The sequence below is a fragment of the Danio rerio genome, chromosome 20 (genome assembly GCF_049306965.1).
Source record: "Danio rerio strain Tuebingen ecotype United States chromosome 20, GRCz12tu, whole genome shotgun sequence".
In the NCBI taxonomy this organism is placed as follows: Eukaryota; Metazoa; Chordata; class Actinopteri; order Cypriniformes; family Danionidae; genus Danio; species Danio rerio.
In genome coordinates, this window is record NC_133195.1 from 32,553,528 (window position 1) to 32,697,706 (window position 144,179).

General features: G+C 36.9%; 1 protein-coding gene and 1 long non-coding RNA gene across 4 annotated transcripts; both read right to left on the bottom strand.

Annotated features, from left to right (window-relative positions):
- Nucleotides 1-25,346: 25,346 nt before the first annotated feature.
- Nucleotides 25,347-56,149, bottom strand: LOC137488586 (uncharacterized). Of its 2 annotated transcripts, XR_012395827.1 has the most exons (6): nt 56,030-56,149; nt 55,786-55,895; nt 55,415-55,479; nt 49,758-49,916; nt 29,534-29,689; nt 25,347-26,143 (listed from the first exon to the last, which is right to left on the bottom strand). It is a non-coding gene; the product is annotated as an uncharacterized lncRNA (long non-coding RNA). The 2 variants fall into 2 exon arrangements; XR_011007695.2 differs by lacking the exon at nt 56,030-56,149 and having other exon boundaries at nt 55,420-55,479; nt 55,786-55,883.
- A 1,652-nt stretch (nt 56,150-57,801) lies between these two features.
- Nucleotides 57,802-86,080, bottom strand: rnf144ab (ring finger protein 144ab). Of its 2 annotated transcripts, none has more exons than XM_005160676.6 (8): nt 85,798-86,080; nt 67,837-67,990; nt 67,342-67,446; nt 67,147-67,207; nt 63,386-63,596; nt 61,879-62,029; nt 60,857-60,946; nt 57,802-59,180 (listed from the first exon to the last, which is right to left on the bottom strand). In XM_005160676.6, the coding sequence occupies exons 2-8, from the start codon at nt 67,969-67,971 to the stop codon at nt 59,049-59,051; spliced, it is 885 nt and encodes a 294-aa protein (XP_005160733.1). In that variant the 5' UTR covers nt 67,972-67,990; nt 85,798-86,080; the 3' UTR covers nt 57,802-59,048.
- Between the last annotated feature and the right edge of the window lie 58,099 nt (nt 86,081-144,179).

Here is a 144,179-nt window from a genome sequence, read left to right on the forward strand (position 1 = left end):
CGATTCTTTGAAACAATCTGCTCAAAAGAGCCAATATGCATATGACTCGCTCGTGAACGCGCTCTCCTAAACTCGCGACTTTCTGGCGCTGAGAGCGGGACGTCCTTTCAGAGAGGTAGAGTATCGGTTCTGTCAGAGCAGCATGACCGCGTGGTGCGTGCACCTGCAGCACATCGCAGCTCGTCTCTCTCCGTTTCAGTTTTCCTCGGTCTCGCTCTTCAAGCACATCAGTCTTTGTTTACTCAGCTTAAGCTTTACGCAGACACCTTTTCATCCCAGGTAATTGATAGCACACTATTTGCAGGTCAAGTGCAATGCTTAGAGACGCAATCCTGATAAAGCTGGATCAGCAGTTGTCTAGTTGAGTCCTTGGGTCACCCCTGCACGAGAACAAACAGTGTTTTAGCACATCCACTATGCTTTCTTTGGTAACGCTTTCTTTTACAACCCGCAAAGTACCGCATAAGTACAGTGAAATTACAGTGTACTTTTCTGTACGTACTGTGTAAGTATAATGAACGTATGTGTAGGTATAAGGGAACAAACCGTAATGTTTGGGTAATAAGGGGGTAACAACCAGATGTTCATCACGAAAATTACCGCGTAAGTACAGTGAAATAACGGTGTACTTTTCTGTACGTATAGTGTAAGTATAAATAACGCTTACTTAGGTATAAGGGAACAAACTGTAATGCTTGGGTAATAAGGGGGTAACAACCAGATATTCAGCATGAAAAGTACCGCGCAAGTACTGTGAAATAACGTTGTACTTTTCTTTAAATTGCAAAAGAACAAACCATAATGTTTGCGTTATAGGAGAGTAACAATAAGATATTTATCAAGCAAAGATCCGCTTAAGTATATTACGTTTACGATGTACTTTTCTTCAAGTATTGTATACATATGAAGAATTATGCAAGGATGGTGACAACCTATTGCTATCTGCAAATGTACTGTACATGCACCTGCGTGAGTACATTAGTACTCTTATTCAGTGCTTGGGTTTTATACGGGGTGTTTAATGAATAAAAGGTTTACAACCTGTGAAATTATGAACCCTTATTGTATACTGTATGCATTTTAAATCTGCAATTCAATATAAAATATATTTCCATACACTACTTACCTTATGTTTACTCGTCGATCTCACCAAAGCCATCAATGTCTCCATAACTCACTATCAACAAATAACTTTGCATGATATAGGCCTACCGTCAGGGTTCAATGTAGATTAAAACTGGATCGCATCTTTACTGCTGTTTGCACAGGGGGGCCAACTGTTGCATTTCAGTAAATGTATAGCTGATGCTTTATAGAAAAATGTAGTAATTTGGTCTTCAATCAATAAAAACTGCTGCTGTAGTTTACTCTGTTCTTAGTGTTCACGTATACACTAGTATGTTAAAGTTCAGCTTCTTCCCTCTTTGTTCCCTGTAATTAAAGGGTGAATACAGTATTTGTTCCCTCCTTGTTCCCTGTTCTTACGGGGTAAATACCACATTTGAGGGTTGTAAATTAAAGTGAAGCACTGTTCCTCCCTTGTTACCTGTACTTACAGGGTAAATACCACATTTGAGGGTTGTAAATTAAAGTGAAGCATTGTTCCTCCCTTGTTACCTGTACTTACAGGGTAAATACCACATTTGAGGGTTGTAAATTAAAGTGAGGCACTGTTCCTCCCTTGATACCTGTACTTACAGGGTAAATACCACATTTGAGGGTTGTAAATTAAAGTGAAGCACTGTTCCTCCCTTGTTACCCCCTTGTTCCCTGTACTTACAGGGTAAATACCACATTTGAGGGTTGTAAATTAAAGTGAAGCTTTGTTCCTCTCTTGTTACCTGTAGTTAAAGGGTAAATACAACATTTGTTCCCCCCTTGTTCCCTTTAGTTTACAATGTAAAATCTTGAAGGCAGTAAAATAAATATACAAACACACAATATATTTCTTCTTTACTTTGTAACCTTTATTTTAATAAATAAGCATTTTAAAACACTTCATCTTAATCAAACATTGTCCTGTCTATCATTGCCTATACTCATTCATTTTCTCTTCGGCTTTGTCCTTTTGTTAATCTGGGGTCGCCACAGTGGAATGAACCACCAACTTATCCAGCATATGTTTTACGCAGTGGATGCCCTTCCAGCTGCAACCCATCTCTGGGAAACATCCATACACACCCATTCACACGCATACACTACAGACAATTTAGTCTACCCAATTCACCTGTACCGCATGTCTTTGGACTGTGAGGGAAACCAGAGCACCCGGAGGAAACCCACGCGAACGCAGGAAGAACTCCACGCAGAAACGCCAACTGACCCAGCCGAGGTTAGAACCAACAACCTTCTTGCTGTGAGGAAACAGCACTACCTACTGTGCCACTGTGTTGCCACCCAGCTGCAACCCATCACTGGGAAACATCCATACACACTCATTTACACACATACACTACGGACAATTTTAGCTTACCCAATGTCACCACATATTTTTGGACTTGTGGGAGCACCCGGATGAAACCCACGCTAACATGGGGAGAACATGCAAACTCCACACAGAAATGCCAACTGACCCAGCCAAGGCTCGAACCAGCGACCTTCTTGCTGTGAGGCGATTGTGCTACCCACTGCGCCTGCCTATACTCAGACCGCAAAATAACACATTATTTCCTTCCCCCTTTTTTCTGGCATCTCTTGCTTGGCTTCCTCTTCTGCTCTTCTCAGCTTCCACTGAGGACTCTGATGGTGAGTGGCTGATGAAATCCCATGGGTCTTGCTGCTCTGCATTTATATAAAATATATGAACAGACATAAAGGCTTTTAGTAAGCTGTAGACATGTTTATTTTCCTGTTTAATGTGTGTGTAGTGGTTGTCCAACAATTTCCCATACTAAATATTTACAGATACCATACAGACACTATACATTACTATCAAACAAAAGTACTATGATCAGATCATATGGGAGATTGTGATCATTTATAGTGATAATAATTAAAGCGCAGAGGGGAAAAGGCTTATATAGTAGGCTACTGTGCTAAAGTTCAAGGCTAACGTTACTAGTAATTGGGGGGGGGAGGGGGGGTGTTGATATTTTCTGTAGCATGCCAGTTTGATATATCAATTTACATTTCCAAACATTATTTTTGTCATTAACTTTGCTGTAATTAACGTATACAGGGAGAAAATAGTTGTATGACAACAGCCACAGAGATCTGAACTGATTAACGTTATCATCCAGTCTATCTGGAATGACATGAAGAAACTAAATTCAGAGGAACTTTGGCAACATCTCTAAGATGTGCAAAGTAAACGACAGTAAACATTGGTAAATATTCGCTGCTGGCCGTTTAGATTCGGCCATGAACTAGCATTAATTTTACGCTAAAACAAATGAAACATAATAAATATAATCTGGTTAATGCAATTTCTAATCGTAACAGTAGCGTTATTTACTAACAACGATTTACTCACATGTGTTACATGTTGACGAGACGGAGCAATTCCAAACGTCCCAAAAGTCTGAGCAAAACCTCGTGGCGTGCTGCTGCAGTTTGATTCGGATCTTTAGAGGCTTCTTGATTCACAACTCGTTTGAATCAACGATCGTTGATTCGAATCAGTAGGCGCGCACCTGAAGTGATACAATATCGCGAGATGGATTCAAATGCACACGGACCTGTCTGTTGTTCTCGCGATGTTTTGATGTCACACTGATCGGTTTGTTGAAGACGAATCGATTCTCTCCGTCCTCCATTCCCTGAATTTCCTGTACACGGCAGTACGAGGAGGGCAGCGCGAGGTAAATAAAACAAGTATTTTTATGACGTTATGTACATAGAAGTGTTTGTTTAGGTTTTTGTTTCTATCTGATGTTTGTACCTATTTTTAACAATTCCCTTTCCACAATACTGTTATGACGCGTTTTACGATCATCAGCATCTAAAATCCTTGAGTTTTTAAATGATATTTTTAATAAAATAACATCTGTTTGTATTTACGTATGTATTATATAATATGATTACATGTGCGAGGTGTTTCAAACAGTGTCTACGGACATGAGTAAATTAGATGTTATTCTCTGTTCTTGCTGGCGTTATCAGTTTCACGCAATTTTTTTCTTTTTCTAATTGTCAAGACAACACCATCATAAAGTTTTCATTTTATTTGAGCAAAGAAGATTGTAAAAAAATAAATGTGTTGTACTTTCCCATTCACTGCGCTGAAATGTAAAAAGGGTCCATAACAGTACATCAACCATATTATGATATCTTTCACTTTATTTAGGACTAATGATGGGTTAAGACATGTACTTAATCAAAAACTAACCTTAGGGGTAGTTCACCCAAACGTTACATTTACTTACCATTTAATGAGTAACACAGAATTTAAATGTGTACACTGAACTGCAAATAATCTTTACTTCAAAGTCTGTAATGCCTGCACATAGCCTTTTCCCCTCTGCGCTTTAATTATTATCACTATAAATGATCACAATCTCCCATATGATCTGATCATAGTACTTTTGTTTGATAGTAATGTATAGTGTCTGTATGGTATCTGTAAATATTTAGTATGGGAAATTGTTGGACAACCACCACACACACATAAAACAGCAAAATAAACATGTCTACAGCTTACTAAAAGCCTTTATGTCTGTTCATATATTTTATATAAATGCAGAGCAGCAAGACCCATGGGATTTCATCAGCCACTCACCATCAGAGTCCTCAGTGGAAGCTGAGAAGAGCAGAAGAGGAAGCCAAGCAAGAGATGCCAGAAAAAAGGGGGAAGAAAATAATGTGTTATTTTGCGGTCTGAGTATAGGCAGGCGCAGTGGGTAGCACAATCGCCTCACAGCAAGAAGGTCGCTGGTTCGAGCCTTGGCTGGGTCAGTTGGCATTTCTGTGTGGAGTTTGCATGTTCTCCCCATGTTAGCGTGGGTTTCATCCGGGTGCTCCCACAAGTCCAAAAATATGTGGTGACATTGGGTAAGCTAAAATTGTCCGTAGTGTATGTGTGTAAATGAGTGTGTATGGATGTTTCCCAGTGATGGGTTGCAGCTGGGTGGCAACACAGTGGCACAGTAGGTAGTGCTGTTTCCTCACAGCAAGAAGGTTGTTGGTTCTAACCTCGGCTGGGTCAGTTGGCGTTTCTGCGTGGAGTTCTTCCTGCGTTCGCGTGGGTTTCCTCCGGGTGCTCTGGTTTCCCTCACAGTCCAAAGACATGCGGTACAGGTGAATTGGGTAGACTAAATTGTCTGTAGTGTATGCGTGTGAATGGGTGTGTATGGATGTTTCCCAGAGATGGGTTGCAGCTGGAAGGGCATCCACTGCGTAAAACATATGCTGGATAAGTTGGTGGTTCATTCCACTGTGGCGACCCCAGATTAACAAAAGGACAAAGCCGAAGAGAAAATGAATGAGTATAGGCAATGATAGACAGGACAATGTTTGATTAAGATGAAGTGTTTTAAAATGCTTATTTATTAAAATAAAGGTTACAAAGTAAAGAAGAAATATATTGTGTGTTTGTATATTTATTTTACTGCCTTCAAGATTTTACATTGTAAACTAAAGGGAACAAGGGGGGAACAAATGTTGTATTTACCCTTTAACTACAGGTAACAAGAGAGGAACAAAGCTTCACTTTAATTTACAACCCTCAAATGTGGTATTTACCCTGTAAGTACAGGGAACAAGGGGGTAACAAGGGAGGAACAGTGCTTCACTTTAATTTACAACCCTCAAATGTGGTATTTACCCTGTAAGTACAGGTATCAAGGGAGGAACAGTGCCTCACTTTAATTTACAACCCTCAAATGTGGTATTTACCCTGTAAGTACAGGTAACAAGGGAGGAACAATGCTTCACTTTAATTTACAACCCTCAAATGTGGTATTTACCCTGTAAGTACAGGTAACAAGGGAGGAACAGTGCTTCACTTTAATTTACAACCCTCAAATGTGGTATTTACCCTGTAAGTACAGGGAACAAGAGAGGAACAATGCTTCACTTTAATTTACAACCCTCAAATGTGGTATTTACCCTGTAAGTACAGGGAACAAGGGGGTAACAAGGGAGGAACAGTGCTTCACTTTAATTTACAACCCTCAAATGTGGTATTTACCCTGTAAGTACAGGTATCAAGGGAGGAACAGTGCCTCACTTTAATTTACAACCCTCAAATGTGGTATTTACCCTGTAAGTACAGGTAACAAGGGAGGAACAATGCTTCACTTTAATTTACAACCCTCAAATGTGGTATTTACCCCGTAAGAACAGGGAACAAGGAGGGAACAAATACTGTATTCACCCTTTAATTACAGGGAACAAAGAGGGAAGAAGCTGAACTTTAACATACTAGTGTATACGTGAACACTAAGAACAGAGTAAACTACAGCAGCAGTTTTTATTGATTGAAGACCAAATTACTACATTTTTCTATAAAGCATCAGCTATACATTTACTGAAATGCAACAGTTGGCCCCCCTGTGCAAACAGCAGTAAAGATGCGATCCAGTTTTAATCTACATTGAACCCTGACGGTAGGCCTATATCATGCAAAGTTATTTGTTGATAGTGAGTTATGGAGACATTGATGGCTTTGGTGAGATCGACGAGTAAACATAAGGTAAGTAGTGTATGGAAATATATTTTATATTGAATTGCAGATTTAAAATGCATACAGTATACAATAAGGGTTCATAATTTCACAGGTTGTAAACCTTTTATTCATTAAACACCCCGTATAAAACCCAAGCACTGAATAAGAGTACTAATGTACTCACGCAGGTGCATGTACAGTACATTTGCAGATAGCAATAGGTTGTCACCATCCTTGCATAATTCTTCATATGTATACAATACTTGAAGAAAAGTACATCGTAAACGTAATATACTTAAGCGGATCTTTGCTTGATAAATATCTTATTGTTACTCTCCTATTACGCATACATTATGGTTTGTTCTTTTGCAATTTAAAGAAAAGTACAACGTTATTTCACAGTACTTACGCGGTACTTTTCATGCTGAATATCTGGTTGTTACCCCCTTATTACCCAAGCATTACAGTTTGTTCCCTTATACCTAAGTAAGCGTTATTTATACTTACACTATACGTACAGAAAAGTACACCGTTATTTCACTGTACTTACGCGGTAATTTTCGTGATGAACATCTGGTTGTTACCCCCTTATTACCCAAACATTACGGTTTGTTCCCTTATACCTACACATACGTTCATTATACTTACACAGTACGTACAGAAAAGTACACTGTAATTTCACTGTACTTACGCGGTACTTTGCGGGTTGTAAAAGAAAGCGTTACCCTTTCTTTCACTAATAATAAGTGTGAATATATGCTTTTGTTAATGCAAATTTATATAGGGTAAAATCACTAACAATTAACACCATATTACCCTGTTGAATAATTACATTAAGAATTACAAACATTTCTGATATGACAAGTTTTCTAAAATGTTATGTTTAAATATGCAAATGAGACATTTCATTATCATTCATTTTTCTGTGGCTTAGTCCCTAATTCATCAGGGGTCGCCACAGTGGAATGAACCGCCAACTTATCCAGCATATTTTATAAAGCGGATGTCAATGCAGCCACAACCCATTACTGGGAAACACCCATAAACACTCATTCACGCACATAAGCTACGAGCAATTTAGTTTATTCAATTCACCTATAGCGCACTGGGGGAAACCGGAGCACCCGAAGGAAACCCAGGCAAACAAGGGGACATTTAATTATATCCAAACTAATTTGCATACATTTCAGGCCCACTCATCTGAACATTGCATGAAGTCACAATCAAAATCCTTGATTCATTTTTTTTCATTTTAAGGTTTTTACTGAGAGGATTTTGGAAATCTTTTATCTCTCCTTAAATCAGAAAATGAAGCAAACATAAAAAAAAAAAAAGAATAAAAAAATTGTAGAATACAATATTGAATTCCTCTGTAAAAATCCTAATAATACAGATAATTCAATTTTAAAGGATGGCTAAAGTGGACGCTTATGACTCAGTGCAGCAGAAAAAAAAACTTTTCCAAAATACTTTCTTTACATCAGACTGAAAAACACTTAAAGGCACAGTCCCTCACTATTTACTCACAATCAAGTGTTTCTAAACTTTTCTGAACAACTTTGTAAAGTGGTACAAATTATAAATACTCAAATTACTGTAATTGAGTGGTTTTTCCTCACAAACTGTAATTAAGTAGTTTTAAAAATATGTACTTTTACTTTCCTTTGAGTACATTTTTAGTGCTGTATCAGTACTTTTTTCAATTATTTTCGCACCACTACTTTGTCATTATTGTCTATGGGGATTGGCTGAAAAGAAAAATCAGTCCTGTGATTCCTGTCCAATCAAATTGCACATATTACATAAATCACATCATACTGAACAACCTTAAGACATGGGCGCTTTATAAATGCAGCAGTCTGTTTTGAAGCATTTGAAGTGTCCAAGATGTGCAAAATCTTTATTTGCAATGACCCAGAGGCTGTTTAGACTGCCCAAATGGCCTTAAACAATCACTAAATGCACTACAGAACATTACGTTTTCACACATATTCACAAATTGCATGTAAACACATCAGCTGTTCACAGCATAACACTCACTACTCACAAGCACTTTTGAAAGCGATACTTTTACTCTACTTTGACTACATTTTTGGCCAAGTAATAGTACTTTTACTTGAATATGATTAATCAGTACTTTTTCCACCAGTGTTGAACACACAACAAGAGATTCTGATGAGCTTTGGGGAAAAAATCACTCATTGATATTCATAGTATGAACAAAAAATACTTTAGAAGTCAATGGCTGCTGCTTTTCAGAATTCTTCAGTATGCAAAAACCTCGTAGACCTCTGAAATTTACATCAAAAATTAAAAAATTGTCAGCCTTCTATTTTCTTTGTCTATGTTGAGATATTTCACTTTAAACACCAGGAAAAGGACTTATTCTTTGCCATAAAAGTGATCTTACTGATCATACACACGTGAGCCTGATAAAAATACTCACTTTAGAGATAATTTCAGAAGCTATTTAGAGGTTTTTGCATCTGAACTCTTCATTTCTTCCTTTGTGTTCAAGAAGAAATGAACTCAAACAGGTTTAAAATAAGGGAGAGTAAATGATGACAGATTTTTTATTCTTTGGGGAACAAACCTTTTATAAAACCCCAACATCTCAAAATTGACAATTGTATAAAGTAAAAAAAACAATGTTTTTGCCTTCAGAGTCTTGCCTTAAATGTTCAAATGTTTCCCCTTCACGTCACACACATTGACCTACTGTAACTGGCAATGCTTTTGAAATGTGAAATATTCCTGTAGTGGTAGAGAAGGAAATGTTTACTGGTTTTATTATGCAAAGGAAGAGTCTGCGAGTCATCATGATGGACTAGTATCTTAAAATGACACAGCGGAGAGTGTTTTCTGACCTTTTCCTCCAGAGACTATCAGTGGTGCAAACACAAAGGAATGTGTTGAACTTTACATGACTGAATGGCATCCCTTGGAGCATCACACAGAACCCAGAGCTTGCCTTTCTGGCTCTCTCTGTGCCCGTTACTGAAGTACACAAGCCAAAAGGAATAGAGTTTCAGGATAATGTTCTTTTCTCAGCTGTTTCAGGGAAATATGAGCAGAAGAACATGTTTTCCCAATCCAGAGTGCTCCTGAAGTCATGCCAATTTTCAGTCAGTGTGTATTCTGAGAAACATTAATTTCCCATATCAACTTAGGGCCCCACATTTAGGCTCTTTACACATGTGTGTGTGTTTGTAGGATGAGGATGACTGTCAAATGTTTGTCAAATCCTTTACTTATTTGTTTGCAGTGTGAAATAGTCCATTTTGAAGAAAAGCCCAGTTTAGAATTAGGTGAAAGTAGGCCTCATTATGTACACTTATGCACAATAAAATTAACATGGTAATGTCTGCATTGATTTGTGTAATCAGCAGGTGCTAAGAAAAATAAATAAATATAAAAGTACTGCAATAAAAAGTCACTATTGAACAGTATTTTGTTGGGAAATATTGAAAAGTAATTATGTTACATTGTAAAAAATGCTGGGTTCCACATAATCGATTTGTGTTGGGGCAACATGAAGAAATTAACTTAACTTCAAACAACAACAATTCAAATGGATTAGACTTAACACAATTCTTGAGGTTTTTTTATGACAACTTAATTGTTTTGTCTCAGCAAACGTACTTCAAACAAACAGCAAACGTAATTTTTTGAGTGGATGTACAATCTTTATTAAAGAACTAATGATGAGAAAAATATAATAATACTATAATATTTCCAAAACATTTCTTATTTTATAAGAGTTTTATAAGAGTTATAAAGAGAATGACGGAAACAACAAAAGTTTTTCCATACATTATATGAGCAATATCACACGAGTAGCAGTGCATTGGGACTGTATATCAGCACTGGTGGGAAGCGTGAATTGGCACAAGGCCGCAGGCCGGTTCCACTACATGGTCCCAATCTACAGCCACCTTGCACTGCTACTCGTGTGATATTGTGTTTTTACAACAGTCCGACGGCATAATCGTGTACATAAAAAAAAAAAATCAAACATGGAGTCTCAAAAATCCTTTTGTAAGAGGAACTACTTTCTTCTGCCATTCCTTCACATTTGCAGCTGACATCAGAACAGCAGGAACCGTTGCTCATCCACACATATCTCTTTAGAGCTAGTATTTGAATAATTCTCTAGCATAATGTCTAAAGTGATGACAAAACAGGTGATTTTGCTAACATTTTAAGTTTAATAAGGCTGAACGGCATGAATAACAATTCTTTGTATTTCTTTTGCAATTGGGAGATCACAATAATTAACCACGAAAAAGCAACGCAATCACTACCAAATTACTGTTGTGTTTGCAGTAAGGAAAAACGCTAAACACATATGGGTATTTCTTCTTTTTTTTCTGTTTACTGAACTAGTCTACAGTAGGGAAAATAGGAGACTCATTAGAAACAGATGGCCGTCTCCGGTTTTAAGACTTTAAGATGAGTCCCATCTCACACAATTACTATATAAATGTATAAATGTATATATGTATAAATACAGCACTACAACATACAAAAGAGAGATATCGACTTAATGCTGATTTATACTTCTGCGTCAAGCGCACGCGTATGCTATGGTGCAACCTAAGAGTGAATGCATACCATACGCCGTGGCCATCGCTGACGCACACCTCTCAAAAAATGTAAATACGTGTTGCAACGACGTGCAGCACAAGCTCTGTGATTGGTCGGCTTGGTATCGCTGACGAGTGTGGGCAGGACCAAGAGCCACACAAGTCCATTAGAGCAAGTGTTTACAAGTGTAAACAAATGTACAGTATATTGTCCAACAGTTGCAATATTTGTCAAATTTTACTGTCCTCTGCTTTTTGCTGTATGTGGGCACAGTAATAGACAAGAGCCAAGGAGCTGTACAAATGCTGTTACTGGCAGGCTATCATATAACACAGCTATCAGCCAATCAGATTCAAAAACCAGACAGAACTGTTGTATAAAATTTTATATCCATTAAATAAATCCAGTATTATACAACCAGATTACAAAGGAAGATGATAATCTTTAATATATGCATTCATTTTCCAAAACATTTATTTTATTATATTATATTATATTTATTATATTATATTATATTATACATCCTCTTTTCAGCTTAGTCCCTTCATTAATCCGGAGTCGCCAAAGCGAAGTTGAATCGCCAACTTATACCTGCACGTTTTTATGCAACAGATGCCCTTCCACCCGCAACCCATCTCTGGGAATTATATTATATTATATTATATTATATTATATTATATTATATTATATTATATTATATTATATTATATTATATTATATTATATTATATTATATTATATTATATTATATAAGGCGAAGCAGTGGTGCAGTAGGTAGTGCTGTCGCCTCACAGCAAGAAGGTCGCTGGGTCGCTGGTTCGAACCTCGGCTCAGTTGGCATTTCTGTGTGAAGTTTGCATGTTCTCCCTGCATTCGCGTGGGTTTCCTCCGGGTGCTCCGATTTCCCCCACATTCCAAAGACATGCTGCAGGTGAATTGGGTAGGATAAATTGTCCGTAGTGTATGAGGGTGACAGGCCCAGACGACAGGCTGGCCGGAAAGTGTAAAATAAGTTGTTACCATATGGACAAGTCTAAAATGGCTTGTTCCAAAGAGTCGACCCCGCAACCATACGGGACTAAGGCCAAACAAGAAGAAAATTATATTATATTATATTATATTATATTATATTATATTATATTTTATTAGAGCGAGGCAGTGGCGCAGTAGGTAGTGCTGTCGCCTCACAGCAAGAAGGTCGCTGGGTCGCTGGTTCGAGCCTGGGCTCAGTTGGCGTTTCTGTGTGGAGTTTGCATGTTCTCCCTGCGTTCGCGTGGGTTTCTTCCGGGTGCTCTAGTTTCCCCCACAGTCCAAAGACAGGCGGTACAGGTGAATTGGGTAGGGTAAATTGCCCGTAGTTTATAGGTGTGTGTGAATATGTGTGTGGATGTTTCCCAGAGATGGGTTGTGGCTGGAAGGGCATCTGCTGTGTAAAAACTTGCTGGATAAGTTGGCGGTTCGATCCGCTGTGGCGACCCCGCATTAATAAGGGACTAAGCCGACAAGAAAATGATTATATAATATTATATTATATTATTCCTTGTTTTTTTTTTGTAACCTTGACTTAATGTACATTTAACTGGATGTGTATTTATGTGTATTATACAAATTTGTACCCTTATCAACACATATTTGCTAATTGATAAAGCGCTTAAGCAAAGACTTCCAGTAGTGACAGTTGCATGTTTCTACATCTGTCCCATCAGAAGCAGCCAGTGCTCATGACCTCGGGTGCAGTTGTTTACATGCTCTTTTGAGTTGGAGTCTGAAAGACGCCTCAGGCATGACTTCACAGGACAGGTGCTGTTTGCCCTGCTGCCCCACAACTGTGGCCAGACATCAAAGGTGGGAATCAGCTTTAGATAGATGCTATATCTGAACTGACCTCAGAGCTGTTTCAGGTAGCCATGTGCTTGAGACACATAGATGCCATGTGAAGAAAGACAGGGAAGGATTTGCTTTGAAAACTCAAGTGGAGGCAGCACAAAGGCTCAGTGGTTAGCACTATCGCCTCACAATAAGAGGGTTGCTGGTTCAAGTACCGGCTGCGCCAGTTGGCATTTCTGTGTGGAGTTTGCATGTTCTCCCAGTGTTGGCGTGGGTTTCCTCCAGGTGCTTCGTTTTCCCCCACAGTCCAAAGACATGCACTGTAGGTGAATTGAATATACTAAATTGCCCGTAGTGTATGAGTGTGAATGATTGTGTATGGATGTTTACCAGTACTGGGTGGCAGCTGGAAGGTCATCCGCTGTGTAAAACATATGCTGGATAAGTTGGCAGTTCATTCCACTGAGGCAACCCCTGATGAATAAAGGGATTAAGCCGAAGGAAAATAAATAAAAGAATAAATTTGCCATAGTGTATGAGTGTGTGTGAATGTGATTATGTATGGGTGTTTCCCAGTACCGGGTTGCGGTTGGAAGGGCATCTGCTGCATAAAACATATGCCAGAATACTTGGCCATTCATTTCGCTGTGGTGACCTCTGATAAATCAGAAACTAAGCTGAAGGAAAATAAATGAATGGATGACTCAAGTGGAAATATATGCTCACAATTTAGAGGAGTCACACCTGAGTGTTAGTAAAGAATGCATGAGGAAGTTAATGTGTGTGTGCTTTTCATCACACATGATGGATTGAGCAGCGGCTGTAGTCTCTTTGTATAGTAACAACTAGAGCTGACCTCCAAATGACAGCAATATGTTCATCCACACCAGTGTTCAACTACAAGGAGCTTGACTTTCAGAAGGAGAAATACAACTGTGCAATAATTTAAAATTGGAATCATGGTTTTGTTGACTCAAAAAAAAAAAAAAAAAAAAAAAAAGGATTTTTATGAGATTTATATTTTGTAAAAGATATCTTACCAAACATCCAAAACAATGGCATGCTGAACATGCTTGCTGTGTACATAAGTAATATCATTTTTATCAGAACTAATAAAATGTGTAAAATAATCAAAATAACACCAGGAATTCATCCGCGATTATCACACTTGTTGACCTGTAATGGGCAACATTGCAGGTATGAAAGAGAAAATCTTGTATAGTTTATTTTAATCAAACTACACATACCAGAACACACCATAAGTGGATGTACAGTACAATAGATGAATCGACCCTTCATGCAATCGATCATTGCTTTACTAAAAGTAAAACAACAACAAAAACATGGCTATTGTAAACCACAGTAACCATAAATCAACAATGGGTTTGCTACACTAACTCCAGTTAAGCCAAGTTCTACAGCATCTGAAAACACATCACTCTTGGTACTTCACTTTAGTTTGAGCTTACTTCATGATTATTAGAAAAGTACATTCTATATAGTATAAACGTGTGTGGGATAAATGGAATTCGGATGTACTACAATTGATGTTTTCTCATTATCACATGATCTGTCTGAGGTAGTTGCGTTGTTTCAATCCAATTAAAACATTCTCTCCTGTGGAACACTTTAAAAATATTGTACTGTACTGTTTCTTGAATACTATGAATTCAGATATACAACTAGACTTCATTGTATTTTACACACACACCAACACACATACACACTAGACATAAATGTAGTGGGTATGGATAGTATTCAGAACTGGGCTGAAGGTTTACTTTCCAACAAGACAATAGCTATGTTTACATCCAAAAATGCGAACTAACTTTATGCGCAAAACTGGATCATTGCATAAAAATGTGAGAATAAAGCAGTGTGTTGATCCAACGAGTTTAACTGGCACCAAATATCAACAGTAAAAACGGAATTTGCTGCAGTGGGAGAAACTGTGAGAATCTTTTCTTTATTTAATAAATGACTTGCACCTTAGAATGCAATCCTGACAGGCAGTGAACGCGCAGTGGCATTTGAAGGTGTCAGACGCAGAGCACAGACGCTCTTGATTCTGGAGGTCTTTAAAAACAAAATAACACGAATACTGAAATGGTTAAGGCATTTCAGAATGCCCAAAACAACATTTCAGATGTCTTAAAATGTGTTTTAAAATAAAAGTGTGTTGTTTTGTCCATTCACACACATTTTTATCATCACATGACCTTTTTTAATGCGCATACTAGAATTTAATAGGAAAAAGTGTTTCCATCTCAGTTTATGCGCATCTTTTTTTATCGAATAAAAAGTTTATCCTATTCCATTACGTTTTATTATGCACATTTTCAAAATGCGCATTAAAATAGGTGGGTGGAAACGTAGCTACTGACCCTAAGCACACAGCTACAATAACGAAGGAATGGCTGTGATGGTTCTTGAATGACCCATCCAGAGCCCTGACTTAAATTTGAAAATCTCTGGAAAAACTTTTAAAAAAATGGTCGTCCACCAATCTTCACCATCTAACCTAATAGAACTGGGGAGGATCTGCAAGGAGGAATGGCAAAGGATCCTCAAATCCAATCAAATCCAAGTGTGTAAAACTTGTTGCATCTTTCCCAAAAAGACTCATGGATGTATTAAAACAAAAGGGTGTTTCTACTATATACTGAGCAAAGGGTCTGAATACTTATATGGCCATGAGTTATTTTTTTAATACATTTGCAAAAAATATCAACAATTCTTTGTTTTTCTGTCAATATGATGTGCTGTGTGTACATTAATGAGAAAAATACTTTCCGTACCCACTGTAAATATTAAAGGGAAGTATGTGATTTCAGATGCACTGCTGGTTTTTGTAATGCAACTATGGTTCTACAAGCAGTAATCAATGTGTCAAAAACATGCGTACTACATGTTTACTATAATAAAACCACTGTTCATTTTTTAGACTTACTTTTCCTGAATGATACTTTAATTACTGAGGATCGTTAAGAAAGAACCAATTCACTACAATAAATTAAACTGTTCAAAGCTTCATACTAAAAAGACAAAGGACAAAGTGATTCAAATCAGCATCTGTGAGAAAAAGAGAGCTGAAGACAAACAGATAACTTAGAATTAACAAACACTAAATCTAAATGCAACTTCACAGGTCAGAAAAGATCTATTTGAAACAATTTAAGGAATTGTTCTGCATTGAATGACGTTTAACATACACACCAACACAATAGAAAAAGATGATTTGTTTAGGATAATCTGACTCTAGAATGAACTGGACTTTTCAACACAAACATACAGTAAGAATGTTCACTCACTCAGACATAAAAATGGCAATGGAGCATCCCTGCTCTTTGAAAAGTAGGTTGTTACTGGAAAAACTACATTATTTGAAAAACGGTTAACCTACTATCATGCTACAGAAAAAATGTAGCTAAGTTAGTAGAAGCACAACCTGTCGTTAGCAACTCCCAACACACAAACAGACTCTGCAGGTGTTTGAAATGTGTGCCAGTTGCACCTAAGGCTCTCTGTGCTTCCCCACCCATGTCAACAAAACAACCTGAAACCAGCACGCGCAACTTCTATCCACTCCACTACAGAACTTGACGAAAGTGCATCACTTCAGAACTGTCCCATTGTCTCCTCAGCTTCACATTTTTGACTGATCATCTTTGAACAGGAGCTCTCATACTGTACGAGCGCTCGCCTTGGTCATGAAGTTTCCTCCCTGGTGTTCAGCTGAGTGTGGTAGGTTGAGTGTCCAGGTGGGGAGCCCATATGTGGATGTCATGGGGAGTGTTCTTGCTGGGGGGCTGCCGGTGCTTGTAGAGGATGGGGAGGCTGTTGCCCACAGGGAGAACACCTGCTTACCCTGCCCCGCTCTCACACTCCCCCCACTGCCCCAGCTGCATGCTGCGGGCATCTGCCCACCTCTGGGTAATGGAGCTGTCACTCTGGCTGGCTGCTCACCACAAAGGCTTGACCTAATTTATCTGTCCTGTCTTCCACTCACCAGTATGTCCACTGTGAGGCTGTGTCTTTCATCAGTCTTTAGTTCTGCATGCTGCAGGATCGCCTGCTTTGTCCTTTGTTGAGCTGAGGTGGAGTTTCGACAACTTTTCCGTTAATATGTTCATTTAAGTTGCTGAAACTTCACCTCACCTCAATTTAATTCTCATTAAAGTGTCCACACACCAGAAGAGGCTAAATTGAAGTGAGATTAAAAAGAATTTACTGATTTCCAAAGCTCAGTTTATACCTGTATCAGTCTGATCACAAGTGAAACAATAAATACAGCTGTAAAACAGTTTGAGCTTAAGAGTTTGATTTGCTTTGATCTCTCCTAGAGATCTAAACCCATTTACTATCGGTTCATTCATTCAGTAAAATGTAAGATTAAGTGGAAAAGGTGTGTTGGCAGACCACTTGTGGTTGGATCACTTAATACCCATGTTAAAATCAGTTGGGTTTTCATCCTACCAAAATCCTACCAAAATCTATTTCAAACACTTCCAGTAGAAATATCAAATCAACAATTTAGCGAATGGATTAATTTAATATCTAGATGTGTGCATTAGATACTGATTTCATCCCTAATCAAATAGATGATAGATGTTAAATATGGACAAGGAATTTCTAACTATTACACTTTTTGACAAGGGTATAATCCAAACTTTTGAATTTTCTAAAGGAAAAATATGGGTTTGATCAAAGTGATTTCTAGATATCTTCAAGTTAAACATTATATTGATTGAAATATTAAACAAGAAATATTGAAAGTTGCAAAGACAAGGATATTAAAAGTGTTTCTATCAGTGGGCAAGGTCCAATCATGTAATATCATTTCAAAATTATATAAGGGATTTTGCGAATCTGATAAATTAGAAATAAAAGCAAATCTGAATATCTTAGATGAGTTTTGGGGGAACATTTGTAAAACTCAATAAAAATGTACAAGCTCAGCCATGTGGTGAGAATTCTGTTGGAAACATGTTCTAAGGTTGTTAATAACTCCATCCCGTTCTCCATAATGTTTTTTTGGGATTGCTCAGAGTTAACCCCATACTGGAAAGAGATTAAAATACATTTAGAAGCCATTTTTGAAGTAAAGATTGGTTTCCCGTGTGAATCTTTATATTAACTAATATAAATTTAGATGGATGGATTATTAAGACAGGAAACTCTTTCTGTATGAGAGATTATGCAAGTTACACATGCAGTTTCTTTTGGAAACTGAAAAAGAAAAACAGCTGGATTTTCAAACAAATTGCATTATTGGTTGCTATTTCATAGCAAACAAATTAGAAACAAAAACATAGTCTAGATCAAGCACAACGATGGAAAGGACTACAATCCCATGAAAAAAAATTTTTTGGAGAAAAAAAAAAAAATAACTGATTGATTTATGTGAAAATGTTTAAAGTAGGCTGAGACTTTAGCTTTTTTTTCTGACTAACAAACAGGTGCAAGAGTCAAGGAACCCAAACTCCATTAGGTGAAACAAACAGAAAGAGGATAAAAAAAAAACCTTGGGATAAACCATACTCAGTGGTCCAGATCTCTTCTGGCCGAGTGAATGAAATACAGAACAGCTGCAGTTTTGCCATGCAGCAGTAGACAACTGGCTTATCAGTGGCCTTGTACACGATGAACGTCCTTCTTGATAGAGACTCAGGACCCACCTGGTATTAAGGTGTATTTTGTGAAATGTTATCACAAGCCAATGACACTAAATACAGGTGTAAATGTTAACGCTTATTCATATCTGACAACTTCCAGAAGTAGTCAAAAATGCCTTCTAATGGATTGCTTTTGTAGCATAAACTCTAACATTGTCAAATGCATTTGGCCAGCCAAAAATGAAGAGTTCAGATGCAAAAACCTCTAAGTGCTGTCTGAATTTTTCTTTTGAAATGTGCATTTTTCTCAGCCTCTTATGTTTATGTTCAGTTATCTAATCTCTTAAGGCAATGGAAATAACATATTCTAAACCATAAGAGAGAAATTACTGAAACTAAACAACAAAACATTTCAGACAGCACTTACAGGTTTTTGCATCTAAACTCTTCAAATATGACCTCCTCTTCTGCTGATCTAATCCATTGTGGTGTGCTTATTGTAATTGTCTGATTACAACACAAACCAATTGTGTTCAGTGTAGCTTTGTGGAGCAGTAACGGGAGCTACTGTTCTTGTATCATTTATCATTCACATGTAAATTGCCTAAGGTTAGATCACTAGTTTAGAAAAGACCCATGCCTACACCCATTCCCTCCTATCAAAAAAGCAAAAAAGTGGACAGAAGAGATGGATTAAAACACCAGGTGTAAACAGGAATGTTTGTCCTTTGTTTACTTTTGATATGATTAAACAAAGTGGATTTTAATATAAAAAACAGAGGTTCTAAAAGAGGGGTTGTGCACTGATGTCATTGTAACAGTCATAAATAACCTTTATTTTAATAATTACAGAATGTCAGACAGTTTTTGATGTATAGTCAGAATTATTAGCGCTCATGAATTATTAGCCTCCCTGTTTATTTTCTGTTAATTTCAACACATTTCTAAACATAATAGTTTTGTAATTTATTTTAATACCTGATTTCTTTTATCTTTGCCATGATGACAGGGCATAACATTTTACTATATATTTACTAGGTTAATTTGGCAGGTTAGAGTAATTAGGGAAATCATTGTGTATTGTTGGTTTGTTCTATCGACAATTAAAAATATATATTGGCTAAGGGAGCTAATAATATTGACTTTGAAATGATTTTTTTAAAATTAAAAACTATTTAATATTTAAAAGAATATTTTGCTAAAATTAAACAAATAAGACTTTATACATGAGAAAAAAACCCAAGAAATACTGTGAAAAATGCCTAACTCTGTTCCTTGCTCACTGAAAAAAACCCAATAATTTATATAATTATAAAAAATAATAATTTTGACTTCAACTGTATTTGATTTCTGTGAAACTAAATTGGCTGATGAGGGTCACCATCCTGACTTTCCTTACGCCAGAGAGCAAAACAGGGTCAACTGCAGGCTGAAGATACATACAAACATTTTGAATTACTCTATACCAGGTGTGCCCAAACTATTTTTTATGAAGGGCCAAAAACTAAACTTGATTGAGGGGGGTGGGCCAAAGGTGAATATGCTAAACAATTACATTAAAAATGTCTTAGTAATTTCCTAATTTAATAATATTGAAAAAAAAAAAAGAAAAAAAAATACTTTAATCACATTAATAATTATATGTTTTGTTTTGCATTTTATAATGGACTTCTTACAATAAAAACATAAACAAACACATTTATAATACAGTTCTGGTCAATGCTAAATACACAAGTCAAGTTGAATCTGCCTTTGCTTTGCTTTGCTCGTCGATGTCTTGTGTATTGTCTTCTATCTTCGAGTGACAGTATTTACATTTTTAAAAATCTGATTCATGCACGACATTTGAATGAACATTTAATTTCAGTTGACTTTTTTGTAGTGCAACAATTAAACAAACAAACAAAAGGTTGTTAAATTAGAAGTTATGATCTCTGTTGAAGGCATTTGCTGCAAACTTTAAGCTAAATCTCTTCTCAGATGAGGTGGCAGGCCAAATTAAAGGTTACCATGGGCCAACTTTGGCTTGCGGGCCGTACTTTGGGCATCACTCCTCTATCCACACTCTTTCTGTCCTACACACACATCCATAGACCTTTGTTCTCCTTCAACATTTACAGTAGAGGTCATCTAACAGATGGGCACCAACCTTGAATTGTAACTCTTGCGGTTTTGAAGTCTGTGCTCTGCATGATTCTTAAGCACTCTCTGATGTCACTGTCACACTTTTCACAAACCAGTGCTACTCAAAATATTAGAGCAACATTCCAACATTAGGACTCAACATATAAAGATGTTTGTCCATTAACAAGGAGGAACGAAATACAACAGTGTTACTCAACAGCAGCAGGGCCAGGGCTCTTCAGCTGGGTGAAAATGAAATGTAATAAAAAAGCCAGGAGTGGCTGTCAAGTGAGTTATGCTGGAAGTTTATAAGCAGAGACAATTGCGGAGAGATGAAATTAATGTCAAACTCTCTCAGATATGTGGCATCTCTTTGACATGTAGTCATCATTTAGGCAGCTGGAAACAATAAAAACTAATATCGCAGAGAGTCCAGCCACCAACTTGGCTCACAGAATGCATCTTTGAGAAAGCAATAAGCTGCTGAACTGTTGCCAGATTGTAGCTTGCTGTTCGACTGATGGAAAACAAAACAATCAAGATTTCTGTGGATGTCATAAATGTTAGTTTATCTATAGACTGCATTACATAGTCTTTTTTATCAGTATTAATATCTTAAAAAATCCATAAAACATCTTAAATGTATGCCATATGAAAAAGTGAATATACTTAATAAGAGTTCTGTACATGGAAATGACAAACCATTAACCTCAAACACCATTGTTTTACAACGATAATATTACATTCGATACAATTACAACAATATATTTTTTATTTATATATATAAAGTTGAAGTCAAAATTATTAGCTATGTAGTTTAATGTACCTTATAATAAACAAAATATGTTGAATGGACCATCAAAATATAAAGTGATGCCAATTTCTGACCCATCATCTATTAAAAAAAAGGTCACTTTATTTTGATGGTCCATTTGTTGAATTTTAGTTACATTGCGTCTACATGCCAACTAATTCTCATTAGATTATAAGTAGACTGTTTGGTTGGGGTTAGTGTAACCTGACATGTACTTGCAAAGTTTCTTAGAGTCAGTTGAATGTCTCTTGAAGGAGCAGTATCAACAGATATTAAGCAGACAGTCTACTAATACTCAAACGGACCATCAAAATAAAGTGTTACCAAAAAAAAAATATTCATACAGAGATAAAAAACAAACAAACAACAAGCCTAAAAATCAAGTGCTATAATCCAAGTCTTGCTAGGAGACATGATTACTTTTCATAACGAACAGATTGAATTTTGGCTTGATTCAGTTTTATTTATGTGAATAATTAATATTTAATATTTATTTGGCAGATTTCAGCATGACATTAAGTCTTCTAGTCAAAGCGCTCATTTTTAAGCAGTAATCTTTGTTTTCAGCATTTCTACAAGGCTTCACATGCGGCCGTTATATTTTCTATTATTTTCCACCATTTTCGGTTGGTGTAGTGCCATTTTGGAGATTTACACTGACAAGAGGTCACATTCTGCACCTGTGATTCACCATTGTCATAATTAGTTAATGGTCTTGCGATGACGCTGAAAGCAGAAGCTTCTCGCTTCCTGAGTAAGTGCCATTAGAAGCCATCTGTGAGGTTCCTCTGTCCTTATGCCATAGAGCGTCTGTCATAGCTCTCCAAAAATCATAGCGCTGTCTGAAATCCACTTCTACTGCATTATCACTGCCAGATGATATCAAAAGCAATGTGCTATGCTTACACAGAATAAAAATTTAAGTGCTGCATATTAGCTACATAAAGCCTTTTTATTGCCTATGGATAAATATAGGAGATGAGCATTAATTTGTATAAAAATCTATAAAATTAAACATTGAGTTTTAAATCATTTCAATAATTATTGATAGAAAGAATGCTTATAATCACTGTAAGTTACTGAAAGAAATACTCTACTCTTAATTAAACTTACAGATCTAAAGTTTTTTATTTATTTATTTACAAAGTCTGGATTAGAAGTACATGAGTAATTTTAGCTCGAGGCTTTGGGTTCTGCTCTCTGGCATCTCTGTTTCATGCAGTGAATTCACCTCAAAAGTCATCAAAAGCAGGATCTCTTCTCTTGGCAAATTATCTCATAACAGCTTGCAGTGAATCAGAAATTATGAATTAAAAGTCCACTAAATGAAATATCTGATATTCAGACGATATATAAAATCAGTTAATAAATCTATTAAAACACTAATCACTGATACTGATATTTGTCACATGTTCACTTAGGGTGCACAAGAGCTGCACTAAAAACTAAAACATTTAGATTATATGACAATGTTGTCAGAATCCCTGTTCACATACAAAATGGCAACTCACAAAAATGCAATGATGTAAAGTAGCAAATTACAAATACTCAAATGACTGCAATTGAGTAGTTTTTCTCAGAAATGGTAATGTACTAAGTAGTTTTTAAAATGTGGACATTTAATTTCCCTTGAGTACATTTTTAGTGCTGTATTTGTTCTTTTACTCAATTTTTCCTTCCAATTTGCGGTCCCTTTTTTTTATTATTCTTGTCTATGCATGGGGATTGGCCAAGTGAAAAAATCAGTCCTGTGATTCCCGTCCATTCAAATCGCACACAAAAAGTAACAACCTCGAAACATGGGCACATTATAAATGCAGCAAAGTATTTGGAAGCATAAAAATTGTCCAAGACGATGTCCAAATTCTTTAAACACGAACTCAGAGACTGTTAAGACACTGATGAGAAGATGAAGTAGGTTTACTGTATGATGACTAAAAAACATGGCTAAATATCCTTAAACAATCACTAAATGCACTACAGAATGTTACGTTTTCACACACATGCACAAATTGCATTTAAACAAACCAGCCATTCACATCGAAATACGTACCACTCACTATTGAGTACTTTTAAAAGGGCTACTTTTTACTCATAATTTGAATAATATTTACAATTACAACAGATACTTTTACTCTACTTTTACTACATTTTTGGGCTAGTAATGGTACTTTTATGATTTCTCAGTACTGAAATATGCATGAAAATACCCAATAGTTAGCACTTTGTAAAGAAGCACTATGTACTTGTGCACGAACATAGTCCTGTAGTCTGTTATTGTTGTTTTTAGTGCTCATGCACAGTCTAAACGGATATGCATATGCATTAATAATTCAACATTTAATACTAATTTGACATTAGTACATTTTTGTATTTTATACAGAAAAAAACATCCAAAACATTTTTAAAATCCCACCGCTATTATCTTGTAAGTTAAACAGCCAAAACACATTTTAAAAAAATTATCAAAATGCATAAAAAACTTTTTGAGCTAAAAAACGGTAACTTGTCATTAAAAAAGATCACTTGATTCCTGTTTTAAAAAGCAGTAAAAAACATCAATCAAGAGAAATACATGAGTTTTCATAGCACATGATTGATTAACATTCTACAAGACAGTGTTATTAAATATTTATGTTTAGTAAGAAGGGACGCCTCGATCGATTGGCCGGAGATCGGGATCGGGTTTGACCGATAATCACATTTCGTGACTCGATTGGTACTCGCTGATCTGGCCGATCTCATGAACCAATCACAAGTGTTTGTACTAGTTGGAGATGAGAAATATATTTGAATGACCTTGCATGTATTCATGCCTTTTTACATATAAGAACTTAAAGTTCTGTGTTTTGACAATATTGCGAGTTCACTTATTACAATGAACATTAGTTTATTGTTCTTTTTCCTTTCAGTAAGGAATTAATGGATTTATAGGTTTGCATTTGCTTTTGCATCAAATATGCACTTCAAAGTTTTTCTTGATTGAGATATGTTGAATTCTCATCATTTGCTATGTTTCCAAATTGCTTTTTCAGATTTTTTTTTTTATCTGTGCTTTCTATTATTTTCTGTAAAGCTGTTTCTGGTCATGACATGTCCACACTAAATGGTTATAAGAGATGTGTTTAAGTGATTATTTGTAGCATCCCTAATTTATTCTCTTAGGTAAGGAGAGATCTCCACTTGAGTATCATACTTAGAGGTAAAATGTGCTTAATGCATCAAAAAAAGTTTAAAGCATCAGAATCGATACTCTATATCAGCCGATCACCATGACAAGGAATCAGTATTTGGTATAAGCTGCAAAAATCCTCATCAGAGCATTCCTAATGTTCAGTAATTTTACTTTTATGATGATGAATAGAATCTATAGAAATTACTGAATTATCTTCTAGTAACTACTGACTCCAGGAGCACGAGTCTGAGAAAAATGCTCATCTTTTGCACCTTGACTCTTCATTGAATAATCTACTCAAAAAAGTAGATTGTTGAATGCTATGCATATGCTATAGCAGGGGTGTCCAAATTCGGTCCTGGAGGGCCAGTGTCCTGCATATTTTAGTTCCAACCCCAAATAAACACACCTGAACCAGCTAATCAAATCTAAATCTAATCTAAATCAAGGTATACTAGACTTCCAGGCAGGTGTATAAAAGGAAGTTGGAGCTAAACTATGCAGGACACCAACCCTCCAGGACCGAGTTTAGACACTCCTGTGCTATGCCATTTTAAACTAATCAAATGTTAGCCAATAAATATCTGTCGGGTACATAAATGCATCTCTGTTTTAGAATATTTATTGCAGCAGAAAGTGGAGGTTGCTTTAAAAACAGGATTTTTAGGAGCAAGCATAGTGGGCGAGAACTCGCACAGACGCTGGAGACACTGATTCATAAGACAATAGCTCAGATTCCAGTGTTTTTCTCACTATTATGAAAGGACAGAGAAGTAATCACTTTGCTGCAGTCTGTCAATTTTAGTCATCCTGCATCTCCAAGAACACTTTGGGCCCTGATGAAAATAACTTCCAATTAACAATCTTTAGGGAGGGCAGTTTTCAAAAGGCAGCTCAGCATCTCCATAAAAGATTCAAACGGTGTCCAGCTGACTCCAAAGATGGACAGAGTGCTTATCTCAAATCTGTTTTTATTTCCAGGATGATTTGGTCTCCACCCTGGAATGGTGCTTTCATTTCCCTGGGCAAGGACATCCGCAAATGTGTGTGCATAAGGCATTGAGACAGATAATCTAATCTGCCACTGAGCACAAGAAGGGAGGTCCCGTCACAGACTGGGTGTCTGTTAAACTTCTGCCACACTCAAACTTGCAGTACAGTGTTTAACCTGTATAGATTTTGTAAGGGACTGACATTATCATTTATTAACATAAAACAATCAGACCTTCTCACTTCTCTGTTTGCTAGATGTCTTTTTTCCTCCTTCAGAGCTGGTAATCTCTCGTCCGCTGTCTGCTTATCATCATAGACTGTCTCTCACATTCCTGAGAGTTTGCACAGCCATGCTGGATGTCGAAGAGCGGCACGTTTCAGTGTGCATGTGGCTCTTATCTGCTCCTGGAGGGAAGCGAACAAAGTAAGGAAGTTGCCGGTTAGGATTAGTCTTCCTGTAATACGAAGGAGTAGAAATTTGTATTTTATTAAATCATCAAATGTACCAGTTTTGGAAACCGTTTTGGGACATCTGTGGTACCAGTGTCAAACTTATTTTATTTAACAGTAAGAATAACATTAAAGTAGTCAGTATTGTTGGTTTGCAAAAGCTGTGGTGTAAAATCATTTAAATGGATTCACAGATTTACAAAATGCATTTCTATTCTCTTTTATATTTATTTTACCTATATTATTCTTTAAAGTTGGTGTGAAATCAAAACTACATTGTTTATTTTGCCAGCTTATGTAGATAATCCATTCGATTCGACCATTTGATTTCTCTTGTTTGGAATGGCAGACCTTTTTTTATGATGTCAGTTGGACGGCTTCAGCCACAATATCCTTGAGCACACCCCTTTTTACTGTTAGTCATGATGTGCGAAAGGAAAGCCCCGCCCCCTACTCAATATTCCATTTTGATTGGAAGTACATCAACATACGAAATTAAACTTCTCAGCAACTTATGGTTAACTGTTTCAAAATCCATGCAGAATCAATTTCTCTAACGGTGTGTTCACACTGAAGGCGACAAGAGCATCAAAGTTCGCTCTGGCCGCACTGGCGACAACGCCGTCTGCCTTCACAGCTCTAGTCTGGTGCTTTCACAGCTTCAGCTCTGAAAATGTTGCAAGCCTTTTATCAAATTAATTTAACAATGGAAGATCAAGTTGCGTGTGGTGTGGCTTTGCTCCACTTATCCAATATGTGTCCATATGTTTGAAATATTCTCAAGCAGCAACACTGTTTTGTGTTGTCGCATTAGATTTCCTGATTTCAAAGTGCTAACGCCCACACAACATCAAGGTGTAACATGATTAGACGTTGATATTTGGTTGATGTTAGGTTCATTTTAAGTTGGACATTGACGTCGGCCTGACGTTGGGTTCTGACATCAACCCAATTTTCATTTCCAAACGTGCGTTGTGGTACAACTTCAATATGACCTGTGCCTGCAGGGCATGCATGCTACACTATCCCATGATGCCCCATGATAGAATTTATAAATGGGAATGAAGCAACAAAACTGACGTGACCATGACAAAATGGTGGATGTACAGTAGTATGACCGAATTCCATTAATACTGCTCACATTCATACTGATACAAAGAAAGTACTGTTGTAACGATCAAGTAGTAGATTAAAATGCAGTACCTTCTGAGTAGTAGGCAGCCTAAATATTGTAAATAATTGGAACTTCGGCAACCGCAATGATCAAACCCTGGAAATAATCATGCAGGGCTGTGTTCTCTGGACTCTTCTCAAGTAGTGAACTTTAACATTCTGATTGCTTGCCGTGAATCGCATCTTAGCTTATTACAATAAAGTTGACTTGATTTCAACTCTCATCGATGCCCACACAGATTAAGACGCACCACGTTGCTCTTTGTCGCTTATCGCCGCCAGCTCCCATTGAAAATTAATGACTTCTACTGCTACTTTGCCGCTCTCGCTGCTTTTGGTGTGAACGCACAGTAACGATTTTTGCCGCAGCTTTAATCTTTGCCTTCTCTTGTAGAGATAAAAAAATCTATCATCAAAACATTTATAACACTGCAGTACACAATACATTTCTCTAAAATAAATACATTTTGACAATAGTAACCCTGATGTTAAACCTTCTGTAACAGCCTGTCATTCAATTGTTTGCTGTTTCTGTATTTTTTTAGTTGTGATTAAAATTAGCTTTGTACTTGTTTTAGTACAGAAACTGATATCAGTTATTATCTATCAACAGATGCACTTATAGGCTCATCATATCTAGTTATTGTTGACTTAAAGTAGTGCTGTTGTTGCTCCGTCTCTCTATTTCTTTTAAGACTGAGAAACAAACTATGGCCCAGTTCAGCACTGATATCTTGTGGACAATCTAAGTAGTTCAAAACGTGTGAGCTGCTTTAACATAATATGTGTGTTAAAAAAAATCAGAATGCAGATTTAACAATAATTTTACCCTTACATCTAATCTGATAGTAGTGTGTTTAGTGAGCATAATTTGGTGTGCTGTCTTGAGGGAGGGCTCCAAACTCAGAATATGGCCTAAACCCAGAGAACTTCCCCATCCCTTGTATGGGATTGGAATAAATTAAAAGTGAGGATTTTGGGGTGGAGGAGGGATACCAGTAAACTTTCCAAAGGCTGAATATTTATATGTTATATGCTAGTTAAGATGATTAGCTGAATGCTTTACACCTTTGCTAAATTTATTTATTATTTGTGCAACTCTCGATCTTTGTTAATAATACATTATCACAAATAACAGTTGTATAACTAAGTGTTACTGATTTGCCAATTGATTTCTTCATATGTATAAAAAAGTATGTTTCCAAACCTCTATTTCCCATGCCCATTGTTTTTACTGAACTAAAATGAGGTACCAAAATCTGCTTTCTGATTTGGTTTAAGTACATACAGATTATAAATGTATCAATATCAGGTATTTGATACCCAAGTGTAGGTACGAACTCTGAAAATTTGATTGTTTGTTATTTGCCTCCAGATCTGATTACAAAACAGTGCTTTACCCTATTTGCTGGTATCTTTCACTTTGTGCTAATCTAAGCTAAATCTATCTTTTCCCTTAAATAAGGTCCAATTTAAGACAGACTTTTTATTGGCCTTTAATGGACTGTAATGATTTGCAGATCTGATAAACTCAGTAAGTGACGGATATTTTTCACTGGCGTTAAGCCCAGCCACAAAACTAGTCTTTTATTGCCTAACAAGACATTTTTCATGTTAAGTGTCTTACGTTTTGTTTCTCCTGTCAGTTCCCAGAGTACTTCCTTCTTTTCTGTGTACAGTGCAAGTCAACATAGTCAACAGTTTCACAGAGGTTGTTACACAGGCATGGCTAGTGTTGAAAAACTAGTTTGTTTTTTAAATGTATACTTTCCACTAATGACATCGACTGAAATTGCATAAATAATACATGTATTAAGTCAGGTTTGCCTACGTTTATGAAAACTATATAAAAAATTCTAGCGATTAAAATAAAATTAAATACAATCTAAGTAAATATTAGATTGGAGCCCAAGGCTGGTTGGGATGTAACAAACAGAACGATCAATCAAATTTTGAAAGCGCAGAACCACAGTGTTTACACTTTTGGTGGGAGTCAATCAATGAACATCTTAGAGTTGTTTACACTTATTCATAAGATCTAATCTTCTCGTAATACCTCATGTGAATTTTAAACACTTTGTTACACAGACACTGATCTACAATATACTGCAGTATCAATGAATTGAATTATGTGGGTAAGCATTTTGTGGCTTCAGTTTTCTAATTGGGTACCTGGCACATCAAGTGCTGCCATCAGCAGATTCATCCTGAGCAGAAGAGGCAATCCGGCTCTGTATTTCAGAGAAGAGTAATGGACTTTCCAAAGCACCAGTGCCGTCAGGTCACATAACGGTCCAGATCCATTAAAGTGTCACAGGGAAACACTTTCTACATGTTCCAAGTTACAAAAGCAAGACATAAATGGTATTTACATCAGCTTCATGACATACAGCGTTTAGAACAAAAAAGACACAGAACATGGTTATAATGCAGAACAATGAATCACTCCAACTGGAAGAAACAAAAAAAAGTTCAATTCTGTTATTTGACATTTTTTCATTCAAGAGGCCAAACAAATTTTCAGAAACAGTTTCAGAAGTATACAATTGACTAGTACGTCTCACATTTTGGCAAAAACATCAATACACTTCTCCAATAAAATTACAGAACGCAAGCCTGCAGAAAATGTGCCAAAACAATCAACAACAGCACAACCAGGGAACATCGAGAGGATTCAGACTCGCTGTCTGCTAAATGCCAGTGTGTTGTGCTTCAGAAGCCCTTGGTAGAAAGACTCTCACTGTCCCTCAGGGATTCTGTTTATCATCAATCTCTGAGAGTTCACAACTCACTGTGGTTTACCACAGGAATCAGCCTCTCATTTCCACCAGTGTCAAAATGTGGCTTGACAAGCCTGAAAACACGTATCTTTAAAGCACTCTGAGCTTCCTCTCTATATGCGTGTACTGATTCTGATATCTCTGGATAAGGGATAATTACATGGCAACAGTAACATGAAAATCCCTTTATTAATCAGGTGTCCCACAGTCGAAGGAACTGCCAACTAATTCAGCATATGTTTTACGCAGCAGATGCCTTTTCAGCCACAATCCATCTTTGGGAAACACCCATACACTTTTATTCACATACATACACTACGGACATTTTAGCTTGCCCAATTCACCTGTACTGCATGTCTTTGGACTTGTGGGGGAAACCCGAGCACCCGGAGGTAACCCACGCGAATGCAGGGAGAACATGCAAACTCCACACAGAAATGCCAACTGACCCAACCGGGACTCCACCCAGTGACCTTCTTTCTGTAAAGTGTTGGTGCTAACCACTGCACCACCATGTTGCCCACCCTCAGCTTTTTACAAACTTAAACTTCATTTTGCTGGTTGCTTATTTTATTGTAGACACAATAATTGCAGACTGAGGCAAGCTTCATTATTCATACTATGATTAAGTATGCAAAGCAAAACATAATAATAACATTAATACTAATTATTATAATTCTAATAATAAATAATAATTGTAGGCCATGCAGTTTTTATATTGCAATTTAAGCTATTATTAAAGGGACAGTTCACCAAGAAATGAATATCTGTGGTCGATTTATTCAAGGCAATCTAAGCAATCCAAGACAGGCAATCCGCAGGCAATCCAAGGTTTTGTCCTTTTGTCCAAAGCAACTTACAATTGTGGAGGCATTCTTGTTGAGGCGATTCAACGAGAAGAGGTAAAAAAGAGGTGTTTTCTTAGTTATTTTCCAAGGCTTGAGATCAAACTAGAAAATTTATTAATATTGAAGAAATTGATCAATGCTTGGAGTATGGATAGAAATTATGCATCACCTATAAAGAAATTAACAGACAAATAGCAGGGGTAAATTCGGGAGCAGGTCAAAATCAGACAGGAAAATAAGACAAACGACATAAAAAAGTCCTACCGTGGCGATACCTAAAACTTGGCTTTTTCCAATGCCAGTAGCTGATCTGCAGGTGCTCTATATGGATAATTATAAACTTTGACATATTAAATCAGTATAGGACAAAAATATTAAATAATACAGTCTACTGGTCAAAAATTAATTTTTTTTGAGATATCGTGTTTTATATTGTGTTTTGTAGAGTACCATTGCAAAAAATGTGTTTTATGCAAATTTTTGTATTTTTCAGAAATCGTGATTTTACAATGAGTACTGAAGATTTCAGCTGCAAAATTTTTTAAAAATGAGACTTAAGATATGGTGGCAATTATTACAAACAATAGATATAGTACTACACTGTAAAACCCAACAGTCACTTTATCAAACGAAATGAGTGTAGTAAACTCAAAATTGACTGAAAGCTAATTCTATTCATTTGAAAAGAGTTTTGAACTCAGTGTTGAAGGTAATGAGTTAATTAAATACATCATTATTTCAACTTAAACGAAGTTCACAGCACTCATATAAATTAGTTTTTTTTTAAACTCAAATGGTTTGCAGAAATCGGTTTCCTCTAGCAGTTTAAGTAGTCTTAACTTATTGGGTTTTAAGTACTCAGTTTGTTTGAGTTCTCTTCATTTATTGGGTTTTTCTGTGCTCACATTACTTCATTTATTCAAATGGATTAAATTCACAGTACTCATTGGCATTACATTTTGAACTTTAATGGTTTGTTGCAATCATTTTCCTCAGATGTTTTGAGTTACCTTAACTTTTTGGGTTTAACAGTGTATATTCCAACTGATTATCTACATTAAATGGTTTTTACAGGGATTAAAGAGATAAGACAGGGCTTCGGAACAGGGCTTTCTGTATGAATCCTGTACAAAATCTATACTAAAATCAAAGATGAAAGCAAGTTTTATGGATAAAACTTATACAAGTTACATTTTTTCATGAATACCTGTACGTAGAGGTGAATGAGGTGCAGAGAAGCTGACTTAAACTTGCTCAGAGAAAAGCTGATGTTATCAATCATTGTTTACTTCACTAAATCAGTTTAATGCTGAAGAGATTGATGGAATGTTTGAAAAAAATGTCATGCTCCCTTGTAAAAATATTTTGTAGTATTTTCAAGATACAAAGTACAGTATTTTATTTTGATACATGTGTCACGTATAAATGAATGTTCAGAGGGATCCAAGTGCGAGTTAAACAAAATAATATTTATTAACAAAGTCAAACAAAAATCAAGTAAAGAATGGTGCTAGTGCTAGGAGAGATCGGGCAGGAATCAGACGGGAAACAGGGTCCAGAAAATAGTCCTCAGATCCTACGCACACAGACAGAATAGCAAACCATAAGCACACATAACGAACTGACAAAGACACACAGAAAACGTGGCCCATATATAGACCCGAATATGAGCCTCAGCTGGCGAGCTCATCAAGCCAGCTGAGTGCCGTCATCACACGTGATCAAAACAAATACACGAGGAGAACAAAAACAAACCAACGTGATCAAACAGACACTCCGGAAAAGCGCACAAACCTGCAACCATGACATTACCCCTCTCTCAAGAGCACCTCCTGGTGCTCCCAAAAGCGCTTACCTGGCGATTGTAATCATCGATAAGAGAGTGATCCAATATGTCCTTTGCAGGCACCCAAGTTCTCTCCTCCACACCGTAACCTTCCCAGTCCACCAAGTACTGAAATCCTCGCCCCCTCCGTCTCGAGTTCAGAATGCGCTTAACCGAATAAACGGTCTCCCCATCTACGAGACGCGGCGGGGGGGAACCGGAGTGGGCGGGTTAATCGCCGTATGAAAAACGGGCTTTAATTTAGAAACGTGAAACACGAGATGTATTCTCCTGTACGCTGGAGGAAGTTTAAGGCGGACTGCCACCGGACTAATGATCTTGATGACAGTGAATGGGCCAATAAATTTAGGTGCAAGTTTATTACATACGGAACGCAAGGGAATATTCTTAGTTGAAAGCCACACTTTTTGACCGACGACGTAAACGGGAGGCTTCGACTGGTGGCGATCGGCTTTAGCCTTGGTGCGCGCACCCACTTGGAGGAGGGTCTGTCTGGCCGTGTTCCAAGTGCGTCGACACCTCTGGACAAAGGCGTGGGCGGAGGGAACCGCGACTTCGGATTCCAGACTGGGAAAAGCTGGTGGCTGGTAACCTAAGCTACACTGAAACGGAGAAAGGCCCGTAGCCGACACTGGTAATGAATTGTGTGCGTACTCCACCCACGGGAGCTGCTGACTCCAAGAGGAGGGATTCTGGGAAACCAAACAACGTAACATGCGCTCGAGATCTTGGTTGGCCCTTTCGGTTTGTCCGTTACTCTGAGGATGAAAACCAGAAGAAAGACTTACAGTCGCTCCCAATAAATGACAGAATTCTCTCCAAAATTTAGAGACAAACTGGGGTCCCCTGTCAGAAACCACATCCGTCGGGAGGCCATGAATGCGAAAGACGTGATTAATGACAGCATCCGCTGTCTCTCTGGCTGAGGGTAATTTGGGCAGAGGAATAAAATGAGTAGCCTTCGAGAACCGGTCCACAACGGTCAAAACAGCCGTATTGCCACCAGATGGCGGGAGACCGGTGACGAAATCTAGCGAAATGTGCGACCAGGGTCTCGAAGGCACTGACAGCGGCTGAAGGAGTCCAGCAGGAGGGCGATTAGAAGTCTTAGAAACAGCACAAACGGAACAGGCCAAAACAAACTCGCGTATGTCCCGTGCCATAGCTGGCCACCAGAATCGCTGTTTAACTAAGAATAATGTACGACTCACCCCTGGATGACAAGCCACTTTGGAGGAATGTCCCCATCGAATGACGTCAGACCGAATCCCCTCCGGCACAAACAATCGACTAGGTGGGCATCCGACCGGGGGCGTTACCCCGTCCAGGGCTGTGCGGACCCTGCTCTCGATCTCCCATGTCACTGCAGAAATACAAATCCTCTGGGGAACGATGGGCTCAAGAGACGTATTGCGCTCGGAAGAATCAAAAAGACGGGATAACGCGTCGGGCTTGATGTTTTTGGAACCCGGCCGATAAGAGATGGTAAAGTCGAAACGTCCGAAAAATAATGCCCACCGAGCCTGCCTGGAGCTGAGTCGTTTGGCGGACCTGATGTATTCGAGGTTCTTATGATCGGTCCAAACGATAAAGGGAACCCCCGAACCCTCCAACCAATGACGCCACTCCTCCAAAGCGAGTTTGACAACCAACAACTCCCTATTACCAATGTCGTAGTTTCGTTCTGCGGGAGATAATCGGTGAGAGAAAAACGCGCACGGATGAATTCTGTCATCCGAGGCGGCGCGCTGGGACAGGATAGCGCCCACCCCCACCTCTGACGCGTCAACCTCCACCACAAACTGCCGGGAGGGATCAGGTGTCACTAAAATGGGAGCTGAAACAAAGCGGCTCTTTAGATTGGAGAATGCAGCCTGCGCTGCGCTCGACCACCTGAAGGGAGTTTTGGAGGAGGTCAAGGACGTCAGAGGGGTGGCGAGCTGGCTGAAATTGCGAATAAAACGCCGGTAAAAATTGGCGAAGCCCAGAAATCTCTGCAGGGCCTTACGAGACTCCGGAATTGGCTAATTTACCACAGCCTGAACCTTCTCTGGATCCATGCGCACCCCCTCGACTGACACAATGTGTCCTAGAAAGGGAACAGACTGTGCATGGAACACGCATTTCTCCGCCTTGACAAAAAGCCCATTCTCTAGCAGCCGCTGAAGCACTCGCCTGACGTGCTGCACATGTTCCTGGAGAGAACGAGAAAAAATCAGAATGTCATCCAGGTAGACACAAATAAACTGATCTATCATGTCTCGCAACACGTCATTTACGAGTGCTTGGAAAACTGCAGGAGCATTAGAAAGCCCGAACGGAAGAACACAATATTCAAAATGCCCCCTGGGGGTCAAAAACGCAGTTTTCCACTCATGACCCTGCTTCATGCGAACCAAATGATATGTGTTACGGAGATCTAATTTCGTGAAAAACGAAGCCCCCTGCAGACGCTCGAACGCTAAAGACATCAGCGGCAAAGGATACGTATTCTTCACCGTGATGCTGTTCAGCCCTCGATAGTCAATGCAGGGTCTAAGAGACCCATCTTTCTTTTTCACGAAAAAGAACCCCGCCCCCGCCGGTGAAGAAGAGGGCCGTATGATCTTGGCCGCTAGAGAATCAGAAATATATTTCTCCATGGCCTCCCTCTCAGGAATAGAAAGAGAGTATAACTTGCCTTTGGGCGGAGACGTACCTGGCAATAAATCTATTGCACAGTCATAGGGACGGTGAGGAGGCAGAGAAGCAGCTCGAGACTTACTGAACACTCTCTTCAGGTCGAGGTACTCACTGGGCACGTTTGACAGGTCCATGCGCTCCTCCTGAAACACAGAACAAGAAACAGCAGAACGAGCAGACGAAAGACAAGACTGATGACAGTTCTCACTCCACGAAAATATAGTATTAAGTCCCCAGTTAATATGAGGCTTATGAAGAATTAACCAAGGATGACCTAAAACCACCGGTGTGTTGGAACAGTCTGTTAAAAAAAATGAAATGTTTTCAACATGATTTCCAGACGTGATCAGTTTTATGGGTTTAGTGGAGTGAGTGATAGTGGGAAGGGAAAGTCCGCTGAGTGCGCGTACTGCAATGGGTTGTGCCAGAGCTATAACCGGAAGTTTAAAACTGAAAGCAAAACTGGAGTCTATGAAATTTCCCTCCGCCCCGGAATCGACAAGGGCGTGGGTGTTCTGACTTCCGGAACCCCATGTTATGGTGACATGTAGTAATGTGGCCGCCGCAGAGGATTTGTCCAAACTGATTTCACCCATCAGTAACCTCTTACCTACTGATGGGTGTTGTCTTTTACGGGACAGGAAGCCACCCGATGCCCCGCCCCCCCGCAGTAAAGGCAGAGTCCCTCAGTTCTCCGACGACGCTTCTCCTGCACGGACAAGCGGGATCTGCCCACCTGCATGGGCTCCGGGTCAGCGCTACTCATCTCCGGCGCCACCGCCGAGACCGGAAGCTCAGGAACAGGATCCGGAAATCTGTCATGCCTCAAGCGACTCTCACGGCGGAGCAGTCTGGAATCCACCCGGATAGCCAGATCCACTAATTCGTCCAGCGTCTTAGGCAGATCTAAAGAGTAGATCTCATCCTGGAGCCGATCCGAAAGCCCATGTAGAAACATGTCCCATTGAGCCTCCGCGTTCCAACCGCTTTCAGCAGCCAACGTGCGGAACTCGATTGAATAGTCCGCCACGCTCCGATTCCCCCTGGCGGAGCTCAGCAAGGATTCGGGCGGCCTCTCTCCCTGAGGCGGCCCTATCAAAGACCTTCTTGAGTTCTTTGGAGAAAAGATCGAAGGATGAACAACACGGTAGCTTTTTCTCCCATGCTGTGGTACCCCATTGGGCTGCTCTTCCAGACAAGAGGGTGATTACGAACGCCACCTTGGACTGCTCAGAGGAAAACAAGGATGGCTGCAGGGTGATGTACAGGGAGCATTTGGCCAGGAAGGACCGACACAAGTGCGGCTCTCCAGCATAGCAGGTCGGAGGAGGAAGGCGAGGCTCAGCAGAGCGGCTAGCGTTAGCAATAACTGGCGCAGGTATCACCTCCGGGGCTGGTGCGGGAGCCGCTTGAGCTGCTCCAGAACCCAGCTGTTGAACCTGCGTCGTCAGCAGTGAAACCTGCTCAACCAGGGCCTGGATAGCCTGTGCTGTGGTGGCCAACGCTTCATCTTGGCGATCGATTCGGGCATTGCTGTTTGTGAGGAACTCTGAAATCTGTGATGCACTCGCTGGATCCATGGTGAAGGTCAGTTCGTTCTGTCACGTATAAATGAATGTTCAGAGGAATCCAAGTGCGAGTTAAACAAAATAATATTTATTGACAAAGTCAAACAAAAATCAAGTAAAGAATGGTGCTAGTGCTAGGAGAGATCGGGCAGGAATCAGACGGGAAACAGGGTCCAGAAAATAGTCCTCAGATCCTACGCACACAGACAGAATAGCACACCATAAGCACACATAACGAACTGACAAAGACACACAGAAAACGTGGCCCATATATAGACCCGAATATGAGCCTCAGCTGGCGAGCTCATCAAACCAGCTGAGTGCCGTCATCACACGTGATCAAAACAAATACCCGAGGAGAACAAAAACAAACCAACGTGATCAAACAGACACTCCGGAAAAGCGCACAAACCTGCAACCGTGACAACATGTTGTGGCTGCTGTATTTTAGTATTATTTTTGGTCCCACTTTATATTAAGTGTCCTTAACTACTATGTACTTACATCAAAAAATAAATACAATGTACTTACTGTGTTTATAATGTATTTGATAACACTTGTGGTGCTTTTGAGTTGGGATAGAGGTTGGGTTATGGACAGGTTTGGTGGCATGGGTAGGTTTAAGGGTGGGTTAAGGTGTAAGGGATGGTCAACAGTGTATTTACAAATGTAATTACAAAAGTTAACCACAGATGTAACTACATACATGTATTTAATCAAGCGTAAGTACACAGTAAATACATGTATTTACACTACATGTACATTGTAACAAACTATTAATACCTATGTAAGTACATATTAGTTAAGGCCACTTAATATAAAGTGGGACCTTATTTTTTTATACATGTAAAATGTAGGCATTTGGTATTATTTAAAATACATGTATTAAAATAATGTATTTTTGCCCATCCCTGTGCATGCACACATATTCCTATTTTCACTTACATATTTTTTTTTTACTTTACTCATAAGAGAATTAGTAAATTGAATATCTCATTTTTGAATTGTCAAAATTTTCAGTGAGCAGCATGTCTGATTCAGATTGTGAATAAATATTTGATCAATTTCACACAATGAAAGATTTAGAATATTTAGTTTAATTCACTGACTTAAATTGCATTAAGTCAGAAGCACACATTCAATTTGACAGTTTTTATACTTTATTTATTTATGTTTTGTAGATTTTAAAGCTGGATTTTTACTGTTTATTTACTTCATAGAAACAGCAGTAGTTTTAGGTTTTGTTTTTGCCTTCCTTCCCCAATTTGTTTTATTTTATTTTATTTTTTGTTTTGAAAGCGAGTACATCTGATTTAATTTTGGGAGAAATTATCCCTTTAAGAGCTTTAATTAAGGAAGGCATTTTTCTTCCAAACTCTATAATGAAGTTGAAACTCTAATAGCATGTTCCTGTCATTTGTAAGACAACAGTTGTGTGCTAACTTGTCATTGAGCAGGGGTGCGGTGTCTGTTGAGTCTGCAACATAAGAATAACTCTTTTGTAGCACTTAACAGTAATGCACTGTACCACAGACAAGGCGGCCATCCCTGGATTTGAATATTCCACAGCATGTGTGTTTCTGCATATGCATATGCGTAAGCGGATGCCCAGAGCAGTGCAGCTGCACGATGACCCCCAATAGAATTTTGCATGTGTGCGTGCAATCTGCCGATAGAGTGAGGCTGGCAGGCCGGCTGAAAGGGCAGATAGAGGATAACATGCAAACCGCCCAGGATTATTAGTGAGCTTCTATTGTTGAGCAACACCTGTACTAGGTAAATGTTTGAGCTTTTTTGCCTATAGCTGCCTAGTGTGCTAACACTCTCCTACTCAGGTGCTGTCTGATAAATGAGGAAGCAGAAACAATTATGGAACTTATACACAAATACTCATCATAAACACTTACTGGTCACTTTAAGTAACTTACTAGTATCAGGTTGGACCCCTTCTGCCTAAATTTTTTGTAACATGCACTATAAAAGTTTGGCATCAATATTATTTTTAAATGTTTTAAAATAAGCTCATTTTGCTCATCAAGGCTGCATTTATTTAATTAAAAATACAGAACAAGTTGTAAAATTGTAAAATGTTGAAATGCACTATAAAATAACTTTTCAAATTTAACCATTTATTATAGTGATTTTAAAGATTTTACAGCTTCATTACTCCAGTCTTAAGAGTCACATGATCCTTCATAAATAACGTATTGTTATTATTATTATTATTATTATTATTATTATTATTATTAATGGTAATAGTAATAAAAGCAATAATGAATTGAGTAATATTTTCATTTTAAACTACAATAAGAAAGCAGTTATTTAAAATTGTAATAGTTATTATATTCAACAATTTAACATTTTTTTTACATTTAATAAATGCTGCCTTGATGAACAGAATGATTTTCTTTTAGAAAACATAACCATAACCAAAAACATAACCAAACATAGCCCAAACTTTTGACGGATACTGTAATTTTAGCAATGTTGGCTCATTACTTACCTTAAATGAATATAACTTGTCATTTTTGTCTGTTTTGTTTTAAATATTAAGATAGAACATATTTTATATTTAAAAAGTAAAATATTAAAATCTCATTTTAGGAAAGTACTGTGTTATTTTTGCTTTTTTAAGTTTAAGATTATAATATATTACTTTTAAAAGTATTTTTACATTTTGCAACAATGCTCAGGTAGGCTATGGTGTTTAAACTCCTCTGACCTCTGGTATTGACAATGCATTCAAATGAACCATAGAACTTCCCTTTCCAGCACAATTTCTCTTTTACAACAATGTTCTGTAAACCACAAAGGTGTTTGAAAATTCCAGTAGATGAAGGGTTTCTGGAAAACTCAGACCACCGTCAAGCATGCCAAATTCAAAATCCCCTTTCTTCCCCATTCTGATGTTTGGTTTGAATTTTAGCTTGACCACATTACCATATAACTGATCAAATGTTTGTGAAAACAGGTAGTCCAACAGGTGAATACTGTATAATATATATAAATTAATATTCATATATGCAATAAATTAAGCTACATTCAAATTGTCGGTGTTTGGGATTAACAACCACTTTTTCTTAAAGATACAAGTCTTGAAATTTGAATTTTAGCTTCTCGTGGTACACTGTAAAAAACTATATGATCAATTAGTTAGACATAATATGTTTTTAGGTCATAGTAACTTATTAAACTAAGTTAATCATGTTCTAACTTATTTTTATAAGTTACGCAAGTTGTTTTAAGTCAGTTTAACATAATATAGGTTCAATGAACTCATGAGGTTAATTTGATTCAGCTTAAAATTTTAAGGCAACCAGATTTTTTTACATTGTAGAGACTCAAATACTGAATGTGCAACTGAAGTCAAGTACATATTTTGAATTCACCTGTAAAAAACAGCCACAGACATTTAAGTACATATCAAAGTCTTAAAGCATTTAACAATAAACGTGTAACAGATGCACAATTTCATCCATCAAATCTTAATTAACTGATGGAAGCTGTTTTAGCCTCAGTAAAGATCGAAGCATTCAGACCACAAAACGACAGTGACAAAATTACAGTCACTAAATCTAAATCTTCAGCAATCATTCTGCATCTCTTTAAATTACCAAAGCCAAAATTAAAAACCCAGAGTGCACAAGACACATATGTGGAGAGCAGTATGACAAACAACAAGCAGTCCAGTACGATTCCATGCACATAGCAGAGAACTGCCAAAAAAATGGGTGCTAAAAAATTACTGGTGTACGTTTGGTTACTCTTTTCTCATGATTGCACTAAATTCACCCAACTCATTTATGCATATTTATTGTTGCTACCTGAATTTTTATTCGTTGTAGGCTATGTTGAATTTACCTGCAAGAATCATTGGCAATTTGTCACGCAGCATTTATTTTACAACGTGAATTTACATGACTGTTGCTGTACGACAAGTGGAATTATACCTCGTGTAAGACTTTGGAGCAACTAAATATGATTTCTCTCTTAAACTTTTCAGTGAAGCAACTTTAAGGAGAAAACAAACTGCCTAAATGTCCCTCCCTGCCTCCACCTCTTAAATGTGCTTCCATTAGTGTAAGTACTGCATAAATATGTCCTCCACTCTCATAAAAGTGCTTGGCTAGAAGCCTGCTCTTCACAGGCTGTGGGTTTGCCTTACGTTGTGACAGTGTTATATTTTGTTATTCTGAGCCAAGCACACTTTTTTCCTTGAGAGATGACATGAGGAAATCCATTCCTTGCCAAACTGCCCCATCACTTTCACAGAGAAGTGATTGTCTTTTAGTGAAGGGCGGGACCAAATTCTCTTAAGAAAATGAATAAATGACCCAGTGTGGAAAAGGAAATCATTAACCCAAGGGAAATGACATCCGAACACCTCCATTAAGGAATTTGCTGATAACTTATTCAGCCAACAAAGTGGAAGAGAGGAGGATCTTGGCTGTTGTTGAAGAACTTAAAGCAGATGCGCTTGAATATTTCTCCGAAAATGGTGACAGAATAGGACCGGATAATGGGAAGAAATGCAAATGACTTGAAATAAATGTGTTATCGTGGATTCAAAGTTCTTTCCTTGATGGTTTTAAATCGGTTTGGGAATCATTTAAAAGTCATGAGGGAGCGCTGGTGTCTTTAGAGTTTTAAAACGCTCACCATGTTAAATATGCTCACAGTATCATAACCATTATGGCAACGTGTTAAATTGCCAGCTATGCTTTACTCAATTGGTAGCAAGGCAATAGCTTTCTTTTAACTTTTACATTTACATTCTCTGTATATACAGCTTACAAAATGACGTAGAGTAAAATAACAATCATCCTTCCCGAAACACATTAGACTCTTAGAAACCTTACAGAATATATATGAGAAACGAGAACTGTCCAAAACCGCAGTGTCCAGGCATTCACTGTGGCGAACCAGAGTCCTCGACTCAACATGTGGCTTTGATAAGTCTGTGGCTCCTGGAGTTTTGCAATCTAAACTTGAGTTTATGGATCTGTGAGGAAAATCTGCATGGACAATATTTTCCGTGAGAAACTGGAGCATCAATGAACTGAGTTGAAAAATCTTTTCCCGTTTATAACTGGGCCTCACCATTCTCTCCAAAGTCATTAAATCTTCTCATGAAACCAAGACCAGTTGGGTTTGAAAGCACAAAGTATCGGGAACTTTGGAAACGGCTAAATTTGCTGCATTTTCCTGTAAACAAAACCGTCTGTGTTAAATTATGATAGTTCATTCAAATTTTTTGTTGCAAATTATTCATCCTCATGATGATCCTAACAAATCTAACTATTTTCTGTTGGACAGAAATTTTTTCAAATGGTGGATCTTGGTCCACATCCAGACGTGTGGTTTGAGTAAAATCTGAATGTAACAAGCAATGAATTATTTCTAAAAATGTATCAAAAACAATCCAGGTTTTTTAAAAGATCAAAAGTAATCAAAGCAATCTATGATGTCACAATGTGCAGTTACATTCCGCTAAGAAAGCTTAAGCATATCTGTATTTTTTCACCCATAGTGCTGCACATCTTCACTTGTGTGTGATAGGAATTCCTGGCCAGGACCAAACAAACCAAGAGAACCCAGAATACTAGTGTGAACACCTTTCTTTTTAAAATAACATTTTCCAAAAATTCTAGTTTTGTGTTTGGCAGAAGAAAGTATTGAATTGTGGAATAACACGGGTGAATTTATGATGACAGAATTTCCATTGTTTGGTTAAAATACAAGCGATGCACAATTTAAAATAGTTTTAGTTATAATTTAAGATTGTTCCACTAGTCAAATATTAGACAGCTAAAAAAACAATTTCAGCATTAAAACTAATAGGCAAGGCAATATTTACATAGCACATTTGATACTAACTGGTAATTCAAAGTGCTTTACATAAACACACTGTAAAACCCAACAATCAACTTTATCAAATGAAATGAGCGTAGTTAAATTAAAATTGACTGAAAGTTAATTCTACTCATTTGAAAAGAGTTTTGAACTCAGTGTTGAAGGTTAGGAGTTCATTAAATACTTTATTATTTCAACCTAAATTGATTAAGTTCACAGTACTCATATAGATTAGTTTTTTTAAACTCATGCTTTGTAGCAATGGGTTTCCTTAAATAGTATGAATAGCCTTAATTTTTGGGCTTTACAGTACTCAGTTTGAGTTTTCATTTATTGGCTTTCTCTGTGCTCAAACTGCTTTATTTACTGAAATGGACTAAGTTCACAGCACTCATTAGTATCATTAAATCATTATTTTTATTTTTTAATAATTATTTTTTAGGGGTTTTCACCTTTATGGGATAGGACAGTAGAGAATATTGACAGAAAGCAATGAGGAGCAGAGAAAGGGGAAGGATCGGCATAGGACCCGAGGCGGAATCAAACTCGGGTCACCGTGAGCACCTGAGTGCATGTGTCAACGCACTAACCACTAAACCACTGGCGCCAGCTAGATTAGTTTTTGAACTTAAATGGTTTCTTGCAATCGGTTTCCTCAAATGATTTGAGTTACCTTATCTTTTTGGGTTTTACAGACAAGTATAAGAAAGTAAAACAAATAATAAAAGTAATTAAAAACTGATTAAAATAGGTTAAAATGTGTTAAACAGGTAATTAAATAATGTAAAACAAAAGAAAGACATAGCACAGTGCTCATTCAGTAAAGGCACATCTAAACAGATGTGTTTTCTGTCTTGATTTCATTCTAGATTTGAATGTGCCTAATACATCTGATCATTTGTGGAAGCTGATTCCACCATTGGTAGCTGAAGGCCGATTCATCCTACTTTGACTGAACCCTTGGAATTTCTAGTTTATATGATCCTAAAGATCTGAGTGATCAGTTAGGTTTGTATTCAGCGAGCATATCTGTAATGTATTGAGGTCCTAGACCATTTAGTGATTTACTGTATAGACGAGTAATAATACTTTAAAATCTATTCTGAATGTAACTGGGAGCCAGTGTAAAGAACTGAGGACAGGTGTGATGTGCTCTGATTTCCTGGTTCTGGTCAGAATCCTGGCAGCAGCGTTCTGGGTGAGCTGCAACTGTCTGACTGTGTTTTTGGGTATGCTATTGAGAAGTCTATAACAGTAATCCACTCTGCTGCTGATAAAAGCATGAACAAGTTTCTTTAAGGCCTTACTGAAAACAAAGCATCTATGCAATGTTTCTGAGATGACAGCATGCTGATTTAGTTACTGCTATGACATGACTATTGAAACTCAGATCTGACTGCACAATAACACCAACATTCTTGACCTTATTTGTTGATATTTGATCCTTAGAGCCAAGGTACGCATTCACCTCAAAGAGCTTAGAACAACCAAGAGGCGACACAATAAAACGTTCCATTGCAACAGCAGCGTCCAGCAACAGCCATTTCGGAGTGAAATTGATCGGCTGTCCATTGGATCTTATTGCTGTCGTGATAGCAAGCAGCTGCTTTGTTTTTTATTTATTTATTTAAAAAGCCCATTAAAGCTGAGATACAACCTGAAACACGACAATACAACACTTACTATCACAATCATCAGCACTTTTAATAGTTTATTTTACAGACATGCTGTTGTTCTATTGGAGTTTTCATTCCAAAATGGCAGCCAAATTGCAAATTGCACTAGAGTGTCGCCTCTTGGTGATTCTAGGCTCTTTGTTCACCTTGAGAACTTCATTTCTGTTACCAAATGCAATGACTTCAGTTTTCTCTTTGTTTAACTGAAGAAAGTTTTGGCACATCCAACTGTAAATTTCATCAATGCATTGGCAGAGGGTGTCAGTAGGGCTGTAGTCATTAGGCAGTAAGGCTAATAATAGGAATAATAGGAAATGTATTCTTGAGCACCAAGTCATTATATTAGTATGATTTCAGCAGGATAATGTGACACTGAAGACTGGACTAATGGCTGCTGAAAATGCAGCTTTGCGAAAAGCAGTTATTTGCATAAGCATTTGTTTTTAACTGCAATACTATTTCAAAACAGAGAGCTAGTGTAACGGACGTCAGCCAGTAGGTGCTGTGCAGGTAAACCTCATTTCTCTGACCTCTAAAGATGCTCTAGCGATATGTGCAAGAGGCCATGGTCTTTAGCCTCCTAGGTAGAGTAACCGACTCCCATGCAGAAGGTCAACGGTTCGATATCAGCTTGGAGCGGGTAGTGTGATGTAGGAACGGCAGGGTTACATTGGTGCCTTTACCCAGATGGGAGTGAGATTTACAGAGGTGAGTGTAACAGAGGCCAGCCAGTGGGTACTGTGCAGCTAAACCTCACTCCTCTGACCTCTAAAGGTGCTCTAGCGACAAACGCTAGAGGCCATGGTCTTTAGCCTTCTTGGTGGAGCAACCAACTCCCATGTCGCCGGTTCGATACCAGCTCGGTGCGGGTTGGGTGGCGTAGGACCGGCAGGGTTACACTAGCTGCCAAATAATTTATTAGTGCAAAGAGAAAGGGTCTTAGAAATAAAACCGATTTTATTACACTACATTAAAATTTATCCCTTCGTTATTTTGATAATAGCGTTTGACTCCACTTGCTTGGCTATGTGCAGCAGTCTCTTGTCAATGCTCATAGAAAAAAAAAAGTTCTTTATAGTAAATAAAAAAAAAAAAAAAAAACACTGCCATGCTACAGAGAAAATAGTGCCATTACTGTTATTTAGCATGTCACGCACAAATACATCTCTCTTGAGACCAAAAAATACAAATCTCCAATTCCAGCAAGAAGAGCTCAGAGGTGTGAAGCCAGCATGATCTGTCCTCGGAGGGCTGGAGGTGACTGGTGTGTGTACAGAGGGACTGCAGGCGGAGGATCAAACAGGGCCAAGGGACGGGTAGACTCTGCAGCTGGGTGCACTGGGCTTCAGGCCGCAGGCAACAGGAGCCCAGCTGGGAGAGGCTCTGGCTGGCTGCAGTAGAGAGTGCTGGCTGTCTCTGGGGCCTGTGCCCTGTTGCAGGTAGTTCAGCCATCTTGCCTGAGGAGCAGAGGGGGATGAAAGGCAGGCACACAGATGTCGCCCCTGCTGGGGACCGAAGGCCCAGCCAGGAAATGTCATGTTTAGCAGCTGGTATGAAGCCTCCCCTCCCTTTTGGCTCTCTCTCTCTCAGCCCCCTTCACCCATACATTCACTCAATCACTCATCAATGACACTCACACAGATGCCAATACAGTCTCAACACAAAACATCCAGTCAAACCAAAATAAATATTCAGACACCTTCAAAATTACTATTTATTTGGCTAAAATACTAATTAAACAGGACCAGACCTTAGGTCATCATAGTTAAGCTGCGTCAGAACTAATTCATCTTGATAAAGTCAGATAAATGACAGAAAGGTACAGTATGTAATGGACTGCAATCAACCAAAATAATTCAGAAAACTGTTTGGTAATAGTACGGCAATATCGTCACAACTATAATACTTTGTTTGGGTCACCCTCAGCCTCAGTAACAGCCTGTAGTCTTCTGTCTGCTGTCAAACAGCTTCATTAAAACATAAATGTCAATATTATTCTGACCACTTTGGTATCCTTTTCAGATCCTGTTGGTTTTTAGTCCACTGTATTAAGAATCTTTGTATTAGATCACAGTACTTTATTTTTACCAAAATGATATCTGGTCTCTGAATAATTTTGGGTTTGACTGTACATCCTTGAGCTTTTGGTTACATGTTTCTGATGCAGTTACAACAAAAGTGAAGTTTATTTTGTGTAGGTCATGGAGGAGAAGCATGCAGAAGAGGCTCCTGATGGTGCGGGTGGCAGCTGCACGGGCCAGACTGCTCTCTGTCTCACCCACAGGGTGGAAGAGAGAGAGAGAGTGAGAGAAACAGCATCTGTCTGACTTTCCCTACGGACACATCCCTTCTAACACACCGGCCCGGACAGGCTAAAACGGTACAGTAAGAAGGTCACCTCTACTTCTCTTCCCCCCCCGTTTCCCTTCTCCAAACTGACCTGACCTGCTGCAGCCCCCATTAGCCATGGCCGTCCCAACACTGTTGCCTCACTGAGAGGCAAGTGTGACAGGCAGGATGGATGGGAACAATCCCTCAGGGACCAGTGATGAAATGTCTTTTCAACATTTTGTCTTTTTGGTTTGGTCAGTATATAATGTTTTTTTTTGTTGTTTTGTTTTTATTTAGTCAGTGTTTTTCATATTTAATTCATATTTATGTTTTAATATGAACCAATTTCTATACTCCATTTATGATTTTTATTTTTATGAAAAAGTGCAAATATTATATAGAATTATATTTAGCTACTACACTTTTTTAGTATATATATATATAATTAAGTATAAATATTCAAGGGTACCGAGGTGGCGCAGTAGGGAGTCACACAGCAGGAAGGTCGCTGGTTCGAGCTTCGGCTGGGTCTGTGGCCATTTCTGTGTGGAGTTTGCATGTTCTCCCTGAGTTCGCGTGGGTTTCCTACCGGTGCCCTGGTTTCCCCCACAAGTCCAAAGACATGTGGTACAGGTGAATTGGGTACACTAAAATTGTCCATAGTGTATGTGTGTGAATGAGAGTGTATGGATGTTTCCCAGTGAAGGGTTGCAGCTGGAAGGGCATCTGCTGTGTAAAACGTGTGCTGGATAATTTGTCGGTTCATTCGGCTGTGGCGACCCCTAATTAATAAAGGGACTTACCCGAAAAGGAAATGAATGAATGAATGAATGAATAAATATTCAAACATTATTTTAATTCAGCAACATTTAACAAAAACACAAAATTGGCCTTGTGAAAATGTAAGGTCCAAAAATGTATTACTGTAAAGCATTTTTGTAAATCCTTTATGCTTTAGTAATTCATTCTGTGTTTTAGTGCGTTGTTATGGAAAGAGTAAGTTCACACGGCTCACATTCTGACAAGCAAAATCCTGGAAAAAACGTTAGATGTTTGGTACAGCATGTCACACATAAAAAAAAGTCCATTAATATGTTTTTTGGAACACATACGTAATGTAATATCATTTAAATAAGAACATTCTACTAAATATGTTTTGCATTAAAGAAATTCAGACATTGTAAACAGTGAAAGACTCTCTTAAGTGATGAATTCCACATATCGAATGATCTGGGCATATCTATTTTCAAAATGTTAACAATAATTAAGCCCTTTAGTGAACTCAAATGAAAATGAAATTATGTGTTATCTGGCATATTTGGAATCAAAATAACACTTTTTTTTAATCAAAGTGTACACAGAAAGAAGAAATCCCTGCATGTGATTAGCATTTTTCCTTATCGCCAACACAACAATAATCTGATAGTAACATTGTGCTTTGGCTTTTTCGGGAATAGTTATTGTGATCTCCCGATTGCAACAGAGAAATACTTGAAAATGTCTCTAGACGGATGGCATTTCATGCTGTTCAGCCTTATAATCTTAAAATGTCAGCAAAATCACCTGTTTTGTCAACACTTTAGACATTATGCTAGAGAATCATTCAAATACTAGCTATAAAGTAATGTGTGTGAATGAGCAACAGTTCCTGCTGTTCTGACGTCAGCTGGAGATGTGAATGAATGGCGGAAGAAAGTTGTTTATATAAAAGGATTTTTAGACTCTCTGTGTTTGATATTTTATTTATACACGATTATGCCAATGAACTGTTGTATAGACACATTATCACACTCATAGCAGTGCAATAGGGCTGTATTTTATAGCCATTGGTGGGACACTAAGGCCAACGCATGCCTCCCACCAGTGCCGATATACAGCCGTTTCACACTGCTACTCGTGTGATATTGCTCATCTTTATTAAAATGCTTCTGCCATATTTCAACTTGACATACATTTTCCAACATCTAAACGGTTGTGAATTTATGCTATATTTTGCAGATCAAAGTTTTGATTATGTTATCATTTATGCTGATTAAACTTAAAAGTACCCCAAGTATCCATCAACTTTAATTCAATTATGAAAAACACTATTTTTTTTAAACGCATTTATATCATTTCAATATATCATTGATTGTCATTATAGTTGATGAAATGAATAAACTTTTTTTTTTAACCCTTTGCTAAAAACATAAACGTTAGTTATTATGTTGGCATGATTAGCACTGCTCAGGGATGGTGTTTGGATGAACAATCAAATACAGCAGCCCAATAAAACAATCACTTATTCCCCAATGTGCTGACACAACCATCCAGTTAGTAATGTCATAATTAATATATTAAATGAGTTAATAAAGTACAGTTGAATAGTGGTTTCCCATAAGGACTGAGGGGCGATCTTGAGAGTCGTGTGGATCTAGAGCACAGAGTGTCTGATATGTGAGGCGTGTTTCTTTCTAAGTCTCCCCAGAGAACCCATCTGTTACTGCAGAGCCATGTCTGATTCAGAGAAGAGCCAGCTGGGCATGAGAACTAACCCAACTCCCGCTAGTCTAGGCACACTTTAAAACACTTTCACATACAGGCAGATGCAGAGCTTTTGCTAACACCACTACCAGGTAATCATGCTATTTGCATAAAACAAGACCATCAGAAAGAATGAAAAAAACAACAACAACAACAACAACCTAAGCTTCAAAATAATGTATTCAACCACAGCCAGAAATAATCAGAAGCGGCATAGTTCTTCCACATTTGGTAAAAAGCATGTTAAGTAATAGGTTTTTATGTGGAAGGAAGAAAACGCTCCTCTTACCAGAATTAGTGGATAGCCCAGATGGGGTGTATGGTTGGTAGATGGCTTGTAGATGCCACTTATTTGGCCAAAAACAAGATCTTGAATCCAATTCTGGCCACAACAGAAAGCTTATGGTGAGATCCAAGAAAAAGCAAGAGTCCAATTTACATATACATCCTAAATTGGAAGAAAGATTCAAGTTAATGAAAACCAAAACCATTGAAAACAGTTTGCCACCGTTTGATTCATACCATTCAGATTACAAACGCTTTAAAGTTTAAATCTAAATTTAAATTGCACTGTAAAACCCAACAGTCAACTTTATCAAATGAAATAAGTGTAGTTAACTCAAAATTTACTGAAAGTTAATTCTACTCATTTGTAAAGAGTTTTGAACTCCGTATAGAAGGTAATGAGTTAATTAAATACCTCATTACTTCAACTTTCTTCACAGTTCACAGCACTTTTATAGATTAGTTTTTTTTTTTAACTCAAATGGTTTGTAGCAATCGGTTTCCCTGTTTTGAGTTGCCTTAACTTATTGGGTTTTACAGTACTCAAATTGCTTCTTTTACTTAAATGGATGAAGTTTCCCCCACAAGTCCAAAGACATGTGGTATAGGTGAATTGGGTGGGCTAAATTGTTCGCGGTGTATGTGTGTGAATGAGTGTGTATGAATGTTATGGCAGTTGGAAAAAAAAAACTAATACATGAAACAATATGTGCCATCAACACAATTTAGCGGCATGCGTCATTTATTTTTCTATACACTAAAAAGTTCAGACTCCATTAGGAATATGAGAGCTTCAGTGCAGCCTAGATTTTGAATCCATTTAAAGGATTGGATGAATATCCAGAAGGTAAGAGGTGAATAAGAAGGAGATAACAAAAGCCTCAACAATGCGTCAGATGGGATAAGGTTTCTGAAAAACTGGAAAAGCTTATGCTATGTTAGATACAGCATGCAGCAGCAGGACTGGGCAGTTTTTGCAGAGTGATAAGTGAAGGTCAGCTGGGCATCAAGGACAGATCTCAGACTTTCTATCCACTAGGAGTCCGTGTGACCTTCAGCAGAGACTGAAAGTAGACAGAGTGGGTGATTTCTTAACTTGGAGGAACAGGACAGGAGCTCTGACATTTTAGGAAGGTAACCTTTCTCTGGTGCAGACAGAGAGTCTGAAGAGAAAAGAAATGTAAAATTTGCACAGTTGGTGATATTTTAGAGATATTTGTATACTATATATAAACTTTAACTTTATTTAACATGTTTTTATGCTTTGTTTAAATTTTAAATAGACAGTTCATCAAAATATGCCATCTTCAAGTCTTTTTTTCTCCAGTAAAACACAAAAGAAACTTTTAGCTGAAACCTTGATTTTCTAACTATTATTCTATTATTGTTTAGTAAGTTTATTTTAAATTTGACAGGACATAGTATCGCAACACAAACACACACTCAAATAAATATTTGACTTATAAAAATACTACTATATAACTTGATAAACAAACAAAGTAAAAACAACAATTAAAAAACATCAAACATAACAAATTATAAGTTATCCATACAACAATTTTAGAGCACGAGGAATGAAGGAGAGTTCATGACATTTAGTTTTACTCCTGGGTATAGCAAATGTCTTGTGTCGCCCAGAATGTAGGATGACACTTTGCCTTAGGCAGAAAATAATGCAGTGGTGATAAAACAGTCATTGAGTATTTTAGTGAGAGTACATTTGGTAGCTTCCTCACGCCTTTCACTTAGTGTTGGAAAAGTTGAAGTCAGAAAAACTATTATCCGACAGCATCGCTTTTGAATCCTCTCTAACTCCTCAGAGAGACCTTGGGGTAGTCTGCCTCATACTCAAGAACTGGCCAAATAAAGGTCAAGTACACTTGAACATCACAAGGAAAACCTGCCTGTTTGGCTTCGCAAAGATAGTACATTCTGTGATGCGCCTTCAAAATCATGTACTTAATGTGGGCATCCCATGACAGATCAGAGGATATTTGCGCACCCAGCGATTTATTATCAATAATTTACAATCTCAGCAAAGTTTGTGGAGTGTGAGCTTCCTGATACAAATAAGACATGCAAAGATGAAACTCACATGAGCTGACAATTCACTTACACAGTGTCCACATACACAACCTCAGTCTGTGAGACTGTTGTTTCACAGACTCCCAACTCTTATTATATCTTGTTTCTAGTCCAAATATATAAAAAATTATAGATGAAGAAGCATTTTCTAGACAAGCAAAACATATTGTCTTGTTTTAAGAAATAATGTCAAAATTAAGTGAGTTTTTCCTTAAAACAAGCTAAATAATCTGCCAATGGGGTAAGCAAAATAATCTTATGTCGAAAGTAAAAACAAGATTATTTGGCTTACCCCATTGGCAGATTATTTTTGCTATTATTATGTTTTAAGGAAAAACTCAATTTTGGCATATTATTTCTTTAAACAAGACAATATGCTTTGCTTGTCTAGAAAATGCTTCTTAATTTAAGAATTTTTAAATATTTGGACAAGAAATAAGTAAAAAACTTTAAGTAAGAAAAGCATTTTTTGTAATCTGCAAAATATATGAACATTTCTTTGATTAAAAACTGAATAAAATAAATGATTAAATAAACAAATAAAACTCACCTCTTGGATGGCCTTGGAGTAAATATACAAACAAATTTGGGTTAACGCTCTCTTAAATTGTTTTAGTAAACTTGCTTAGTGTTTTTTAGTATACATTATTAAGTATTGTTTAATTTCTGCTTAGCATAATATTTAACAAGTTTTATTACGTACTAAAAGATCTGAAATGTTGTCATTTTAATAAATAAGTGTTTTTAATTACAGTACCAACAATGACTGATGAGAAAAAACCTAACACAAAAACAAAGTGACTGAAATGCAGTAAATATTGGATTTAACACCACACCATAATGATTGAATATCTACAACAGTTTAAATGAGTTCAGCAGCTGCTAAAATGCTGCTGTTCACAGCCTGCGCTGATTGGAGTTAATGATGATAACAGTAATACTAAGCTAATAGCGCATATCTGATATTACACTACCGATGGAGCAGCTACACAGTATTTAGTCTGCAGGAAGCTCACAGACACTTCAGCAGTTGGTGAAGTGTGTGGTGGTTTGTCCTAGCAGCAGGCCTGTTTAGGCTTTTCAGGGCAGACTGCGGAGGTTGGTGAAGGCCACAGAGGATACAGGGACCATCGCGCCTGCTTGTCTCCATCTGTAGCTGAAGCTGGTAATTATAGTTGGGAGAGGCGCCCGCAGCTTGATGCCATCTGCCAGCGGGACGGCAGAGCCAGGCTGAAGCGGGCACAAAGGCCCAGTGAAGTTCCCTTAGCTGCGGCCGACAGGAGGACCAACACCTGCCAGCGAGCCACTGGGTTTAAGCTGATCGGATGGGGCACAAGAAGAAGGAAAGTGAGTTCTGGTCAAAGATGGTGAAAGCAGTGGGTCAAAATCCATGACTGACATGCTGCTTTTGCACAATCATAACGCAAAACTTAGACAAAATGTGAAATTGGACTGCTGACTTTACAGGATGTACCTGCTTTGAAAAACTCAGGCAGTCATACCATCTTGTGGCTGAATGCATGTAGTGCAACTAAACAACAGCACAAGAAGGACTTAAAAGCTAGCATACCGAACACATGCTCACAACTCTAATTTAACATGGAAGTGAGCATAGTGACAGGAAGACAGCTGTGCTCCTGTCTCTCTCTTTCATACATGTTGGCACAGCACAGGGCTCTGCAGTCTGCTCTTGCATGGCCATGCCCTACCCCTGCTCTTGCCCGTCCTGCGTGTCACCAGAGCTCATGTGTGAACCGCTGGTGAGCGTGGACACAGATGGTGCGGGGGGAGCAGCGCATGAATATATGATGCTGGAGGGTGAAGTGTGGCGGGTCGAGGCAGATGCCCGCTGGCCCCGTGAGAGCCCCTCTGCCCGGTCAGCCACAGCCTTTCGGCTTCCCACCAGATGCTGCTGCAGAACCCCAGAGAAACCTCTCACACTCTCCAAAAGATGGACGTCAACGTGTTTGATGGAGTATTTAAGATGGAAGGAAAACTGTGGAACTACTTGTGAGACTTTACAGAGACTCAAATGTGCGAAGACCCATTTAGGCTACATCAAGGAGTAACTACTAAAAAGTTCTAATAATCATCTGATTGGAACAGTGGCATCCCCACCACAGTTATAACCTGATATTGGTGAACTTTATATAACTTCATGTAAACTATATCAAATGTTTTATATCAGCTGATATAGATTTTTGACAAAAAATGCTGACATTGTGATATTTTCCCCGCTGCAATATATATTGTGATATTTCACCACATGACTTGGCTCTATTTGGCATTACTTTAGATTGATAGGGATGATTTGTATAGGAGTGAAATATAAATATATGTAATTTATTATATACATATAATAAACAAACTGCAGTCATAAATAAACACAATGGAGAAAATGTTAAAGTTGAAATAAACAGTGATTTTTGGTCTTGGGGAGTGTCTAAAAGTATTCAGAGACAACAATTTAGTAATGAAATGTAAAAGAGCATTGCATAATCTTCTTTAAATAAATAATTCCTTAAAATGTATTTTTCAAAACTTTTTTATGCTATTTATGTTCTCTTAAGGGCTGCACAGTGTCACAGTGGGTAGCACGTTTGCCTCACAGCAAGAAGGTCGCTGGTTCGAGCCTCGGCTGGGTCAGTTGGCGTTTCTGTGCGGAGTTTGCTTGTTCTCCGTGTTCACGTGGGTTTCCTCCGGGTGCTCCTGTTTCCCCCAACAAGTCCAAAGGTGAATTGGGTAGGCTAAATTGTTCATATTGTATGTATGTGAATGTGTGTGTATGGATGTTTCCCAGTGATGGGTTGCAGCTGGAAGGGCATCCGCTGCGTAAAACATATACGCTGGATAAGTTGGTGGTTCATTCCGCTGTGGCGACCCCAGATTAATAAAGTAACTAAGCCGAAAGAAAATGAATGAATGTTCTCTTAAAATACTTTAAACTCCTTAAATGTTCACATATAGGCCTTAAAAACACATGGACATTTTTGACTTTCCTTATAATGGTTAAATTCTGCAGAGTCTCCACAATTCTCATGTGTTTTGGCCTGTGGATTGTTGTCTTCTATATTCATAACTCAACATTGAATATCCTGCGATGTGACTATTGCTGACACACACATTGTGAGATCAATGCTCAAAATATATATTGTGCAGCCCTATAGTTTCAGCCATATAAGTTACTGTGGGTTTTGCATATGCCTACTATTGTTATAATACTCTGAGAATGATACATTTAACCATACTGCTTTTTATATAGTTGAGCAAAAATCATTCAAAAACCATAAAGTAATAAATGCATTTATCTAACAAAACAAAGTAGTCTAATATTACTACACAATTTAGATTTTACAAAACTACATTATAAAAATAAAATAAATAATACATAATGATACATAATAAACAGAACTGTATGTTTTTATTTGTTACTGTGCTCCAATTGTATTAATATTTATTAAGTATTTCACTTCTTTACTATGTTTGTGTTTTTGGATAATTGCTATCCCTAATTAGACTAATAAATTAACATTTTAGACTTGTGTTTTTAGTAAGTACAATAAGTAATAGGCCTACTTGACTTTAACATGAAGTTGCTCTCCCTCAGGTTCAGTTCTTCATGGCTAAAGAAGCGGCTCCCTCTGTTGGTGAAAATAAATAAATGATTCTTCTAAAAAACAGTTGAAAATGTGTCGAAAATGTTGGTTGGGATTTTTGTATAATTAATTTTACTTTATATAATTGATAGCATAAATATACCAAATAATTGAAGTGTAATTAAAACGGGCTGTTTTAAATGTTGAAAGAAAACAATAACAGCAAATCGTGTACAGTCACCGCAAAACTAACTTACGCGTTTAACAAACAGTATTTCGGCCTTTAAAGAATAATGTCAAATGACGCAAAACACGTAAATTTTAGTAAAAAAAAGAAAATTGTGTTCTTACCTGTAGTATGCATAATTTACAGGAAACGGCAATTTTGTCCAGAAACTGATGTAAACAGCCGAGAACTTCAGTAACTAATCACCGACGCTGCAGTATGCAAATTAGGCTACCTGTAAATCAGCATTTAAACCATAAAGATAGGCAAGATACAACAGAATAACACTTTTAACGAGTTTAAAGCCCCTTGTAGTCATTCAATACTGATGAGAATCAGCATTGTAGATACTTGCCAATCCTGTCTTACCTTAATACATTTTTAAAAACATGCATCAAAGTTTTTAAGGTGCTAAAGAGTGGCCTACTACGTGATCACGAGGATGCGTCTTTTTGCGCCAAAGTAGGCCTCACATAGCTTATAGCTAACCTGTAAAAAAAGCACATCACAATAGCATAATTTTTGTAACACTGTATAACAATAATTCATATTTTTACAGTACTGCGATGGCTGGGTTTAGGGTTAATAAATAATTTTCGTGGGTAACCAGCTATACTAATAGAGAAGAGTCTAGATCCAGACCTGTTTTGACATTACTGTGACGTGTACTGTGTTGGGTTTAGAGTTGGGGTAGATGTTAATAAAATACAATAAATGGCAAAATTTTATATAAAATATGATTAATTCCAGTTAACTTCAGACCACAGCCGGATCTAATCTAGCAACAACCAGACATTTTATCACAGAGACTGGAAAAAAATGTAAACACCCCAAAAAAGCTAGTGACACCTGGAAAATAGTTTTGATATTTTAACTGTATTTTCTCATTGGATTATACAGAACTGTGCACACAACAACCAAGTGCTTTTATTAAAGGGCCACAGAATATGTATTATCCTTTTTGGTGCAGCCTACACTCCTGAGTGAAAAAAAACAAAAACAGCATATGCTGGTAAGGTATGTTTTGATGCTGGTCTTGCTGGTTTTGATGGTGGTCAGAAATTCTGGCTCAGATTTGGCTTAAATCTGGCACAGCAGACATTCATCTGGCACTGGCATACAGCATGTGGGCCAAACATGGTAGTTCTGTCTTTAAGGTGGCACACAATACTTGGGCCAGATGTAAAATGTAGTATTTGTCTCAGATGTTAGCAATTAATATGTGGGTCGATTCGAGAAAAAGCACGCTCATATCATAGCACGCCTAAAGTGCAATGCTTTATGGGTTTATCAATTTTATTGCAGTTGTGACACCAATAAAAATGGTCCAGTTCAGGCTCAGTTACAGGATATTGACTTGACTGAGACATGGCCCAGACATGGTTCATGTTTGGCCCTTGTTTGGAAGCCAGACTTGGTCCAGTCATATACTTTAATTCACTGCGGCATGTGGGCCAAGAAAAGCTGATTGTGTGGGCCAGAGATATTTTGCTATGTGGGAAGGCAGCAAGACCAGCACTGAGACCAGCACTGAAACCAGCAAGGTTATATTTTTCTATAACATATACATTTGGATGTACTAGTTTTTGGACCATTATCATAAGTTATTTTGTTAGATAAGCTCCAGATTTGGCTTCAGTACTGACTAATTTAATGTATATGTACAAATATAATACTGTATAGCTTCCAATTAAAATATGAGGTCACACTTTATTTTGATGGCCCGTTTGTTTAATTAAGTTACATTGCATTTACATGCCAACTAATTCTCTTTAGATTATAAGTAGACTGTTAGGTTGGGATCAGGGTTAGGGTTAGTGTCAGTTAACATGTACTTGCAAAGTGTCTCATAGTCAGTTAAATGTCTGTAGAAGGAGCAGTATCAACAGATACTAAGCAGACAGTCTACTACTACTCAAATGGACCATCAAAATAAAGTGTTACCAAATATGAATTTAAAAGATACATTTGTGAGGGGTGTACTTATATATGATGAGCACTGTAAATTATATAAACCTGCATTTTAAAACTATGACAACCAAAAATGTTACAGCTGTATATCTTTCTGCCTAAATATATATTTCCCCTTTTTTATACTGTGAAGCTTAAAGTTATGCAGAAGACACAGCCAACCAAGCACATTGCAACATAATAATATATTTAAACGTGAAAAATGTGGATACACATCACATACAGTTAGCTACAAAAAGTTTCAACACTTAAAAAAAGTTACAAAAACATAAATGAAAACGAAAGGCATATTTAGCTGAAGAAACAAGAACAAAAACTAGGTGTTCCCTAGTCCTCAACCAACTCTTAATATGCTAGACGCATGGGCTTAATAGTCACATTTGGCAAAATTTTCCCTAAAGTATTACTCCTCCCCCAAAATAAATTAATTAAATAAATACAACTCCATGAGTGACCTGAAAAGTAAGAAGTTAAGCCTCGCTGGCCTGATTACTCTGACCTAAATTGGCAGGCACATGGTAATGCAGGTTGGATCTTGATCTTCAACAGGTTGCGAATAAGACCCTCATTGGTTGGAAATACAAACAAAAGCCAACATATGCGTTACATCAACAAAATTATTCTTTAAATGACACCTTTCACGTTGTGCTTACAACATTAGCATACAATAATGATCCATTTGTGATAGCTTAGTGTTAAACTGATTGCTATGAGACCGGTTGTTTTCCATGGTAATAATAAGAATTCTTTCAGCAACACCGAAGCCTACAAGCTTTGAGAAGGCATCAGGTGACACGCCTGCTACGTCTGGTAATTGGGTAGATTTAAATGGAAGAACGGTCCTAAGTAGGAGCATATAGGAAGCATATAAAAGCTAGTGGCAGACTGAGGTGCAGAAAGCCAAACAACCTCAGCCTCCAGCATGCATATGCAATTAGATGAAGGAAATGGCTGAAATATTGAGGTTATGTGAATATGCTACAAGAAAAGTGTAAAAGCACTGCTAATAAATGTATTCCTCTCATACATGTACTGTAGTCAGTAGAATGTCTTTTGTTTTAACCCAGAATAAACAACATTGAAAATAGCTTAACACATGAAGTGAAGAAACACTAAAGAACGGAAAAGATACAAGACAGTTTGTAACAAAAAGACAGTTGTACAGTGTCATAAAGTAACTGTAGTGTTTGTTTGTCTGATTAACTCCAGTGGCTCGTCCAATCAGCTCCTCCGCTCCTCCAAAACACCTTTCAATGCCAGTCAAAACTTTCAGAAGTACAGTCTCCCGAGCAGATGAGCCGTGTTTTTCACCAGTGCCCCTGTATAAAGTGTGCTCAGGAGAAGCAGGTGCGACGGGATCACAGCTGATCCACTTTCAGACAAGCTGAGCGTCACCTCCTGAAGCTGGGATGGAGCTCTAGGTAGGAAGGGGGTCGTCGTCTCCTCGTTTACACTTGCATTTGCAGCAGAGCACGAACGGAGTGGCCAGCAAGAGGAAAGGGGAGGCCACTAACAACAGCAGACCAAAGCCAGCAAAGATCCCCACAACCTGATCCACAGAGATCAGAAAAATTAATAATAAAAAAAACAAAACAAACAAAGAAAATAACGTGCATGAATACTCTAAAATAACTACATTTATAAAATGATTATTCATCTGTGCAGATAATGGTCTGTGATGCTCAAACGAGATGACATTCTGCCACAAGGGGGCAGTAATAACTCTGTGATTGTATCTTGGTTTATCTTACAGGCTCAACTGGTGCGGATTTAGTTTTTGATTGAAAAAAAAAAATGTAAAAATAACTTTCTAAATGAAATGTGAAATCAACAAGCAAACATCGTGCCTTTGAGAGAAATAAAACTGAGATTAATTTTTTTTTTAATTGTGTCATAAACCCTGTAAAATTTGTCCTGTTTAATTGCATTATGTTCGATAGGGGAAAAATAACATGATTTACAGAAGACAAATATACAGGAATTTGTTATAAGCAAAAATCTGGTCAATGTATTTTGAAAGTCAGCTTGTTGAATTTAAGTTACATGTCAACTAATTCTCATTAGATTATAAGTAGACTGTTAGGTTGGGGTTAGGGTTCGTGTAAGTTAACATGTACTTTCAAAGTTTCTTATAGTCAGTTAAATGTCTGTTGAAGGAGCAGTATCAACAGATATTAAGCAGACAGTCAACTAATACTCAAATGGACCATAAAATAAAGTGTTACCAAAAATCTAGTATGTCATATTTAGAACAATGTCCATTTGATGACATATTGACATATCCTCCACTGAAGGATCACAGGGCTGCCACAAAATATAAATTGACTGCAATTTTGAAATCTTTATACACACATTGCACAATCCAGGGCTCCCACTGTTTAGTAGAGTTTAGAATTTAGTTTATTCAATTCACCTATGCCTCATGTCTTTGGACTGTGGGGGAAACCGGAGCACCCGGAGGAAACTCCACACAGAAATGCTAACTGGCTCAGCTGGGGCTCAAACCAGTGATCGTCTTGCTGTGAGGTAACAGTGCTAACCATGAACAAATTTAATTCAAGCACATTCAAAGACATACAGAATGTTTGTTTTTAAGTATTTTCCAGGCCTTGAATCCTTATGTATAAGTGTGTAATAAGAAAATCCATGAAAAAAAAAAGATCCATTTGAGTATTAGTAGACTGTCTGCTTAATATCTGTTGATACTGCTCCTTCAACAGACATTTAACTGACTATGAGAAACTTTTCAACTTACACGAACAACCCCAACCCCAACCCTAACCTCAACCAAACAGTTTAATGAGAATTAGTTGCAATGTAACTTATATTCAACAAACGGACCATCAAAATAAAGTGTGACCAAATATGCTGTAAATGCTCAAAATTTTGTACATTTCACTCAAACACATAACTATGAATTGTAAGTCAAGAGAAACAGAACTCTTAAACGGCTTCTTATCCATCCATTTACATCTGTATATATCTTGGTTTCTTCTTATACATCCATTCACAATGCACTTACTTTAAGTATCTGTAACATCCTGCACAGTAAAGCAAACCATTAGCAAGTGTAACAAAGCCACTTTTCTCCTTTCCACTACAATAAGATGCACCCTACTCTGATGCTTTTACAAACAAGGGTTATTTCAGGTGAACTGAGTGGGTCATGCTGTCTTTAGCACTTCAGAGCTACAGTTTAAAGGCATATGATCACATGACAAATACCTGTGTCCGATGCCAGATGACGGAGGCTCTGGAATGACCCAATTTGTTTCGACATGGTCCTTTATCATAGTGGATCAGTAAAAAGTCATCCTGAGGAGGAAGACATCTTAGCATCAATAACGATGAATATGAAGGGCATGGAAAAAATCAGCCCTCAAATATTGTTCAAATACAGTCCTGCTTCCTTAAACCAATTTTATATGAGAGTAAAACTTTTAATCAGTAAAATCATGATTGCGCTTTGTCCTGTTTTATATTTACAAAAATAATAGCTAACCTATAACGCATTTAACATCTGTAGGCCATTTTCAGATTTCAGGTCTGTTTTACTCCATATTATCAGCAACATCTCACGAGTGATAAATATATAAAAATTTTATCTTTTTTTTTTTTTAAATCAAGATATTTAAAATGGTAAATAAACACATAAACGCAAACAGTTTTTATATATTAATAAATATATTTATTCTGCATTAACATCATTGGAAAAATGGCATTCAATTAAATTATTTTGACTTTACAACTTATTATTACTCAAAACCTTTCACTTTTATGAAACCTATATATTTACATCAAAACAACAAATATTTCTCTGAAAAAATCTTATTTGCACAAGCTTTAAGATAAAAAAAACTTGTGCTTAATGTTTTATAGCACAATGATTCATCAATAGGTGTACATATACAGGTACAACTATAAATTTGACTCCTAAAAATGTGATAAATATGAAGGCTAACAATATTTTTTAACATGATATAGATAATCGCAATAGTCAATTCTACAGAAAAAAAAATTAAAGGTACCAAAATAATAAAAAAATACTGAAACATCAAATCTAATAAGTTATACATTTTAAAATACGTATATAAATAATTTTTAAATTTATAAATAATGAATGATGGTTATTTTAAGGGTCTTCTTTGCCTTATTAAAAATGACAATTTTTGAACATTTCATAGATGGGTTAGGATGTTATTAATGTGTTATGAAAGTTCAAAACATTATTTGTGCTCAATACTAACGTCCAGTGACTCCAGGCAGTACCAGCAGAAGGCATGCTTGCAGTTCTTGCACATCATCTGAGCACAGCCTTCATCCCTCTCAATGTACACTTTACATTTAGGACAGCGTTTGATCGGAGCCTCGTCCTCCTGACTCTTGAGGTTGGAGCTGCTGAAGCAGACACATGAACAGGAAACAAAAGGAATAGGTCACTTAGATTTCTTTGTTAAGTGTCCGATTCCTGTTTCTTGATTTTGTTTTCCTGAAAAAAAATCTTGCTAATAGACTTCCCTACACACAATGAACTCTGAGGTTAAAAAGTTGTTATGTTATGTTATTCAATGCTGCATTTATTTGATGAAAAAACAAAAACAGCAATTATATGACAGATCAATAGACTTTAAGATGCATTTTATTAAAACATAATTAATTATATTTTCCAATGTAGTTTATTCCTTTGATGGCAAAGCTCAATCCAATAGCCTGATATGATGCTCAGGAAACATTTATTTTCAAAACCAATGTTGAAAATCGTTGTGCTGCTTAATATTTTATATCCAAGTACTACTTTTTTTGCATTCTTAATAATAATAATAATAATAATAATAATTGCATTTATTATTATTCAATAAATATCTTCAATAAATATATTAGTTCAATTAAGTAGATCAGTACTATCAAAACAGAAATATTGCATGAAATAATATTGCATATAACATTATTATTGTCTTTACTGACACTTTTGATTTAATTTGTCTTCATCTCAAAAAATTGTTTATTGTTTATGTTTTTTCTAGTCTTCTAATCCAAACAAAAATGTCAGAAAAGTGTCTTTGTAAGACAAATACTCTGTAGGGGTGCATCAGTCAGTCGGAATTGACTGACAAGCAATAATCTGCATCAGTATTTGGTATCATGTTCAAAAACACTCGCTAATACTTTACCACAGATAATTTGATTACACATAGTTGCTTTTGCTTGGAGTGAATGAATCTGAAATAAAATTAGGTTTTAAAAATCTTAACAAAAAAAAAAAATTACCCTTCCGAATTTGTTAATAATAACTTGAGTATTGTGTTTTCTGTTTAACTGTTTTCTGTTGTACAAGTTATTCTAATACAACTTGTTAAGATGGAGAGAAGAAAGTTTTCATTTGTATTTCATTCAAAACTCGATTCATTTTCTTTGTTATTTAAAAAACTATAAAAGGTAGAACCATCAAAAAGTATCAGCTGTGAAATGTAGCATTGTTTAGCTGTAGAATATAGTATTTAGATGACGAATATAGTATTGTTAGAGTACATTTCTACATTGTATTAAAACTGTATTCTTTCCGTCGATAATATCTGTATATTACCTGTATTTAAGGAGGGGAGAGAAATTTGAACAAATAATTTTAACATTTAATACTCTTATACTATTTAAAAAAGTAGTAGTTAATAATACTTTTGCATACTGGAGTACACCCACAGAAAAAAGTTAATACTGTACGATTTGCTGCTGTTTAAAGTCCATTAGTGGCAGTACCCGTTTTCCCCAGGCAGGAAAGTGGTAATTGGCAGCATCTCCTGACAGGCCTGGCCAGTGTGACAGTCAGCCCTGCAGGCAGAGCAAAAGCGCAGACTGCACTCAGGGCACTGCACAGGCTGCGGCAGCTGCACCTCTGCTTCATTCAGCTGGCACACTGCTTGGCATGAGGATGATGGGCACCAGGTTCGACAGGGATCCAGAAGCACCTCTGCAAAGAATAATAAACAACATGTTTGAAATGATGACCTGTTTGGTCTGATCTGCAGATCACTGAGGTATTTATGTTCCAGTATGACATGAACAATCCCATTTCAAATTAAACTTCATATGGAGGTAAAACGGGTTAAAGAATGAACAAACACTTTATTTTCTGAAGTTGTGCTGCTTATTTATTGAGTAGCTTAAATAAGGCAATAAACCTCAATGAACACGTTTATATCTGTGCCAAAAAAGAGAGCCATTGAAATTGAAATTCCTAAACGCTGCTTGATTTTTTCAGTTCAAATCAAACAGATTTTTGATTCTGTTCTCTGTTCATAACATAGTTAAGACTTAAAATGCATTTGTTTTTGAGTCAGGGGAACTTAAAATACATGTTTTATTGTTTGAAAAGTTTTTTAAAATAATTTATTTAGGAGCTATGGATAGCTTATTTTACATTATTTTTTATTTAATTTTTTGTGCTTAATATTTCTCTCACCATTGTAATTTTAATATAGTGCATTTTATAATAAAGCATGATTTTACAAAAAAAATGGCACTCTTAACTTGCATGTTGTCGCCAAACAAAATTTATTAAAAACATGTAGCAAACACGGCACATTCCGAATGTTTGGAGTTTATGAATTTAATCATTAAGGCTGTTGTTGAAATATTTAGCAATATTAGGCACTTATTTGACTTCTTTTTCCATATTTATGATATGTTTTTATGTCTCCAAAACGTGTCTGTGAAGTTTCTGCTGAAAAACCCCATCAGGTTATTTATTATACCTTCTTGAACGTGAGGATTTTCAACTCCTAGTACACTGTAGCTGTTTTTGTTGTCTGTGCCTTTAAAGCAAACGAGCTGGTTCTCCCTGCCCACCATTTTCACATGCACGTCAAAGCCATAGAGACTGCTCGCTATTGCTCTAACTCATGTCTCCATTTTCTGCTGCGCCTCATGTCAGATATACAGCACAGTGACCGACAAGAATGAGAAATACTACAGTAAGAACTTATGGTATGGTATAACGATGCATTTGTTGTGGAGTTAATTAAAGTCTATCTGAAATGATGAGTAATCTCATTACAAATTTTGTGTGAAAGCACACACACTTAAATTTGCACTGGCATGGCAAATCTGACAGAATATATGTTAATATACACTGCTGTATGGATATACGTTATGTTAATGTACAAAATAAACCTGATTTAACGTCCACAAACTGGGAATGCGACTTATTTTATATTTGTACTGACTCTATGTGGCTGGAGTGATGAATTAGATTGTTGTCTTTATTAAAAACATGCGCTGTTTTAGATTTGTTTTGAACTTGTAAAACTCATTCTTGAGGTGCAGATGATCACAGAGAGCTGAACAGATCATGTAATCCCAGTTGCTTTGCACAAGTCCTGTCTTGTGGATATGTTTATATATGTTACAATGGAGACAGGTTAATATGCAGCTGTCAATCAATCCGGTGGCCGGGGAAACCGCACTTCTATGTCACGTTGCGGTGGGCCTCAAAATGAGAGGGATTTGGTTTCTATTTTAATGTCAGGGAATTAAAAAAAGAGACTTGTTGTCTATATATATATATATATATATATATATATATATATATATATATATATATATATATATATATATATATATATATATATATATATATATATATATATAAAAAACTGTGGACACACTATACATACACACAGTTCTGTCAAAACAGCTTACAAATGTTGATTTTCATCATAGTTGCCCTTTAAAAAGCTAAATGCTGTTAATTTTATTTGCAACTACTTTTAAAAAAAGGCACAGCAAAAAACAAAAAAAAAAACAAAAAACAAAAGGTTAAAAAACAAATTAAAAAAAGCCTTTTAAGTTTAAGAGTGAAAGGGATGATAAAAATGTGAGCGAAAAGCTACAGTATGCATATAGAGCAGAGGTGGGAGTAAGTCACATGTGCAAGTCACAAGCAAGTCTCAAGTCATAACCTTCAAGTCTCAAGCTAGTCAAGTCAATAAATTGTCAGACTCAAGTCAAGTCACTGCTTATTTCAAGTCAATCTAAAAATAAATAAATAAATAAATAAATATATATATATTTATATGCACGCACACACACACACACATTTGAAATGACACTTTCATCTCTGGCTTTCTGCTCAGGGGAATGTGTGTGCGTACTACAAAGTCATTAAAATATTATACTATTAATTAAACCCTAAATGACAAAATCAATCTTAAAGTGCACGCACATTTTTGGGGGACAAAAATTATTGAACCTTTAGATTCCAGATAATATTTATAGCCCATTTCACACATACATTACAGATCCATGGTCGGAAATGGTTTCTTGTTTTGCCAAACTTAGTTCTTCATTTTCCCCCCGATAAATTGTTTTTAAAAAGATGCAAGCAAGTAAAAAACAAACAAAAAAAACTGGAATATATCATTAACCAGATTCTTTTAATGCAATTTTTTTTTTTATTAAACTCAACCCCTAACATGTCAAAAACTTAAACATTAAATATTAGCATACAAACACAATACTATCAGTGCTTCTCACAGGTTTGAAATATACTTGAGTTGGTAGCCGGATTGAAACACACCATTTACCCACATCACATAAATAGTTTTCTATATGCGACAAACAAAACATATTTAATTTTTCATATTCAATATTTAAGCTAATGAAATATACAGCAAATGAGAAATAAATGACAGAAAAAGAAATAAAAACACAACATCTCTAAAAATATTCATAAATAATCATAATTTCAAAAATTAAACATGTAGATTACTTAAAGAAAGCAAGCATTAAGAAACCAGGCCGGACAAATTTTTTTAAGTCCCAAAAAAGACATGTCTTTGTGGGTCTGCAGTGCGGGGGTGCTGACAGTTCATGGGTGCACAGAACGAAATGAATCATTCAAATGAATCGTTCAAATGAATCTAATGAATCATTTAAAGTGGTTCTTAATGAACCGAATGATTAAGTCCAGCAAATTCCAAGTGGTGCTCGCTGCAGAGCCATTTGAGGAGAGCTGAGCTCCAGCGAGGGGGAGCTTAAGCTTGAGCTCCACCTTTTTTGCACTTCTTCTACGAGTGATGTCATTGGGGGTAGGGTTAGGGGTGGGGTTGGTGTACGCATTAAAACAGCTTACAGGAGGAGGAGCGACAGCTCATGCTCCCCCTCGCTGGAGCTCAGCTCTCCTCAAATGGCTCTGCAGCGAGCACCCTCTCGCAAATTCAACTGATTCTTTCGGACTGATCTGATACCGATGAGCTGTTATAACTGCGCATGCGTGACTTTCGGTTTTGTTTTGTTTTTAAATGCATAATGTATAACAAACGGTTGTGTATTTAACCAAAACAAGTTATTTTGAGTCATTTAAGTCAAGTCAACGTCAAGTCTCAAGTCATGACAGTCAAGTCCAGGTCAAGTCGAGTCTTTTTTGGATATTTGTCAAGCAAGTCATAAGTCCTTAGTTTTGTGACTTAAGTCTGACTCAAGTCCCCCATCTCTGATATAGATTATGAGGAAAAACTTACCTCGCTCAAACTGGAGTCTCTTATAATGTTGCATGACCTCACCAGCCACCATACACTCAATCTACAGCAGAGAAAACGAAAAAGAAAAATGAGCAAGACAATAGCAAATGACAGAGCAAGGAAGATAATCGAAAAACTTTCAACTCTGAAAACACCTCAATTATTTCTAGTCTTACTAATTTGAAGTGAGCTCACCTCATTCTCCAGCAAATGTCCTTGTTTTGGGCAGGTAGAATCTGGACAGCTAATAGCCGTTTCGAGGCCCTCTTTAATGAGCAGTTCAACATATTGCTTCAAACACTGTAAGAGACAGATTTTTTTTTTTGTCTTTCAAAAAATAATGAGACAACTGCTGTCTGTGGTTATGCATCCACCCACAAACGCTCTGCTCATTGTAGTCAAGCCAAACTCAAACCATAACAGCATTCAAGAGCTGCTTGTAAAACCGGCCAATTTGGCTTAAATCAAGACCTGAGAATGTGTATTAGATTAACTTGAATTTATCCATCAAAAATCAGAATGAAAGATCGATCACAAACAAAAAACAGAAGCATAAAAGTACCAGCTTCTGTATGTAAGGTTCATTAGCATTATAGCTGTACAGTACACATGTGAAGAGACTTTCATAACATATGGTATATACATAGTTGGAAAACACACAGGAATGGTCACTGAAGACACAGTCCTTACCAGACTGCAAAATATGCACTGGCACTGGGAGATGGTGGTCATCTGTTCCAGCGGAAACTCTCCCAGGCACAGTTTACAGGACAGGAGAGGTGCCAGGTCCACGTCCCAACTGGGTTCGTAGCGAGAGCTGCTCATGGTATGCAGATCTGGGACGCTAAGACAGACAGAATGCACATCTGATAAACAGGCAAAAACAAAGAAACACCACACAATATCACTTCTTATAAATAAAATACAATATTTGGATTTAGTTATCAATTCTAGTCTAACTTACAATAATACAAATTCATCTTAATTAATACAATTTATAAAACATTTAGATTTTAAGTTGGATTTTCAGTTCTTATTTGAATTTTAGCAATTCTGTGGTGTAAATGATCATTTCAATAATTATGCTTAGTTTTATTTATTGTTTCAGATTTAATAATTTTAGTTCTAAAACCTTTTGTGTTGACAAGGCTGTATTTCAATTACTGAAAACAATTAGGTAGGGCTGGGCGATTTAGCCTAAAAATCTAAATCTCAATTAATTGAACATTTTAACTCGATTGCGATTAATGAACGATTATTTATTTATTAATTTTTTTTGTGCTCTCATAGTTCACAAACACGTTTTGGACAGTAAATATGCTCACATAGTACAAGTGAGAGATGTTTGAATGAAGGTTGCATTACATGATTTTAAAATAACTGAGGGAAACACACACTATCTAAGAATGACTCGTCCTACTTGACCAGAGATCAGATGTGGCTTCAAAGTGAATGCAGAAGTATAAACCAGCCTTAACTAAATACTCAATTCTTATAAATTAAACAAAACTACATTTTACCCTTACTTAAAGAAGTGGTCCACTACGATATCATGTTTTAAACCTTGATGTGAAATGTACATGTGTGAACATAAACAACATCTCCGAATATAATATGCTCAAAGTTCCATGCAAAGGAAGACATTGGCTTTTACATAGTTAGCTTAGCAAAGCCTACAGCGAACAAATTTGGGGACTACAAAAATATATGTCCGGGTCATTGAGATCACAATCGCTTCAGATTATGCGCATTCACTACGCGCATAGTACAAGAGGCATGGTAATGTTATAGCAGAGAAAGCTAAAAGTCAGTCTAATCGCTGCTATTTCCACAGAGCTTGTTCTGTTTCTGTATTTGGGCTTCCAAAGCACACAACACAAAGACAGAAGTGCTTACAATTTCATTTTAATTATGTTCCAGAGAATTATAAAAAAAGATATAGGTAGCATTTGACAAAGAACAGTGCTGGATTCGGCTAAAAACTCCTCAAAGAAGGAGCAGCTCCAACCATAATAGTCGAAGCTGTAGATTGTGAGCCACAACCTATAAGTATTTTTATTTGTTAAAATTGATCTATGACATGCACAGTGTCTAGTGTTAATGGTATGTTGTAGAAAAGGCATAAACAAGGATGTAAACAATGTGAAATGCTGTTTAACATCTTACACATTTTAACTACAAATTCATATTTATCCGTCAAATTGCTGTAAACACCCACAACCTTCAGCAAAGCTGCAGTGTCTCTCTGTGCGCCACTTTCCATGCGTTCTAAATCTCAAATGACACATTCGGAAAAGATATGTGAATGTCTTATATTACTTACACATGCTTATAACATTAATATGTAAATTACAGATTTTATTTTAGAGAGCAGGTGTGAGGTCCAGCTGTGTCCTCTTCATGTTGTCTTATTCAGGCTAAAATTGCTACAGCTAACAGCTACACTGACTGACAGTGTTTACACAGTGCAAAAGCACGTGCTTGTAGGGCCATGACGTGGTGACGAGGAGCTGATTCATAAATCACAGCACATTCTGTTAGCTGACCAATTAGAGCCTTTTGAGGGCGGGCCTTTCAGTGGAACTAAGAAATATGACAGTCGTTTTGAAGTTAGCGGAGTAGCTATATATATTCAAAGTAAGATATATAAAAAAATAACCAGTTTTTTTTTTTTTTTTTTTTTTTTTTTTTTTTTTTTTACAAATGTACCATGAGCACACATTGCTTTTTATCTTATAAACACAAAAAAGCCTAAAAAATGTACTCTGGACCAATCCCTTAAAAAAAAAAAAAAAAAAAAAAAAAAAAAAGACACTTGACCTTTAACTATGAATCCAAAAATTTGGGCTTGCCTATCTCTAGCTATAAAGTATTTGGTCTACCATGGAGTTTTCCTTCTGAGAGCTTCTGCTGTTTGCTGACCAATTAGAGCCTTTTGAGGGCGGGCCTTTCAGAGGAACTAAGAAATATGACAGTCGTTTTGAAGTTAGCGGAGTAGCTATATATATTCAAAGTAAGATATATGAAAAAATAACCAGTTTTTTTTTTTTTTTTTTTTTTACAAATGTACCATGAGCACACATTGCTTTTTATCTTATAAACACAAACAAGCCTAAAAAATTTACTCTGGATCAATCCCTTAAAAAAAAAAAAAAAAAGACACTTGACCTTTAACTATGAATACAAAAATTTGGGCTTGGCTATCTCTAGCTATAAAGTATTTGGTCTACCATGGAGTTTTCCTTCTGAGAGCTTCTGCTGTTTGCTGAGAGCTTGTCCAATCAGTAAAAGTATGTCAATATACCCTCAGTACTGCTGCCAGGCAACTCAAAGAAAACTAATGACTGTCTCTACTGGAGAGCTCAACATAACAAACTCCCTAAGAGAGTACGAGAAACAAAGCAGCCTGCTGAAAACAAACAAACTTCAGGCTGTATGTGTCAACTTCCAAACGCACCTTCACAACGTGGTACAGCAAAACTTTTGCCACCCAAAGTTGCAAAAAAGTAACATGATCCATTACACCACAATACAAACCATCAAGAGGTGAAAATAATAAATTGAGGAGCCTTCAGATGGCGTAGTTAGTCGACTTCCCCACAGTCGTAGGTGGAGACAGATGGAGTTTCTTGTGCTTGTGCTTGCAGGATCTCATTGTGTTAGTGATGGGAATACACGACAGCGTAAACAGCAAATGGCTCTTAGCAGGCTGTGCGTCTCTCTGTTTGAGGCTCTCATCTCAGTCAGCACACCCACACAGCCATAACCAGATGCAGGAACTCTCTATCATATGTAAAGCCATGTGTACATGGCGAGATTCTTCTGTTCTTATTGATTGTCAAGAGGCAGACTGTTCGAAATCAAAATCTTGGTCTTGACTCTGAACAGAAGCAAAGTCTTACTGATCAACATTGCATTCCTCGGAAAACACTTGCAATCTAGAAGCAGTCACCTTATGCTTATGATGCGGTACAGTCTGTAAACTCCGCCCATTAAAATAACGGCTTTATCTTTAACCTGTAAAATCGCGACGATATTTATTTATTGATCGTGGGACATAAATACCGTTATCGTGATAATAATACAATTAATTGTGCAGCCCTACGCTGCATAAAACATATGCTGGATAAGTTGGTGGTTCATTCCACTGTGGCGAATCCAAATGAATAGAGGGACTAGGCCGAAAAGAAAATGAATGAATGAATAGTACTCTAGTCAAACCATACCCTCAAATGCACAAAGAGCACTTGTGAGTCATGTAAGTTGACGAGATTAATGTAAATACAGCTCACTATGAACACATAAGCTGCTTAAACCTACCTAAAATAATGTTTAACACCATTAGAAAAGGTTTAAGTGGTATTTGTAAAGAAATTGATGCAAGCAAAGTATCAGTTAACTGTAAAGCATACAGTGCCACTTGCTGGTACAAAAATCTGCAGTAAAAAAACTATGCTTGATTCATTAGAGAATTCTAAACAAAACATCTCATAATCTATTTGAATCAGTGCTGAACAAGTAATGAAACTAATGAAATATGACCAAGTGGCAAGACATGTTTATGCGGCTAGATCAAAAAGTCATTTTTGCAAATACAGATACAGAAAATACACACTTTAATACCTAAAACAAATAAATAGAAAAAAAGCATTCTACTTCTACCATTAGAAATATAGGAGGTTTAAAAGCATCATTTAGGGGGAAACGCTTTAAAAAGGAACAAATGATCGAAAACAAAAGATGTTTACCACAGAGTTTGCCTAAATTGAAGGGGAAATCCCAGGCCTACAGTATAAACCTTCATTGTTCTTTCATGCAGACAAATAACCACATTTAGAGCTCTTTCCTTTAAATAAAAAGAACAGGAGGGGAAATACCCTATATATTTAGTTCTCAGACGGCAGTTTGGCACAATGACCCTCTCATAGAGTCCAAGGTACAGATAGAGAATTTCCAGCAGCCTGACACTGTAAATGAACTTCTTTATCTGCTAATGGAGGTTAACAGTCTGAACTACAGTAGCTCTAAAGCACAGTTTCTCATCAAATCAATTTTATTAAATAATAATAATAAAAAAAAGAACCTGGGGGACCAGAAGTGACAAGATAGCTTTCATCATGGGCACAAAGCACAAGTATGAATAAAATTACATAACAAATTACATAAGATCTATTTTTAATCTATCTAGGTTAAATCCAATTTAAGCTGTTCTCTACTGTTGCTCCAACTGTCTCTTGTGATTGTGGTAGAAATGGCTTGGCTTAGTCAAGACCTTTCCTTGAATTATTATATAGATATTCTCACTTATAAATGAAGATAATAAGTAAAAATTCAAGTATGAGTACTTCAAAAGCACAAGTATACCCACTCGCAGATAGTACCTCTCTGTTATTGTCTTGCTATCTGTTTCTGCATCAAACTATTTTTCTCTGCAGTTTAAATAAGCCTGCGAGTGTTCAGATCGCACCCTTGCCTCTGGCAGGTCTGCAGATTTGTGTCAGCCACAATACTGAAATCCCTGAACAACCTAATTGCTTAATTGGATTACATTACGAGGGTGGAGTATGTGAACACTAAAACAAGCATGAATGTGTTAGTCAGACATGTTGGAATGAGAAAAGGGACTGATTCATGTTAACTCAATAAATAAGGGCTTTTACAGAAGCTGGACATAAAACTACATTTTGGACACAAAAATAAAATATGCTGCAAATGTTCTCAATTACTGAACTCACAGCACTGTTCTGAGCCTGATCTTAAAAGTGCAGCTCCAGTGTAAGCAGCTGAAAACCAACTCATTGAAATGTATAAATTAGGGCTGCACAACACTGGAAAATACACATTGTAATATTTTTTTTTTAATTGCAATATGAACACAATTTCACTAGATGAGTTGAATAAATGTTTGTGAAGAATCTGTCATTTTAGATTGGGAAGGTCCTGTAGGGGAGTGCATAAAATATAGTTGAAGTTTATTTGTATAGCACTTAAGCACAATAATATATAATATTATGTTATTAATATAATAACATAATATGCATAATATTTATATTATTGAGCACAATATTTGTTAAAAAACAATCTACAAGCATAGATAAATTCAATAAAGAAAATTATGCTAATTAAATATGCAGTGTTTAATTGTTTTCTAAAAAGTCGAAATGTATTTAGGTATACAGTAATTAATTAACCAAATGTAAAATTATACTGCATAGTCTTCATTTTTTCAAAACAATTCAATAAAATGAATCATTAATAATTTTTTTAAATTACAAATGGTACATTTTCTTATGCCTGAATACTTTTAAAACCCTCCTCACACAGTCACAGGCCTAAAAAAACACTTGTGAAATTATAAATTATAATCCAAACTCAACATTGCATATACTTCCGTTGTGACTATTGCGAATAATCACATTGCGATATCGATGCTGAAATTATATATTGCACAGCCCTAACATGAATACAAAAAAAATTAAGCCTACAAGCAAAAAAAAATAAAAAATAAAAAATTTCTGATATTCCCCATGGACCAAACTATATGGTAAAACAGCATGATGCAAATTGCAAATCTTTTGCATACAATATAGACTGTGATTCTCCCACAAATCTGATTACACAACCAAATAAAACAATTTATAAAAGGGTCTGAAAAAATATACACAAATTAGGGCTGCACATTATACCCTTTCAGCATCGATATCGCAATGTGCGAGTCCGCAATAGACCATTTCAATGTGTCACTGGCCCATGAACAATTCCTGCTTGTTGTCAAACTATTTCATAACAGTAACAAGAGGCAATTCGATCATAACTTATTGTTAAAACAGCTATCATAACATTATTTATCAATATTTGGACATTTTTGGATTATCTGAAGCTATAGAAATTACAAATGTGAAACAAGAAATAAGTTAGGACCATTGTTATTGTTTACATCCCTCGAAATGGTCCATAGTCACACCGCAGGGATATGCAATGTACTTGGGATTATAGTTGATCAGACATTAGTTAACAGCGTAGTGGGGTAATTTTCTTTCTTTTTTAAACTTAGAGTGAATGTTTAGATATTTGCATGTTTTTAAAACCTGACTGTAAGAATTTGAAGCAAATTTAAGCCATTTAGGCACAATAAATTGAACTTAATTTAAACTTTTGTATCTTACAGATTATTGTACATTATATAATAAGTTACTAAATTAAAATGGTGTTATGATTATTATTCTACAGTGATTATTTAATTTCTGCTACATTCCCCAGAAAATTAAATCATTGTTTATTTGAATCTTTTCTCTGTTGTATTTAACTTTGCTTGTAATTTTTAAATGATATTTTATGCACATATGCTTTCCTACAGAATCATCTAAATCAATCCAAATTATGAATTCTTTACAGGCTATTCAAGTCATGTGCTGAATTTGCATTTATATCTCAATATTGCAGCGAATGAAAATAATGCAATCTCAGTTTTTTTTCCAATATTGTGCAGCCCTAATACAAATCCCTGAAATACTACCATTCTAGAGATTTGCTATTCCAGGTAAACAACCAGTAAATACTGTTAACAGGCTCATGTGGTAAAAAATGCACTTAAAGAAAGCTATAGCTGTACTGTGTGTATTCATTTGTCTCATAGGAAACTGTGCTTGGTAATTATTTACTTAAGTGGGAAGTATCGATATAAAAAGAGGGATGATGTCAAAATTATGCACTTCTCTCTGTTTATTTAGCCTTGGGGGCATATTACAGAAAGTTTCTTATCTTGGGTGATAACTAAAATATGATATTGATTGTTAAATTAGAACTTAGCAAGAACATTTTCTTATGTCTGAATACTTTTAAAACCCTCACACAGTCACAGGTTTTTAAAACACAGTTGCAAAATGATAAACTATAATCCAGACTCAACATTGCAAATGTGATCATGTGACTATTGCAAATGATCACATTGCATTCATATTGCAATATATAACACAGTAAATGAAAATATTGCAATCTCAGTTTTTTTCAATATTGTGCAGCCCTAATATGCCCCCAAGGCAAAGTTTCTTATCTTAGGTGGTAACATAGATATGATCTTGCACGTTAAATTTTGAACCTTGCAAATTCACATTACGGAGTCAAATCATGATTTGGGAAAATCAGATCTTTTCTGTAGTTAGAAAGTCTTAAATTGTCTCATCAGTTTGACAATTGAACCTCAGGTCTATTATCAAGCAACCAACACTGCGTGAGCTGCTAATCAGCTAGCATAAACAAAATAAATAAACAAAACCAGTGGGAAAACAAACAAACAAAAGTCACGAGTCATTTGCACTACTCTGTAATGCTTTTGTGCTGCTAACCATAATATCATGTAATATTAGCAGTCTGTAATTACTTAAGCTTTTTGTTATTAAAGTGTAACATCTTCAAGGTCTGCCAGGTGTCTTTCTACTAATAAACATCTTGGTTCTTCCTTTTCAATCAATAAATGCAACGCTATTGTTTGAAAGCACAATTAGTAGAATTATTTTAGTTAGCCTTTGAATATTTAGGAAGTGAGGATAGAGACTGCCCTAAAGTTAAGACAGTTTTTAGAATGTATTTGTCAGGATCATCAGGTAGGACCTTCCCTTGACAAGATAATGCACTTAGAAAATCTTTTTTTCTGTAATAGCTTTTGTCCCAAATGTCGTAACTGAAATAAGCATGGTTACTAAACAGGATAAGATTTAAATCTATTAGTTTCCCTTCAATTTAGTCTCCATTTTAGAGGTTGCCAACTATTGCAGCATATGATTTACGCAGCCATATCCCAGCACTGGGAAACACCCATACACACTCATTTACACACATTCATACACTACGGCCAATTAAGTCCATCCAATACACCATAATAGATGTCTTTGGACTGTGAGGGAAATCGGTGCACCTGGAGAAACCCACACAAACATGGGAAGAACAGGCAAACTTTTTGAAAAAATAATTTCTTACTTAATCTAAATGAAGCTTTATTTATTCATTTTAAATAAATTAATGATTTAATAACTCACTCAAAGACAAATCTATTGAATATACTGTATGATTTAATCACAAATGCAGTTACTTGTCACCATCTATTGGCATTACAATATAATGATGCACTGTAGAGGATCTATGGCACCATTAAAGCAGATCGATTTATCCTGCTGTGATTGTGTCAATCAAATTATTTGAATTAAAGTATAAATCAGGGTCATTACTATCTTTTAACAAATAATCATGCTGCTCTACACTAAATTATGACCTTACATGTCAAGACATAGCAAATCAGCAATAAATAGGCCATTTTATTTTGTTTTTTAATCACATGACCATGAATAAATACTGACAGCATTCGATTTTAATTAACTATCCCTTTAATTTACTACAACAAACTGCCCCCAAAACAGCATGACCATGTTGGAAAACCTAATACTAAACAGTCCTTGCGCGCAAACAGGAATGGACAGCAATGATGGAAAATTCTGCAAAAATCACTAAACAAGCGCATGTATCCTGATTTAGAACAGTGTGGTCTGAAATAATCTCAAGAGTGCTGCAGTGTGTGCAGGTCAGAGGGAGCTGAGTGTGTTCCTGCCAAGCACAGGATGCGAGCTCTGCCCAAGGAAACAACAACCCTTCCTGTTTTTGCCATACGCATGCCAGCATATGTATGACTACGCAGCACAGATCCATGCTCTGAAACCCAGTGGAACAATACAATGCTTTTCTGAAGAACAAATAATAACTAAAAAAAATCTATAAATAGTTTTACATTTATCTGCAATAAATACAGTACGAGAAGTCGTTTTTTTCCTTCAAATATTAAGATTCCTTATTAACGCTTTACCTAATAAAAAAGACATTTAACACACAATAAAACTGCAGACACCAACAATTGCCTCACATGGTTAATATTTTGGTTTATGCCACAGTGTAATTGAATCATTTAAATGACAAGATTTGGGTAATGAGATCATGTGAGATAGAAGTCTAATCTCGCAAACAAGGATTTGAGTGTTTAGTACCGACACACCACACTGTGCAGCAGAAAGCACAGGGAAAGCTGAAGAGATGAATCTCTAGAGGGCATGTTTCCATTTCAATGTAGACAACATGATCTGAAGAGGATTTAACAGATTACTTGAATGACTGGGATCAAAGGGATTTGTAGCAGTTCAAAATGAACACCCATCACACCATTCAACAACTGTCTAAGAAACTATAAACAAATGTTGGAGCCAAACCGAGAGATATGTAGAGTTTGTCTCCATTTACTCTGTTCCCATAAGTGTCTGCAAAATTTGACAAATCAATACTTGATATGCGTCCAACAGTTTTGAAAGTAGGTTTCTTTTTTTTACTTTTTGGTAAATTTGTAATCTTGCTTTTGAAGTCATTAGCCTGTGGAGCCATTAGCTCAGAGATTAACCTACTTTGTTGAGATTCCTTTTACTGATCTGTTTAGTTCAGATCCAGTGCCATCCATTGTTCTTTTAACATTAAGTTAATATTGAAGCTGAGCAGATGTGTGTCTATCAGAAGGACAATGAAACATGATTTTGCAGTGAACATCCAGACCAATTATGAAAAACTGTACCTGAACTTCCAAACTATACTCCATGTAGGGCAGGCCATGAATTCTCAATCTAGGGTTTGTGAAGTTGATTCATTAAAAGGGGTATCATGAAATTTCTTCATGCAGAGATATTTACAGTGTTAAAGAGTCTTCTCATAGACCATGTGCTAAAAAACGATTTACTCGCTTTCTTTGCCAAAAATCAGACTTTCAGATAGTGCTGGGCGATTTGGCCTTAAATTAAAATTTCAATTAGTTAAATATTTCAACTTAATTAGGATTAATAAACTATTATATTATTTATTTATGTAATTATTTTTTTGCCCTCACAGTTCACTGACAAGTTTTGTACAGCAAATATGCTCACAAATTACAAGTGAGAGATTTCTGAATGAAGGGTGCATTACTTGGTTTTAAAATATTTGAAGGAAACACTATCTACTATCTATGATTATTTATTGAACATCAATGTTGAACAACTGAAATTAAAACACACATTGGCTAAATAATTAGCTGAAATTATTTTCAGTGTTTTTTTTTTAATTTAAAAGTAGAAAATAAGCAGTATCCACTTTATATGGCCGCCACTTCTTTTTTTTATACGTTTATTTATATGCTTATTGCATTTTATAAAACTACAACAAAACTACAACAAAATACAGAAAAAACTGAATAAAACAGTAATAAAACATAAAATTCAATACACAAAAACACTAACCTATGACAGTACAACAGAACATAGACGGACAAATACACATGAAAGCAAAATATAATTTAGCTGCTCAGGTTATGCATAAATCAGTGGTTCTCAAATTTTCTTCATCAAGTACCACCTCAGAAAAAAAATGGTCACTCAAAGTATCACCATAACGACCAGTATTGAAATACAGTAGCGTAGTAGGCCCAATGAAGCAGCTACAGCTCTGCACAGTTAAAAAACAAGGCAGTTTAATTCCTAAAATTAAGAATATTTATTATTTCAGCCACTTTAAACATTATAAATAGTTTGAACATTAACATTAACACTGTACTGTGCTTACTGGTAAAAACAAACAAACAAAATAAAATGTCAACATTTAAATTAAAATGTGCTTTTAAAGTTAATTAAAAATGATAGGCTACTGGTCTTAAAAAGTAAAAAGAAAAAAAACTCCTGTACTTAAATGTAAAGTATTAACTTACAGTAGCCTATTCATCAAAACCTGGAAACTGCAGATTTTGGGAGTGTCTATTTAGGCTAAGTGCAAATAGTGCACCTCGTTAGAATAAGCTAGTTAAGCGATTTACCCATCACCGTTTGATTGACAGAGACAACTTAACTAAAGAGCGCAATAGACAGCAGCATGAGTGGCGTAACTCGTAAAGCGCATGGCAACATTTTTTGACGCGATCGATGAACACGTTTTTTTTTTCCCCGACTACATATCAGATTTTGCCTACTCTTTATCTCGAGGAAGACAAGTAGAAATCATTAATAATTGTGTGTATAATGGAGGACTCGCATTCATAGAACTGGATTGGAGAGGTTTTTTCCAAATCGTATGCATTATAAGTTTGTAGAAGTTATACAATAAAAATACCCTTTAATATAAATTAAGTACTGCTTTTAAAAACCAGAACAAGGAAATTAAAATCCATTAATTTTCACTTATTGTATTAGTATTTTTTTTTTTTTTTTACAAAGTGTGGCCTACAAGAATCTGAATTCTTAATCCGGGCCTGCAGGGGTCACTGGTTATGCTTGCATTTTTTCCAATGCATTAAGGTGTTCGAATATCTGTCCACGTTTTATCAAATATCCCCAGCTTATAATTATTGATATATCTCAACCTCTCTAAAGCAAGCATGTTTATGAGATCTTTGCCCCACATACCAAATTTAGGTACAGATTCAGTTTTCCACATTTTCAAAATGACCTTTTTGGCAATTACTATAATCAAATAACATGGCTTGTCTTTCATATTTATTAAACATTATATGGCCACTTCTTTAGTAGAGCGTGCACATGCTCACTTCTGCGAGAGCACGGTCATGAATTACGTGCTTCACTCAGGATAAGGATGTCACTGCAGCGACGCACAGGACTTACATTTACATTTAGTCATTTAGCAGACGCTTTTAACCAAAGCGACTTACAAATGAGGACAAGGAAGCAATTTATACAACTATAAGAGCAACAATGAATAAGTGCTATAGGCAAGTTTCAGGTCTGTAAAGTCTAAGAAGAAAAGTATTAGTAATTTATTAATTTTTTTTAGTACAGTTAGTGGTATATCCAGAGAGGCAATTGCAGATTAGGAAGTGAAGTGAAGACTAAATAGTTGAGTTTTTAGTCGTTTCTTGAAAACAGCGAGTGACTCTGCCGTTCTGATGTAGTTAGGGAGTTCATTCCACCAACAGGGCAGATTGAACGCGAGCGTTCGGAAAAGTGATTTCTTCCCTCTTTATCTTTGAATTTGATGCGAGCAGCAACTGGCAGCCAGTGCAAACGGATGAGTAGCGGAATGACATGTGCTCATTTAGGTTCATTAAAGACCACTCATGCTGCTGCGTTCTGAAGCAGCTGAAGAGGCTTGATAGAGTTAGCTGGAAGCCCAGCTTGTAGAGAGTTGCAGTAGTCCAGTTTGGAGAGAACAAGAGCTTGAACAAGGAGTTGAGCTTCATGTTCAGATAAGAAGGGTCAGATCTTTCTGATGTTATAAAGTGCGAATCTGCATGATCGAGCAGTTCTAGAAATGTTCTAGAAACTTGCCAGAGAATGGCTCCAAATAAGTTTGCTTTAGCTTATAAAAGAAGATGACCTTGTTCAGCAAATGTTAATTTAACTCTTTCACAACAAGCGTTAAAGACTTTAGCTGAACCCACTGTGAGTTTTTAAAATGTCACCGTATCATGCATCACTTTTATATTTTCATGGCGACATGTCTGCAAGCACTGCAGTAAAGAGATTTGAGCTGCTGGAATTACAACAGGTCATATCACCTACTTCTCCTAAAATACATGAAAGTAAGTGGCTGTTTAACTTGGAGAAGAATAAAGTGAATGTTCTAGGTAGCTAAACAGTGTGTATTAGCGATAATGTGTAAAATGATTATTACTGCCGTCTTCCATAGACATTAGCAAGTGTTTTACAAACCACAAATGACTTCTTTTGCAAGCAAATGTGTATATTAAAATGTCTGCAATCCGAAACAAATGTGATTTTATTGAAAACACTGAAATCTAATTTCGCTCATCTTTCTTTAAAGCTACGCAGTAATTGTGCACTGTTGACTTAGTAGATCCACCCATGGCACATCTCCAGGAACCCTGTTCGTTCTGGAGAGAATCACATAGCTCCCCATCATTTTTATATTCAATTTCAAAGTAGATTAAATGAATATCTTAAAGAAGGCATGTGATGCTTTGTGATGTTTTCTTATGCCTTTACTGCAGGGGTGCCCAAACTGGCACAGGCCGGTGTCTTGCAGATTTTAGCTCCAACCTGCCTCAACACACCTATATGGATGCTTCTAGAAAGCCTAGTAAGAGCTTACTTAGCTAGCCCAGGATATCAGCCCTCCAGGACAGAGTTTGGGCACCCTTGCTTTAGTGTATGGCATATCTGTGCATTTATTAGAACTGCAAGATTAAAAGGCTCACAATCTCAAAAGGGATTTATTCTGTCTGAGAAATGGCTCCAAACCTGTCTAAGCACCTTGATTGAAGTCTAGGCATTACGTTTGCAAACGTCTACAGCAAAATTTGGAATATTAGCATAATATCAGCCCATATAGTAGGAAGAAAAGTAGGCTAGGCTTCAGGGAACCATTGTGCTGTTTCCATGACTTCTAAGGAGTTACAAAATATTTTAAAAAAAAATGTACCACTGTGAAAGACTTTGCTCAAATTGCATTTGCCAAATTAGCTCTGCATTGTTAGAATCTGACTCAAACTTGTGTGATAAAACTCATGCTGTTGTGTTTTGCGTTTAGGGTTGTTTTAGAAACATTGGAAGCTGAAACTGGTGATGGTGGGCATTATATTTCTGTTATGTGTTCACAATTAAATCACAATGCATTGGGAAAATATTTGGGAAATCATGGATCTACTCTAACACATTCTGGTGAATGATTTGTGGAACAACAACAACAAAACCTAAATTAAACTATGGAAAATAGTATACTTCAGGAAAAAAAAAATCTGCATTTCTGCATAAAATACTAAGCAAATTCTACTTTTAATTACAATAAGATGGATACAAACACATCTTACTATTGCAGAAAATCATAAAATAAGAAATATACTAAGTGCAAATTTACACTTTTCGTTAGAACTCGATGACAAAGCCTTCCCATAATTTCAAACCTACATTTTATGACTTTAGTGATTAAGTAATCCACTGAAAATGTACCAAGATGTTAAAAAGCTGATTTGATACATGTTGACAAGAAGCCAGTCTGTGGATTAAATTAATCATACATTTAGTTTTCAAACATAGAGTATGAGAAATTAGACTTGAAGAGATGCTTACATCCATCTGGGCCTGAAATGAAGGTTTATAATATGCTCCACTATACATCAATACCCCTCACAATGTGTTGATCAGCATGCAGTGAGTCACTCCTCAGCCTCTTGTCAGCAGACTGAAGATGCTAAAAAGCTTGCTGATCACGCCTCTGAAAATTCATAAAGGACGCGTTAGTAGGCTAATTTATTCTGGCTTCAGTAACAATTTACCTATCTGTGCCGAGACATCAACGAAGCCTTGACGTAATATTTAAAGTGCTTGCGCGCGTATAGAGCAGGAAGACTAAAAGCTGGCAGGCACAGTTTGTTCCGGACATGGGAAGTCCCTGTGCATTTCATGAAAGGGACATTCAGCACTGACCAGCTGTACTACAGAGGACACTGATGCCCCTTTTCATTCTTCGCGCATTTCTTTAAATGTCACACTTGCTTCAGTCAACTTCCTCTCTTTTTATCTGCATGTCTTTAGGTTAAAAGAACCTCTTAGACATTTTTTTTACAAGTCCCTTAGAGTTAAAAGGTTGACTTTTACCATTTAATACATTCAGCCAATCTCCGGGTCTGGAAGGTTCACTGTTAGCTTAGCTTAGCATTGATAATTGAACTGGATTAGACCATTAGCATCTTGCTTAAAAATAAACAAAACGTTCTGATAATTTTGATATTTAAGGCCAGACTCTTCTGTACATTGGGTATAATACAGTAATTGGCTGAATGTATTCAACAATTTTAAAACTTAGCTGTTCAGCTCTAGGGGAAATGTAAAAGGTGGAGAGTTCCTTTAAAAACATTAATTCTAATATAAATCCTCATTTTTTCAGTTTCAGTAATGGTTTTCTAAATACTTGGTAAGTTTTAAAAATCATGTGAAAGAGCAGTTTTAGGAGCTTAAAGAGCTTATTTTTTTAAAATTCTATCATTTATGTTACAACATTTACATTAATTAAGAGTTTCAACTTCATTCAACTTTTGCTGCGGAGATACAAATCCTAACTGGCTGACAATCAAAAGGTCAGGTTACACTGGCTCTAGAGTTAAATGCTTTAATCAAGCATGATCTGGGTCACCTCAGATTGGCCACAGATCAAATGCCAGAGCTGTGGCTGCTAGTCGAGTCATACTAAGCTGAGAGGCTTTGCAGCAGTCTATACAGATGAAGAGGGCACCTATCCAACTCGGGCATGCTCTTCTACAGTCCACTGATGACTATTTAAAAATACAGGACATTGTCAGACTTTGGAAATATGAAGAATTCTTTAGGAAGGATTTAAAACACTCTTATGACTAGAGGCAGGATTGGACGAAAACCGTTTTTAAGGTTTACCGTGGTTTGAAAAAGTCAAGGTTTTAAAACTGTCAACATTTCTGTTATACCGTTCATATGGTACATGTAAGATTTTTTACATTTTTTTTGTGTTTTAGGACAACAGTATCTCCAGCCTAAAATTATATCCACATATGCTGTTTTAAATTGTAAATAAATCTGTTTTTAAAGACAATAAAGAGTGCAGAAGACAAGGATTCATTTGAATTATTTAGCCTGACATGTTTACTGCTTCAGAATATTGTGAATGTTTCCCAAATTAAAATATATCGTGTTCAAAATAATTTTTTGTTTTTTACCCAGACATTTAAAAAGCACATATTTTAGAGCAGTAATCACAATACCGTAGAATTGTGATATTTTTATCCAAGATTATCATACCGTCAGAATCTTTTATCGGCCCATGACTAATAAACAATAATGTATTTGTTCCTTTTAGTTTTAGCAAAAGTTTGTACATACATGACAATACTGTCATCAAGCTTTGCGTTTACATAGATCTGCTAAAACAACTAAAAGCATTGTATTACGCATGTCGGACAGGCAGTTGGTGCATACCACTTAAAAAGAAACTCTAAAAACACAACAAAAGTTCACTAATTGTCATTTTAGTTGTCATGAACATGTGAATGTGAATATAGGGTTTCATCAAGTCAAATTTAAGACTTTAAGACCTTTTTCACACCATTATGAAAGAAATTTCAGACTTACACAAGGCTATATGCAAATGATTTTTTCTATTGGCCCAGTTAAAACATTTAAATAACCATTAAAAACAAGTGTTAAGATAATTAAACCATATTGGCAAATAAAGTTAACAAATAAACTTGTGCAAAAACTTTAATTGAGATGGAATATAAGTGATTAGATAGGTGTTAGTCCAATTGGGTAGCTTTACATGGATGTAAGAAAATTAAGCTGACTAGCTGAGATTTATTTTATTCAGCTTTAGATTTAGAAATTAAGACCCGTTTAAAGTGAATTAAGACACAATATTTCAACACAATATTTCAGTAAAAAGGCCTAAAATTAGATTTTTGACATTTTAAGACTTTAAGACCCCGTGGACACCATGGAATAGACAGAAGGCATGATATGTACGCTTGTAAGTTTTAACAAATTCGTGTTTTTGAACTTGACAATAACAGTAATATTTTCAAAAACTTTGAAAATCCAGGCCCCCAAAACACTCAATGTTTCAATAAAGAGCCAAAATGCCCAGCCAAATTGTACAAAGGAACAAACTTTTTCTGAGATTACTGCAACATAATGTCTGTCATCAGGATGAATATGATAAAATTGAATTTGAAAACTGAATGAATCAAGATAAATATAAATATAGTACTAAAACAAAAGTTTCTAATAAAATGTAATTAAAAATATGAATCAAATAAAGACATGCAAATACTAAAATAAAATACACAACAATATTTTACTAACAAAATCTATTAAAAGACCCAACTATAGAATTAGACAGACAGACAGACAGACAAATAAATAGATAGATAGATAGATAGATAGATAGATAGATAGATAGATAGATAGATAGATAGATAGATAGATAGATAGATAGATAGATAGATAGATAGATAGATAGGCTTTACTGTCAATGGGTTTATTAAAAAGGGTCATTTCACATTTATCAAATAATTCATCAAACTTCCGAGCAAACAATCAATTTGGAAAATATTTTCTGTACATGATTTAACCATAGACCATCAGTCATTATACAACAAACAATTAAGAACAACTCCCACAAACACTGAGAAAGGTCATGTTTTGACTGAGCCATATCCTGGGAAAGAAAGGCGCATGATTTCGTGTTTTCAGAGTGTCCTTGGAGTCAGTAAACAAGATGTAGGTTCACTAAAAGCAGTAGTTGTAACCTCTAATGTGTTCTTATACAGTAACTTGTATTACAGCCACTGGTGGGAAAAGCCCTATAGGGAAACCTGTTGTTCTGTAGCCAGCATCATAAAAATGACACGTATAATAACGTATATGGGAGTTTCCTTGGAGTAAGTGTATAAATTAAGCTTCTCAACATGTAGAAATAACCCAACAGATAAAACATATCTAACGTTACAGCATATTGCGTGTAACAAAATGACAACGTCTGCTACATTCACTAAAGCAAGCATAGCCGTAACGTTAACCAAAACAAATCTCTGCTGCCACGTCGGATTGGTTTAAACAAGTAACATCACTAAAATATGACGCTCTATTAATCTCTTACCTTAGGATGAATGTATGTAACAGTCAATCCGTTACTGGAATAACATCAGCTCCACGTACAACTGAGCGCAATGTCCTCCTGTACGTCCGCATTTGCAGCAGATAAATCGTGATATCATAGCGCACAGAATCACATCACATTAAGAGGTGATTATGTTACAGAAGCGGTTTATGCTCTAATTAACATCAGCTGGTCGGACTGGTCGCTCGGGCTGTTTGGAGAGGCGCCATTTGACTGCGCTTGGAGACGCGCGCGGTTGCTGCTGAAACGCGACCGATCTACTGTTATTATTTCTGGGAGATCAGATTTAGCGCTCACCGGCGCCCCCTGCTGACCACGCGACAACACTGCTGTGAGTACACGGCAGATACACTTCGACCCATGGGCAGATCAGTGTACATCGCCACCTGCTGGTGTTCAAAGAGTCTGAAAGAAAGCATATAGAATAGATGTCCTAAGTTGACCTGTGCATTACAATACTAAAATATCCTTAGTGCTATAAATGTGAAGTTATAGTTCATAAAAAATGAACTACAATTGAAATAATGTTAATTGCATTGACTGAATCAATCAGAAGTTAATTATTATTACAAAAGTTAATTAATTAGTAAATAAGTACAATTAAACTAATTTAAAAGTTTAGTAGTAAATGAGTACGTGAATGGATGAATTATTGCTTTGTTCATTCATCATATGTTGCTGGCAAAGAAAACAGACTTTGGACATTATTTATCTGTTTTATTTGTTGTTGATATTGTGACTGTTAGAATAGAATAGAATCGAATAGAATCAAATAGAATAGAATAGAATAGAATAGAATAGAATAGAATAGAATAGAAAAGAACAGAAAGCGTTTAATTGTCACGGTACATGTATAGTATGTACAATACATTAAACACAAGTGTGATGAGTTTAAGTGCATCTCACTACTCAGTGCAAACATGTAAATATATCATTTTAATACAAACAGGTTACAGTAGAAATAACTGTAGATATTAAACAATAGATGAGAGGGGGGTGAGGTGAAGTAAACAGTTCTGAGGTAGAACGAGAGATACAAGATGTATGTACATGTAAGATGATAAACAAATAGTGCAAATATGGGATGTGAGGGAGAGGTTAAGTTCCAGAGAACAGCTTTATTTATATACAGTATGTGTGTGAAGGTGAAATTAAAGTTTTATCTTTCAGTTAAACCTGAAATGATCAACATATATAAATAATTTGAAGCTTTTAGATGTCCCAGGCCCCTAATAAAAAAATGTAAGACTATATACGGTTAGACCTACTTTATATATATATATATATATATATATATATATATATATTAAGGATGGAGCCGAACCCGAATACGGTATTCGGAAAGACACGAATAGCGTGTTTTTACGAATACTTAATTCGAACAAATACTTGAAAAATTATTTGTATTCGGGAGCAAGAAAAACACTATATCAAAAAGCAGCGTTTCCTCATGAGACCACAGTGCATGCCCGCGTGAGTGAGTGAGTGAGAGAGAGAGAGAGAGAGAGAGAGAGAGAGAGAGCGAGCGAGCGAGAGAGACGCTCAGTCGGAGGGCGGGGCGGAGGTGTCTGGCACAATCTTCTCCACAGATACAGACAGAGAAGGCTCGGCTGAGCGAAAAAAATACTTATCTGCATCACTATTTTTGTTAAATAGATTTTTGTACCTTAATTGGGTTCCAGATGCAGTTTATAAACTTGTAGCGGAGTTTGATCGGGATCGGGAAGTTTGCAACCGTGTGCTCTGTTTACGCAACGTTAGCTCTGTTAGCGCGGTAATTTAGACAATAGACTGTTGACAGAGTAACGTTAACGTTCGTTTATAAAGGTTAAAATGATGCTTGTGCTGTTGTGTCGAATAGTATGCACTTATGGGAGTTATATGGTACGTCTACATTACTGTCTTTTGCAGACAGCAAGATATATGCTATAGGCTAGTTAACCTTAGCATAGCTTCCCGTCACTTTTTATTAACTTGAAACTCCTCAAATACATTTGGGCACCATGAAAAAGAGTGAGAGTGCTGCTGAGCCATTTCTTGGTCCTCCACCAGTCAAAAAAAAAAAAAAACATGTTCTTTGTGGAAGAATTTTACAGTCAGTGGTGCTGCAGATAAAAAAAAAACTGATACTGTAACGTTATAATGTGTGCAAAAGTGAAATCGGCAGAGGCAGAGATATTAAACATCTGTCAACATCTCCTATGCATAATCATTCATTTCTTTTCGGCTAAGTTCCTTTATCAATCTGGGGTTGCCACGGTGGAATGAACCACCAATTTATCCAGCATATGTTTTACGCAGTGGCTGCCCTTCCAGCTGCTACCCAGCACTGGGAAACATCCATACACTTTCTTTCACACACACACAATAGGGACAATTTAGCTTACCCAATTCACCTGTATTGCATGTGTTTGGACTGTGGGGGAAACCGGAGCACCCGGAGGAAACCCACGCCAACATGGGGAGAACCCAGTCGAGGCTCGAACCAGCAACCTTCTTGCTGTGAGGCGACAGTGCTACTCACTGTGCCACTGCGCAACCTTCTATGTAATGTATTATCACATGCACTAAAAGCATCCTCTCCTGATACTGTCTGTGAACCCTCCACAAGCATCAATCCCCTCAATCAGCACAGCTATGCTCTGCTAAATCCTCCACAAGCACCAAACCATCAACACAGCCACATTCTGCACCAGCAAGTCAGTTTCAAACATAAAAACAAAAAAAAAAAAAAAACAAACTTTGTGTCTGTTTTGTGGCAGGCAGATGACAATAGCAGGGCTGTATCTTTTACTATTATATAGAATACTTTTGTTCTGCCAGATCTCCCAGGCAGGGTTTTATTTAGATTTATTTAGTTAATTTTAGTTTTTGTAATTCTGTGCATTGGAAAGAAGTTCTTTCTGAAGAAGAACAGTTTTTTGAAGTATTATTTGTTTTTATTCTGTCTATTCAGTGTCCTTCAACAAGAACGGTGGTGGTGTGGTTCATAATATTCACAATGGTATTTTATTAGTTATTGGTTTAACCATAGATGAGATAATGGCTTCTATGTTATTTTCTTTTCAATGACATTTCTTATCACATGTTCAAAAACAACAGCCAATATTGCATATCTATAATTTATATAATGGGTATAATTAAACAATACTTTCACTAACACGTAAATTAGAAGTGTAATAGAAAAAATATATCTTTTTGCGCCATTTTGAATTTTACTCGAATACAAATACAAATACAAATACAAATACTTTTCCCCCCTCAACAAATACAAATACAAATACAAATACCGGCTGCTCCGCACATCCCTAAATATATATATATATATATATATATATATATATATATATATATATATATATATATATATATATATATATATATATATGTTTTTATTCTGTAAAACATTAAAAAATTAAAAAATTACTTGGTATGTATTTAGTTTCTATTAAGTTACATTACTTTGTTTTCTATTCTTTATATATTGTATTTATTATTAATGTATATTTTTAATATGCATTATGAATACTTGTAGTAACATTTGTAGGATTTGAATCTAATTATCTTTATTTGTTTTATTTAATCAAATTGTATTGTTTCTTTAAATCAAAGTTTTGATAATTTATTTATTTAAATCTCATTTAATCATATCGCATCATCATTTTTAGATTATTTTTTATCCAGTTTTATTTGTTTGTTTATTTTGTGTAATGTTTATTTGTTCTCTTAAAATATTTGAAAATCTTAGTTTTTATTATAATAATTCCATTATTTTATAGGGTTATTTTTATTTATTTATTTAATTATTAACAAAAAATATACTGCTTTATCCAAATATTTCCATGGATCCCTAGCACTCCCTTGCGGCCCCCTAATTTGAACACACCGTTCTTGTAATTATATTGTCAGTAACATTGGTCGCCACTAGATGTCAGTGTGACACTTTCAATTTCGCATGTGTCAACGTTACAAAATATTTAGTTCATTCTGCATAATAAAAGTGCACGTCTACCCCACCGAACATGCCAGGACATGTTGCAACATGTTAAATATAAGCCTATTGGTTGGTTTGGAAATTGACATAATAATCAACACAAATATCTGATGTTTGTAAATGATGCTTACACACAATTTGAAGGGTTCAAAGCTGAGTACAGTACACAAAACCTGTAATCTTATCAAATAAATTTGCCAATAATGCAGTGACGGATTCTTGATGGTAAAGTTTGGCGTTGTTTCTATCACACAGACAAGATCAGATGTTGTTCAGATCAGATCAGACAAACAACTTGTTGTTACACCTGTAAAATAGTGTATTTCATTTAGGATTTAGTGGTAACATAGGTGGTTAGTATATATGGTAATTTTGTTGGTACATTTACAGGTTACATCCCCTGTAATATTGACAAGACAGCAGTGGACATTTTAGCAGACAGCAGTGAGGAAATGGGCTGTTAGGAGAGAAATATCAGGCATGCAGCTTTCTTAGTGAAAAATGCTGAGGAGCACAGCAGGTTAGATATTGCCTTGTGGTTTGGTGTTTACCTTTGCACTCTATGTAGCCCAGGGCCAAGTCACTATGGCAACTTCCTTGCACCAGGAAGAGAATAATTGCAGTTCGGAATGCCAAATGGATGGTGTGCCGTGTTGAAGGTGATAGTTTTGTGCTGCTCATTCACATACTGCAATCTGTCTGACTAAGGAAAACAGTCACATATCGACCTGCTTCCTGCGGTGGGTTTCTGTGTTTATGTGTTGCAAATAAGTGGGTTTGCTTCAGTACAAAAGGATGCAGCACTGAAAGCTGCCATGTTTTATGTTGAGAGCACACGTACAGTAAGTGGGATTTTGTTCAACAGTCCAAGTAATATATCATCTATAGCAATATATCATCAAGTAGCTGCATAATTCCACTTTGGTTCCAGTATGGGTTTGAAATAAATTCTCTTCTTTTTTTTAATCTTTCTGCTACAGCAGGACACTTTTATATGTCAGCTTTTTCATTTCTGCATTTGGGTGGTATCTTCTGAGAGTAAACTGCATGTGATCAAACTGTTAAAAGCACTGGCTTTGTATTACAGAAATCCACTCCCTAAAATAGCAAAGCTTGAAAGCTCTATCACTGGCAGTCCTGCAAGATTATGGTTGTTTAGCAGTTGAAATCCAGTTGTTGCAAGTTTTGCACTGAAAGGATAGTTCACACAATAATTCATTTGTCAATTAAAAAGATATGATAATTTATTTCCCAGAGATGGGTTGTGGCTGGAAGGGCATCCGCTGCGTAAAACATATGCTAGATAAGTTGGCGGTTCATTTCGCTGTGGCAACCCCGGATTAATAAAGGGACTAAGCTGAAAAGAAAATGAATGAATAATAATTTAAGTTGCAGCGTGGTGGCGCAGTTGGTAGCGCTCTCACCTCACAGCAAGAAGGTTGCTGGTTTGAGCCTCGGCTGGGTCAGTTGCCAATTCTGTGTGAAGTTTGCATGTTCTCCCTGTGTTAGTGTGGGTTTCCTCCGGGTGCTTCGGTTTCCCCCACAAATCCAAAGACGTGCGGTACAGGTGAATTGGGTAAGTACGGAGTGTATGTGTGTGAATGGATGTTTATGGGTGTTTCCCTTTGATGGGTTGCAGCTGGAAGAGTAAAATATATGCTGGATAAGTTGGCGGTTTATTCTGCTGTGGCAACCCCAGATTAATAAAGGGACAAAGCTGAAAAAAGAAAATTAATAATTGAATGAATGAATGAATGATCATTTAAAAAGTTTTCACCATTTACTCACCCTCAAGTTGTTCTGAACCTTATGAGTTTATTTTTTCTGTTGAACACAAAATAAGGTATATTGAAGAATGTTGAAAACTGGTAACCATCTAGATCAATGGTAGGAAAAAGAAATACATATTAGTCAATGACTTCCGGTTTCCAACATTTTGCAAAATATCTTCTTTTGTGTTCAACAGAAGAACGAAACTCAACATGAGTTTTGTGATGTAATGTAAACCTCCCAGCAAACATTTCTGTGTTTAATAGATGTCTAACCGTAGACAGCTTGGCTAAAAGAAGGCTAAACTTGGGCTGTCAGTAAAAATCAATATCTAAGAGTAGGCCAAAATTAGTCTAATCATCAAATAGAGAAAAAATAGACAGACTTCATATGTGTAGTCATTCATTTCTGTTTATTTGACGACTAGTCTAGTTTTGGCCTATTCTTAGACTTTCACAGACAGCCCAAATTTAGTTTTGTTTTAGCAAAGACAATTGTGTTTAGACGTCTGTTATACATCTATTAGACATCTTTTAAAAACAAAAAATGCTTTCTGGGCTCACTGCTCAGTTTTATCATTAGAATTTCATAACCCTGTTTATAATGCAGTGCTTACTCTGCTTTCAAATTACAGCTGAGAAACATGTCTTTACCCATGGTTAAAAATCAATGTTTATTACAAAAATAATCTGGGGTTAAGCGTAGTGTCAAAATCTTTATTTTATACTTTGGACTCTCTCTTTTATAAAACCCCAGCTGGTGTAATAAATTGTGCTTAAAAAAACCTCTCTACACTTTTTATATTATGATTGTTGAAATGGAAGCTGATTGTTGATAATTCAATCAATATTTCTTGTTGTAGCTCAAGATGTATTTCATATTTACTTACTGCTGACAAGCTTTCTAATAAGCGGTGTGGTTTATCTACTAATAAAAGTATGTCTTCCATCTTTAAGATGTACAATTTTCAGACATTAGTGAGTAAAAACAATAAAATTTGAGAGCTGATTTGTAATAGAAAACTGGTACAAACTACAGTTGTAACTCTTAATGAATTCTGACAGTTTTTCATGTTTAATTCTGTAAATCTGGTTTGATTTAAGCAATTGATTACAGAAAGGGCTTTACAAATAAACATGACATGACTTGACTGCCTGCACTGGCTACCAGTTGCAGCTTGCATCAAGTACTGAGAGCACTGATGCTTGCTTACAGCCATGGCATTTGCAGCCTCTAATCTCAAATGAGTCTATATACCCTCCAGAAGACTGTGTTCAGTAAATAAGCATCACCTGGTGGTGCCATCACAAAGATAGATAAAATCACTGTCCAGAACCTTCTCATTCACTATTCCTGGCTGGTGGAATGATCCTTCCAACCCCATCTGAATTCCTGACGATTTTAAGAAGATAGCTGAAAACTCATCTTTTCCATAAGCACTTAACTGCATCCTAGAACAAAAATATCCTCCGTCCTCCAGACTGTGCAATCATTTTCTCAAAAGAAGATGGAAGAGGGTTAGATAAGGGCCAGAGAGGCAGAACATCCATGTCACATACCTGCTGACCTCTTTGTTTTGTTAGGCCCGCCATGCCCATTACAATTTCATTACATGCAGCCAATACATCTTTTTAAAAATCTTGATTAAATCTTCATGCTTGAGCTAACCGGAGGCACTGATCCATCTAGCTGTCTTCTCTGCACCTACTTTAACCCCTGGGGTTGTGTGTCTCTGCGCAGTCCAATGAACCCCTCTGACACTAATTGAATTACTGGAAAGAGCCATGTGACCTGTTAATGTTACGGTCTTTAGAGGAGACGGGAACTGATTCTTGATCACACATTCAGTATTTGTGAAACTTTTCAGCTGATGCAAACAGGCAGAGTACCCGAGGGCGAACTGCTAGGCCCAATTCAACACGAGAAGTCTCTTTTCATCTGGAAAGTCCTGATTATAGGACTGCAATGGGGCAGAAACCGGCAGCTTGGATCTGTTATCCATCACCCAGCCTGACACCGGACTACCGCAGGCCATTCAATCCCAGCGTCCTGCTCCATAACCATACATCTCCCCCTCCCTTCTTTCTCCACCTGGTCCGAACTAATGAACCCCCGAGGTCAAGGGTGACTGTGGGGGCATTGTAGTCAGTCAGACAATGTGCAGATGATCCCTCAATCGTTTCCCCCTCCCATCACCTTTCTTATTCCTGTCCCAGTGCACCTTGATTAAACTAGGTGCCATTACCTCATCATTGTTGTCATAATAAGAGCGTCTTTCGAGCTCTGGCAGTTGGATGACTTCACTCAGCTGGCTGTGGTTTTCATACCCAGAGCCCCAAGTCTTTATTTCCTGGAATAATTAATGACATAACCAGGAGCAGCCTTGTTATTTACTAGACGAACAGGACCAGTGACAGACTCCAGGGGAGGGAATGAGAAGGCCGGTGAGCGGATTTGTTTCAAGCCGTAACGCTTCTTTCCTCAACCCAGCTGCAGTGCTTTTCCCAGCGGAAACCAACCGGACTGTGTCCATCACTTCAGGTGGAAGTGATTCCATTAGCAGCTGTAAAGCTAATGCCTTGTTCTCCCTGCAGACTGGAGGGGTTGTATAAGAGGCCTACATCGGCTCCCGAAAGTCCAGAGGTCCTTTTGAACATCCAAATCTGGACCTGTCCGTATATGGCCAAGACTAGAAGGGGAGTGGCTTATTTTTTTAAAGGCAAATGTGCTATTGAGGTACAGTATTTGTGCACCCTAAATTAAATTTGCTCACCGTCTTATTTGTTCCAAGCCTGTATTCCTGTATTAATAAGACTGATGTTTTTATTGTGGAAACTCAACTCTTTTAATGTAGAAAAATTTATTCTTAAGGCCTTTTACAATTAATTTATTGAAAGTATTTTGTCCTTTTTCTTTATTTGCTGGTTTTCTTCACTGTCTATATAAAAACAAGAATCATCTTCAAGGCATTGTTAATTTGTGCAAAAAAAAAAAAAAGTCTTGCGTCCTATTACGAACAGCAGGTGTTGAGGATGGCACATAAAATACTAGGAGACAGACAGCACACAACCCTTAAACAAATATTTTGAGTGGATGCCCCTTGGGTGACGTCTATAGACAATAAGATGTTCCACAAATTGTTATAAATTCACTTTTGTGCTTGAAGAAGTTTGGTTACGTAATAAATGTAGTTAATTGATGGATTATTTATTATTAATGGTTATTATTATTTATTATTGTTATAGATTTTTTTTCTTTCCAGTTTCAATTTTAAGTGTTTATTTTATAAGGTGTTTTTTATAAGGTGTTTATTGTGTTGTGTATTGTGTCATTTTTGTTATATGTAAAGCACCAACATGTTGCCCCAGGGGGATTAATAAAGTTTAAAACAAAAAACAAAAAAATCCAGAGGATAAAATGTTAGATTTTGAATATCGCTATAGTTTTTGAAACACATGGGAAGAGTATTAAAAAAGGAATAACATTAAACTGAGTTATCTTGTGAGAATGTTTTGGAACATTGTGTTTGTAGAAATGATGAGAGAATATTTTTGGAGGGATCTGTTGCAGGTGAACAGGAGAACATGAAAACTCTACACAGAAATGCCATCTGGCCCAGATGATACTCGAACCAGCAACCTTCTTGCTGTGAGGTGACAGAGCTTACCACTGAGCCACCGTGCTGCATAAAATAAAACTCACTTTTAGAAAATGAAAGCATTGAAAATTTACAGTTTCTCACATATTCTCACAATGATTTTGATGACACCACATTACATTCCATAGGAATAGGGGTTCGGAACAGCCACCCCTTACTGACAAAGTTTGAGAATTTGTCCCATAAATGAGCTCATTTGTCTTATTTTGACTGCTATGCCATCATAAATGGTAAAAATAACCCATCAAAAAGGCTTTAAGACCATGTGGAATTCTCTGTTAGGTGTTGCTTCAGTGTGACTTCAGCTAATCAGTTTTGGCCAATGCTAACAATGTTTCATGAGTCCAACATCCAGCTGCTAGAAAACACAATCTGAAGTAATTGACATCATCTTTTACTAATGTATTGTTTTAAATAGAGAAAACATTTTACAAATATTTTTTATTCTAAATCTTTTATCTTATCTTTAATTTTTTGTCTGTTGTTGTTATCCATGAATTTTCAAATGCACTTTTTTTTTACAAGAGAAGCTAAAAAATTGTGAAGCTCTACATTATTATTATTATTACTATTATTATTATTATTATGTTTTAATTATTTTTTTATTAAAATGGCCTAAAAGAACCACCCGTTTCACTAGTCTGGCTACGGGCCTGCATTCTCATCACACCTTCTGATCAATCAAATAAAAACAGCTTATTCTAAGTATGTTTGTGTATATATATATATATATATATATATATATATATATATATATATATATATATATATATATATATATATATATATATATATATATATATATAAACACATTTTAAAGTGTTATCATATTTAAATATTTCAGTTAAGTTAACTCTAATAAACAGAAAATGTGTGCAGGCCATTTTATCAGGTTTGCTTAAGGTGTTTATTTATATCAGAATGGGAAAGAGAAGTCAGTCTCCTCAGAGGAAGACGAAATATCGTCCATGTGCAAGCAATAAATAAATAAATAAAAAATAAATACGTCTCAGACTTCAGTTCAGGCAGCTCGCCATCCACGGTGGAGCTGAATCCAAACACAAAGCCTTGCCAAATCCCTGTAAAGATCATTTCCACATCTCCGTTGCAGTATGTGCGATTTCAGAGTAGGTGTCATTCTCTTGTTTTGTCATTACTTCGGTTATTTTTGTGCACTCACATTTCCAGACATCCTGACAGGCATATTAAAATGTTCAAACATAGTTCTCTGCTCCTTCTGTGATAAGCTTTGCAGACTTTGACGTTCAGAATGAGGTAAAGAGGGTTAACTTGTTTATTGGGCACGGTCCAAATCTGTTCATCAAAAACAAATGTTTTACTTCTATATCATTAAAGATTACCGTTCATTACTCCTCATTAGTTTTCATTATGCAGTGAAAAGTATGCACATTTTCCAGCAGCAGAGATCTATCATGGGTATACAGTATAAGAATAAGGAAACTCCCAGGAATAATGTGTTGTGTTCATGCTCATATTAATAGCACCTCTGACAGAATACAAATGAACTCTCATCTAATTTTATCAAGGGATGTAAAGCAGAGAATTAATCATGACATACCAATAATGGAACCAGAACAATTATATAACGAGTGTACTAATAATTAAAAAACACTGTGGTTATGAGATTAAAGGATGATGAGAATTACATCTAACTCAGTCTTACTGTAATAGCTTATATAGTTAATATTCTGAAGCACTTGAAGTATTCCCCACAGTTTCTATGATATCAACCATTGCATTATTTATTTATTTATTTATTTATTTATTTATTAATTATTTACCTCAACAGGCCAGAGTGATTGATTTGGTGTGCATGGTGATAACTTCACTTTAAAGGTGCCCTATAATGAAAATCTGGGTATAACAAGACATTGTAGAATAATAAAAGATTAGTATATAGAAATGGACATTCTGTGAGCCTCAGACACCATTGTTTACTTGTCTTTATGTAAATTCCACAAGTGTAAAACCCCGGTGAACAACGGGCCTATCAGAAGACAAAATAAACAGTGACGAGATTAACGGTCCATGCCCTCCGCATTTGCATGTTTGCCTAATTTGGGTCGTTTACCCGGACCTGACGAGCAGCCATGTCATCAAATTCTGAGATCATAAAAAAGCTCTAAGATGATTATTATGCACACCTCATGCTGCGTTTGAAAGGCAGCAATGTTTAGTAGTAAGACAACAATGATAATTTTCCTCCCTTAAATATTTTAAGCATACATTTCACTTACTATGTATGTGGGACCTTTTATTTTGAAAGCACAAGTGCCAATTTGTTTACTGCATAGATATTTATATTAGATGTTGCATATGCTATTGTTGTCTATTGGAAGGAATGCCTCAATAGAGCTGTCATTTTAGTACAGGGTAGTGCTCCTTTGAAATGAATGTGGAACCAAGGTGCAGTGAAGGACTGGCCATCCAGAGCCAGTGATATATACACATATATACATACAGTACATCTATGACCGGGAGTTTTCCTGGTGGTCAGTATGCAAATATTTTTTTGAATTACAAGAATTATACTTTTACATCACTTTTCTACATTTATGGATAAGTGAGCACACAGCCATTGCTGGCAAAGCTTGTGTTTGTGTGCATGTAATGTATTGTCCTCCCTCCCTGTTAAATTTGATATAATCCGTGTCCTGAAACACACTCCCTATCCTGCTTTCACTTCTAATCCTAACGGAGGGAGTGATTCGTTTGTGAATGAATCTCTTCCGCCCCATTTACATGAGGCGTCAGCTTCAACGCTTCCTATTCACTTTGAATGGGTGACGTCAGGCATTGTCGAACTGCAGTGTGGATCCGTCGGCGCCGCTTCAGAGACGTTGCTCGTTGCAGAAGTTGGGACTTTCTCAACTTTTCAAGCGGCGATGGAAGCGTCAGCCAATCAGATCACTGTATGCAAATACACCAGCTCAGACAGTGGCCTATTGCTGACTAATTTCACTGGCTAACACTGCTATGACTATCGCGTCTGCTCTAACTTCAGACACGCCCTCTGTCAATCGTTGACGCTGAAGCCCCGTGTGAATGGGGCATTATCCGTCAATAATAGAAGTTTCTAGCACTGCAGCATCTTGTTGTCATAATTCATTAACATTGTTTGCTGATTTTATTCAACAAAACTAGCGTAAGCCTAGTATTTAGTGTGAGTTGTTGCTTCTTTGCCTTATGATCAATGCAGTGACTGTATTATCATCTATACTTGTTTAGCACAAAAATTTGTAACATAAAAATGTGGAAAAAAAACAAATCTCACCTATGAAATGTTCTGCTTTTGTGCTTTGTTTTCTTTGTTTACTTGTTACTACAGCTGTACACAGTGCTAAAATCCAGCATCTTCACATTGACTTTAGTCTTGACTAGTGTGGTGGAATGACATTTGTCCTGGGAGCACTGTACAAATGTAGCAGCGCTCTTGACACATGCTCAGAGTCTGTTTGCCATATAGTGTATATATCGATGGTTTACTGTGTGTTACTGGGCAATGACAGCAAAATGCATGTTCAAACTGACCTCAAAATGCAAGACTCACACATTACACATTTATTCATCTCCACTCTGAAGAGGCATAAGATTTGTTTAGTTACATCTTTTGTTAATTTATCATGTTTATTTTGAAATTTGATGCCTATTTTTTAACAAACATATGTAGACTGCTGAATCATGTCAAATCACTTGGCTTAACTGTCATCTGTTCATGCAGAGGTTAATTTTAATTCCTGCCTATACTTTTTTTCCGTCAATATATCTTCAAAATGCAACGCCATACAGCTTTATCACTCTATTTTGTCAAGTTTATTTATATTTTAGTCTTTATCCACAACAGATCTGGTGGGAAAAATAGGTTAAAGTTACTCTGATTGGGTTTATATTTGTCCGTGTTCAGCATACATGATGTGTGTGTGTCTGTAAGAGTGGCAAGTCAGAGCGGAGTTTATTAATATTTACAACATGAACCATATATGGTTAATCATGGACTTTCTGATTCTTTGGGTATTTTATGGAGTAATAAATGAGCTTATAACATTTTTTTGGAGATTTTTTTAACTTACTGAAGGCATAAACCTACTATTTAGACATCAGAGAACAATTAACCTTATTAAAACAATGCAGTATATGGCACCTTTAATGAAATAAACATTCTGTGTGTTTGCTATTGTCTGCAAGCATTTCTACGTGTGTACGGCTGAGGAGAAGCTGAAACCGGGTTTATAAAGTGACAGGGTGGATTTTTAATAAGCAAGAGACAGAGTCAGTGGAGTGACGCTGAGCACTGCAGACAGATCTTTCTGAAGCCAGATCTTTTCTGAGCAGAAATATCTCTCTGGGCAAGCTTGTGTCATGCATTGTGTGCTCATAATGCAAATGCGGACTGATCCCATTGTCGCTTTGCTTCGCATCGCAGGCTTGCGGACCACTTTGCGAATAGATAGGGATGTGGATTAGGACAGGTCATGTTAGGCCTCCCTTACTTTTCTGTATGGGGCGAGTGAAGGAATGGATAGACAGATTAATTCATTATGTAGCACGAACATGAATGTCTTTAATCCTTTGTAAAAGAAATCAAAACAGTACTAATCAATGTGCAAAACAGTTCCAAAAGCTCTTTCCCTGAACTTATGTAATTGCTTATAGTCTCTTTATTCTTTATAACTAAAAGATAAGGTTTCATCGATGATAAGATATCAATGCAATTACATTTTCCTTTGGAATTGAAAATAACATATATTTAATTTTAGTCTTGGTACTCAATACAAGTTTTAAGTCACAAAGCTTAGACAAACTGCATCAAAGGCTGATTTTGATCATTTTTGGGTTCATGTCTGTTTTAGACTCTGCCTTTTTGACAGTCTGATCCGGCATATAGATCTTAATCCTGCTGTTCGAGTTGATACAGCTGAGCTTTTGTCTCTGTTCTCCCGCATTATATAAAGACCACAGGACCGCTCAACTGTTTCTCTGTTACTGGGACTTTGAAAGATCTGCCAGTCAAAATACTTCAAGCTTCCTGCATATGACAAGTTCATTGCATGCATCCATCAGTTTCATGCAGATTTCTGACAGACCTATGACTTGTAAAACTCAAAAGACTATGCTCCATGAAACTATGAAACATAGCACTGAAGTTATTTTTGCTTACAGAGACTATACATGCAAATACAGTTTGATGAGAATGATGCTTAGTCCCATTATTCATCAGGGGTCGCAACAGTGGAATGAACCACCAACTTATGCACCATATTTTTCATCTAGTGGATGCCATTCCAGCTGCAACCAAGTACTGGATAATATCCATACACACTCTTTCACACACACACACTACAGCCAATTTATTTTATTCAATTCACCTACACCGCATGTCTTTGGACTGTGGAGGAGACCGGAGCACCCAGAGGAAACCCACACGAACATGGGGAGAACATGCAAACTCCACACAGAAATTCCAAATGACCCAGCTAGGACTCAAACCAGTGACCTTCTTGCAGAGCGGCGACAGTGCTAACCTCTGAGCAACCATATCACTTTGTAAAAACAATCAATGTTAGATATATACAGTGAATTATTAGATATTTTTAAATTTAATTTAAAGAATGTTTGCACAGAACTGAATTAAGTTTTTTTCCTTGCATTTTGTCTACTGAAAACTAAAAGGTTACAAACGTAACTCACGCTCCTGGAGGGAGGAAATGAAATGATCACCAATGTAATGTACATTCCCTGAGAGAGGGAACGCCTTTTTTAAAACGCCTCATAAAACATTCTTTTACTGAGTAAATGAATGGCCAAAACATGAACAAGTGTTAATTATTTACTTAAAAGTGTTAGGTAACAATTTATAAATTCCTAAATTTTAATGACATCCTAAAATGCTAATTTGGTGCTCAACAATAATTGAATGCAAATTTATATTTTTGTGTAAATCATTTTTTTAAGTATTCACTGATGAATAGTGACTTACTGAAATTATGAAAGTTTATAATGAATTCAATTCAAATCAATTCATGTGTATTTATATAGCACTTTTATAATGTAGATTGTGTCAGATTGAGAAACAAGCTTCAATAATTGACTAAAGTGAAGGAAAAAACCTTGAGAGAAACCATTTGGGCACGACCATTTCTCCTCTGGTCAAACTTCTTGTGCAGAGCTGCAGTCTAGGCGATGGAGGGTGTAGTTGCAGGTTTAAATAGGTTACTAGTGGGTGCTCAGGCTGGCCCATGGGATGACGATGATAATGATCAATGATAATGAATAATGAAAACAGAACAGTTGTTTAAAATAGATTTCTTTTTAAGATTATAAAGATGCTTACTTTTAATTTAATATTTGAAACTCTTTTGCAACGTAATGCCATTTAAAAAAAAATTATAGCAAATCTTACTTCATTCATTCATTTTCTTGTCGGCTTAGTCCCTTTATTAATCCGGGGTCGCTACAGCAGAATGAACCGCCAACTTATCCAGCAAGTTTTTACACAGCAGATGCTCTTCCAGCTGCAACCCATCTCTGGGAAACATCCACACACACATTCACAGACACACTCATACACTATGGACAATTTAGCCTACCCAATTCACTTGTACTGCATGTCTTTGGACTATGGGGGAAACCGGAGCACTTTGAGCAAACCCACGCGAACGCAGGGAGAACATGCAAACTCCACACAGAAAGGCCAACGGAGCCGAGGCTCGAACCAGTGCCTCATCGACCTTCTTGCAGTGAGGCGACAGCACAACCTAATGCGTCACTGCTTCTCCCTAACAAATCTTACTTAGAAGATAAATTCACAGTTTCCTTTCAATATTATATATTCTCTGAGGCAGAAACAAGCCTTCTGTTCATTTCAAGATATAAATAGGATTTTCAATATCAAACCTCTGGAGTTCCTACAACAATAATGAAAGAAAAGACAAATAGCAAAGCCTTTCTATTGGTCATAATATCTTTGAGTCTGCTAGTGTCACAAATCTTGAAGGTTATCAGGCTGTGTGTGTGTGTGTGTGTGTGTGTGTCTGCGGTCTGGCTCATGGTCAGAGGCATCAGAAAGCGGATGAGTCAGGTAATGAGAAGGAGAGTGAGGAATGCTGAAACACCTCTCCGAGACCCATGTCATCAGTCTCACACAAAGGCTTGCACACAGTCTAGCCCGAGGCTTAGGCTAAAAGCTTAGAAAAAAACACCCATAATGGCTGGCCAAACTTTATCTCGGGGCTGCCTCCCTGTCTTTGTCACATCAGCCATAGCCCTCAGTGCTACGAAAAAACCAATGCATCGACTCAAAGGAGCTCCATTTTCTTTGCACATAACCGGTAACTGAGACAGCCCCACTGAGCTCTTAAGAAACGGAAATGTGGCATTGTGGAGTTTCTTCTATTCAATTATTCACGCACAGCCCCTGGCCACTGCTGCCATTTACAACAGCAGTCATCTCTTCAAAGCCATGATAGGGCTGGGCGAGATCCTGTTTCTGAGATTGAGGAGTGTGTGAAGGGAGTGGAGCTCACCTTCAACTCCCTCCTCTGTCTCGCTCTGTCTCTCTCTATACAAAGTAGTCACTCCAGGGCTTGGCCCATTCAACTCAGCAACATGATACAAATGTGGAACAGACAAAAAGGGAGAGAAAAAGAAATGGCATACTGTACGCTATCAGGAGCATTTGTGGCGGTGTAAAGGGCTTCGGGCTCCGAGTCATAAATTAAATTCAAGGTTAAACCAAAGGCTTCTGCTGTGAAGGCTGCAAGAGTGATTTAAATGCAAAAAGTCAAATCCTTTGTAACAATAATGAACACTTCTGTTCAAAAGTTTCAGCGTTGGAGGAATTTTAGGTTGATTTAAGCTCGATTTTTACCTCTTGACAATCTGAGAGAAAAAAAATCTAGATCTTCTAGATCTTGTCTCTGATGTATAACAATGGAAATTCCAAGATAAAATGTGGAACATTTCAAGTCTAAATGATTAATAATAGGGTTGTCTTTTGACTGTTTTGACTTCTTCCAAATTCATGTTTAACCTGCCACAAATGGATTTCATTTTAGTAATAATTTACAGTACATAAACCAATCACATGACAGTAACTGGACAGCATGCTCTTAAACATGTAGGCATGGTCATGAGTCATGACCATCTGCTAAAGTTCAAACCGAGCTTCAAAATGGAAGGGTGTTTGAAGTGACTTTGAAAGTGTTGTGGTTGTTGATGACATATGGGTTGGTCTGAGAATTTCAGAAACTGCTGGTCTACTGGGATTTAATGCACAGCCATCTCTAGGGTTTGCAGAGAATAGTCCAATCACGTGAGAAAATATCAAGGGAGCAGCAGCTGTGTGGGTGAAAATGCCTTGTTGATGCCAGAGGTCAGAAGAGACCAGACTATATTGAGCTGATAGAAAGTCAACAGTAACTAAATTAACCCCTCTTTACAACAGAACATTAAACAAGCAGATGAGCTAAAGCAGTGGAAGGCAAAATAAAAGTAGATTGGAAAATCTTTGCCTGGTCTAATGAATGTTGATTTCTGCTGGAACATCAGAGAGTGGGATTAGAATATGGCACAAAAATAAAAGCAAGGAAGTCATTCTGCCTTTAATCAGCAATTCATGCTGGTGGTATTACGGTGTGGGGATATACTTGGCACACTTTGGGAACCTCAGTACCAACTCTGCATCATTACCCAAAAATGAAAATTCTTTTATTAATTACTCAACCACATGTTTCAATCCCATGAAAAATTGGTCATCTTTGGAACACAAATTACGGTATTTTAGATGATATCCTAGAGCTCTCTGTGCTTCCATAGACAGAAAAGGGACATCATCAGACATTCAAAGCCTAGAAAAGGAACCAATAATATAGTCAAAACATTCCACACGACTTCAGTGGTTCAACTGTAATTATACAACCTTTCAATCAAACAATACACCTTTGTGCACTTAAGTCAGTGTGATTGCGTTACTCAAGTTACTAATATAGTATTTAGAAGAAAAAAATGCGTATTTTAAAACACATTTCGTTGTAACGTCAGTTAATGAGTATGCACTTTTAAATTGCTGGAGAACGTGAGCTGAAATAGCTGCTGTCGAGATTGGCTTCTTCTTTAAATGCAAATACAGACATTGCTTCAATGTCATTGAGAATAAAATCAAAAATATTGCTGTGAAATGCAGTCTATGTCCAGTCTCTAAAGACCTTTTGACTGCTTTTAACTCGACCAGCAACTTCTTCAAGCACTTGAATAGTCAGCATTTTATAACAATACTCGTCACCAAGTAGGACACGGCTCACAAAAACTTGGTGGCCTAAACAGGCTAAATTAGATATTTGTGCAGGATATGGAGTTAAGGTATCTTCTGAATATGAAGAGGAGCTCAGCTGCTTATGAGACCATTCACATATTGCATCTATTGCATGCATGCATATTGGGGTGCATATTGTGCACGCTCCCATTTCACAGGAGACCCAGATGAAAATCGTGACTCATGTGACAGACCGATCAGCTTCATTCTTTGTATTAAATATATAGATTGAGGTAGACTAATTATCTCAGATAAACACAGAACACCCAAACACTGCAGTGCTTTTCATATTATGTGCCACTCCTCATCCCCCACCAGTGTGCAGCATCCACCTGGATGACGCTACAGCAGCCATATTGCGCCAGACTGCACACCACACACCAGCTGATTGGTGAAGAGGAAACAGAGTGATAAAGCCAATTATCAAATGGGGATGGTTAGGAGGCCATAATGGACAGAGGCCAGTGGGCAAATTTGGCCAGGATGCCAGGGTTAAACCCCTACTCTTTTTCGAAGAACATCCTAAATTTTTTTAACGACCACAGAGAGTCAGTTCCTGGGTTTAACATCTCACCCAAAAGATGGTAATTAGTAATGCAATTACATTACAATTTTCCAGTAGTAGTCAGTAATTTGTAATCTATTCCTTTTTTAAACTACTATAACCAACCCAACACTGCTAAAGACACACAATCACCTTTGTGGAAAAAAGACAAAAGTAAACAAAGTCATTTTTTACAATTTTATTTATGACACAAAAGTGTTTTTGTAGCTTCAATTGTTTTGACAACTTTTCTGGATATCTGGTGTTCCAAAGATGAACAAAGGTCTAAGGGATTTGGAACGACACAAGGTAAATAATAACAGATTTTTCATTTTTCCTATGTAAATCGTTTAAATGCACAGCCTATGCCAGAGTATTGTCACTGTTTATCTCTTTATGACCACTCTTTAACACCACTTGGATCTGAGAGAATAGGAGATTTGTATCATAGACATAAAGCTGACCAAACTCCAATATCTATGTGATGCTATTATATCATATGAACCAACATCTCTGAGGAACATTTTTTTTTTGCTGAAGGAATATTGTGTGCCAAAGCAAATAAGATTACATAAACAGTATGATGACAATTTTACTAATTTAAACAGTTTAGCACACTAAATATTAATAGTACAAACACTAAATAGCACCAGAGTACTGCTATGCTGTGGTCAAGGGGCAGAGTCTGAAAACCTGCAGATTCTTCAGCAAGACTTCTTCCAATAATCGCAATGTTTCAAAGTGATTTAGCCCCAAAGCGGGTCCATTCTAACATTAACCACAACTGACCTCACAGACAAACACTCATACAAATCCCTGCACCTATAATGTCAGAAAGGAGCGAGTCAAGCTTTTGGTTACAATATGTGACAGTTACCCTGCATTATCCACTGGAGGTCTGCATGTGAGAGATGTGACCAAGGGCACGGGCGTTGCGTGACCCTGTCAGTGTGTATCCCAGTGTCCAAGCCCATGGCAGTGGTAAGCGGCATTAAGCACTGAACCACACAATTCTTCTGTACGCCCTCAGGTGAGCTGGCAACCTCACACACACACACACACAGTGAAAACATCCATACTCTCTCGCTTCGTGACAACAGTCATTCAGGCCAGTGGTTTCACGACGTCGCACAAGATTACTACAGCAGGCGAGACAGACGTTGCGTGCCTGAAGAGGAGCTGGGTCCCTGTTAAACCACGTGGACTCTCGGATGTGAAGCTCAGTAAAAATGAGTTCTGTGGCCCGTGAATGAAACTCCATTGAGCTTGCATCCATGCTGAATCATTTATGCTGCGGCAATTCGTTAGACACAGGAGACCTTAGGTGTGCATTAGATACATAACTAGAACTGTAAATGAAAAAAAAGTCAAACAAAGAGTAAAACCAACTTTTAATTGTCACATTTATGGCCGGTGACTATACACTCACCGGCCACTTTATTAGGTACACCTTGCTAGCACCAGGTTGGACCCGCTTTTGCCTTCAGAACTGCTTTAATCGTTCATAGATTCAACAAGGTACTAGAAATATTCCTCAGAGATTTTGGTTAATATTGACATGATAGCATCACGCAGTTGCTGCAGATTTGTCGGCTACACATCTATGAAGCAAATCTCCCGTTCCACCATCCTAAAGGTGCTCAATTAAAAAGATATATGGTGACTGAAGGTCATTTGAGTACAGTGAACTATATGCACGATTTTCAATTGGTACTAATGGGCCCAAAGTGTGTCAATAAAAATCTATACTATTGCCAAGCTTAGCAAGTACATTTTTCCTCAGAATTACATATCTGTCATTAGCCAGAAATAAGCCAGAGGGATTACATCGAGATCTACCTGAGCTCAAACTTCCCTCTCGCCCTGCAAACGGGAGGGAGCCCAGGGCTCAAGGATCTCATGAGCTCAGGGCTCTCTACTGGCACAGCATGCCAAACAAGCTTTATTATCAATCATCAGCTAGGTGTGCTAACTCTTGAAAACGGTTTTTTTACTTAAAAGAAAACACAAGAAACTTAGTTTTAGGAACCATTAATACCAATGGGTTGGGGCTGGGGTTGTCGCGCGCGAACTGAACAGTGAACACTGCACAGGTTGAGCCCTATGTGTGCACGTGCCTGCAGGTCATGAACATGTGGAACAGAAGTGGCTGCAAACAAATTTATTATAAGCTGCTAATGTAAAAAGATCACAGTACTGCCTATAAGATTACATAATATTTATGGTAAATAGAAATTATTTAATAAATGTAAATAAATTATAATAATTTAAAAATACCAGTACTGTTTTATAATCTCCGACCCAGTTGCACAGTAGGTAGTGCTGTCGCCTCACAGCAAGAATGTCACTGGATCGCTGGTTTGAGCCTTGGCTCAGTTGACGTTTCTGTGTGGAGTTTGCGTGTTCTCCCTGCAATCGCGTGGGTTTTCTCTGGGTGCTTCGGTTTCCCAAAGTCCAAAGACATGTGGTACAAGTGAATTGGGCAGTCTAAATTGTCCGTAATGTATGTGTGTGTGTGTGTGTGTGTGTGTGTGTATGTTTGCCAGAAATGGGTTGTGGCTGGAAGGGCATCCGCTGCGTAAAAACGTGCTGGAAGTTAACGGTTCATTCTGCTGTGGCGACCCCGGATTAATAAAGGGACTAAGCCAACAAGAAAATGAATGAATGAATGTTTCATAATCACCAATGCTGATTCATGCTTGAATTTTGTGCTTTACTGGTGTTAATTTTAGGACCTGCTGTTAAATTATATATGTTGCAAAAACATGTGTACAGTAATGTGAACCCATGTCGTTAGACATTTCATGATTAAATATTCATGTCCTACACTTTCATGCCTTCAGCAAGCTGTACTTTACGTGCTTCTGCTGTAGATACACTTGAGGAATTGATGTAAACAACAGGGTTATAAAGTTCAGCACACAGTACGATTCAGATAAGGTAAGATAGATTTCTGGGAATATGTCCATGGACATGTGAATATATTAGAATATGTTTTAAAAAGCATTTATATGGAACAGGGTTTCACGTTCATAAAATATAATCAGTAAAATATAGAATCATTTTTGAAGAAACCACTTCTTTTTTCAGCAAGTAGGCATCACATTTTTCTAAAGTGACAGTACATTTTTTAATATGCTTTTTAAATCATAGATTTTTCTTTTTTAATTTGCCATTTATTATAACCATTTATTATTTAAATTATGATGTTTAGGAATCCTGAAAAAAAAATTTTTGTTTGCACAAAATCTTAAGTAGCCAAACTTTTTTAAGCATATAATAATGAGAACTGTTCCTTGAGCACCATTCATTTACCTTGATGTCAAAATCACATCAAATTGACATCTAATATTTGCATAAAAAACATGTCAAAACATGTCAGCCCTGTGCTTTTTGATGCCAATGTTAGATTTCAATTTGATGTCATTTTGACATCAAGGTAACAAATTACATCAAATCGATTAGCAATTTTGACATGCTAATTAATGTAGCTTTGAATAAAGAATAAACTTCATTTTAAAATCTATTATTTAAATAGAACAATTCTATTCTTCCTTAAGAGTTAAAATAATCAAGTAAAAATTAAAAACAAGAACGACAAAAAACTTTTGTACCAAACTCAGTACACAGATCCCTCAGCCAAAGAAATAGTCGTCCTCCCACAGCCAAAAAAAGCTGGTATTGTGTCATTTTGGATGTTTAGAGCAAAGCAGAGGCCTGGTTTCGGGGAATTGTGTGCTTATCTATTGATCAGGGAAACCAGAGAACACAGTCTACATTATCAGACAGAAATACCAGCCATGGCTCTAAAGAAGTGCAGTCTGAGCTCAGTTTTGTACCTCAAAAGTCATGGAATAAGCATAAATACAACAATTTATTTATAAATAAACATAATAAGATAATGAGAAAGCCTGTACCCCATGCATAGTCATTATTGGATGGCTGCTGATCCAGCGATACAGTGCCATTTTCTATAATAAGCAGCAAGAGTGTGCAAAACTGAATTTTGAGTACCTTGTCATTGTTATTCTCCAACTGATGTGCTCTAAAGATGGGACAGGTATCGCTGTGACGGTGCCTCATGCTGACTGTATAATGTACTGTGAGGAACTCATACACACGGCACTCTACCACCATAATAAACACATCAGATATCTCAGAAATAATTCTGAGGAGAATCTATATGAGCTGATCGAGTACCTCTACCACCACCTCCGAGTGCACGATTTTAAACAGATGAACACACTGCATACATTTAACAAATTACTTCACGTGAAATATTAGCACTGCTATTTTGTATATTCCCACTGCAGGATGACCCACGATGCGATGCAAAATCATTAGGGGGCAATACGTGTGTCCTGTTATCGGTTGGCATATTAAAATAAGTCACTGGGTGACAACGTGCTCGATTGATGCCCGCAGGTCTCTATTGGGGGTGATGAATAGCTACAGACTCACTTTAATAATCTAGCCGTGGGAGGCCTGAAGCTCATGTGCATTGCGCTGGCTGATTTTTTTTTTTGAGCCACTCATTTACAACAGCGAAGAGACAATTTGAAGCAATTTGTCACTCAGATCTAAGTTATGCAAAGGGAGGGAGCCGTGTGCTTAAAGGCGGTAATGAGAGCGGTCACATTCATCTTTAGGTTGCTTATTTCTCCACAGTTGTGTTAATGAGGAAAAAGGCATCCAGCACGCTGACATATGTGGTACACTGGAGCGAGAATATTTAATGTCGAGTAATTGCCTCGCAGATGTCCTTCTGCAGCCCCAAGAACAAATTCTGTGCTGCCGTCCACAAACATAAGCGTACTGCTAATGATTGGGAAAGATTATAGAATGGATTTTTTTATTATAAAATTCACAGTAGGATTCAAACATTTCTGCTGCAATTATGAATATTATTGATCCTGGACATTATGGTTTCAAGGTTATACATTCGTAAACCACAGGCAAACACGGCATGTGATTTGTTTCAATTATGGCTTGGTTTGCTTTCGCACATTAGTTCAGCTCATACATTATAGAACTGACTTTTTAGACTGTGTAAAGATATAATAGTCTTTTTTAATCTTTCATGCATTTTCCATCCTAGATTTATTGCTTTTGACACAAAATACAATGCATGCAAATTTCCTTCTTTGGCTGTAAAATAATATTGTTGCTGCTAAAGGAAACCAAGTATTTTTTTTCTTTTACAAATCCGTCTTATCTCTTGGTTTTACAGTTATTTAGCCAATGAAAAGTAAATAAAAGAACTCATAGCTCAGATTTGAATCAGGTGGTGCACATATATTAGTTAGCACTGCATCTAACAAGTGTCATTTACTCAGGAATCACTATGGAAATACAGCAGGGAAAATAAGTATTGACCATATCATGTTTATCTTGGGAATAATATTTCTAAAAAAGCTGTTGACATGGAATTGAACAAGATTTTGGTAAAACCCCAAACAATACAAACATAAACATAAAACAAAACAAAAGAAAATCTGAAAAATTAAATGTATTATTATGTAATCACAATGAAATGACACAAGGCGAAAGTACTGAACAACTGAAATGTATTTAGTACTTTAAATAAAATGCTTTTTTGATGATGGCAGTATAAAGACGCCTCTCATATGGAGAACGAAGTCACATGTATTGCTCAGGTAAGAGTTTTTCACAGACTTTAACGGAGTTTAAAATTCTGGATAGTTTTGTGAATCTCGTCTATCAAATCTGATCTTTTACTTGTATTTTATTTTGGATTCAAGCCAGGTGATTGGCTGGGCCGTTCTACAGCTTGATTTTCTTTCTCTGAAAGCATTTGAGAGTTTCCTTGGCTGTGTTTTGGATCATTGTATTGCTGAAATGTTCACTCTGGTTTCATCTTTATCATACTGATGATGTAGATGTTGGACTGAAGCAGCTAATCTTAATTTACACTGATGAAGGGCAAAGGGTTGCTGAAAAACTACTGAGAGATTTCAGCTGCTGTCTGGGCTTTCACTGCCTTTTTACACCTTCCTTTCTTCATGTGATCAATACTTTTCCCTGTGTAATTTCATTTAATTACACATAACTTAATTTGATTTGTTTTCTTTGCATGTATGGATTTCTTTGGCTGTTATCAACATTCGGGTAAATTTTTAAGTCAACAGCAACTTGAGAAATATGTTTTCTGAGAAAATGTGTCATGTTCAATACTTATTTCCCCCAATGTACTAATGCTTTATGAATGTGACTGGAGTAGAGTGTTTTTTGTTGGCACTTGCCATCATGTTATGTCCAACAGTGTTTTAAATAGCTTTTGTACAGCATTTCACGTTTCACAACATGAGGTTTTGGCCAAGGACAGGAAGAATAGAGCAGCCATTTAGCTACAATAAAATATATTAATAGTAAGTTAATGAAAACATGATACACTTACTGACTCAGATTTGTCAATTCTAACGACAGACAAAACACATACAACTGTCATCAACAGCATTTGAGTTTGATTTGGATGAAATGTTTATACAGTATGTCTAACCACATGCAAAGCTACCATAAAAACATTGAAAAATTCCTAATTACTAAACATAAATATATATTTTTTCTCATTTCCTGATAAGTAGCAAATGTGGCACCTCGTTTATAAAATGTTGAATACAAACCATTTGACCTAAGATAATTTCTCAAATGTGTGTATTTGTAATTCAGATAAATAAACGTCTTGTCCAGATGTGAAATCTATCAATAAAACTAATTAAAAATAACCCTCTATTTGTCTGTATCATATTAAATTACATTGCACGGCACAGTTCATTACTTCATCTATGAGCTTAAAAACACAATACACATAAAATGAAAAAAAAAAAAAGAAAAGAAAGCACGGTCAAGAAACTCTTATTTTATAAGTGTGTGCAACAGTCTGTGTGACACTTGAACATTTTCTAAACATGGGCTTAGTGTTTAAAAAGATGGTGAAGAAATGGGATGTACAGCGAGCTAAATATATTTTTTATGTATTTATGTATTGCAGACAATTAAACGTGCAACATACTGCCGCACTAAGCATTAATCAAGTAGTATGCAAGGTGATGATAGATTCCCCAAGGCCACATGATGACGGGAGCTGTTTTGATTATTGCCCAATTTATTTTATGATTCATAATGCAATAAACTTTTATAGCAGAATAATGAACATGACTTACATAGTGATGATAGAGCGTGAGGGGCTATTTTCACACCGGCGACAGTAGGGCCTCGCGCACAGCCAAATATTTAGCCAGGCTGATTTTCACCCCATGCCTTTTGCATTCATTAAATAAACCTTAACTAGCCAAGAACTTGGACGGCAAATCCCATGTGTTAATTTAGCATGCGCGCACACACATAATGCATTTTATACAGTAAAAAGCATTTAATATATCGTCTTCCGCTACCCTTACCCCTAAACCCTAACTGGAAACCTGTGGCTTGAATGTGACATGACCCAGTTAAGTAGGATTTTTCAGCATTTGGAATTACAGGGGCATGAGACACGTCTTCATAAACCACCTTATAGATTACAAATAATTCATACCAATATCATTATACAAATTTATTCCCTGTAAACCACCAAAACCAGTACAGATGCACACAAGCACGCACACACACACACACACACACACACACACACACACACACACACACATACACACACATACACACACACACACACACACACACACACACACACACACACACACACACACACACATACACTTAGATAAACCATAGAGTCAAGACAGAAGGAATGGAAGCACAGAGCAGACATTTTATTTATTAATCCCATAAAGCCCATAAGCCTAAAGGACAATGTCTGGTAATGCGGACCTTGCATTCATAGATCGCACATATGAAATCATTGGGAATAAGGGGCAAAGTCCCTCGAAGGAAAATTGCATTAGGTGAATTTTTCAGTCCGACTACCGGCCAGCGTCTCCTTAATCACCGCACAGGTTACACAGAGGCACAGTGTTTTAAAAGGTTATGTCTCAGTCTTATGGAACAGCTGTCTAGTCATTTGTAAAACTCGAAGGGCCCCTGGTCTCGTTCAATCTGCATTAATGTATGTGTCCTAATGAGCGCCGGACACGCTAATGATAGCTTGGTTACAGACCCAGATCCATTATCTAAGTGCATTTTACAGGCATCTGCAGCTGGGACCAAACCATTAACACACGGCTAATTTGAAATTGTGTAATGCTGATGCGCAGGTCGTGCCTGTTACAGAGACACAAGTACTGTGCTTTTAATTATACTTCTGGAAAGTTTGATGAAAAGATTTTGGGAGATCTCTAATGATTTAAAAGTGGCCAAATAACTGTGAACGGTCAATTGGTCAAATAATTGTGAAATGAGAAATTTTAGTTAATTGCTGTTTTAAATGTGGAGTTTTTTTTTTTTTTAAATCATGCAGTTTGAATAAAAAAGTTCAGATTTATTTTCTTCCTCATTTTGATGGATATATAAGTGAAGCAGCTTGTTGACCAAGACAAAAATACAGAGATGGGCTTGATTGTGTGCATGAGAAATTGTTTGGATGCTTGGGGTGCATTGCTATTGGTGGATCTCTTGTAAGTGACAGGGTTGTCCCACCTTCTCGTCAGTAAAAACCTCATTTGAGACATCAATAAACTAAAGAGAAGTTCATTTGAATTTGAAATATATACTTATTTGTTTTTTTCAAATAATGCGAAGACCAATGTATATTAGAAGAGACCAAAAAATGTTCAAAAACTATTGAACTGAAGTTATATTTATTTTTGACCACAAGCTGGCACTGTCTTCGTTCAGCTTTTGCCACTTAGCCCCAGTAATGACTAAAAAACATTTTTTGCTTAAAAGTTAGTAAATGATTCCAAAATGATTTGCACAAAAATATGGCTGACCTAAATGGTTAGCATTATAACAGACTGTCTTAATCCTGGGACATACTAAGCTGATGTCGAACAACTAACAACTAGTAGCAACAAAAACAAACTGTGTTGTTTCTTTGTGTCAGCTGCTTCCAGTCCCACCTGGACTAAAAAGCTGTGCGTAAACACACCAAATGGATGATAGCTAGCTGAAATACAGTTGAATTCAAAATTATTAAATCCCCTTTGAATTTTTTTCTTTCTTAGATATTTACCAAATGATGTTTATCACAGCAAGGAAATTGTCACAGTATGTCTGATAATATTTTTTTCTTCTGGAGAAAGTCTTATTTGTTTTATTTCGGCAAGAATAAAAGCAGTTTTTAATTCCACGATGATGGAACGACTTATTTAGAGAAAATGCCCCAACTTGTTTGTATAAAATTGTATTGTTTCACACAGCTGTAGTTGCAAACGTACAAGTTTGTGAATGCTTGTTGTAACGATAGATTTGGAAAACGCCAAATTTTGTAACGACGGAACTTGCGACCACAGTTGGCTAACGATGGTTTTGGGAAATGCACAGCAGCTTGTTGTCAACTGTCTTATATTTTTAATAATCCATGATCCAAATATTTAGGAAATATTACAAAATGACAGACGGTTTTATTGTGTTTCTTCTTGATTTGCGTTATTTGCTTTTGTTTCATCACTTGAACAGCCAATCACAGCTCTCACTTTCACAGACGGCCAACACGATTCTACATTTTGAATCAGAAAAAATCACTCAAACATGAGCCAGACAAGAGGCGACATGTGGAACACCAAATGTGACAGATGGCCCAGATGGCCCAATGGCCAACCGTCGGCTTGGTGTGTCCTGGCTTTTAAATAGCAATAGCTATTCCAAAATCTCATTTTATTTGGTTGCGAAATTTCAATATTTCAAATTTTACCAGGACGAGGTCAGATTTTGATCGATGTTTTATCGTCTTTGTATCCAGGATAAATTCTGTATCATTCTGTAACCTTTGCAAGACATGATCTGAAGAGCATACAAGTCAAATTTGAACTAACTGGGGTAGGAAGAAGTAAAAACACATTAACTATTTACTATGATCTCTCCCTAGAGAACAAGATCTTTACTTTCAATGATGCAGACAATGAAATATGGAATAAAGTCCTTGAGACAAAATATTGAGAGAAGGATGTGTAATGATCAAATATTACAATCAAGCTTTACATGCATATTCTCTGTGAATGCCCTAATAATGTGTTTTAAGATTTTAAATAACAAATATGGTGGTAATTAAAAACATCAACTCCGGATATTTAGTAAAAGGAAACAACATTTTCAAAACTAAAGGTTATAAGCTTTAACATAAGTCCAAATTTAATCTGATGGCTATAGGGTTTGCCTGGTAAATAACCCTTTTCAATTAGTGAATTCTAAAACTCTTCTCTAAACAGGACTCCCATTGCAGAGAAAGCATTTGGCTTACAAAAACAATAGGGTCTGTGCACCTATGCTGACCCTTCAGCTCTTAGCCCTAAAAACATGAACAGAGATGTTGGATATCCAGTATCTGAAATAAGTAAACGCTTTAGAGAGGAGCTGCCTGAGGGCAGAGAGCAGAAATGAGCCACTGATTAGGGAGCGCCTCCGCACAGCCTGCATGAGGTCATTTCCTCATCTACTCTCTTAGGATGGCTGTTTAGACCTCTCACTCATTCTGTCATATCAAACATAAATCCGCCAAAGAGAAGACATTACATCCTGCTGCTATTAGTTATGTCTATCTCGCTCAAGTGATTTGTGCTTTGTTTTATCCACCTTTATCCTACGCCCCATGATGCTTTGTGTAAATTGTGGGAGAAACTTCTGTAAACAATCAGTGAAGTGTTAAAAAAACAGGGTAAAATGAGGTAATATTATTCTCCTTACAATTCATCCATCTAGAATTAAAAGGCAACATTTTAGATTCACCAAATAATTTTTAACAGACCATGAATAACCCCCGAAAACTCGAAACAAGTCTTTCTGCAACAATATTATGATCGTATATTGAATATACAGCTTATGCAATCATCATCAATATGGACTAAAATCTCTGAGGAATATTCTTAGTACTTTGTTGAATCTATGCCACAAAGAATTAAGGCAGTTCTGAAGGCCAAGGGGGGTGCAACCCGGTACTAGTAAGGTGTACCTAATAAAGTGGCCGGTGAGTGTATGCTTGCAATAATAATATTAAAATACTAAGTGCAACATTATTTTCAAGACAAAAACAAAGCACAAAGCCAAACGTACATTACCTCTCTCTTAGTTTTCAGATAAAGATTACACGTTGCACAACTTAATAGTTGATTTGTTTCCTCAAAATGAAAGTGGAAAGCATCATTTCAAAAAGGTGTAAAAAGCTAAATATTTTACTTCATTGATAATAAAGTAAATGAACAGACTGTATTTCCACTCTCAAATGTTTGTAAATATCAGTTCTATGAATCCTGTTTGCATGCTTAATTTCCAGTGTGCCACTGAGCTGAAGCCCAGCAGGAGGGCTGGCTGTAGATTAGACACAGAAGAATGGGACACAAGCCTTTCGGGACCAAAAGGAGAGGAGATAAGCCAGCCAATGGAGCCTCTGCACTGGGGAGCTGCTCTGTTCAGAGAGGGTGGAGGGGCCTCCAAGGTCCTGCAGTACCAGGCAACACAGGGGCCCCAGATAACAGGCACTAGTGTTTGGACTAGGGGTGCGACTACCAGGGGAGACTGCAGAGAGGGACAGCGCTGGAAAAGAGAGGAGCAGAGGTCTGCGGGACTGTGATAAACCATTGTCTACCTTTTTGACAAGCACAACAGGGAGGCTTCAAAAACACAGCGGCACCTCCTTTTACAGACAGTACATAAACACATAGTAGTTTCATTATGGTGTTCATTTCAGTTTTTATTTAGTTTTTTTTAATGATTTTTAAAGTGTCATAATGATTTCAGTAACACTCAGCATTTAAAGTAGATCAAAAAAAGTTGTTCAGAAGTGTTCTAAGGTAAAAATGGGCACTGTAAAAAAATTAAGTCAGTACAACAACAACAACAACAACAACAACAACAACAACAACAAACATAATCTTTATTTCCTTTTGCTTTTTCTTGTTCACTCAACCTTTGAAAACATCAGCTGCATTGACCTAAAATATCTGTCAGTGATACAAAAAACATTTAGTTGGGTTAACTTAAGATTAATAGTTTTATGGAGAGATGAACTACTCTGTAACAAAACTTTTTGAGTTGTGCCAACTAAAGTTTTTAATCTGCAGAACTGGCATAAGGATTGGCATAAGACCTCGAGGCGGGAATTAAACTCGGGTAACTGTGAACACCAGAGTGACATGTGTCAATGCACTAACCACTACATCACTGGTGCCAATGTAAGCTCTACTTTTGAAAACATCAGTTGTCTGACCTAAAATGTCTGAAGTTTAGTGGACATAAAACTCTTTGAAAATTGGTACTAAGAAATAATACATTATCAAAACAAACAAACATAGTGCAATTGAAAAAAAAAAACAGGAATACATGCTTCAGATATGAAGCATTAAGCATTTTTCCCTGTTTGTCCTGCCATGTTTTGATCCTTGTCTTATTTACTGTTGTTGTTATTTTACCTCCTGTCTAATAAATGTTTTGTTAACATCTGTCTCGGTTTTAGTTGGGTTTTTTTTTTTCAGTTGAACTCTGTGTGTTTGTTCTGATAATGTATTATTTCAATTGTATAAATTTCAAGAGTTTTTTGTTTACTCAACTTCAGACATTTTTTTGGTCAGTACAACTGATGTTTTCAAAAGTTGAGTACATGTCGGCACCAATGGTGTAGTATTCAGAGCGTCAAAATATGGCCATACAAGTGATAATAGTGCCATTGTGGTCCAGCGGTCAGCATGTTGGGTTGCCACGCTGTCGACCCGTGTTCAATCCTCACCTGAGTTAGTGGTTTTTTTTTTTTTCATTTTATTGTTACGACATAAAAAACTGTAAGGTTGTTGAACATTTGAAGTTTTAAAGCAGCTGTTTTCTTGAAAAAGACGTGATAGTGTCATTAGAAACTGAATTGCAAATTACCTTATTTTAATATAGTCAGTCGTGAACTGAGGTGGGCCGGTCTAAGGCTTGAAACTCCAGGGCTGAAAAGGAGTCCCACTCCGGCCCTGGTTATATCTAATGAACGTAAACAGGCTGATGTTGTGCTTTAGTTGCCTAATATGTAAAATATACCCTATCATTCAGTAATATTTATATAAATAATCATTTTAAATGATGCTTATGCATTTATTTTTTTTATTAAACTAGAAACTAAAAAATTGACAATGAAAATATGAAAAAAAAGTAGCCAAAAAAGTAGGGTCTAAAACTGCTGGGTTTTCACTACCTAACTGGACAAACCCAATTTTGGGTTAGTCCTTTAAAATTAAACTTAAATTACACTTTTTAATTTAGCCATTGAGTTTTCCCATATTTGATCCAAGGTTGGGTTACAACAACCAAGCATTTTTGCTTTGATTTGAAGAATGATTAGCTATATGTATTTGAGAAAAAAACACAAGTAAAAATAGTAAACCGTTTTGATAAAAAAAATATAGAAACAAGAGGAAACATTTTTTGAAAAGCAACACCAATATATACTGAAACCTGTTTTAAGACAATGTATTTTACTATTAGTGTATTTAATCCATCTCCACTGACAGATTTTCTCATTTGTTCTAAAATATCTATTGATGCAGATAACCTCAAGATACATTCTATTAAAATAATTCTCATCCTCTTATGTAGTTGTAAATGTGTCTTATGAAAAATAAGAAAAAAAAAAAAAACGTAAATAGTACAACCTCCATAACAACAATCTGCATTTTGGTTTGGACAAGCAATGGGCAGAGTAACTGGGAAACATGTTTGATAACAGTGCTTTTCATAGCGCTTGTCATGCTTTTGCACAATGTGTCCGAGCTTTGCCCACATGTGGCCTAGAAATGACACCCTTCACCTTTGACTGTGGAAAAAGATGAATAAATGGGGGACGGTGTGCAGTGTGTGTGCAGTAACACCCGTGTGCTGTCTTCTGTCAGCTCATGATAAAGCAGACTGCCACAGCAGAAGGAATTTCCTCTGCTAAATCACAAACATTACCACCTTCAGCCCACGACTCTTACCATGCATATCAATGAGAGAACACAGCAGAAAGTGTCCCTTTACTGTGAATGCATGAATGAGAGTCTAATTAACAAGGATGAGCTTTATAGCTATTACACTACAGACAGAAAACAAACAAACTAACAAAAAACAAAAACCACAAACATATTCTGTTGCTTCATACGCGTTACATTAACAAAACTCACATATTCAGACCCCAAACTAAGCATTTGCACTGGCCACTTGCTGCAGATCTTCCACGGAAGTATATAAATGTACATTCAAAAACTGTACAAATGTACTGTCAATGTTTCTTTTTTTCGCTATATTTTTGCATTGCTCTTGTTTCAAAATCTTTACCACAACATTCTCTTAATAATTCTTGTGTTTTCCTCATACGGTACATGTAGAGTGGTGCTCAAAATTATTACAATATTAGTGTTTTCAGCAACATAGGCTCATTCTGAAAACGTGGCCCTATATACATTTCTAGAGAAATTATGTAGCCAGAAATACTTATAAATAACAAAGTGAGAATAATATGTAAATAACAGTGTGAGAATGTGGTAAAATCTGAAAACATGGTAAAATCAGGTGAGAGCTTACTTTTTCCTGATTGCTTTTTAAAAAACTGCGGTTGGGTTTAGGGAAGGGGGTGGGTGGGTCAATCAGTGCTTTTAAAACACTATTGGTTGGGTTTAGGGAAGGAGAATGGTGGGCCAGTCAGTCAATAATTCAGTCAGTCAGTCAGACAGTCGACAGTGGCCTCTGGTGGATTTAGCCCACATAAATGGCACTCGTGAGAGAAATTTGAGATATGAAAAAGCATACACAGCGGTCTCTGGCGGATTCGCTAAAACAAAAAATCCAAAAAATGTACATCCTGGGATGCATTTGGCGCTCTCCAGAAATGTATAGCGGAACCATTTCACAATGAGCCTTGGGAGTTGAATGTTTTCACTACACCTATAAATAGTTTAAAGTCAGTTATTTCATAATTCTATATGCTTCAAAAAACCTACCTGCACAGGGACCTGAAATACTATGCGCAATTGTACCTACAGGCTATAAGAAGTTAATTGATACACTGCTAACAATTTTTTGTAAACTATATACTAGCAGTATTTAACTGTTATCTGAACTGTATTTTACTGTTTGACTGTTATGCAATACATAACTGTATTTTAAAGTTGCATTGAGAGAAATATTGTCTTGGCGCCATAAAAATTCATGGTTTAATTAATAAAATGTTTAAAAACAATTAGTAAATATAACCGGACAAAACTTGCGTCTGTGCATTACTTAACGGTGCACAGTTCATACCTTACATTTTCATGGGTAGATGAGAGATTAGAGTGGTGAAAACTTTTTACTGTATATAAAAAATATATTTTTTCTTTCTTTAACTAATTTAAAGAATATTTCACCATATAAGATGAGCATAAATGGGTCTCTGTTATGAGTTTGATCTTGTTAAACTGTTAGCTGTAAGTTTTTGTGTTTATTTTGATTCATTTTGTTGTGACTTTTGTTATCTCCACAGTATAGCTTATTGTTAGCTTAGAACACTTTATAAATGTACAATATACAGCATAGAATAATTGCTAGCATCCATATGCAAAAAATAAATAAATAAATAATGGGGTCTCTGTAGAGATATTATACACCTTCGTTAATCATGCAAGAGGGCACAAAATAGCTTTTTCAAATCAAATCGCACATAGAAGGTAAATTGCATCATAATGAACTACTTAAATACATAGGCAATTTATAATCGCAGCAAACTGTTTGGAAGCATTAAAAGTGTCCAAAATCTTTACAAGCAATGACCCAAAGACTGTTTAGATGCATGGCACTGATGAGAAGATAAAGGATGTTTACTGTATGATGACTGAAATGGTCTTAAACACCAGGCAGGCATAGGACGTCAACATGACGTCAGACTGACATTGTACCCCAACATCGCGGGGACATTGCATTTTGATTGGAAATGAAAATTGTGTTGACATCAGGCAACGTCAATGTCCACCGGCCAACCTAAAATCAACCAAATATCAACGTCTAATGATGTTACAGCTTAATGTTGTGTGTACGTTACCACAATGACGTCTATCAGATGTTGGATTTTGGTTGCCATACCTGACGAATAAATGGCAGTATATGAAGTCAATATGACATTGTTTTTAGATGTTGGCTTGACGTTGGATTTTAGTCCTTTCAAACCATATCACAAACACTATCAACCAAATATCAACGTCATTTGATGTCATTATTGAACATCAAAATAAGATTGTCCTTAGACACTGGCTACACATCACAACCTAAATCTGACGTCACAACCTAAATCAAACCTCATATTAACGTCTAATGACATTGTGTGCCTGCTGGGCAATAACTAAATGCACTACAGAATGTTACGTTTTCACACATCCACAAATGACATGTAAATGCATCCGCTTTATACAGCATAATACTCACTAGTAGTACTTTTAAAAAGGCTATTTTTCACTCTAATTGCACTATATTTTCAGACAAGAAATGGTACTTTAACTTAAGTATGATTTTTCAGTTTTCTTTCCACCACTGGTGAGATCAGATCTCTGTGTGGGGGACTGTCTGCTGTCAGACACCTGTCAAAACTCACTTGTTTAAACTTGCTTATGTCTGAATTGTCTTTATTTAACATGATTTATAATTGGCATTTCTTAACTATCATCGAGTTTGCTGTAAAGCACTTTGTGACTTTTGTTTCTGAAAGGAGCTACAGAAATACTTATTTACCCTATGGCAACATGAATGTTTTAAAATGTAAACTGATATTTCCAGCTGACACACTAAACCAAAGGATAGAAATAATCGATTTAAAGGTGAGCTATTATGCCCCTTTTTACAAGATGTAAAATGAATCTCTGATGTCCCTAGAGTGTTTATGTAATGTTTCAGCTCAAAATACCACACACATAACATTATATACTCTTTTAAAACTGCACCTTTTAGGCTTTGATCCTAATTGTGTCACTTTAAATTCAAATGAGATTGTGACCCAGCCCAAATGCCTATGTGTCACCATAATGGCAGATTCAGATTCATTTACATGGCATGGCTCAAGTGACTGAATTCAGATTTTTTTTCTCCTATGTGGCACAGATTGGATAAGGCCCATGTACATGTAAGCAGGAAAAAAAATCACATGGATTCTGATTTATTCAAATCAGATTCAGGTCTTACTCATATGTAGAAATTTAACCAATATGAATCGAATAAGTGTGAGTGTAAGCAGGTAGATTTGGATTTTCACCTGTCAATGCGAAACGCGCATAATTAAAAACCACATCGAATGATGTCAACTCTGACGCTTTAATTTCAGAACAGACTTCAGCAGAATCTCAAATCTTAAATCTCATACACGAAGACTAAAAAAGCTTTTATACTGTCACGTGGCACAAGTATTTAAGCATGTTAACAAGAAAGCGCAAGCACAACATTCGCCACATAACAATATTAACTAATATAAAACTATTGCATACAAAACGTGCATAAATGTCGCTATAGACATGACAATAAAATCCTACTGGTTTAAAAAAAGCCTCAATTAAAAAAATATGGACAAATTATAACATGTCTGTCATAAACCATAGCAAAACAACTTGTCAAAATGAAAATAAAAAAAATAAACCCTGCGAACAGATTAAATACGGTAATGGAGAAAAGATTGCTCTTTAATAATCAGCTGTCAGTCAGCGCCCGCTTATTTTTTGTCCTGGACATTGCGCCTTTGCCGTGTGCAATGTAAATGCAAACAATCAGATATGATTCACATTTAAAAGATGATGTAAGCAGCTCATCAAAAAATTCAGATACTGCCACATAATCGGAATTGACCATCAAGATTTTCAGTGTAAATGGAGCCTAAAAAAAATGTCTAACATCCAATGCTAACAAGGGAGTGATCGTCACTAATGAGTGAGGCGTTCACCCTCTCATGACATGTACAATTGGAGAATTTCAATCAAAGTGTTTTAGCACATTTCTGTTTTTATCAAGTGTGATTATAAAAAATACAATTGACACAACTGTGTTAAAATCCCTTATAAAAGTGATTTTTTTTCTAAAAGGTCCTCTTTAAAACTATTTATATAGCTGATGGAATTAGTAGTGTTCTAATAGCTTTGGCAACGACTGTATACCTACAGTACCTGGCAATTCAATTGATTCTGATTCCGATTAATGGAGTGTAATGGGTGAAACTCCACAGCCAGCAGGTGGCAGTAAAGTAATCCAGTTCCATGCGGCCTGAGATTGCAGCTCCACAGGCAGTCAGCCAAGTGTTTCAAGTTCAAATGTCTGGAGAGTAACCTACTTCTCCTATTTCCCCAGCCACAGGCGCCACAAGGACCTGATTCAGCGTGCACTTCCACCTCCCATAAGCACAGGCTCCAAACAGACACACACACACACACACACACTGATCTAAACCGTATTGATCCAGCTGACACTGCTATTGTGACTAAATCACGTTGGTTACAACAAACAAATAACCCTTACAAAAAAGTACAGAGGCGGCGTATTAGATTGTGGTACTTTTGTTTATGGGTTGGTGCTAAATCATTACCATATTCATAAACTACATTGGGGGGTTTCAACAGGGGGTCTGTGGTGTTACTGCAGGGGGTCTGCCAATTATTGTTTGATGTAAAAATAAATAAAATAAAATATGCATTAAACAAAACAAACTATTACATGAACTTTAACTTTTTCTGCAGGCTTTAAAAAGGTCAATTTAAGACCACGTAAAGACCATTGAAGGGAACACAACACATTAATATGATTCAATTCAGCTTTATTTGTATAGCGCTTTTACAATGTAGATTGTGTCAAAGCAGCTTCACATAAATGGTCATAGTAACTGGAACAGTGTGGTTCAGGTTTTAGTGTTTAAGTTCAGTTCAGTTCAGTTTAGCTCAGTTCAGTGTGATTTAATCATTACTGAGAGTTCAAACACTGAAGAGCTAATTCATCGATGCGTAGCTCTACCAATCCTGAACCATGCGAGGCAGTGGCGTCAGCGGAGAGGGAAAAAAAACTTCACCTGATGGGAGTGAAGAAAAAAAACCTTGAGGGAACCAGACTCAGTTGGGCACGACCATTTTAATTTCTCCGCTGGCCAAAAGTCTTGTGCAGAGCTTCATTCGCCGTGGTTTAGGCTGGAAGATGGCCTCAGCGAAGACTCGTCTGTCCCTGGAGCGTCGCTGGAATCAGACTCATGTTCTCCACTCCCCACGACCATCAGCGCAGCAGCAGCTCAGGATATGGCCTGGTCCCGGATATGGAATCCTTGGGATCATCACGTCGCTGGTCTTGGATCCAATCAGTGACTCCGCATAATCTGAGGACCTCGGGATGAGTATCCCCAGGTGAAAATAGAGAATAAAGAGAATAATTAGCGTAGCTGCTGTTCATAGTGTATATAAGCAAGATGCAGAAGCCTGTGTGGAACCCGCTAGGTGATGCATTGAGTGTATGCTTTACTAAACAGATAGGTCTTTAATCTAGTTTTGAACTGGGAGAGTGTGTCTGAGCCTCGGACGTTATCAGGAAGGCTATTCCAGAGTGTAGGAGCCATGAAAGAGAAGGCTCAACCTCCTTTACTTGATTTTGCTATTCTAGGTACTACCAGAAGCCCTGAATTTTGAGATCTTAAAGAGCGAGTTGGTTTGTAGCGAGACAGAAGGTTGGTTAGATAAACAGGAGCTAGATTATTTAGAGCTTTATAGGTGAGAAGTAATATTTTAAATTCAATACGAAACTTAACAGGCAGCCAGTGTAAGGAGGATAAAATTGGGGTTATATGATCATATTTTCTAGACCTGGTCAGAATTCTGGCTGCTGCATTTTGTACTAATTGAAGTTTGTTAATAGAGGATGCTGGGCAGCCAGCAAATAGAGCATTACAGTAATCCAGTCTCGAAGTCATAAAAGCATGGACTAGCTTTTCTGCATCTGAGATGGATAGCATATTTCTTAATTTAGCAATATTTCTCAGATGAAAGAAGACAGTTTTTGTGACATGGGATATATGGTTTTTAAAAGTTAGATTGCTGTCTAATATGACACCCAGATCTTTTATAGTAGAGCTAAAACTAACTTTGTATCCCTCTAATTGTAAATTGAGTTGCGAGATCTGCTGTGTGCAAGATTTAGGCCCAATAAGTAATAATTCTGTTTTGTCGGAGTTTAAGAGAAGAAAATTGTTGGTCATCCAGTCTTTGATGTCTTTGATACACTCAGTTAGTTTAGAAAGTTCAGATGTCTCGTCAGGTTTAGTTGAAATATATAATTGAGTATCATCTGCATAGCAGTGAAAGCTGATCCCATGTCTTCTAATAATGTCTCCCAGAGGTAGCATGTAAATTGTTAGCGCCCCTGATTATTCCTCCCCCCAATTTCTGCTTAATGTAGAGATTTTTTCAACACATTTCTAAACATAATAGTTTTAATAACTCATTGTTACTAACTGATTTGTTTTATTTTTGCCAAGATGACAGTAAATAATATTTCACTAGATATAAATTGAATTTTATTGACATTTTAGTTGGGGTTGGACGATAAAATTGGTATTGGTATAGTGAATTTGGTGGTAAATTTCAACATCAAAAGTTGTTCATGCCATTACAAATGTGCCTTTGCATCAGTATAATGCAACCACATTTAACTTGTATTAATTTTATTACATACAGTAATTTCTGCTCCACTTTATACACCCTCAAACACCCTGCAATTTTAAAAATCACTGTAATATATTAAACATTAAACAACTGCTCACTGGAAACTGAAACGATGACAGATTGCTAAATGCATTGATAAATATACAAGGCGTACAGTCATTACAGGACTTGACTAATTTCCCCACACATTTCCATGCATAATCAACAGCTCTCTCGTGGGGCCTTTTTTTAGCCCTTGCCCTCCCACGCCAACACACGCTTCCAACATAGTTTGTTTAATGTTATTCCTGCGTTATCATGTTGCTAGAGGAACATGACTGATGGTGTGAAAGTGCTATGTGCTCGCCGGTCACTTTGCATCAGCACACCGATATTATCACTGCTGTCTGAGAGGAGGCAGAACATGATTCATGTTCTGTTCATTTCAGAGAAAACAGAAAAAAATAGACATAATACACACTGTTCTGAACATGTGAAACACCAGCCTCCAAACAATGTTCAGTGAGGACAGCTAAAAAACGCACGGATGATTCATAAGTGGTATGAGTGTTACATAAATCACTAAATCGTGCTAGCGGAGTGATTTCAAATACAAAAACATCATTTTGAGAGTTTGTAATTCTATTGGAAAAGTTTGGGTCTGATTGGTTGATTTCATCTATAAACATTGAAGTATTACTCCATAATAATCAGCATAGGTTCATTGGAAATATATGCTTATATTTTTGTGAAATGGCAAAAATATACTTGAGCATGACGCCTCATTGAGTCACCTTGGTCGCGCAGTGGGTAGCACACTCGCCTCACAGCATAAAGATTGCTGGTTTGAGTCCCGGCTGGGTCAGTTGGCATTTCTGTGTGAAGTTGCATGTTCACCCCATGTTGGCGTGGGTTTCCTCTGGGTGCTCCGGTTTCCCCCACAAATCCAAAAACATGTGGTATAGGTGAATTGGGTAAGCTAAACTGTCTCTAGTGTATGTGAATGAGAGATTATAGATGTTTTCCACTGATGGGTTGCAGCTGGAAAAGCATCCACTGTGTAAAACAAATGCTGGATAAGTTGGTGGTTCATTCTGCTGTGGTGACTGCAGGGTAATAAAGTATTAGAATTAGTGAAATCATTCACACTAGCAGCGACTTTGTAGCTGCCTGTCACTTTGGTTAATGATCTGCTGCAAACGCTGGTCTGTGTAGGTCTACAGCATAGAGAATACAACCGGCCTCTGAGCAAGCTGAAAGAGGATCATGTGAGCTCTACTGGTGTTCCTATTGGCTGTTGTTTAAGAAAGTCGCTCTTCATTTGCATAAAGTTGAAGGATTTCCAACTTTGTTTTGTCGCTCGACTCGCTCACCTGGTCGCCAACGGTTGCCAACGGTCAATGTCACTCGCGTAGACGGAGGTTGCTGGAAGTCGCTCACTCTCCATTGAAATGAATGGTCACTTGTTGCTTTGCCGCTGCGAGTCACTCGTAGTGTGAATGAAGCTTAAGTTTGACTGCAGTTTCTAATTAAAATGAATGCTACTTAATGAACTTTTGTTCCTTTTCACACTAATAATATTAACAGGGACATATCAAAGAATAAAGTAACGTTATTTAAAATTAAGTAAAGTTATTTTTATGTAGTTTTTTTCCAGCCAGCCCCCGCTGGGCCGACAGAACCACAAGAGCGACGTGTCTGTGTTAGAGAACAGCAAGATGGGCCGTCCGGCAGGTGCGGGATCCAGAAATGACGGTTCGTCCGTCTGTCACTTTGTCTGTCTACGGACAACTTTCTAGTCTGGTCAGTTTACACAGTAGCTCAGTTTGTATGTGTTGTACGTGTGATGTAGAGTGCTCTGGTTCAAGTCCAGTCAAGCAAGCTTCTGCAAAAGAGATAAAAGCAATGTAAAATCAAGGTGATGTGGTGTGGTGTTGTGTGTGCAGTGTGTTTTACTATTACATTTTCATTTAAGAACACTATTGGTTGTGTTTAGGGGAGGGTTTAAGTTCACTGGTGTAGGTGACAACAAGCCCTGCCTTCTCATGGATGTGTAAAAAGCCCCTCTTGTGGATTTGTCATGTAAAACATTCTTGGTGAACATATTGTTTCATACTGAGCCACGGATTTCCAATGAGCCTGGACTGATAATAAATCACCTTTTATGTCTCAAAAAAAAAAGAAAAAGAAATGAAATGCTATTCTTTTAGATGTACTATTCGGAAAAGTGAGCTGATGAAAAGATCACGTGTTAGTATCACGTGTTAGATCACGTGTTAGTATCACAAACACATATATTCAACATAGGCTCATTCTGAAAGCGTAGCCCTATACATGTCTCTGGAGATCTGAATCATGTAGCCAGAAGTACGTATGATTGCATTTCATTTTTAAAACGAGCGCTACAGGGTGGTATGACGCTGTTCCTTTTCGCAATTACCAGATGACCGCTTAATTCCATATGAACAGCTTTCCCACTGTTGCCAGTTTGTAAGTTAGCTTGCCATGCACGTCGTTGGATTTGAGATGCAGAGGGAAGATGACCACGACGACGGGGTTCGAGTCTGGTGAAGAATGGTTCCAGATAGCAGGTAAGACAAAAACAGAATCCAACAAATAAAATAAATGAGTAAATAACAGGGTGGGAATGTGGTAAAACATGGTTAAAATCAGGCAAGAGCTTTTCTTTTTCTGGATTGCTTTTTTTAAATTTGTCAGTTGGGTTTAGGAAAGTCGTGAGCAAGTCAGTCTGTGCTTTTTACTATTGATTAGGTTTAGGAAAGGAGGAGGGTGTGTCAGTCGATTGTTCAGTCAGTCAGTCAGTCAACAGCGGCCTCTGGTGGATTTACGAGAGAACAGCAGGCATGAATGGCACTTCTGAGAGAAAGGTGAGATCTCAAAAAGTGTACCTGTAGTACCGGCCTCTATAAGATTCGCAAAAACTTTTGAAAAAATTAGCTCCTGGGATGTATTTGACACTCTCCATAAATGTATATAGAGGTACGTTTTCCGAATGAGCCTGGGTTGCATATATTAATATCAACCCAATTTAAAAAAGTTACAAAATAGGCTTATAGAGAACAAAATTGTCCATGTTGAAAAAGTTCAATAAAATGAATAAAAGTATCCTATTTTAATTTTATTTAAATGTTCACTGATAAAGAGTTTGTGCTGAGCATCCCTCCTGATGATGACTACCAAGATTCATTAATTTGAACAATGTTAACTCCTTAAAGTTAGTCTAAATTTAGGTTACATAAAGAAAAACATTTTTTTTCCTAATATTCACCATATATTTTACATTTAAAAAAAATTGAAATGATTACATATTTGTGTGTGATTGCTTCATTTTCCATCTGCAACCTGATCATTGGAAGATTACTCTATTCCCACCTTTTGTGTCGCTGTCTTATTTTTCCTCAAACAACTGTGCTGTTATGATATAACAATCCTTTCTTTTGAAATAAAGTCTCCATTCAGCTGTCTTTTAAAGTTTGCTGAAGACATGTTTCCCTATTCAGCCTGCTTTCTTTGAGCTCCTGAATAGTCATTATCATTATGGTGTCATTATGTAACCCAGAACCGTCGCTGAAGTGCACTACTTTCACAACATTAGGTGAGAACAGTTCCTTCATCCTCTGTCAGAAGAAAAAGTCTTGTTCTCCCAGTGATTGACCTATTACTGTGTCGGACACCCACACACACCATTTCTCCACTGCCAGTCGTATACTGAGGAGAGGAGATGATGTACTGATGAGCAGAACAGCATGAACTGAACAGACTGTACACACATAGATAGACCTTCGCAGCAGGCTGGAGCCCACAGACTGATCTCAACCCAAAGGTGGGCGCTCGTGCTCAGTATTATTGATAGAGATGTCATCAATGTACTGACTGGAGTCTTGCTCATGAATTCAATGCTCGCTCTCAACCTGAAAATTTTATTGACCATTGCGCACTGATATGAGTGCAGTGTAACCTTTGAGCATAAAGTCACCTTTTTTCCTTCAACCCATTATGCTTGCTGTGAATTATGTGTGTAACTACCATTAAACAGCACCAAATCCCGATGATATTGAGGCCCACCGCAACAAGTGCTGCTTTCCTGGCCTAAAGAACTGATTGAAAGGATCTTATTGACATGTCTCCGTAGTAACGCTTATAAACATCCACAGAACAGGATTTGCAAAGAAACTGGAATTATTAGATCTGTTCAATTCTCTGTGATCAGCTGCACATCGAATGAATGAATTTTACAAGTTTAAAATGTTTTTTAAACAGAGCATCTTTGTAATAAAGAGAAAATAGAAAATGTGTTATGTGATAACCGATGGCGCTGCGCCACTACAACTATAAACACAGAGGATGCTTTCACCGACATAAGCTCGGAAGAAACAAAGCATGAAAAATAAATTGTGGTTATTTTCAGCGACAGGCTTCAGCCACTGTTTAAACTTGTCTTTCTCCAACCAGTAGATACAAACGTACATTTTCCCATTTTTTCATCTGTTTAGCTCTATGGTTTTGCTACATGTGGAGAGCGTCACATCACCTTCCCACGTTTGTCGCAAATTATGTGACATCACCTGGACAGAGGAGCTTGGCCAGATGTGCCCCGGCCCAGACCACTCGGCGGATTGAGCACGCCATTGTTAATATTAGGAAGAAAATAAATATATTTCTGCATTTTTTGGGTTTAAGACCTTGTAAAAATGTGATTAAGACTTTTAAATAAATTTTAAAGGCATTCATTTTCTCATAATTGTTTAATCAACTTTTAATACTTTTTAAGACCCTGCGGACACCCTGTTCAAACTCACAACAGAAGCCCCGGATTGTGAACATTAAATCTGGTTTATTTCGTACAATAGCATAAAATATATCCATATGGCAGTGTATATTAACTTGTATCCTCATTTGCTACCACATTTGCTGCAAGATGTGCAAAAACAGTGCAAAGTTAAATGTGTGTGAGAGTGTACTGTAAACTTTTATAAACAGTTTTACTTAGTATTTCGACTTAAACTGAACTTCTGCTTTATTCGCTTCTGTCTTTGTCACTGACTGCTGTTTATCTGAAATGACGCAGTAACGAGGAGCGAGGGAAACCAGCTCATTTGCATTTGCAATCCGCCGAGTGGTTTGGGCAGAGGCACATCTGGCCAAGCTCCTCTGTCCGGGTGATGTCACGTAATTTGCAACAAAAGTGTGTGAGAATGAGAGTGTATGGGTGTTTCCCAGTGATGGGTTGCAGCTGGAAGGGCATCCGCTGCCTAAAACATATGCTGGATAAGTTGGTGGTTCATGCCGCTGTGGCTACCCCTGATTAATAAAGGGACTAGGCCGAAAAGAAATGAATGAATGAATACTATTACTACTACTACTACTACTACTACTACTACTACTACTACTACTACTACTACTAATAATAATAATAATAATAATAATAAGAAGAAGAAGAAGAAGAAGAAGAAGAAGAAGAATACAGGTGGTCATGGCAACTTCAGGCAATCTTACTTGAACACGATGAGTCAATCATCTAATCTTGATCCAAGCACAATCAGTGTCCCGATACATTATGTGTCACTGTGATATGACAGCTTCTGATAAACGATGTGTCATTGTCATATGGTACAGTACAGTGCGTCATAATGCTATTCAACGTGTCCTCATTCACTCATTCAATTGGACATAAAATGCATCTAGAGACTTCAAGACAGAGAGATTGTGCTATGTTAAGACAGCTAGGTTTCTCTGTCAGTAGAAAGTAAAAAATAGAAGTAACAGTAAATACATCAATGGTGAAAGAAAACTCAGAAAATTGCTGTTTTAAATTTACTTTTTAAGAAATAACTGCTGAAAAACTGATGGTTTTCACAAAAAATTAATGTACTGTTGTGTATCAAATTAAAAACATACAAATATTTCCATAGAGGACAAAAAAGTAATACACTTTTTAATACATTCGCTGGAACAGATTTCATTAAAATTTTTTGTAATTAGCAACAACAGCTTAATACATGTGATGTATCCTTCAAACAAATGAACAATTTAAGGACGACATGTCTTAAAATAACATCTGGACAATGTCTTAAGATTTTTTAAATGTAGAATAAGCAGAACAACTGACTTCGGCCAGTTGAATTATTAGAAAGTAATACCTTGAAACCCTAAAACAAATTATGTCTGCAAAATTGTTGCAAACAATTTAAATGTGTTGAATTTAAACAAACAAATTAAATTTAGTAATGTTTAACTTAATTTGTTTATTTAAATTCAGCCTAAATAAATTGTTTACAATTGTTGAACAATTTTTTTTTTTCAGTGAGTAGATTATTTTCTAATATTTCAACAGCACGTTGTCTTTTATTTTTTATTTGTACATAGCTTTAAAAAAAGTGTTTTCATTTTATTTAAAACAATATATTTCAGAGCAACACGGTGGCGCAGTGGGTAGCTCTGTCACCTCACAGCAAGAAAGTCGCTGGTTCGAGCCTCAGCTGGGTCAGCTGGCATTTCTGTGTGCCCACCAGAGACCCGGGTTCTATCCCAGACCCTGACAGGAGTGTATAGTGTGTGTGTATATGTATGGAGTGTATCATGTGTGTATATGTATAGAGTGTCAAGTGTGAATATGTATAGAGTGAGTCGTGTGTATCTATATAGTGCAGGGTTTTTCAAAGTCTAAGACAGTGGGCCACCCTTTTGACACAACTTATCCATCGGCGCCCCCCTCCTCCCAAACACACGCACGCACGCACACACACACACAATATATATATATATATATATATACAGTATAAAGACACAGACAGATGTCAGACTGTTAACTCACTTTTATCATCATTTGTATGAAAGTGCAATTATGTACAGAGTAATAAGTATTTTAATATAACGTTTTTAAAACTAGGATGATGGTTCAATATGAATAGAACAGATCCAAGAACTGTCCATCCCAGTCAAAACAGTCGAAGTTTAGCGGGTCTCATGCTGTCATTAGCCAAAATATTTTGACAAACCACACATAAAGGTCTTGGTTCATCAGCTGGTCCTGTCCACGTAAATCCTAAACTTAAATACTGATCATCATATCGTCGTCTTTTGGGTTTAAACCCTGAACTTGAAGGCTTTTGTGGCGAGGGGGCGTGGCCGAGAGCCGTGGGAACGGAGTGAGGCTACCGCGTAAGTGGATACACCTGCGGTGCGCACCTGCCTCGGATCCCAAGGAAGGAGCTCTGGATCATAAAAAGAGGAACGAGGGCAGAGGAAGCCGAGAGAGGACAGGGCCCGGACATATTTTACTTTTGCTTTCAGTTTGACGGCAGTCTCCGTGAGGAGCTGCCGTCCGTTTGTTTTGGTTTAGACGGCAGCCTCCGTGAGAAGCTGCCGTCACTGTTATTAATAAATAATTTTAAAACTGCGTCGGTTCTCGGCCTCCTTCTTCCCGGCGGCCAAAGGGCCGTTAACTTCATTACAGCTTTGAATCGGGGGGGGTCTCAGAAACCGACCCATTGTATTAGCAGGAATACCTGTATTGGCGGGCTTGCCAAACAGAAGTGAATTCACAGATATGGCCTTCTGGGTAAAAAAGGTTTTCTTATATTTGACATATTATTTTTTTTTGCTTTGTTTAATTAAAACGTTTAAATATAATAAAAAATACATATAATAATTAAACTTAATAATTATATTTTTATTATATTATATTTTTTCCCGCGCCTCCCCTGACATGCTCTGGCGCCCCCCAGAGGAGGCGCGCCTCACACTTTGAAAACCCCTGATATAGTGTATATGCATAGAGTGTTTCATGTCTGCACATGTATAGAGTGTATCATGTGTGCATATGTATAGTGTCAAGTGTGAATATGTATGGAGCGTACCATGTGTGTATATATGTATAGGGTGTATTATGTGTGAATATGTATAGAGTGTCTCAATTGTGCATATGTATAGAGTGTCAAGAGTGAATAGGTATAGAGTGTATTATGTGTGTTCATATATTTACTGTATAGGGTGTATCATGTGTGTGTATATGTATAGAGTGTATTATGTGTGCATATGTATGGAGTGTATCATGTGTGCATTTGTATGGAGTGTCTATTTGTATAGAGTGTATCATGTGTGCATATATATAGAGTGTCAAGTGTGCATATACTGTATATGGAATGTATAATGTGAGCATATGTATATGTATAGAGTGTGTCGTGTGCATTTGTATGGAGTGTGGATATGCATAGTGTGTCATGTGTATATGTATAGAGTGTATTGTGTGCATATGTATATTCAATTCAATTCAGCTTTATTTGTATAGCGCTTTTACAATGTAGATTGTGTCAAAGCAGCTTCACATAAATGGTCATAATAACTGGAACTGTGTGGTTCAGGTTTTAGTGTTTAAGTTTAAGTATATAGTGTCTAGTGTGAATATGTATAGAGTGTATCATGTGTATATAGCTCAGCGGTTATGTGACCTCTCACGCCAGAGACCCAGGTTTTATCCCAGACCCTGACAGGAGTGTATAGTGTGTGTATGCATGTACTGTATCATGCGTGTGTATATATGTGTGTTCATATATTTACTGTATAGGGTGTATCATGTGTGTGTATATGTATAGAGTGTATTATGTGTGTGCATATGTATGGAGTGTATAATGTGAGCATATGTATAGAGTATATTATAAAAATATTAATTATCAATATGTGGCTCTCTTTGAATTCTTAGGAGCTATATAAATTAAGTATGTAAAACAGGAAATACGATGGGACCATTGTTTTTGTTTACATACCTCAAAATGGTCTATAGTCACCATGCATGAGAAACAGCAGCACAAATAATTCACTTATCAACATCGCCTTTTTGTGATTTAAAGAAAAATGAATAGTTTCATGAGAACTACCCCTTTTAACACAAAAGCATCAGCATAGTCACCGTTTGAATGTGTTTAAAGCACAGTCAGTCTTACAGAGCTGGACTAGTGAGACAGAGGAATGTCCAAAGCAAATAGCCCAAATCTCTCAGTCCTCCACTGGAGGTTTGTCTGAGAAAGAACAATCATATCTGAGAAATCAGAGGAAATTTCTGGAACTAGCACATGGTTCCTTTCCATAATATGGTTCTCATACACCTCAAATAAGAAATATCTGATTTAGATATCCAAATCATTCATCAAAGTGCACAAAAAAAAAAATCCCAGTAATTATTCCCAGTCTCTCTTAACAGTAAATGTTCTTACCCTGAAGATGATGCAGGTTGATTTTGATCAGAATAAATTATATAAGCCACAGCTCATTGGTTGGACACAGCTAGTCAACGATTCAATGGCCAAGAGCTTTTTTAATGGTAACTTATCAAAAAGAATAAATGTAACCGTGGTTAATGCTAACTGTGTCAACAGTTTATATGCAAGATACTCAATGTATCGCATTACAGCTAAGGCCAGGTTTCGCTTATTCAGTGAAACATTAACTCGCCTTCAGCACTTGTTTGAATAGGAATATAATGAGTTAATGGATGTCCATAATGTACTTATGTAATGACAAGTTACTGAGTTTCATTTTAATTCATTCGCTAGAGACCTAAAACAGGTAAATATTATGATTTAGAGATGTATTCTGTACATGTGAGAATGCGGACAGCCATTACAAAAAGCTCCGTGTAACGCATTATGGTGTGATAAGGGTTCGCACAAACATCCACACACACAAACACGAGCCCATCTCTTCTGCAAACAGAGAGCTGTTTTTACATCGAAGGCAGGCCAAGATAAGGAAAAGCTCCTGCCGGACTCTTTCAGGTACACTGCAAATATGCAAACTGCCTGTGATGGCAGATAAGAGCCCAAAGCAAAGCTTGCACTCACAGCACACTATAATTAGAGTTCTGTCATTAGGGATGCCTGATTAGTCATTTCTAATCATTCAAAGTGCTGGAACTCTTTCATTTTCCGAGACTTTGGGTCAGCGTAAATGACCGCAGTGGGTTTTTCGAACTAACCCGAGGTCAGCCGAGTCTTTGGATCTTTAATGTCGGTGTATTTATGATTAGCAATTGGAGCTCCGGAGGATGAGTCGCACAGGTGATCATGTCTTTGATCTGTTAGACAAACAGGCCTAATTTATGCCTCCGCTTGTGTAAAAATGCAAAAGAAGCGGGAGAAAACTCATTGACCTTTTCACTGCAGGGTTTCCTGATGCTCTAAACAGGATGTGCTGTGTCTCGGTCGACTCGAATGTGCCGTCTTGACTGAGACGGCCTGTGAAGAATCATTGAGATGGATGAACGCAAATGGGCTCACGGTGTCAGAGACGGAGGTTGAGAGGAACTGTGTCAGACTAAACCCTGTTTCTTAGTCGCTATTTCTCTGACCTACTTATGGCTCTGGATCGATACTCATAGTCCCTGTGGTGCTGCTGCAAAGGCTGTATAAGAAGCCCAGGCTGCTTTAAATGGCTGCTCTCATCGAATTACTGAGATGGACAATCTTGAGTGCTAAAGCAACCTACCAGGGAGAGAGAGAAATGTCAATTTTATAACCACATTGTCTATTCTGGGTGCAGAAGAAAGGACGACATCATGTCCATATGTTTGATTTAAAATCTTTAAAATTCAATATCATGATGATGTAGCACATTACTATACTCTTGAACTTATGCAGACATACTGTACGTGTCACATACATACAGTTGTAAGTGTGTGAAAATGTGTCTGCAATTCTTCATAACAGTTACAACAGCCTGATCTCAGGAGGAAACGTAACTAATATACGTTTTGTCAGTGTAGTGGAGTTCATCCATATAAAAATGTATGATTTTTAAAAGGAGGCATGGCACCAAACCCTGCTCCTAAACCCAATCATCATTGGGTGTAGGCATGGGCAGGTATAAGATTTTGACTGTATGATAACCTTGAATAAAAACGGTGTCACAATATTTTGATTACTGCTTAAAAAAAAAAATAAATAAATAAATATATATATATATATATATATATATTAAATTTCTGGGTAAAAAAACATTTTTCCTCCATTAAACACAATATATTTTATTTTAAAAAGCATTTAAAATATTTTGAGTAGATTTTGTTGTGGAAGATCCTTTTCTGCTGGAGATACTGTTAAATACCTTAAAAAACTAAATAAAATATTTTTTATTAAAAAGATTCACATCCCTATAGGAATGATATAACAGAAAATTTTGTCAGTTTTAAAACCCTGAATTTTCCAAACCTTGATAAACCTTGAAACTGGTTATTGGTACTTACCTAATTAGGGAAAGAGGAAATGAAACTAAATTGTATGAATGAGATCGTACAAATTCATATGAATTAGCCACAAAGGGTGCTTTCACATTAACACTATTGATCTGCACCTGGGTTCGTTTGATGTCAAAGTAGGGTATGTTTAGCTAATGTGAATGTGTGTTTTGAGAACTCGGCTGTGCACCCGTGATCCATACCCAAGTTCACCTGTAAGAGGTGATCTGGGGTACGGTTTGTTCGAACTCTGGTATGGTTCACTTCTGATATGAATGCAATCGTACCTAATAACAAAAGTGAACCACCAACTGTAAAGCAAACTTTAGTTTTCATAATGTTCAATAATGTGTGTGTGTGTCTGTGTATCACCTACCTTTGTGACAAGCGAGACTGACCCAGTGCAAAGAGTGATAATGTCTGCTTGTCTGGTCAAGAGCTTAGAATGACCAAGAGCCGACACTTAATAGAACGTTCCATTACATGCAGCAACAGCTCCGGATTCCGCCATTTTGGAGTGAAAGCAATCAGAGAGGCGCAGTAGGTAGTGCTGTCGGCTCACAGCAAGAAGGTGGCTGGTTCGAGCCTCGGCTGGGTCAGTTGGCATTTCTGGGTCAGTTTTGCATGTTCTCCCTGCATTCGCATGGGTTTCCTCTGGTTGCTCCGGTTTCCACCACAGTCCAAAGACATGCGGTATAGGTGAAATGGATAGGCTAAATTGTCCGTAGTGTATGTGTGTGTGAATGAGTGTGTAAGGATGTTTCCCAGAGTGGGTTGCAGCTGGAAGGGCATCCACTGCGTAAAAACATATGCTGGATAAGTTGGTGGTTCATTCCAATGTGGCGACCCCAGATTAATAAAGCCATTAGTATATACTGTAATGGGAACTTGTACTTAAACAAAATTGTTACTATATACTGTATATGTTTCCAAAATCTTTCATTCATTCATCCATTTATTTTCCTTTGACTTAGTTCCTTTTTTCATCAGGGGTCGCCACAGCAGAATGAACCGCTAACGGTATGCACTAAGGCCAATTTAGTTTTATCAATTCACCTATAGCGCATGTTTTTGGACAGTAGGGGAAACCGGACCACCTGAAAGAAACCCACGCTAACATGGGGAGAACATGCAAACTCCACACAGAAATGCCAACTGGCCCAGCCGGGAGTCAAATCAGTGACCTTTTTCTGTGATAAGCATAATCACTCTCATAACAAAAGTAATGATTTCACAATGCAAAACATTATTACTGTTAGACACTGCTGCAGTGTTTCCAGCATCTTAAGGCCCACTTCAGTGAAAGCACAGGGTTAAACATGCCTGTGAGAATGATAACCCAATTCGAAACCATTTGGCAAATGGCAAGTGAGCTTAATACAATAAACAAGAGTCCTGTAAAACACCAGAGTGCTTCTTTGAACCCCAGGGCCGCCGAGTTTGCACGTATATGCTGTTAAGCTAGTTCATTATTTAGCTGTCTAAAGGGAGGGTGGGCAGCCATGATGACATCTCTGGCGCTCTGGAGAGATTTGGCTCCTCCTGATTTTATAGCTGGCTGGGCATCGTGGGCGCCTGTCACTGAGTGATGATGCGTAGGAGGCCCAGGGTCATGCTGCCACCAGAGGTTTGGTGACAACAAGTTAAATGAGCTACTTTTGACCTATTTCTCCTCCCCGTTAGCTTAACAAGCTATAAATACCTGTGGCCCTCTCCATGTCTCGCAGCGGGGAAGACGGAAGATGAAATGCGTCTGCTAGGACAAACTGCTGAGTGAATCTGCATGAGCGTGTTACTATGTGGTATACTGTCAAATGTGATCAGCTCGTAACATTCAGAGATGCGTTTAACAATCGTGTATTGTAATGTCTAAGACATTCAAAAACAAGATCTGTTCTTGCATTTCAGTTTCTGACAAGGCGCAAAACTGCATTCGGAAAGCAAAGTAAAGTGTATTCTTCTTATAGTTCTGGAGAGTCTATCAAAGCCTCGAGGCTCTCGCTGATGAGGCTTAAATATTTAAACACGCTCCGCTCTCCAGCTCTCTTGCTTGTACCACATTTGTCTGCAATTATGTAATTCTGCCACAGCTTTCAAGTTTAGCTCAGTTTGATAACTTTCTCTGTGATGGTTTGGGGCCACAAAGAGAGAAAAAGTTTCAATTTACTCAAGCGTTATTGCACAGACAAGGAGCAAAGATAAATAACGCCTCTCCAAAACATTCATAAAAGACTTTCAAAAGATAGTTCAGTCAAACATAAAAAAAAAGAAAAAGATTTGTCATCATTTACTCACCCTTATGTTATTCCTAACTCTATGAGTTTCTCTCAATGATGATTAATGAAAAAATCATTTCTATGTAAAGTCATTCTTGGACATTGCAAATAAAAGAGAACCATGCAAAAACTTTTGTTTATTCAATATGTTTAATACTGTATTTTACTTGTTAAAGAGTCAAAATGAGAACATTATTACAGTTTTTCTTGATTGCTTTGGCTCAATTCTTGCATTGATCTAGGTTAGATCTCTGAACAATTTGCTTATTGTTCACATCAGATTGCCATTATTTAAGCAAAATGTAAATGCTTTGGGACACATGTACCAACAATAAATACAATTTTCTGTAGTTTAGACAAAAACTAATTAATCAATTCTAATTTAAACTGTCAAATTCTTCATAACATCTTGTCACCATCATTTTTCATCATGCAAGCCATCAAACTCAAAAAAATAAAAAATAAAATAAAATCAAACATTTGTATATGCACATGTTTATACTTTAACATATTTGATATCGACATTGTTTATAATGTCTGCTAAATTGACCTCTAAATTACCTCTAACTGCAATACAATTTGCCTAATGTATTTAACTAATCAAGTTTGGGAGCATATGTGTAGATTTCCCACAGCACAATCACTACCTTTTTTGAGAATAGAGAACTTCCACAATCCCAAACTGCAGCAACATGCTTGTGGAAGAGGAACTGAAAGAAGTGTTATCTCTGGCAAGGCCAACATGAGTGTCAGAATGTCCACCAGGAATAATTTTTTTCATAGATGCTATTTTGCAGTGTTTTTTTCTGTGTATTTGTGGTAACATAAGGAATATAAAATATACAATACAGTCATTGGAAAAGCAAGATTAATGTACTGTATAAATGCAAAAAATTTCTATTTTCTATGTACTTTTCTCAACAAATATCAGAAAAAAAATATACATTTTATGTTTTGGTGGCCTTGGCCAAATTACTGACATGATAACTTTAAAGCATCAACAAGTGTTTTAGGGGAGTAACTACATTTTTCAGATATGCAATAAAGTTCTGACCCTCCAGCAAGCAGTTTTGAGATTTACACTCACAGTTTAGAGAATGTTTATTCTGTTTTGAAAAATGTGCCAAAGCAATTGAGAAAAACTGTAAAACCTCACATTTTACCATGATTTGCAGTCGCACAGTTTAAGAAAGTCAGTGTGCCTTTAATCTCCTAAACAACAGAAACAAATTCACAATAAAATCTATCTTAAAGGTCCAGGTGCATTGCGGCTGAATAACTACAAGTACAAACTGGAGCTTTTAATAAACATAAAAATATGACTCCCCTAAAAATAATCCCCTCCAGAACCAACCCTTTTTCCTTTGGTCTAGAATGAAAAAAAGACAGAATTAATAAAAAAAATGTGTATATGTAATGGCCATTTTCTATCAAGTCTTACCAAACATTCAAAATCAATGTTTTGTGCTGAGCTGAATGCGCTTGTTTGTATGTTGCACATGTGATGGTACTTTTACAGGTTGAGAACTTGTGAATGCTATATAAATTGTGTTAAAGTGTTAAAACAGTGCCAGAAATTCCGCAGCTGCAAACAGATGCATTTCCAGATGCCTGCAGTATATTGAACTCCTATACTGAATGGGTAACATCACGATTAAGTAGAGAAACATCCTGAAACGCTTGAGCATTCTTTCCCCTTTAAGGTTGTGCCATGAGACATCATGTCTTGTTTTTGGTACATTTAGATGGTCTGTGTGTACCTTATTATAGTTGTTTGAGAGTCGGCGACGCAGAGGCGCAGTAGGTAGTACTGTCGCCTCACAGCAAGAAGGTCGCTGGTTCGAGCCTCAGCAGGGTCTCCCTGCGTTCGCATTGGTTTCTTCCGGGTTCTCCGGTTTACAAAGACATGCGGTACAGGTGAATTGGGAGGCTAAATAGTCTGTAGTGTAAGAGTGTGAATGAGTGTGTATAGATGTTTCCCAGAGATGAGTTGCAGCCAGAAGGGCATCCGCTGCGTAAAACATATGCTGGATAAGTTGGCGGTTCCTTCCGCTGCGGCAACCCCAGATTAATAAAAGGACCGAAAAGAAAAAGAATGAATGAATGAATTTTTGAGAGTCAGCAGAGAGGTCTTTTCAGATTTTTAGTGTCAGTCCACTTGTTTGTTGGACATCAAGGTTCAGATGAAAAGCACTAACTGTGTAATCATATCAGAGTTTGGTTTAACAGTGGAACTAACAGAATTCTAAAACTACTAGAATGGCCACAGAGGTCATTCTGACTGTTCATATTCTGTAAGATTAGATTAAATTACATTCTGTCACATCACAGTATACTTTTGAAGCTTCTATTGAGATTTGAGAATTTAGCTTTTAACCTCTGTCATGAGATTTTATAAAGTCATTATCCTAAAACATATAGTTTTTCACCAGAATGGCTCAACGTTGCATACCTCACTTTGTCCAAGAAGTGAAGAGCAAGATTTTCATCACATTGAAATATTACTTTTGAAACTTTAAAGATATTTCTGAAGTAAAGTTGTATTTTGTTAAATTTAGAAATTTCCTATGCGACGTATATTTAAAAAGTAGTGGACACTGTAATGCATGTGGTCAATTTGACCATTATGGCCATTTAAGGTACAAAACACTGTTTTGTGTTCTGCAATTACAATAATATATCAACGCTTGAATGTAATATGCACGTTTATAAAAAGTCAGGTTAGTACAATTACAGTAAGTATGTTTACATGGACACCAATAATCCGATTTTTATATGATTAGGACAATACTCTGATTAAGGGTCTACCATATAAAAAGCAAATTTTGATGACCATAATCGAACTGAACAGAAACCAAATTAAGGCAGTAAATTAATTGATTACTTTCCATTAAAACAACACTCTTTCAGGAGTTTATACTCGCATCCAATATCTCGTTTGTCACAGGGGGCATGTATTACATGTTCCTGAATGAAAGTGAAAGTGCCAAACTGAAGTTAAAGTCGAAAAATAAAAAATGAAACACCTGAAATGACATGAAACCCTGAAGGAAAAATGGATAGCGTGGTGATGCAATGACGTTAATCAATTTATGTACTGTAACATTTAAAACTGGATCATGAAAGGAACATTTAAAAAGCAACTCATGTAAACACTTGAATCATATTACTGTCTTAATCAGAATAAGGAAAATAATTTGATTACTGATATCATGTAAACATAGTCAGTTTATGAGTTTTTTTTAAAGTTATTAAATGATAATTTTTTTTGTTCTACTGTTAAACAAAATCAATGAAGTGTGAACATACCTTAAATGATGGAACATTTATTTCTGAGGTGTACTATCCCCTAAAATAAAACTGTGATTTTGTGAGAGACTGACTAGATGTTGTGCTGTAAATAAATATTGCACTTCAATCAAATGTGAAGAGAGGGAGAGAAGCTCTTCAAAGAAATCAAATCATTGAGTTATGCAATGACACATGGACTATACGCTATATTATATCTATAGAATTTTAAGATCAAAGGCCATGAGAACAGGGTCTGTCTGGCTTTCTCAATAGTGTATGCGCTACATTTGTATGCAAAATTGTGTGTGGGAGTCTGCCTGAGGACTTTGATAGGCTGTGGAATCCAGAAACGGCTTTAGGAGAGATCTAACAAAGCATATCCTGATGGCCAGTTTAGCCGCAACGTACACCACCAAGATTCTTCATTATACAGACATGTGTAGCTCTTTTTCATTCTTCGCTTAAAGGTAAAATAAGAAGTCTGACACCTTTTTAGTTGTATACCAGTAGTGAACATGCCCACACCACCCACGCTGTTAGGTATAGTCTTTAGGTGAACATATGTGACCCTGGACCACAAAACCAATCTTATGTTTGGCAATGGCCAAAAACACACCGAATGGGCCAAAATTATTAATTTTTCTTTTATTCCAAAATTCATTTGAATATAAAGTAAAATCAGGTTCCATAAAAACATTTTTAAAATCCTTTTCTGTAAAAATATCAAAAATCAATGTTTGATCAGTAATGTAGAATGCTAAGCACTTCATTTATGCAACTTTAAGATTTTTTTAACCCTCAGATTCTAGATTTTGAGTAGTATCTCAGCTAAATATTATCCTATTAATATCACATTAATGGAAAGCTTATGAGTTTGGTTCGTGGGAGAGTTATAACTTTCAATTTAAAAACATGACATTTATGATGGATTTTTTAATTTTTTATGTGGCACTCTCAATAACCAAAGAAAAAGACAAATGAAAGTAGTAAAAATAAAAAAGTGCTTTTAAGAAAGCATCTAATAATAGCAATAAATTTAAATATACATTTTATTATTTGCAGCTTGGTGTCTCAGTGGTTAGCGCTGTCGCCCCACAACAAGAAGGTCGCCGGTTCAAGTACCGGCTTGGCCAGATGGCATTTCTGTGTGGAGTTTGTATTTTCTCCCTGTGTTGGTGTTGTTGTAGCTCTAGGATCCCCGGTTTCCTTCACAGTCCAAAGACATGCACTATGGATGAATTGGATTAACTAAATTATCTGTGACACATGTGTGTGAGTGTGTGTGTGAATGAGATTGTATGAATGTTTCCCAGTACTGGATTGTGGCTGGAAGGGCATCTGCTACGTAAAACATATGCTTGATAAGTTGGCAGTTCATTCCGCTGTGGCGATCTCTGAAATAAAGACTAAGCTGTAGGAAAACGAATGAATGAATTTAAGTATTTGTCAATGAACAAGTATAGGCCAAATACAGTTTGTATACT

Bases quoted from the DNA above. Each gene is read 5' to 3' on its own strand.
- rnf144ab (XM_005160676.6), bottom strand. From the start codon at position 67,971: ATGAGCAGCTCTCGCTACGAACCCAGTTGGGACGTGGACCTGGCACCT. The intron at 62,030-63,385 runs GTACTGCCACTA...TGTCTGCTTCAG, and splicing joins TTCCTGCCTGGGGAAAACGG to CAGCTCCAACCTCAAGAGTC. The intron at 59,181-60,856 runs GTATTTGTCATG...TCTGTGGATCAG, and splicing joins TCATCTGGCATCGGACACAG to GTTGTGGGGATCTTTGCTGG.